Source organism: Mytilus californianus, unplaced genomic scaffold, assembly GCF_021869535.1.
Source record: "Mytilus californianus isolate M0D057914Y unplaced genomic scaffold, xbMytCali1.0.p SCAF_2, whole genome shotgun sequence".
NCBI classification, from domain to species: Eukaryota; Metazoa; Mollusca; class Bivalvia; order Mytilida; family Mytilidae; genus Mytilus; species Mytilus californianus.
The window spans coordinates 15,844,413-15,946,744 of NW_026262668.1; the positions used below are offsets into that span (position 1 = coordinate 15,844,413).

A 102,332-nucleotide genomic window follows, 5' to 3' on the forward strand; every position below is an offset into this window, starting at 1 on the left:
AAGTAGAAAAAAGTGCCAAATATGAAAAAATATGACTGGGTATGACCAAACTTTGCATTTGGAAGATTAAAGTAACAATTTAGAATATTTAAAAGCAATTATTTAACATAGTAATCCAATTACAAACATTTCAACACTAGTTTCATAGATGAAGGGCATGTAATCATAAAAAGTTATCTACAATTTTGTTTAAATAAAGAAACGCAATGCGTTATGTAAAAATAAATGAATATCTTCATGCGGTCAGATTATTCAAGTGTTAAAATATTTGAAAAGTGCTTATTTACAACTTGTTCTACAACTTAACATGGTGAAACACAGCTAAAAAAAATACACTGTCAAAGGGAGGTAATTCTGATTTTCCATATGATTTTACACATTATGAGGAGAAATATGTGCAAAATGTGTTGTAAAATGGGGGGAATATTTATGCCTTTCATTGATATCATAACTCTCAAGTGTAATTTCTATTGTTTCGTTCAATCTGGACACAAAAACTGATGTTTACCATATACCCCATGCTTCCTCTCACAGTACACTCAGTGCATCTTGGATAGCCGAGTTAAACATAGAAATTTGTGTAAAAAACAACTTCAAATGGTTCCAAAATGCTTCCATTGCATTAATATACACAGGAAACAAGTTTTGTGATTATTGTGTGGCCTTGGACAAGTACAGTGACAGAATGCATATTTTCCTATAGGGGTAAATTCAGTAAAAAATCTCCCATTGACTGTAATGCTAATCTATGTCTTGAATTAAATTTATACCTGATTTACCTTTAGAAATTAGAAAATTTCATATATCATTCATGAAAGTACAAATGTAGCCCTATCATTTGCAACAATAAAAACATAGGGTCATGCGGCATTTTTGGGCCTTCACATGGCCTTGTTTACAAACACTGTAGATTCGCACTTAATTCCTTCACTGACCCCCATTACTTTTCAACCCTGTAGTAAAAATATTTAGTACATTCAGCATTTATTTATTTTTTTTTTTCAACTCTAGTTTTTATCCATCTATCAAAAAATATTTATTACAAACATTATCTACCAATCAGAAGAGCACATGACTTCAGTTTTATACAGAAAGCTCTCCCCCAAATGGGCGGTCCCTGATGACGTATATTTATTTACTGAATTTACCCCTATAAGGGACTTTTTAGTAGCTTTTCCCTCTTTTTTTGTAATAATCATGTAATGTATCCAATTTTCAAGTTCCAGTTTCAATACAACATTCATAAATGCAGAACTTGTAAAGATAGAGGAAAATTTATACTACAGCCCATACTGCGGCCAATGTATATTTGGTATATAAAGTTGCATATTGACTGTTTGTAAAAGAATGGTGTAAAATACTATGCTTAATAAATATGAATTGTTTTCTGTGTTTGCTTTGACTAGTATTGCAAGTACATCTAGAAACTAAAGTCTTGATGTACTCTTAGTTAAATTTTGCCTTATATGGAAGTGTTTGATTAAATACCCTGAAAAGACCACAAAAACACTTTTCAAAGGCTTTTTTAAGCAGTTTCATACAAAAAAAACCAACAATTATGTTTCATTTTACTAAATTTGTGTTTTAATTACTTGTAAAGTTCACAAAATGTCATTGACAATCACTCTGCAGAAATTCCTGTTACCCCAACATCAGGATGGTTTCTTCGCCAAAACTAGACAGACAAAACTGAAGTAGAAAAAAGTGCCAAATATGAAAAAATATGACTGGGTATGACCAAACTTTGCATTTGGAAGATTAAAGTAACAATTTAGAATATTTAAAAGCAATTATTTAACATAGTAATCCAATTACAAACATTTCAACACTAGTTTCATAGATGAAGGGCATGTAATCATAAAAAGTTATCTACAATTTTGTTTAAATAAAGAAACGCAATGCGTTATGTAAAAATAAATGAATATCTTCATGCGGTCAGATTATTCAAGTGTTAAAATATTTGAAAAGTGCTTATTTACAACTTGTTCTACAACTTAACATGGTGAAACACAGCTAAAAAAAATACACTGTCAAAGGGAGGTAATTCTGATTTTCCATATGATTTTACACATTATGAGGAGAAATATGTGCAAAATGTGTTGTAAAATGGGGGGAATATTTATGCCTTTCATTGATATCATAACTCTCAAGTGTAATTTCTATTGTTTCGTTCAATCTGGACACAAAAACTGATGTTTACCATATACCCCATGCTTCCTCTCACAGTACACTCAGTGCATCTTGGATAGCCGAGTTAAACATAGAAATTTGTGTAAAAAACAACTTCAAATGGTTCCAAAATGCTTCCATTGCATTAATATACACAGGAAACAAGTTTTGTGATTATTGTGTGGCCTTGGACAAGTACAGTGACAGAATGCATATTTTCCTATAGGGGTAAATTCAGTAAAAAATCTCCCATTGACTGTAATGCTAATCTATGTCTTGAATTAAATTTATACCTGATTTACCTTTAGAAATTAGAAAATTTCATATATCATTCATGAAAGTACAAATGTAGCCCTATCATTTGCAACAATAAAAACATAGGGTCATGCGGCATTTTTGGGCCTTCACATGGCCTTGTTTACAAACACTGTAGATTCGCACTTAATTCCTTCACTGACCCCCATTACTTTTCAACCCTGTAGTAAAAATATTTAGTACATTCAGCATTTATTTATTTTTTTTTTTCAACTCTAGTTTTTATCCATCTATCAAAAAATATTTATTACAAACATTATCTACCAATCAGAAGAGCACATGACTTCAGTTTTATACAGAAAGCTCTCCCCCAAATGGGCGGTCCCTGATGACGTATATTTATTTACTGAATTTACCCCTATAAGGGACTTTTTAGTAGCTTTTCCCTCTTTTTTTGTAATAATCATGTAATGTATCCAATTTTCAAGTTCCAGTTTCAATACAACATTCATAAATGCAGAACTTGTAAAGATAGAGGAAAATTTATACTACAGCCCATACTGCGGCCAATGTATATTTGGTATATAAAGTTGCATATTGACTGTTTGTAAAAGAATGGTGTAAAATACTATGCTTAATAAATATGAATTGTTTTCTGTGTTTGCTTTGACTAGTATTGCAAGTACATCTAGAAACTAAAGTCTTGATGTACTCTTAGTTAAATTTTGCCTTATATGGAAGTGTTTGATTAAATACCCTGAAAAGACCACAAAAACACTTTTCAAAGGCTTTTTTAAGCAGTTTCATACAAAAAAAACCAACAATTATGTTTCATTTTACTAAATTTGTGTTTTAATTACTTGTAAAGTTCACAAAATGTCATTGACAATCACTCTGCAGAAATTCCTGTTACCCCAACATCAGGATGGTTTCTTCGCCAAAACTAGACAGACAAAACTGAAGTAGAAAAAAGTGCCAAATATGAAAAAATATGACTGGGTATGACCAAACTTTGCATTTGGAAGATTAAAGTAACAATTTAGAATATTTAAAAGCAATTATTTAACATAGTAATCCAATTACAAACATTTCAACACTAGTTTCATAGATGAAGGGCATGTAATCATAAAAAGTTATCTACAATTTTGTTTAAATAAAGAAACGCAATGCGTTATGTAAAAATAAATGAATATCTTCATGCGGTCAGATTATTCAAGTGTTAAAATATTTGAAAAGTGCTTATTTACAACTTGTTCTACAACTTAACATGGTGAAACACAGCTAAAAAAAATACACTGTCAAAGGGAGGTAATTCTGATTTTCCATATGATTTTACACATTATGAGGAGAAATATGTGCAAAATGTGTTGTAAAATGGGGGGAATATTTATGCCTTTCATTGATATCATAACTCTCAAGTGTAATTTCTATTGTTTCGTTCAATCTGGACACAAAAACTGATGTTTACCATATACCCCATGCTTCCTCTCACAGTACACTCAGTGCATCTTGGATAGCCGAGTTAAACATAGAAATTTGTGTAAAAAACAACTTCAAATGGTTCCAAAATGCTTCCATTGCATTAATATACACAGGAAACAAGTTTTGTGATTATTGTGTGGCCTTGGACAAGTACAGTGACAGAATGCATATTTTCCTATAGGGGTAAATTCAGTAAAAAATCTCCCATTGACTGTAATGCTAATCTATGTCTTGAATTAAATTTATACCTGATTTACCTTTAGAAATTAGAAAATTTCATATATCATTCATGAAAGTACAAATGTAGCCCTATCATTTGCAACAATAAAAACATAGGGTCATGCGGCATTTTTGGGCCTTCACATGGCCTTGTTTACAAACACTGTAGATTCGCACTTAATTCCTTCACTGACCCCCATTACTTTTCAACCCTGTAGTAAAAATATTTAGTACATTCAGCATTTATTTATTTTTTTTTTTCAACTCTAGTTTTTATCCATCTATCAAAAAATATTTATTACAAACATTATCTACCAATCAGAAGAGCACATGACTTCAGTTTTATACAGAAAGCTCTCCCCCAAATGGGCGGTCCCTGATGACGTATATTTATTTACTGAATTTACCCCTATAAGGGACTTTTTAGTAGCTTTTCCCTCTTTTTTTGTAATAATCATGTAATGTATCCAATTTTCAAGTTCCAGTTTCAATACAACATTCATAAATGCAGAACTTGTAAAGATAGAGGAAAATTTATACTACAGCCCATACTGCGGCCAATGTATATTTGGTATATAAAGTTGCATATTGACTGTTTGTAAAAGAATGGTGTAAAATACTATGCTTAATAAATATGAATTGTTTTCTGTGTTTGCTTTGACTAGTATTGCAAGTACATCTAGAAACTAAAGTCTTGATGTACTCTTAGTTAAATTTTGCCTTATATGGAAGTGTTTGATTAAATACCCTGAAAAGACCACAAAAACACTTTTCAAAGGCTTTTTTAAGCAGTTTCATACAAAAAAAACCAACAATTATGTTTCATTTTACTAAATTTGTGTTTTAATTACTTGTAAAGTTCACAAAATGTCATTGACAATCACTCTGCAGAAATTCCTGTTACCCCAACATCAGGATGGTTTCTTCGCCAAAACTAGACAGACAAAACTGAAGTAGAAAAAAGTGCCAAATATGAAAAAATATGACTGGGTATGACCAAACTTTGCATTTGGAAGATTAAAGTAACAATTTAGAATATTTAAAAGCAATTATTTAACATAGTAATCCAATTACAAACATTTCAACACTAGTTTCATAGATGAAGGGCATGTAATCATAAAAAGTTATCTACAATTTTGTTTAAATAAAGAAACGCAATGCGTTATGTAAAAATAAATGAATATCTTCATGCGGTCAGATTATTCAAGTGTTAAAATATTTGAAAAGTGCTTATTTACAACTTGTTCTACAACTTAACATGGTGAAACACAGCTAAAAAAAATACACTGTCAAAGGGAGGTAATTCTGATTTTCCATATGATTTTACACATTATGAGGAGAAATATGTGCAAAATGTGTTGTAAAATGGGGGGAATATTTATGCCTTTCATTGATATCATAACTCTCAAGTGTAATTTCTATTGTTTCGTTCAATCTGGACACAAAAACTGATGTTTACCATATACCCCATGCTTCCTCTCACAGTACACTCAGTGCATCTTGGATAGCCGAGTTAAACATAGAAATTTGTGTAAAAAACAACTTCAAATGGTTCCAAAATGCTTCCATTGCATTAATATACACAGGAAACAAGTTTTGTGATTATTGTGTGGCCTTGGACAAGTACAGTGACAGAATGCATATTTTCCTATAGGGGTAAATTCAGTAAAAAATCTCCCATTGACTGTAATGCTAATCTATGTCTTGAATTAAATTTATACCTGATTTACCTTTAGAAATTAGAAAATTTCATATATCATTCATGAAAGTACAAATGTAGCCCTATCATTTGCAACAATAAAAACATAGGGTCATGCGGCATTTTTGGGCCTTCACATGGCCTTGTTTACAAACACTGTAGATTCGCACTTAATTCCTTCACTGACCCCCATTACTTTTCAACCCTGTAGTAAAAATATTTAGTACATTCAGCATTTATTTATTTTTTTTTTTCAACTCTAGTTTTTATCCATCTATCAAAAAATATTTATTACAAACATTATCTACCAATCAGAAGAGCACATGACTTCAGTTTTATACAGAAAGCTCTCCCCCAAATGGGCGGTCCCTGATGACGTATATTTATTTACTGAATTTACCCCTATAAGGGACTTTTTAGTAGCTTTTCCCTCTTTTTTTGTAATAATCATGTAATGTATCCAATTTTCAAGTTCCAGTTTCAATACAACATTCATAAATGCAGAACTTGTAAAGATAGAGGAAAATTTATACTACAGCCCATACTGCGGCCAATGTATATTTGGTATATAAAGTTGCATATTGACTGTTTGTAAAAGAATGGTGTAAAATACTATGCTTAATAAATATGAATTGTTTTCTGTGTTTGCTTTGACTAGTATTGCAAGTACATCTAGAAACTAAAGTCTTGATGTACTCTTAGTTAAATTTTGCCTTATATGGAAGTGTTTGATTAAATACCCTGAAAAGACCACAAAAACACTTTTCAAAGGCTTTTTTAAGCAGTTTCATACAAAAAAAACCAACAATTATGTTTCATTTTACTAAATTTGTGTTTTAATTACTTGTAAAGTTCACAAAATGTCATTGACAATCACTCTGCAGAAATTCCTGTTACCCCAACATCAGGATGGTTTCTTCGCCAAAACTAGACAGACAAAACTGAAGTAGAAAAAAGTGCCAAATATGAAAAAATATGACTGGGTATGACCAAACTTTGCATTTGGAAGATTAAAGTAACAATTTAGAATATTTAAAAGCAATTATTTAACATAGTAATCCAATTACAAACATTTCAACACTAGTTTCATAGATGAAGGGCATGTAATCATAAAAAGTTATCTACAATTTTGTTTAAATAAAGAAACGCAATGCGTTATGTAAAAATAAATGAATATCTTCATGCGGTCAGATTATTCAAGTGTTAAAATATTTGAAAAGTGCTTATTTACAACTTGTTCTACAACTTAACATGGTGAAACACAGCTAAAAAAAATACACTGTCAAAGGGAGGTAATTCTGATTTTCCATATGATTTTACACATTATGAGGAGAAATATGTGCAAAATGTGTTGTAAAATGGGGGGAATATTTATGCCTTTCATTGATATCATAACTCTCAAGTGTAATTTCTATTGTTTCGTTCAATCTGGACACAAAAACTGATGTTTACCATATACCCCATGCTTCCTCTCACAGTACACTCAGTGCATCTTGGATAGCCGAGTTAAACATAGAAATTTGTGTAAAAAACAACTTCAAATGGTTCCAAAATGCTTCCATTGCATTAATATACACAGGAAACAAGTTTTGTGATTATTGTGTGGCCTTGGACAAGTACAGTGACAGAATGCATATTTTCCTATAGGGGTAAATTCAGTAAAAAATCTCCCATTGACTGTAATGCTAATCTATGTCTTGAATTAAATTTATACCTGATTTACCTTTAGAAATTAGAAAATTTCATATATCATTCATGAAAGTACAAATGTAGCCCTATCATTTGCAACAATAAAAACATAGGGTCATGCGGCATTTTTGGGCCTTCACATGGCCTTGTTTACAAACACTGTAGATTCGCACTTAATTCCTTCACTGACCCCCATTACTTTTCAACCCTGTAGTAAAAATATTTAGTACATTCAGCATTTATTTATTTTTTTTTTTCAACTCTAGTTTTTATCCATCTATCAAAAAATATTTATTACAAACATTATCTACCAATCAGAAGAGCACATGACTTCAGTTTTATACAGAAAGCTCTCCCCCAAATGGGCGGTCCCTGATGACGTATATTTATTTACTGAATTTACCCCTATAAGGGACTTTTTAGTAGCTTTTCCCTCTTTTTTTGTAATAATCATGTAATGTATCCAATTTTCAAGTTCCAGTTTCAATACAACATTCATAAATGCAGAACTTGTAAAGATAGAGGAAAATTTATACTACAGCCCATACTGCGGCCAATGTATATTTGGTATATAAAGTTGCATATTGACTGTTTGTAAAAGAATGGTGTAAAATACTATGCTTAATAAATATGAATTGTTTTCTGTGTTTGCTTTGACTAGTATTGCAAGTACATCTAGAAACTAAAGTCTTGATGTACTCTTAGTTAAATTTTGCCTTATATGGAAGTGTTTGATTAAATACCCTGAAAAGACCACAAAAACACTTTTCAAAGGCTTTTTTAAGCAGTTTCATACAAAAAAAACCAACAATTATGTTTCATTTTACTAAATTTGTGTTTTAATTACTTGTAAAGTTCACAAAATGTCATTGACAATCACTCTGCAGAAATTCCTGTTACCCCAACATCAGGATGGTTTCTTCGCCAAAACTAGACAGACAAAACTGAAGTAGAAAAAAGTGCCAAATATGAAAAAATATGACTGGGTATGACCAAACTTTGCATTTGGAAGATTAAAGTAACAATTTAGAATATTTAAAAGCAATTATTTAACATAGTAATCCAATTACAAACATTTCAACACTAGTTTCATAGATGAAGGGCATGTAATCATAAAAAGTTATCTACAATTTTGTTTAAATAAAGAAACGCAATGCGTTATGTAAAAATAAATGAATATCTTCATGCGGTCAGATTATTCAAGTGTTAAAATATTTGAAAAGTGCTTATTTACAACTTGTTCTACAACTTAACATGGTGAAACACAGCTAAAAAAAATACACTGTCAAAGGGAGGTAATTCTGATTTTCCATATGATTTTACACATTATGAGGAGAAATATGTGCAAAATGTGTTGTAAAATGGGGGGAATATTTATGCCTTTCATTGATATCATAACTCTCAAGTGTAATTTCTATTGTTTCGTTCAATCTGGACACAAAAACTGATGTTTACCATATACCCCATGCTTCCTCTCACAGTACACTCAGTGCATCTTGGATAGCCGAGTTAAACATAGAAATTTGTGTAAAAAACAACTTCAAATGGTTCCAAAATGCTTCCATTGCATTAATATACACAGGAAACAAGTTTTGTGATTATTGTGTGGCCTTGGACAAGTACAGTGACAGAATGCATATTTTCCTATAGGGGTAAATTCAGTAAAAAATCTCCCATTGACTGTAATGCTAATCTATGTCTTGAATTAAATTTATACCTGATTTACCTTTAGAAATTAGAAAATTTCATATATCATTCATGAAAGTACAAATGTAGCCCTATCATTTGCAACAATAAAAACATAGGGTCATGCGGCATTTTTGGGCCTTCACATGGCCTTGTTTACAAACACTGTAGATTCGCACTTAATTCCTTCACTGACCCCCATTACTTTTCAACCCTGTAGTAAAAATATTTAGTACATTCAGCATTTATTTATTTTTTTTTTTCAACTCTAGTTTTTATCCATCTATCAAAAAATATTTATTACAAACATTATCTACCAATCAGAAGAGCACATGACTTCAGTTTTATACAGAAAGCTCTCCCCCAAATGGGCGGTCCCTGATGACGTATATTTATTTACTGAATTTACCCCTATAAGGGACTTTTTAGTAGCTTTTCCCTCTTTTTTTGTAATAATCATGTAATGTATCCAATTTTCAAGTTCCAGTTTCAATACAACATTCATAAATGCAGAACTTGTAAAGATAGAGGAAAATTTATACTACAGCCCATACTGCGGCCAATGTATATTTGGTATATAAAGTTGCATATTGACTGTTTGTAAAAGAATGGTGTAAAATACTATGCTTAATAAATATGAATTGTTTTCTGTGTTTGCTTTGACTAGTATTGCAAGTACATCTAGAAACTAAAGTCTTGATGTACTCTTAGTTAAATTTTGCCTTATATGGAAGTGTTTGATTAAATACCCTGAAAAGACCACAAAAACACTTTTCAAAGGCTTTTTTAAGCAGTTTCATACAAAAAAAACCAACAATTATGTTTCATTTTACTAAATTTGTGTTTTAATTACTTGTAAAGTTCACAAAATGTCATTGACAATCACTCTGCAGAAATTCCTGTTACCCCAACATCAGGATGGTTTCTTCGCCAAAACTAGACAGACAAAACTGAAGTAGAAAAAAGTGCCAAATATGAAAAAATATGACTGGGTATGACCAAACTTTGCATTTGGAAGATTAAAGTAACAATTTAGAATATTTAAAAGCAATTATTTAACATAGTAATCCAATTACAAACATTTCAACACTAGTTTCATAGATGAAGGGCATGTAATCATAAAAAGTTATCTACAATTTTGTTTAAATAAAGAAACGCAATGCGTTATGTAAAAATAAATGAATATCTTCATGCGGTCAGATTATTCAAGTGTTAAAATATTTGAAAAGTGCTTATTTACAACTTGTTCTACAACTTAACATGGTGAAACACAGCTAAAAAAAATACACTGTCAAAGGGAGGTAATTCTGATTTTCCATATGATTTTACACATTATGAGGAGAAATATGTGCAAAATGTGTTGTAAAATGGGGGGAATATTTATGCCTTTCATTGATATCATAACTCTCAAGTGTAATTTCTATTGTTTCGTTCAATCTGGACACAAAAACTGATGTTTACCATATACCCCATGCTTCCTCTCACAGTACACTCAGTGCATCTTGGATAGCCGAGTTAAACATAGAAATTTGTGTAAAAAACAACTTCAAATGGTTCCAAAATGCTTCCATTGCATTAATATACACAGGAAACAAGTTTTGTGATTATTGTGTGGCCTTGGACAAGTACAGTGACAGAATGCATATTTTCCTATAGGGGTAAATTCAGTAAAAAATCTCCCATTGACTGTAATGCTAATCTATGTCTTGAATTAAATTTATACCTGATTTACCTTTAGAAATTAGAAAATTTCATATATCATTCATGAAAGTACAAATGTAGCCCTATCATTTGCAACAATAAAAACATAGGGTCATGCGGCATTTTTGGGCCTTCACATGGCCTTGTTTACAAACACTGTAGATTCGCACTTAATTCCTTCACTGACCCCCATTACTTTTCAACCCTGTAGTAAAAATATTTAGTACATTCAGCATTTATTTATTTTTTTTTTTCAACTCTAGTTTTTATCCATCTATCAAAAAATATTTATTACAAACATTATCTACCAATCAGAAGAGCACATGACTTCAGTTTTATACAGAAAGCTCTCCCCCAAATGGGCGGTCCCTGATGACGTATATTTATTTACTGAATTTACCCCTATAAGGGACTTTTTAGTAGCTTTTCCCTCTTTTTTTGTAATAATCATGTAATGTATCCAATTTTCAAGTTCCAGTTTCAATACAACATTCATAAATGCAGAACTTGTAAAGATAGAGGAAAATTTATACTACAGCCCATACTGCGGCCAATGTATATTTGGTATATAAAGTTGCATATTGACTGTTTGTAAAAGAATGGTGTAAAATACTATGCTTAATAAATATGAATTGTTTTCTGTGTTTGCTTTGACTAGTATTGCAAGTACATCTAGAAACTAAAGTCTTGATGTACTCTTAGTTAAATTTTGCCTTATATGGAAGTGTTTGATTAAATACCCTGAAAAGACCACAAAAACACTTTTCAAAGGCTTTTTTAAGCAGTTTCATACAAAAAAAACCAACAATTATGTTTCATTTTACTAAATTTGTGTTTTAATTACTTGTAAAGTTCACAAAATGTCATTGACAATCACTCTGCAGAAATTCCTGTTACCCCAACATCAGGATGGTTTCTTCGCCAAAACTAGACAGACAAAACTGAAGTAGAAAAAAGTGCCAAATATGAAAAAATATGACTGGGTATGACCAAACTTTGCATTTGGAAGATTAAAGTAACAATTTAGAATATTTAAAAGCAATTATTTAACATAGTAATCCAATTACAAACATTTCAACACTAGTTTCATAGATGAAGGGCATGTAATCATAAAAAGTTATCTACAATTTTGTTTAAATAAAGAAACGCAATGCGTTATGTAAAAATAAATGAATATCTTCATGCGGTCAGATTATTCAAGTGTTAAAATATTTGAAAAGTGCTTATTTACAACTTGTTCTACAACTTAACATGGTGAAACACAGCTAAAAAAAATACACTGTCAAAGGGAGGTAATTCTGATTTTCCATATGATTTTACACATTATGAGGAGAAATATGTGCAAAATGTGTTGTAAAATGGGGGGAATATTTATGCCTTTCATTGATATCATAACTCTCAAGTGTAATTTCTATTGTTTCGTTCAATCTGGACACAAAAACTGATGTTTACCATATACCCCATGCTTCCTCTCACAGTACACTCAGTGCATCTTGGATAGCCGAGTTAAACATAGAAATTTGTGTAAAAAACAACTTCAAATGGTTCCAAAATGCTTCCATTGCATTAATATACACAGGAAACAAGTTTTGTGATTATTGTGTGGCCTTGGACAAGTACAGTGACAGAATGCATATTTTCCTATAGGGGTAAATTCAGTAAAAAATCTCCCATTGACTGTAATGCTAATCTATGTCTTGAATTAAATTTATACCTGATTTACCTTTAGAAATTAGAAAATTTCATATATCATTCATGAAAGTACAAATGTAGCCCTATCATTTGCAACAATAAAAACATAGGGTCATGCGGCATTTTTGGGCCTTCACATGGCCTTGTTTACAAACACTGTAGATTCGCACTTAATTCCTTCACTGACCCCCATTACTTTTCAACCCTGTAGTAAAAATATTTAGTACATTCAGCATTTATTTATTTTTTTTTTTCAACTCTAGTTTTTATCCATCTATCAAAAAATATTTATTACAAACATTATCTACCAATCAGAAGAGCACATGACTTCAGTTTTATACAGAAAGCTCTCCCCCAAATGGGCGGTCCCTGATGACGTATATTTATTTACTGAATTTACCCCTATAAGGGACTTTTTAGTAGCTTTTCCCTCTTTTTTTGTAATAATCATGTAATGTATCCAATTTTCAAGTTCCAGTTTCAATACAACATTCATAAATGCAGAACTTGTAAAGATAGAGGAAAATTTATACTACAGCCCATACTGCGGCCAATGTATATTTGGTATATAAAGTTGCATATTGACTGTTTGTAAAAGAATGGTGTAAAATACTATGCTTAATAAATATGAATTGTTTTCTGTGTTTGCTTTGACTAGTATTGCAAGTACATCTAGAAACTAAAGTCTTGATGTACTCTTAGTTAAATTTTGCCTTATATGGAAGTGTTTGATTAAATACCCTGAAAAGACCACAAAAACACTTTTCAAAGGCTTTTTTAAGCAGTTTCATACAAAAAAAACCAACAATTATGTTTCATTTTACTAAATTTGTGTTTTAATTACTTGTAAAGTTCACAAAATGTCATTGACAATCACTCTGCAGAAATTCCTGTTACCCCAACATCAGGATGGTTTCTTCGCCAAAACTAGACAGACAAAACTGAAGTAGAAAAAAGTGCCAAATATGAAAAAATATGACTGGGTATGACCAAACTTTGCATTTGGAAGATTAAAGTAACAATTTAGAATATTTAAAAGCAATTATTTAACATAGTAATCCAATTACAAACATTTCAACACTAGTTTCATAGATGAAGGGCATGTAATCATAAAAAGTTATCTACAATTTTGTTTAAATAAAGAAACGCAATGCGTTATGTAAAAATAAATGAATATCTTCATGCGGTCAGATTATTCAAGTGTTAAAATATTTGAAAAGTGCTTATTTACAACTTGTTCTACAACTTAACATGGTGAAACACAGCTAAAAAAAATACACTGTCAAAGGGAGGTAATTCTGATTTTCCATATGATTTTACACATTATGAGGAGAAATATGTGCAAAATGTGTTGTAAAATGGGGGGAATATTTATGCCTTTCATTGATATCATAACTCTCAAGTGTAATTTCTATTGTTTCGTTCAATCTGGACACAAAAACTGATGTTTACCATATACCCCATGCTTCCTCTCACAGTACACTCAGTGCATCTTGGATAGCCGAGTTAAACATAGAAATTTGTGTAAAAAACAACTTCAAATGGTTCCAAAATGCTTCCATTGCATTAATATACACAGGAAACAAGTTTTGTGATTATTGTGTGGCCTTGGACAAGTACAGTGACAGAATGCATATTTTCCTATAGGGGTAAATTCAGTAAAAAATCTCCCATTGACTGTAATGCTAATCTATGTCTTGAATTAAATTTATACCTGATTTACCTTTAGAAATTAGAAAATTTCATATATCATTCATGAAAGTACAAATGTAGCCCTATCATTTGCAACAATAAAAACATAGGGTCATGCGGCATTTTTGGGCCTTCACATGGCCTTGTTTACAAACACTGTAGATTCGCACTTAATTCCTTCACTGACCCCCATTACTTTTCAACCCTGTAGTAAAAATATTTAGTACATTCAGCATTTATTTATTTTTTTTTTTCAACTCTAGTTTTTATCCATCTATCAAAAAATATTTATTACAAACATTATCTACCAATCAGAAGAGCACATGACTTCAGTTTTATACAGAAAGCTCTCCCCCAAATGGGCGGTCCCTGATGACGTATATTTATTTACTGAATTTACCCCTATAAGGGACTTTTTAGTAGCTTTTCCCTCTTTTTTTGTAATAATCATGTAATGTATCCAATTTTCAAGTTCCAGTTTCAATACAACATTCATAAATGCAGAACTTGTAAAGATAGAGGAAAATTTATACTACAGCCCATACTGCGGCCAATGTATATTTGGTATATAAAGTTGCATATTGACTGTTTGTAAAAGAATGGTGTAAAATACTATGCTTAATAAATATGAATTGTTTTCTGTGTTTGCTTTGACTAGTATTGCAAGTACATCTAGAAACTAAAGTCTTGATGTACTCTTAGTTAAATTTTGCCTTATATGGAAGTGTTTGATTAAATACCCTGAAAAGACCACAAAAACACTTTTCAAAGGCTTTTTTAAGCAGTTTCATACAAAAAAAACCAACAATTATGTTTCATTTTACTAAATTTGTGTTTTAATTACTTGTAAAGTTCACAAAATGTCATTGACAATCACTCTGCAGAAATTCCTGTTACCCCAACATCAGGATGGTTTCTTCGCCAAAACTAGACAGACAAAACTGAAGTAGAAAAAAGTGCCAAATATGAAAAAATATGACTGGGTATGACCAAACTTTGCATTTGGAAGATTAAAGTAACAATTTAGAATATTTAAAAGCAATTATTTAACATAGTAATCCAATTACAAACATTTCAACACTAGTTTCATAGATGAAGGGCATGTAATCATAAAAAGTTATCTACAATTTTGTTTAAATAAAGAAACGCAATGCGTTATGTAAAAATAAATGAATATCTTCATGCGGTCAGATTATTCAAGTGTTAAAATATTTGAAAAGTGCTTATTTACAACTTGTTCTACAACTTAACATGGTGAAACACAGCTAAAAAAAATACACTGTCAAAGGGAGGTAATTCTGATTTTCCATATGATTTTACACATTATGAGGAGAAATATGTGCAAAATGTGTTGTAAAATGGGGGGAATATTTATGCCTTTCATTGATATCATAACTCTCAAGTGTAATTTCTATTGTTTCGTTCAATCTGGACACAAAAACTGATGTTTACCATATACCCCATGCTTCCTCTCACAGTACACTCAGTGCATCTTGGATAGCCGAGTTAAACATAGAAATTTGTGTAAAAAACAACTTCAAATGGTTCCAAAATGCTTCCATTGCATTAATATACACAGGAAACAAGTTTTGTGATTATTGTGTGGCCTTGGACAAGTACAGTGACAGAATGCATATTTTCCTATAGGGGTAAATTCAGTAAAAAATCTCCCATTGACTGTAATGCTAATCTATGTCTTGAATTAAATTTATACCTGATTTACCTTTAGAAATTAGAAAATTTCATATATCATTCATGAAAGTACAAATGTAGCCCTATCATTTGCAACAATAAAAACATAGGGTCATGCGGCATTTTTGGGCCTTCACATGGCCTTGTTTACAAACACTGTAGATTCGCACTTAATTCCTTCACTGACCCCCATTACTTTTCAACCCTGTAGTAAAAATATTTAGTACATTCAGCATTTATTTATTTTTTTTTTTCAACTCTAGTTTTTATCCATCTATCAAAAAATATTTATTACAAACATTATCTACCAATCAGAAGAGCACATGACTTCAGTTTTATACAGAAAGCTCTCCCCCAAATGGGCGGTCCCTGATGACGTATATTTATTTACTGAATTTACCCCTATAAGGGACTTTTTAGTAGCTTTTCCCTCTTTTTTTGTAATAATCATGTAATGTATCCAATTTTCAAGTTCCAGTTTCAATACAACATTCATAAATGCAGAACTTGTAAAGATAGAGGAAAATTTATACTACAGCCCATACTGCGGCCAATGTATATTTGGTATATAAAGTTGCATATTGACTGTTTGTAAAAGAATGGTGTAAAATACTATGCTTAATAAATATGAATTGTTTTCTGTGTTTGCTTTGACTAGTATTGCAAGTACATCTAGAAACTAAAGTCTTGATGTACTCTTAGTTAAATTTTGCCTTATATGGAAGTGTTTGATTAAATACCCTGAAAAGACCACAAAAACACTTTTCAAAGGCTTTTTTAAGCAGTTTCATACAAAAAAAACCAACAATTATGTTTCATTTTACTAAATTTGTGTTTTAATTACTTGTAAAGTTCACAAAATGTCATTGACAATCACTCTGCAGAAATTCCTGTTACCCCAACATCAGGATGGTTTCTTCGCCAAAACTAGACAGACAAAACTGAAGTAGAAAAAAGTGCCAAATATGAAAAAATATGACTGGGTATGACCAAACTTTGCATTTGGAAGATTAAAGTAACAATTTAGAATATTTAAAAGCAATTATTTAACATAGTAATCCAATTACAAACATTTCAACACTAGTTTCATAGATGAAGGGCATGTAATCATAAAAAGTTATCTACAATTTTGTTTAAATAAAGAAACGCAATGCGTTATGTAAAAATAAATGAATATCTTCATGCGGTCAGATTATTCAAGTGTTAAAATATTTGAAAAGTGCTTATTTACAACTTGTTCTACAACTTAACATGGTGAAACACAGCTAAAAAAAATACACTGTCAAAGGGAGGTAATTCTGATTTTCCATATGATTTTACACATTATGAGGAGAAATATGTGCAAAATGTGTTGTAAAATGGGGGGAATATTTATGCCTTTCATTGATATCATAACTCTCAAGTGTAATTTCTATTGTTTCGTTCAATCTGGACACAAAAACTGATGTTTACCATATACCCCATGCTTCCTCTCACAGTACACTCAGTGCATCTTGGATAGCCGAGTTAAACATAGAAATTTGTGTAAAAAACAACTTCAAATGGTTCCAAAATGCTTCCATTGCATTAATATACACAGGAAACAAGTTTTGTGATTATTGTGTGGCCTTGGACAAGTACAGTGACAGAATGCATATTTTCCTATAGGGGTAAATTCAGTAAAAAATCTCCCATTGACTGTAATGCTAATCTATGTCTTGAATTAAATTTATACCTGATTTACCTTTAGAAATTAGAAAATTTCATATATCATTCATGAAAGTACAAATGTAGCCCTATCATTTGCAACAATAAAAACATAGGGTCATGCGGCATTTTTGGGCCTTCACATGGCCTTGTTTACAAACACTGTAGATTCGCACTTAATTCCTTCACTGACCCCCATTACTTTTCAACCCTGTAGTAAAAATATTTAGTACATTCAGCATTTATTTATTTTTTTTTTTCAACTCTAGTTTTTATCCATCTATCAAAAAATATTTATTACAAACATTATCTACCAATCAGAAGAGCACATGACTTCAGTTTTATACAGAAAGCTCTCCCCCAAATGGGCGGTCCCTGATGACGTATATTTATTTACTGAATTTACCCCTATAAGGGACTTTTTAGTAGCTTTTCCCTCTTTTTTTGTAATAATCATGTAATGTATCCAATTTTCAAGTTCCAGTTTCAATACAACATTCATAAATGCAGAACTTGTAAAGATAGAGGAAAATTTATACTACAGCCCATACTGCGGCCAATGTATATTTGGTATATAAAGTTGCATATTGACTGTTTGTAAAAGAATGGTGTAAAATACTATGCTTAATAAATATGAATTGTTTTCTGTGTTTGCTTTGACTAGTATTGCAAGTACATCTAGAAACTAAAGTCTTGATGTACTCTTAGTTAAATTTTGCCTTATATGGAAGTGTTTGATTAAATACCCTGAAAAGACCACAAAAACACTTTTCAAAGGCTTTTTTAAGCAGTTTCATACAAAAAAAACCAACAATTATGTTTCATTTTACTAAATTTGTGTTTTAATTACTTGTAAAGTTCACAAAATGTCATTGACAATCACTCTGCAGAAATTCCTGTTACCCCAACATCAGGATGGTTTCTTCGCCAAAACTAGACAGACAAAACTGAAGTAGAAAAAAGTGCCAAATATGAAAAAATATGACTGGGTATGACCAAACTTTGCATTTGGAAGATTAAAGTAACAATTTAGAATATTTAAAAGCAATTATTTAACATAGTAATCCAATTACAAACATTTCAACACTAGTTTCATAGATGAAGGGCATGTAATCATAAAAAGTTATCTACAATTTTGTTTAAATAAAGAAACGCAATGCGTTATGTAAAAATAAATGAATATCTTCATGCGGTCAGATTATTCAAGTGTTAAAATATTTGAAAAGTGCTTATTTACAACTTGTTCTACAACTTAACATGGTGAAACACAGCTAAAAAAAATACACTGTCAAAGGGAGGTAATTCTGATTTTCCATATGATTTTACACATTATGAGGAGAAATATGTGCAAAATGTGTTGTAAAATGGGGGGAATATTTATGCCTTTCATTGATATCATAACTCTCAAGTGTAATTTCTATTGTTTCGTTCAATCTGGACACAAAAACTGATGTTTACCATATACCCCATGCTTCCTCTCACAGTACACTCAGTGCATCTTGGATAGCCGAGTTAAACATAGAAATTTGTGTAAAAAACAACTTCAAATGGTTCCAAAATGCTTCCATTGCATTAATATACACAGGAAACAAGTTTTGTGATTATTGTGTGGCCTTGGACAAGTACAGTGACAGAATGCATATTTTCCTATAGGGGTAAATTCAGTAAAAAATCTCCCATTGACTGTAATGCTAATCTATGTCTTGAATTAAATTTATACCTGATTTACCTTTAGAAATTAGAAAATTTCATATATCATTCATGAAAGTACAAATGTAGCCCTATCATTTGCAACAATAAAAACATAGGGTCATGCGGCATTTTTGGGCCTTCACATGGCCTTGTTTACAAACACTGTAGATTCGCACTTAATTCCTTCACTGACCCCCATTACTTTTCAACCCTGTAGTAAAAATATTTAGTACATTCAGCATTTATTTATTTTTTTTTTTCAACTCTAGTTTTTATCCATCTATCAAAAAATATTTATTACAAACATTATCTACCAATCAGAAGAGCACATGACTTCAGTTTTATACAGAAAGCTCTCCCCCAAATGGGCGGTCCCTGATGACGTATATTTATTTACTGAATTTACCCCTATAAGGGACTTTTTAGTAGCTTTTCCCTCTTTTTTTGTAATAATCATGTAATGTATCCAATTTTCAAGTTCCAGTTTCAATACAACATTCATAAATGCAGAACTTGTAAAGATAGAGGAAAATTTATACTACAGCCCATACTGCGGCCAATGTATATTTGGTATATAAAGTTGCATATTGACTGTTTGTAAAAGAATGGTGTAAAATACTATGCTTAATAAATATGAATTGTTTTCTGTGTTTGCTTTGACTAGTATTGCAAGTACATCTAGAAACTAAAGTCTTGATGTACTCTTAGTTAAATTTTGCCTTATATGGAAGTGTTTGATTAAATACCCTGAAAAGACCACAAAAACACTTTTCAAAGGCTTTTTTAAGCAGTTTCATACAAAAAAAACCAACAATTATGTTTCATTTTACTAAATTTGTGTTTTAATTACTTGTAAAGTTCACAAAATGTCATTGACAATCACTCTGCAGAAATTCCTGTTACCCCAACATCAGGATGGTTTCTTCGCCAAAACTAGACAGACAAAACTGAAGTAGAAAAAAGTGCCAAATATGAAAAAATATGACTGGGTATGACCAAACTTTGCATTTGGAAGATTAAAGTAACAATTTAGAATATTTAAAAGCAATTATTTAACATAGTAATCCAATTACAAACATTTCAACACTAGTTTCATAGATGAAGGGCATGTAATCATAAAAAGTTATCTACAATTTTGTTTAAATAAAGAAACGCAATGCGTTATGTAAAAATAAATGAATATCTTCATGCGGTCAGATTATTCAAGTGTTAAAATATTTGAAAAGTGCTTATTTACAACTTGTTCTACAACTTAACATGGTGAAACACAGCTAAAAAAAATACACTGTCAAAGGGAGGTAATTCTGATTTTCCATATGATTTTACACATTATGAGGAGAAATATGTGCAAAATGTGTTGTAAAATGGGGGGAATATTTATGCCTTTCATTGATATCATAACTCTCAAGTGTAATTTCTATTGTTTCGTTCAATCTGGACACAAAAACTGATGTTTACCATATACCCCATGCTTCCTCTCACAGTACACTCAGTGCATCTTGGATAGCCGAGTTAAACATAGAAATTTGTGTAAAAAACAACTTCAAATGGTTCCAAAATGCTTCCATTGCATTAATATACACAGGAAACAAGTTTTGTGATTATTGTGTGGCCTTGGACAAGTACAGTGACAGAATGCATATTTTCCTATAGGGGTAAATTCAGTAAAAAATCTCCCATTGACTGTAATGCTAATCTATGTCTTGAATTAAATTTATACCTGATTTACCTTTAGAAATTAGAAAATTTCATATATCATTCATGAAAGTACAAATGTAGCCCTATCATTTGCAACAATAAAAACATAGGGTCATGCGGCATTTTTGGGCCTTCACATGGCCTTGTTTACAAACACTGTAGATTCGCACTTAATTCCTTCACTGACCCCCATTACTTTTCAACCCTGTAGTAAAAATATTTAGTACATTCAGCATTTATTTATTTTTTTTTTTCAACTCTAGTTTTTATCCATCTATCAAAAAATATTTATTACAAACATTATCTACCAATCAGAAGAGCACATGACTTCAGTTTTATACAGAAAGCTCTCCCCCAAATGGGCGGTCCCTGATGACGTATATTTATTTACTGAATTTACCCCTATAAGGGACTTTTTAGTAGCTTTTCCCTCTTTTTTTGTAATAATCATGTAATGTATCCAATTTTCAAGTTCCAGTTTCAATACAACATTCATAAATGCAGAACTTGTAAAGATAGAGGAAAATTTATACTACAGCCCATACTGCGGCCAATGTATATTTGGTATATAAAGTTGCATATTGACTGTTTGTAAAAGAATGGTGTAAAATACTATGCTTAATAAATATGAATTGTTTTCTGTGTTTGCTTTGACTAGTATTGCAAGTACATCTAGAAACTAAAGTCTTGATGTACTCTTAGTTAAATTTTGCCTTATATGGAAGTGTTTGATTAAATACCCTGAAAAGACCACAAAAACACTTTTCAAAGGCTTTTTTAAGCAGTTTCATACAAAAAAAACCAACAATTATGTTTCATTTTACTAAATTTGTGTTTTAATTACTTGTAAAGTTCACAAAATGTCATTGACAATCACTCTGCAGAAATTCCTGTTACCCCAACATCAGGATGGTTTCTTCGCCAAAACTAGACAGACAAAACTGAAGTAGAAAAAAGTGCCAAATATGAAAAAATATGACTGGGTATGACCAAACTTTGCATTTGGAAGATTAAAGTAACAATTTAGAATATTTAAAAGCAATTATTTAACATAGTAATCCAATTACAAACATTTCAACACTAGTTTCATAGATGAAGGGCATGTAATCATAAAAAGTTATCTACAATTTTGTTTAAATAAAGAAACGCAATGCGTTATGTAAAAATAAATGAATATCTTCATGCGGTCAGATTATTCAAGTGTTAAAATATTTGAAAAGTGCTTATTTACAACTTGTTCTACAACTTAACATGGTGAAACACAGCTAAAAAAAATACACTGTCAAAGGGAGGTAATTCTGATTTTCCATATGATTTTACACATTATGAGGAGAAATATGTGCAAAATGTGTTGTAAAATGGGGGGAATATTTATGCCTTTCATTGATATCATAACTCTCAAGTGTAATTTCTATTGTTTCGTTCAATCTGGACACAAAAACTGATGTTTACCATATACCCCATGCTTCCTCTCACAGTACACTCAGTGCATCTTGGATAGCCGAGTTAAACATAGAAATTTGTGTAAAAAACAACTTCAAATGGTTCCAAAATGCTTCCATTGCATTAATATACACAGGAAACAAGTTTTGTGATTATTGTGTGGCCTTGGACAAGTACAGTGACAGAATGCATATTTTCCTATAGGGGTAAATTCAGTAAAAAATCTCCCATTGACTGTAATGCTAATCTATGTCTTGAATTAAATTTATACCTGATTTACCTTTAGAAATTAGAAAATTTCATATATCATTCATGAAAGTACAAATGTAGCCCTATCATTTGCAACAATAAAAACATAGGGTCATGCGGCATTTTTGGGCCTTCACATGGCCTTGTTTACAAACACTGTAGATTCGCACTTAATTCCTTCACTGACCCCCATTACTTTTCAACCCTGTAGTAAAAATATTTAGTACATTCAGCATTTATTTATTTTTTTTTTTCAACTCTAGTTTTTATCCATCTATCAAAAAATATTTATTACAAACATTATCTACCAATCAGAAGAGCACATGACTTCAGTTTTATACAGAAAGCTCTCCCCCAAATGGGCGGTCCCTGATGACGTATATTTATTTACTGAATTTACCCCTATAAGGGACTTTTTAGTAGCTTTTCCCTCTTTTTTTGTAATAATCATGTAATGTATCCAATTTTCAAGTTCCAGTTTCAATACAACATTCATAAATGCAGAACTTGTAAAGATAGAGGAAAATTTATACTACAGCCCATACTGCGGCCAATGTATATTTGGTATATAAAGTTGCATATTGACTGTTTGTAAAAGAATGGTGTAAAATACTATGCTTAATAAATATGAATTGTTTTCTGTGTTTGCTTTGACTAGTATTGCAAGTACATCTAGAAACTAAAGTCTTGATGTACTCTTAGTTAAATTTTGCCTTATATGGAAGTGTTTGATTAAATACCCTGAAAAGACCACAAAAACACTTTTCAAAGGCTTTTTTAAGCAGTTTCATACAAAAAAAACCAACAATTATGTTTCATTTTACTAAATTTGTGTTTTAATTACTTGTAAAGTTCACAAAATGTCATTGACAATCACTCTGCAGAAATTCCTGTTACCCCAACATCAGGATGGTTTCTTCGCCAAAACTAGACAGACAAAACTGAAGTAGAAAAAAGTGCCAAATATGAAAAAATATGACTGGGTATGACCAAACTTTGCATTTGGAAGATTAAAGTAACAATTTAGAATATTTAAAAGCAATTATTTAACATAGTAATCCAATTACAAACATTTCAACACTAGTTTCATAGATGAAGGGCATGTAATCATAAAAAGTTATCTACAATTTTGTTTAAATAAAGAAACGCAATGCGTTATGTAAAAATAAATGAATATCTTCATGCGGTCAGATTATTCAAGTGTTAAAATATTTGAAAAGTGCTTATTTACAACTTGTTCTACAACTTAACATGGTGAAACACAGCTAAAAAAAATACACTGTCAAAGGGAGGTAATTCTGATTTTCCATATGATTTTACACATTATGAGGAGAAATATGTGCAAAATGTGTTGTAAAATGGGGGGAATATTTATGCCTTTCATTGATATCATAACTCTCAAGTGTAATTTCTATTGTTTCGTTCAATCTGGACACAAAAACTGATGTTTACCATATACCCCATGCTTCCTCTCACAGTACACTCAGTGCATCTTGGATAGCCGAGTTAAACATAGAAATTTGTGTAAAAAACAACTTCAAATGGTTCCAAAATGCTTCCATTGCATTAATATACACAGGAAACAAGTTTTGTGATTATTGTGTGGCCTTGGACAAGTACAGTGACAGAATGCATATTTTCCTATAGGGGTAAATTCAGTAAAAAATCTCCCATTGACTGTAATGCTAATCTATGTCTTGAATTAAATTTATACCTGATTTACCTTTAGAAATTAGAAAATTTCATATATCATTCATGAAAGTACAAATGTAGCCCTATCATTTGCAACAATAAAAACATAGGGTCATGCGGCATTTTTGGGCCTTCACATGGCCTTGTTTACAAACACTGTAGATTCGCACTTAATTCCTTCACTGACCCCCATTACTTTTCAACCCTGTAGTAAAAATATTTAGTACATTCAGCATTTATTTATTTTTTTTTTTCAACTCTAGTTTTTATCCATCTATCAAAAAATATTTATTACAAACATTATCTACCAATCAGAAGAGCACATGACTTCAGTTTTATACAGAAAGCTCTCCCCCAAATGGGCGGTCCCTGATGACGTATATTTATTTACTGAATTTACCCCTATAAGGGACTTTTTAGTAGCTTTTCCCTCTTTTTTTGTAATAATCATGTAATGTATCCAATTTTCAAGTTCCAGTTTCAATACAACATTCATAAATGCAGAACTTGTAAAGATAGAGGAAAATTTATACTACAGCCCATACTGCGGCCAATGTATATTTGGTATATAAAGTTGCATATTGACTGTTTGTAAAAGAATGGTGTAAAATACTATGCTTAATAAATATGAATTGTTTTCTGTGTTTGCTTTGACTAGTATTGCAAGTACATCTAGAAACTAAAGTCTTGATGTACTCTTAGTTAAATTTTGCCTTATATGGAAGTGTTTGATTAAATACCCTGAAAAGACCACAAAAACACTTTTCAAAGGCTTTTTTAAGCAGTTTCATACAAAAAAAACCAACAATTATGTTTCATTTTACTAAATTTGTGTTTTAATTACTTGTAAAGTTCACAAAATGTCATTGACAATCACTCTGCAGAAATTCCTGTTACCCCAACATCAGGATGGTTTCTTCGCCAAAACTAGACAGACAAAACTGAAGTAGAAAAAAGTGCCAAATATGAAAAAATATGACTGGGTATGACCAAACTTTGCATTTGGAAGATTAAAGTAACAATTTAGAATATTTAAAAGCAATTATTTAACATAGTAATCCAATTACAAACATTTCAACACTAGTTTCATAGATGAAGGGCATGTAATCATAAAAAGTTATCTACAATTTTGTTTAAATAAAGAAACGCAATGCGTTATGTAAAAATAAATGAATATCTTCATGCGGTCAGATTATTCAAGTGTTAAAATATTTGAAAAGTGCTTATTTACAACTTGTTCTACAACTTAACATGGTGAAACACAGCTAAAAAAAATACACTGTCAAAGGGAGGTAATTCTGATTTTCCATATGATTTTACACATTATGAGGAGAAATATGTGCAAAATGTGTTGTAAAATGGGGGGAATATTTATGCCTTTCATTGATATCATAACTCTCAAGTGTAATTTCTATTGTTTCGTTCAATCTGGACACAAAAACTGATGTTTACCATATACCCCATGCTTCCTCTCACAGTACACTCAGTGCATCTTGGATAGCCGAGTTAAACATAGAAATTTGTGTAAAAAACAACTTCAAATGGTTCCAAAATGCTTCCATTGCATTAATATACACAGGAAACAAGTTTTGTGATTATTGTGTGGCCTTGGACAAGTACAGTGACAGAATGCATATTTTCCTATAGGGGTAAATTCAGTAAAAAATCTCCCATTGACTGTAATGCTAATCTATGTCTTGAATTAAATTTATACCTGATTTACCTTTAGAAATTAGAAAATTTCATATATCATTCATGAAAGTACAAATGTAGCCCTATCATTTGCAACAATAAAAACATAGGGTCATGCGGCATTTTTGGGCCTTCACATGGCCTTGTTTACAAACACTGTAGATTCGCACTTAATTCCTTCACTGACCCCCATTACTTTTCAACCCTGTAGTAAAAATATTTAGTACATTCAGCATTTATTTATTTTTTTTTTTCAACTCTAGTTTTTATCCATCTATCAAAAAATATTTATTACAAACATTATCTACCAATCAGAAGAGCACATGACTTCAGTTTTATACAGAAAGCTCTCCCCCAAATGGGCGGTCCCTGATGACGTATATTTATTTACTGAATTTACCCCTATAAGGGACTTTTTAGTAGCTTTTCCCTCTTTTTTTGTAATAATCATGTAATGTATCCAATTTTCAAGTTCCAGTTTCAATACAACATTCATAAATGCAGAACTTGTAAAGATAGAGGAAAATTTATACTACAGCCCATACTGCGGCCAATGTATATTTGGTATATAAAGTTGCATATTGACTGTTTGTAAAAGAATGGTGTAAAATACTATGCTTAATAAATATGAATTGTTTTCTGTGTTTGCTTTGACTAGTATTGCAAGTACATCTAGAAACTAAAGTCTTGATGTACTCTTAGTTAAATTTTGCCTTATATGGAAGTGTTTGATTAAATACCCTGAAAAGACCACAAAAACACTTTTCAAAGGCTTTTTTAAGCAGTTTCATACAAAAAAAACCAACAATTATGTTTCATTTTACTAAATTTGTGTTTTAATTACTTGTAAAGTTCACAAAATGTCATTGACAATCACTCTGCAGAAATTCCTGTTACCCCAACATCAGGATGGTTTCTTCGCCAAAACTAGACAGACAAAACTGAAGTAGAAAAAAGTGCCAAATATGAAAAAATATGACTGGGTATGACCAAACTTTGCATTTGGAAGATTAAAGTAACAATTTAGAATATTTAAAAGCAATTATTTAACATAGTAATCCAATTACAAACATTTCAACACTAGTTTCATAGATGAAGGGCATGTAATCATAAAAAGTTATCTACAATTTTGTTTAAATAAAGAAACGCAATGCGTTATGTAAAAATAAATGAATATCTTCATGCGGTCAGATTATTCAAGTGTTAAAATATTTGAAAAGTGCTTATTTACAACTTGTTCTACAACTTAACATGGTGAAACACAGCTAAAAAAAATACACTGTCAAAGGGAGGTAATTCTGATTTTCCATATGATTTTACACATTATGAGGAGAAATATGTGCAAAATGTGTTGTAAAATGGGGGGAATATTTATGCCTTTCATTGATATCATAACTCTCAAGTGTAATTTCTATTGTTTCGTTCAATCTGGACACAAAAACTGATGTTTACCATATACCCCATGCTTCCTCTCACAGTACACTCAGTGCATCTTGGATAGCCGAGTTAAACATAGAAATTTGTGTAAAAAACAACTTCAAATGGTTCCAAAATGCTTCCATTGCATTAATATACACAGGAAACAAGTTTTGTGATTATTGTGTGGCCTTGGACAAGTACAGTGACAGAATGCATATTTTCCTATAGGGGTAAATTCAGTAAAAAATCTCCCATTGACTGTAATGCTAATCTATGTCTTGAATTAAATTTATACCTGATTTACCTTTAGAAATTAGAAAATTTCATATATCATTCATGAAAGTACAAATGTAGCCCTATCATTTGCAACAATAAAAACATAGGGTCATGCGGCATTTTTGGGCCTTCACATGGCCTTGTTTACAAACACTGTAGATTCGCACTTAATTCCTTCACTGACCCCCATTACTTTTCAACCCTGTAGTAAAAATATTTAGTACATTCAGCATTTATTTATTTTTTTTTTTCAACTCTAGTTTTTATCCATCTATCAAAAAATATTTATTACAAACATTATCTACCAATCAGAAGAGCACATGACTTCAGTTTTATACAGAAAGCTCTCCCCCAAATGGGCGGTCCCTGATGACGTATATTTATTTACTGAATTTACCCCTATAAGGGACTTTTTAGTAGCTTTTCCCTCTTTTTTTGTAATAATCATGTAATGTATCCAATTTTCAAGTTCCAGTTTCAATACAACATTCATAAATGCAGAACTTGTAAAGATAGAGGAAAATTTATACTACAGCCCATACTGCGGCCAATGTATATTTGGTATATAAAGTTGCATATTGACTGTTTGTAAAAGAATGGTGTAAAATACTATGCTTAATAAATATGAATTGTTTTCTGTGTTTGCTTTGACTAGTATTGCAAGTACATCTAGAAACTAAAGTCTTGATGTACTCTTAGTTAAATTTTGCCTTATATGGAAGTGTTTGATTAAATACCCTGAAAAGACCACAAAAACACTTTTCAAAGGCTTTTTTAAGCAGTTTCATACAAAAAAAACCAACAATTATGTTTCATTTTACTAAATTTGTGTTTTAATTACTTGTAAAGTTCACAAAATGTCATTGACAATCACTCTGCAGAAATTCCTGTTACCCCAACATCAGGATGGTTTCTTCGCCAAAACTAGACAGACAAAACTGAAGTAGAAAAAAGTGCCAAATATGAAAAAATATGACTGGGTATGACCAAACTTTGCATTTGGAAGATTAAAGTAACAATTTAGAATATTTAAAAGCAATTATTTAACATAGTAATCCAATTACAAACATTTCAACACTAGTTTCATAGATGAAGGGCATGTAATCATAAAAAGTTATCTACAATTTTGTTTAAATAAAGAAACGCAATGCGTTATGTAAAAATAAATGAATATCTTCATGCGGTCAGATTATTCAAGTGTTAAAATATTTGAAAAGTGCTTATTTACAACTTGTTCTACAACTTAACATGGTGAAACACAGCTAAAAAAAATACACTGTCAAAGGGAGGTAATTCTGATTTTCCATATGATTTTACACATTATGAGGAGAAATATGTGCAAAATGTGTTGTAAAATGGGGGGAATATTTATGCCTTTCATTGATATCATAACTCTCAAGTGTAATTTCTATTGTTTCGTTCAATCTGGACACAAAAACTGATGTTTACCATATACCCCATGCTTCCTCTCACAGTACACTCAGTGCATCTTGGATAGCCGAGTTAAACATAGAAATTTGTGTAAAAAACAACTTCAAATGGTTCCAAAATGCTTCCATTGCATTAATATACACAGGAAACAAGTTTTGTGATTATTGTGTGGCCTTGGACAAGTACAGTGACAGAATGCATATTTTCCTATAGGGGTAAATTCAGTAAAAAATCTCCCATTGACTGTAATGCTAATCTATGTCTTGAATTAAATTTATACCTGATTTACCTTTAGAAATTAGAAAATTTCATATATCATTCATGAAAGTACAAATGTAGCCCTATCATTTGCAACAATAAAAACATAGGGTCATGCGGCATTTTTGGGCCTTCACATGGCCTTGTTTACAAACACTGTAGATTCGCACTTAATTCCTTCACTGACCCCCATTACTTTTCAACCCTGTAGTAAAAATATTTAGTACATTCAGCATTTATTTATTTTTTTTTTTCAACTCTAGTTTTTATCCATCTATCAAAAAATATTTATTACAAACATTATCTACCAATCAGAAGAGCACATGACTTCAGTTTTATACAGAAAGCTCTCCCCCAAATGGGCGGTCCCTGATGACGTATATTTATTTACTGAATTTACCCCTATAAGGGACTTTTTAGTAGCTTTTCCCTCTTTTTTTGTAATAATCATGTAATGTATCCAATTTTCAAGTTCCAGTTTCAATACAACATTCATAAATGCAGAACTTGTAAAGATAGAGGAAAATTTATACTACAGCCCATACTGCGGCCAATGTATATTTGGTATATAAAGTTGCATATTGACTGTTTGTAAAAGAATGGTGTAAAATACTATGCTTAATAAATATGAATTGTTTTCTGTGTTTGCTTTGACTAGTATTGCAAGTACATCTAGAAACTAAAGTCTTGATGTACTCTTAGTTAAATTTTGCCTTATATGGAAGTGTTTGATTAAATACCCTGAAAAGACCACAAAAACACTTTTCAAAGGCTTTTTTAAGCAGTTTCATACAAAAAAAACCAACAATTATGTTTCATTTTACTAAATTTGTGTTTTAATTACTTGTAAAGTTCACAAAATGTCATTGACAATCACTCTGCAGAAATTCCTGTTACCCCAACATCAGGATGGTTTCTTCGCCAAAACTAGACAGACAAAACTGAAGTAGAAAAAAGTGCCAAATATGAAAAAATATGACTGGGTATGACCAAACTTTGCATTTGGAAGATTAAAGTAACAATTTAGAATATTTAAAAGCAATTATTTAACATAGTAATCCAATTACAAACATTTCAACACTAGTTTCATAGATGAAGGGCATGTAATCATAAAAAGTTATCTACAATTTTGTTTAAATAAAGAAACGCAATGCGTTATGTAAAAATAAATGAATATCTTCATGCGGTCAGATTATTCAAGTGTTAAAATATTTGAAAAGTGCTTATTTACAACTTGTTCTACAACTTAACATGGTGAAACACAGCTAAAAAAAATACACTGTCAAAGGGAGGTAATTCTGATTTTCCATATGATTTTACACATTATGAGGAGAAATATGTGCAAAATGTGTTGTAAAATGGGGGGAATATTTATGCCTTTCATTGATATCATAACTCTCAAGTGTAATTTCTATTGTTTCGTTCAATCTGGACACAAAAACTGATGTTTACCATATACCCCATGCTTCCTCTCACAGTACACTCAGTGCATCTTGGATAGCCGAGTTAAACATAGAAATTTGTGTAAAAAACAACTTCAAATGGTTCCAAAATGCTTCCATTGCATTAATATACACAGGAAACAAGTTTTGTGATTATTGTGTGGCCTTGGACAAGTACAGTGACAGAATGCATATTTTCCTATAGGGGTAAATTCAGTAAAAAATCTCCCATTGACTGTAATGCTAATCTATGTCTTGAATTAAATTTATACCTGATTTACCTTTAGAAATTAGAAAATTTCATATATCATTCATGAAAGTACAAATGTAGCCCTATCATTTGCAACAATAAAAACATAGGGTCATGCGGCATTTTTGGGCCTTCACATGGCCTTGTTTACAAACACTGTAGATTCGCACTTAATTCCTTCACTGACCCCCATTACTTTTCAACCCTGTAGTAAAAATATTTAGTACATTCAGCATTTATTTATTTTTTTTTTTCAACTCTAGTTTTTATCCATCTATCAAAAAATATTTATTACAAACATTATCTACCAATCAGAAGAGCACATGACTTCAGTTTTATACAGAAAGCTCTCCCCCAAATGGGCGGTCCCTGATGACGTATATTTATTTACTGAATTTACCCCTTCAGTGGTTGTCGGAACTTGCCATTATCAGAGATCAGAGGTCAATATTCAGGACATTTACGTAAAAACAATTGAAAGTCTACTTAGCTGATGTGCTATAAAAAGTAGAAGACACAGAAAAGAAGGAGACGACGAAAATACGGTGAACATGGGAAAACATTCTCTTGTCTTCTTCATAAATGGAAGAAAGGTAGTACTGTATGTAAAACTTACTCATTTACTGTGTAACAGGAGGGTCGGCTATACACCTTATCGCTATTTGTCCGCCATTACTGGACATCACACTGGTTCCCGTAAAATTTTGACGTCATAATACAAAATATCTGACACCACAATGGAAAAGTGTAATTTGTTGTATGACGTCAGAGACATATGTATTATATGTCTCTGATGACGTCAATAGTTCAAGCGGGACAGATTAGTAATTAATAATTATATTAAGTGCGGAGTTATTTCAGCTCCTCTATTTCTAAGTAAATTCACAGTCAGAGAGTGTGGAGCAAATACAGCTCCAGTGGTCTAATACACCTAATCGCTATTTATTCCATTCCGGATAAGTTCTAAAATTACACAACTTTTTCATCCAGTTGAAGCTATCTGGGACCCTGTTTAAACAATGCAACATGCATGATACTTTTTAATGAGACCTGTTTAAAACATCGTAAATACTTCAAACACAATATTTTTTTGACTATAATTTGAGTTTGGAAAAAGTGGATCATAATCTATCAAAGTTTCCTATTGATCGCTTTCTATAAATTTTTCCCTCCCTCAGCTCGTTACTGATGACCTTTGTTTGCGGCCTGTTGACCCAAACAGGAAGTTGTCTAAATGACTGTTTTTTTCCGGATTGGACTAAATAGCGATAAGGTGTATTGAGACCCAGTACAAAATATTTCTATAATAAGTCTATCCAGTTATAAGGTATAATTCCTCCATAAGAATGGCAAAGTTTTCTATAAAATATATAGTAAGTTGGAAAAAACGTCCATAAATCATCATAATATAATTTCATTTATATTTACACTTTAGTATTCCGTTCTTGCACAGTGATATATATAGTTCATGTTTTGAGAATGTAAGCGTATTCCTGTGATTGCTAAACCAAGTGTCTATAAAATGTAATGTATGTAATCATTGAACTCTCAAATATAATTCTCCTCTGTCTCTTAACAGTTGTATACTGTATATTACTTCTATATATTTATCATATATTCTATAACATTTCCTACAAATTTTTCTATTCATTTCCTTTTTTTTTTCTATTTAAATATTAAAACCATAAGTTTATTCCATTTAACAATACTGAAATATGTGAACATCAAGTTTCATACATAAAATCAACAACAACATATACATAAAATTCATATACTGAGTTAAGTAAAAATCAAAGTATCATTATCTGGATCTCACTACCAAGTTTCAAGTCAGATAACACATTGGTCACCATAAAATGTAACAGGAGGGTCGGGTGGCTATACATCACCGTTCCCTGGTGTCGATTAAACGTCGGACATAGGTTCGTTCCTCTGGGACTGAGCTCTGGCAAATGAGACTAAATACTGATGTTCAGTCTGGCAAATGAAACTAAATACTGATGTTCAGTCTGGCAAATGAGACTAAATACTGATGTTCAGATACTTTATTAAATATTCCACATAAATTTACATGTGAACAATGAAACCAAAACATAAATTTAGTTAATTTAAGTAATTAGTAAATAAGTGCAGAGCTATTTCAGCTCCTCTAAGTAAATTCACAGTCAAAGAGTGTGGAGCAAATACAGCTCCACTGGTCTAATTGAGACCCAGTACAAAATATTTCTATGATAAGTGTATCCTTTTTACAAGTTCAGTTATCATGGTTATAAGGTATAATTCCTCCATAAGAATGGAAAAGTTTTCTATAAAATATATAGTAAGTTGGAAAAAACGTCTTTTAATCATCATAATATAATTTCATTTATATTTTCACTTTGGTATTCCGTTCTTGCACAGTGATATAGTTCATTTTGAGTCATCCCAATTTCTAGCAATGGGAGATTATTTCACAGCATCTCCGTTACAACTGCAATTCTTTGACAATCACACAGGCACTTGTTTCTATCCATGGGAAGGTAGACTATCCATATGTAAGCACAGGCACTTGTTTCTATCCATGGGACGGTAGACTATCCATATGTTATAGAAGTGCATATGGATAGTTGACCTTCCCATGGATAGAAACAAGTGCCTGTGGACAATCATATTTAAGGTTCATCATAACCGTCTGGCTAATATGGCCATCCTCAATCCTCAATCCTCAATCTTAAGGCCTGTTGGCACTAATTGTCTCAATGTGCAGATTTTCTCCTTTGTGCGTTTTGCTCAAGGTATTTTCCCCTCTGTACTTTAAATGGATATGTGCTGGTTAAGATTGGGATTGAGGAACAGCAGTATCAAATCTGCTAGTTCTGTCAATGTAATGTGCCACTGTTCGTAGTTTTGCTTTCGTCTCTTCGATGTTCTCGCCTTCTAGTCTGGTTAACATAGTAGTTAAGTTCAGGTTTCTGATCCCGACCTAAAAAATGTTGTGCACACTTATATATAACCTGATACTCAGGTTATTCAGTATGTACCACATTTTTTATGTTATTTCTTCATAGACAGAAAAAATATTACAGTCATTCCTGAAATATAAAAAATAGAAAATATTTTAGCAACATACACTGAAGAAGTTAGAGTTTCATTGATAAGTAATTTGAAGCAATCATAATGGTGTTCAATTCAAAACTAATTAAAGGAGTACATGGAGTATTACCATGATTATTAATCACGAGTCTTCAGAATTAAATCATTATATGATATTGTGTGAACAGCAAATTATTTGACAATCAGACACGTTGAACATGTTTTATAATTAAATACATCAAACATTTGTAAAATATTCTAATAAGTGATCATTAGCATGATTACTGGATAATAGACCTACACAATTAGATTGGGATTGATTTAAAAAAAAACCAAAAAAAACATACATTGTAGAAGGGGCGGTAAAAGGGTTAAATCTCGGAATAAATGTGTCACATTGACATGGAATTCCCTTGAGTCATACTTATGCTTGTACAGTAACCATCGCCATCATCATCACTGCATATGACCTCATTTACCAAACAAGGGAAATAACTGATACATTTTTTACTTCAAAATCGAAGAGTTTTATGTTGCATTCCAAACAAAGCATGTTTGTGAAAAAACATAACAATTAAAAAAAAAAATGTGAAACTATTCAAATGAGAAAACTATAACAAAACAATTTATGAAAAACAAATATGACAGATATAAACCTTGTTGAGGACAACCACTGAATAAGAGGCTCCTGGATTTTGAAGGAACAGTGGCGGATCCAGAAATTTTCATAAGTGGGGCCCACTGACTGCCTAAGAGGGGGCCGGGTGCTCCAGTCATGCTTCAGTGATTCCCTATATAATCAACCCAATTTTTCCGACAAAAGGGGGGCCCAGGCCCCCTGGCCCCCCCTAAATATGCCTCTGAGGCACAAAAAGAAAGTGGCAGGGTTAAACATGTTTGCGAGCACTAAACCCTCCTTTAACCATGTTAACCTGGGACAGGGTGATAAATACTAAACGGCTTGCATGAATTATTTCTTAGATATGTAGATAAATACTTGCACAATGTTGAGATAATAAAGTTCTTGTACCTGTATTTTTGTCGAGCCTTCAACTTTAGTCGAAAAAGCGAGACATAGCGATCCTACATTCCGTCGGCTTTGTCGTCGTCGGGTTCGTCGTCGGCGGCGGTGACATCCACAAATATTCACTCTGTGGTTAAAGTTTTTGAAATTTTAATAACTTTCTTATACTATCCTGGATTTCTACCAAACTTGGACAGAAGCTTGTTTATGATCATAAGATAGTATCCAGAAGTAAATTTTGTAAAAAAAAAAATCCATTTTTTCCTTATTTTACTTTTAAATGGACTTAGATTTTCTGCCAGGAAACAACACATTCACTCTGTGATTAAAGTTTTTAAAATTTTAATAACTTTCTTATACTATTTTGGATTTGTACCAAACTTGGACAGAAGCTTGTTTATGATCAAAAGCTAGTATCTAGAAGGAAATTTTGTAAAAAAATAAATCCATTTTTTTCAGTATTTTACTTTTAAATGGACTTAGATTTTCTGCCAGGAAACAACACATTCACTCTGTGGTTAAAGTTTTTAAAATTTTAAGAACTTTCTTATACTATTTTGGATTTGTACCAAACTTGGACAGAAGCTTGTTTATGGTCAAATGCTAGTATCTAGAAGGAAATTTTTTTTTTCTTCCAGTTAACATTACATTCAGTCTGCAGTTAAAGTTTTTAAACATTTATTAGATTCATAAACTATCCTGGATTTTTACCAAACTTGGACAGAAGCTTCTTACAATCAAAAGATAGTATCAAGAGGAATATTTTTATTGATTTACTTCCTCATTTTTGTTGAGCCTGCGATTAACAGAAAAAGTAGGCGAGACACTGGGTTCTGCGGAACCCTTACGAATTTTTAATAAAAAAAAGTTTGTATTTGTGAATTGATTAAAGACGATAACAATTTTAGTCCCAAGAAAAAAATTTATAACACAGGTTAGCAGTTAGCTACGAATTCGACAAAAAATAAAATATGATTTTTTTTTGTTTAAAACATTTATAAAAGCAGAATAAAGAAATAATATTTCGCTATTAACAGTCAGCTTGGTTCAATTTCGTCAAAATAAGCTAAAAAAATATCACTTGCTAGTAAAAAATCAACTCATTTGAATCCGTAGTCAAACAACCTTTTAATCTGACCTTTAGAGGAGATGGGTGCCCATGTGTTCATCATGTGATTCATTCGTTAAAAAGAAAAGAATGTCAACATTGAAAAATGAAACAAGGGAGCCACCAAGAATAACCATTTCAGTCAAAAAGCATTCTTATACAGGTTAAACAATGATTTACATTTATTTTAACCTGTAACATGAACTTGATGAAATCAAACAGACCTAGACAAATCTGATTGCACATGCTTGCTATCTATTTGTATTTAAATTTATGTTTATATCGGGTTATATGACCGTAGGCAGTCTTGGGAGGTCATCTCGATGGATATTTAGATGGGGACTAGTCTAAAATACGTACGAAATGCTGAAACATTAAAGCAAGCCCATGCATTGTTAATTGTTTCTTTTGGACTTTTTGTAATTTGGGTATTTATTTTAGTATGTTATAAATGTATGAGAATTTGGGTCAAATTGGTGGACATGAATTTGACAGCTAATGCCCCTTTAAGATGTATCAGACAAATTCAGAAGGTTAAGAATTTGTTGAGACAAAGTCTGTCATTATTTCTACTTTTCAGAATGTCATTTGAACCTAATGATTATTTCACAGTAATGTATGTATGGTAAAATCTATTTTTACAGGTGGAAGAGGAGTCTCCTAGTCCAGAAACAACATTACTACAGTATCTCAGAAGAGTTTGTATCCTTTCTTTACTTGATGCTGTTACCTATTTAAAAGAAGCTGTATTTCTGTACCAGTGCTATCTACTGGGTGTTCATATAGAGTATTTCTGTACCAGTGCTATCCAATGAGTGTTTATATAGAGTATTTCTGTACCAGTCCTATCCACTGGGTGTTTATATAGAGTATTTATATATCAGTGCTATCCACTTAGTGTTTATATAGAGTATTTATGTACCAGTGCTATCCACTTGATGTTTATACAGAGTATGTCTGTATCAGTGTTATCCACTGAGTGTTTATATAGAGTATTTCTGTACCAGTGCTATCCACTGGTTGTTTATATAGAGTATTTCTGTACCAGTGCTATCCACTGAGTGTTTATATAGAGTATTTCTGTACCAGTGCTATCCACTGAGTGTTTATATAGAGTATTTCTGTACCAGTGCTATCCACTGGATGTTTATACAGAGTATGTCTGTACCAGTGCTATCCACTGAGTGTTTATATAGAGTATGTCTGTACCAGTGCTATCCACTGAATGTTTATACAATGTATGTCTGTACCAGTGCTTTCCAATTGATGTTTATATAGAGTATTTCTGTACCAGTGCTATCCACTTAGTGTTTATATAGAGTATTTCTGTACCAGTGCTATCCACTGAGTGTTTATATAGAGTATTTCTGTACCAGTCCTATCCACTGGGTGTTTATACAGAGTATGTCTGTACCAGTGCTAACCACTGAGTGTTTATATAGAGTATTTCTGTACCAGTGCTATCCATTGGATGTTTATACAGAGTATGTCTGTACCAGTGCTATCCACTGAGTGTTTATATAGAGTATGTCGGTACCAGTTCTATCCACTGGGTGTTTTTATAGAGTATGTCTGTACCAGTCCTTTCCACTGGGTGTTTATATAGAGTATGTCTGTACCAGTGCTATCCACTGGGTGTTTATACAGAGTATGTCTGTACCAGTGCTATCCACTGGGTGTTTATATAGAGTATTTCTGTATCAGTGCTATCCACTGGGTGTTTATACAGAGTATGTCTGTACCGGTGCTATTTACTGGGTGTTTATACAGAGTATTTCTGTACCGGTGCTATTCACTGGGTGTTTATATAGAATATGTCTGTACCAGTGCTATTCACTGGGTGTTTATACAAAGTATTTCTGTACCAGTGCTATCCACTGGGTGTTTATAAAGAGTATTTCTGTACCAGTGATATCCACTGGGTGTTTATACAGAGTATGTCTGTACCAGTGCTATTTACTGGGTGTTTATACAGAGTATGTCTGTACCAGAGCTATCCACTGAGTGTTTATATAGAGTATGTCGGTACCAGTTCTATCCACTGGGTGTTTTTATAGAGTATGTCTGTACCAGTCCTATCCACTGGGTGTTTATATAGAGTATGTCTGTACCAGTGCTATCCACTGGGTGTTTATACAGAGTATGTCTGTACCAGTGCTATCCACTGGGTGTTTATATAGAGTACTTCTGTACCAGTGATATCCACTGGGTGTTTATACAGAGTATGTCTGTACCAGTGCTATTCACTGGGTGTTTATACAGAGTATGTCTGTACCAGTGCTATCCACTGAGTGTTTATATAGAGTATGTCTGTACCAGTGCTATCCACTGAGTGTTTATATAGAGTATGTCTGTACCAGTCCTATCCACTGAGTGTTTATACAGAGTATGTCTGTACCAGTGCTATCCACTTAGTGTTTATATAGAGTATTTCTGTACCAGTGCTATCCACTGAGTGTTTATATAGAGTATATCTGTACCAGTCCTATCCACTGGGTGTTTATACAGAGTATGTCTGTACCAGTGCTATCCACTGGGTGTTTATATAGAGTATGTCTGTACCAGTGCTATCCACTGGGTGTTCATATAGAGTATGTCTGTACCAGTCCTATCCACTGGGTGTTTTTATAGAGTATGTCTGTACCAGTGCTATCCACTGGGTGTTTATAAAGAGTATGTCTGTACCAGTCCTATCCACTGGATTTTTTTATAAAGTATGTCTGTACCAGTCCTAACCACTGGGTGTTTTTATAGAATATGTCTGTACCAGTCCTATCCACTGGGTGTTTATATAGAGTATGTCTGTACCAGTCCTCTCTACTGGGTGTTTATATAGAGTATGTCTGTACCAGTGCTATCCACTGGTTGTTTATATAGAGTATTTCTGTACCAGTGCTATCCACTGGGTGTTTATATAGAGTATTTCTGTACCAGTGCTATCCACTGGGTGTTTATACAGAGTATGTCTGTACCAGTGCTATCCACTGGGTGTTTATATAGAGTATATCTGTACCAGTCCTATCCACTTGGTGTTTATATAGAGTATTTCTGTACCAGTGCTATCCACTGGGTGTTTATATAGAGTATGTCTGTACCAGTCCTATCCACTGGGTGTTTATATAGAGTATGTCTGTACCAGTCCTCTCCACTGGGTGTTTATATAGAGTATGTCTGTACCAGTCCTATCCACTGGGTGTTTTTATAGAGTATATCTGTACCAGTCCTATCCACTGGGTGTTTAAATAGAGTATGTCTGTTAAATTTTTCAGTGCACATAACACAAATCAATGAATTTAATACATTTCTTTATGGCTTTTACAGAATTAATAGAATGTAAGTGGGGTGGGGTTGGGTGGGCGAGGGGGAGGGGGGTTCGGAAGGATTTTTTATTAAAATTTGATGGGTGGTGGTTATTCTAGACATATAGCCTTAACAATTACATGAAATAATCAATCAAAATTTCTTGCATGGTGGGTTGAATAAAAAGTGTCTTCCAACCCCCCATACATAATTATTTCTGGAATAGCACTTAGTCATTTTTGTTGTTCAGTATAGCTCGAACAAATTGTTTGGATAACTAAACATATACTGTTAAAGAGCTTTAAGTCTAAATTTCTGTGTTGTTCAACAGATAAGATCTTTGAAGAAGATAAATAAGTATTTCAACGGTGAAAACAATTACATTATGGATTTTTATAACTTACATTTCTGTATCTTACATGTAAATACATGGATCGAAATCATATTGAGAACGTTTCAATTGATCAGAATGAATGTGAAGACTGGTACACTTTAAGCAGAAAGCAATTGTGTCCTTAGTACACACTGTGTGCAACTCTGTGCTTAATACACACTATGTGCAACTCTGTCCTTAATAGACACTGTGTGCAACTCTGTGCTTAATATGAAAGGTGCTACATGCTTTAAAACTTATAAAAAATCTACATTCTTTTCATAAGTATTACTGGGCAAGCAATCAACGCATAAAATAATTGATAATTTCAACAGTTAAGATTAAAATATAATAAAGATTTAAAGTAAGAATATGCGTCCCTTGCTCTCTCCAAATAAGATTAACAAAAATGACATAACTTCATGTCCTGTAAAAGTATCGGTACAATGTATTGTTGAGGCCTGTCATGCTGTTTTAAAGGAGTACTGCATTATTAAACAGCTGGGACAACAAAATAAGATGACAACAGTTTCCATGACAGATGACATAATTTCACCCACTTAAATTACAGTTTATTTTATTGTAAGTCATTACTTGGTACATGTCTTCAATTTTCTTTGGCAGTAAACAATAATTCATGGCTGCCACATATAAAAGTTTTATTTTCAATAAAATATTAAAGAAAATTTATGACAATTATTGTTTCGTTTGTGATTACATGTGGCCTGTTATTTCTTACATGACTTTTTTGTATAGATATTTCTTGATATTGAAAAATGCTTTAATATTTATTTGCTAAACCAGCTTCATGAAGCTATTTTCAGACATTTCCATTGGCTATTCGTGATTTATGACTATCAAAGGTCAAAACGATGTACATTTCCTCCATGGCAAGGAAGATATGTGATTTTTTCAAAAATATACAAATCACTCACACTTTTCACATGAAAATAAATTTTTTGTCAAATTTTATTACACTTTGACGCTTACAGAAAGTTTTAAAATGTCTGATTTCAAAGTTTGATGCCAGATCAGGACATATGACGTCATACTATTATGTGCAAATGACTAGCTATAGATCAACCATTCACAAAATTTTCTATTTAACACAAAGACAATGATTACCGTAAGAGAAATAGATTTAACAAGTCGTAAGAATTGGATATCACTTGATATCATTTTTCGTTATTTAATTTAAATAGTAATAATAAACTCGACAAAGGCTAATTTATTATTATATTGAAATTATATAACTCAAGTTGATATCAAGCTATATTCAATTCCTACTCATAATAAAACCTATAAATATTTAAGTACACTTAAACTTACACATTATAGAAGTCCATTTCCCCTTATATAAGGTTGTGTACATATAGGTAGTTTCACATATATATCAGTAATTGTGATGTTATTAACTGGGTCACAATTCAAAGAATTCAATGGTATTGCTGAATAACATCAGCATTATGCAAACAATAGGTTTATTAAAGGGATTTTTATTGAGATTTTACGGTTCCATTAGCCTCAAGAATAATTAGAATGAACAGAATGCTTACGGTAAATTACTATCCATTTAGTTACAATTACAAAAATTGTATACCATATGTATACTGAAAATAAAGAAATGTGTCAAAATAAATATATTTCTAAATGACTTTCATTCTTATATACCAATAGAGACAAAATGTCTAACCTTGAAATTTAAAATATTTAATGTGACTATATATAAGTGAATTATCATTCATTATTTTATCTTTACTTTCTGTTATAAATTGTAAACCTCAATATTTACACACACTTATTTAAGATCTGTTGACTGTCAAAGGTTATCAGGCAGTTTATTCATGTTCAGCTCCCATGCAAGTAAAACATTTTAAATCCTGAAGTGATACATGACTATACATTGTAGTAAATTTACAGAATTGAATACATTTTTAGTGTCAAGATTTATGTAGATAATTTATTTTCAATAATTTTGAAAAAATACATGTATTTTTCTATTTTTGCTGTAAGTACAATAAAATTTTTATGCTTTGGATTATATAAAGTGGTATTGATTTTTATCGGCAGCGGTGGCGGCGTTAACTATCTACTTAAAAGGTTTATATATTAGAAGGTGGAAGACTTAGATTTCTGAGTTTTACGATGCATATTGCTGTGTGTTTGTTTATTCTACATTGGCTAGAGGTATAGGGGGAGGTTTGAGATCTCACAAAACATGATTAACCCTGCCACATTTTTGCGCCTGTCCAAAGTCAGGTGCCTCTGGCCTTTGTTAGTCTTTTATGTTTTTTAATTTTAGTTCATATATATGTTTTGGAGTTAGTGTGACATCCATTTTCACTGAACTAGCTAGTACATATTTTTGTTTCGGGGCCAGCTGAAGACCGCTTCCGGGTGTGGGATTTTCTCACTGTGTTGAAGACCCTTGGTGGCCTTCGGCTGTTTTCTGCTCTTTGGTCGGGTTGTCTCTTCGACGCATTCCCCATTTCCATTCTCAATTTTATATTTGGTGCATGGAAATATTTTACGATGTACATGTCAGTCTGGCAGTTTTATTTGACCTCGACCTCAATTTCGCGGTTCATTGCTCAGTGTTAAGTTTTTGTGTTATGGTCTGTTTTTCTTAAACTATCAGCAATAGGTCTACTATATTTGGTGTATGGAATGATTGTAAGGTGTACATGTCTGTCTGGCAGGTGTCATCTGACCTTGACCTCATTTTCATGGTTCAGTGGTTAATGTTAAGTTTTTGTGTTTTGGTCTTTTTTTTCTAAAACTGTATGCAATAGGTCAACTATATTTGGTGTATGGAAATATTTTACGATGTACATGTCAGTCTGGCAGGTTTTATTTGACATTGGTCAATATTAAGTTTTCATGGTTTAGTTTGTTTCTTAGATACTATAAGCAATAGGTTAACTATATTTAATGCATAGATTGGTTGTAAAGTGTACATGTCTGTCTGTCATGATTCATCTGACCATGACCTCATTTTAATGGTTCATTGGTCAATGTTAAGTTTTCCTGGTCAAGTTTGTATCTTAAAAACTATAAGCAATAGGTCAACTATTTGGGTGTATGGAATGATTGTAAGGTGTATATGTATTTCCTGTTTGGTTTATCTGACCTTGACCTCATTTTCTTGGATCATATTAAGTTTATGTGATACTTGAACATGTTGAAGTTGTAGTAAAGCTTTATATTTAGGACTATCCACATAAAATCAATGATCAGTAAAGTAGGCGAGACATTTCAGCGTGTGCACTCTTGTTTTATAAATGCAATATATTTTGGTTTGTAAAGAAGTTTGAAATAAATATTAAAAATAAGGAGATGTGGAATGATTGCCAATGAGACATACAAGTTACTATCCACCAACGTTCAAATGAAGTGGATGTCAGCAATTATAGGTTACAGTTCGGCCTTCAACAATGAGAAAAACCCATACCGTATAGTCAGCTATAAAACGTCCTAACATGAAAAATATAAAACATTTCAATTGAGAAAACTAGCTGCCCAACGACAACCACTGAACTACAGTCTCCTGACTTGGGACATGCACATAAAGAATGTGGCAGGCCTAGGGTTAAACATGTTTGAAGGCGCCAACCCTCTCCTAACCTGGGATAGTGGTGTAACAATACAACTTAAGAACAAACTATAAAAAAATCAGTTGAAAAAGGCTTAACTCATCAGATCTATACAAAGCAGATAAACATCTAAAAAAACACAGGTCGACATGTTTAAGAATTTGAATCCTGTCCTTACAACAAAAGATTTGATGAATTAGAGTAGCTGCTGTTTTATTAGCTATGTATTGTTAGAAATTTTGATTTTATTAAGATGTTACACCTTAACAGTTAATTAGTATTTTTACCTGGAACAAAAGGAGCCTGTGAACAAGGAGGATGTGGAGCTTGTACAGTAATGATATCTCAGAAGATAGACAACAAATTAGTGTATCCTCTACAGATTATTGCAACTTCCTGAAAGGCAGTGTTTTTTGCCTTTTTTTGGAAGGGGGGGGGATGTATTGTTGAGGCCTTTCTTTAACTCAGATGACCCAAACATCCCATTGACCTGCAAGACAATCAACATAACTAGAAATGTAATAGCTATATACATAATATATATTATTATTTAAAACATGACTCAAACATGCCTTCAATATCATCTATATACACAAGATCTTATAAATGCAGCGTATTGAATAATGATAATAGTCTTTTACTCAAATGTACCACAGCTTATAGAATTTATGTTACAATAACATTAACAGGACCAATTTTACTTCATCAGATGGGCATTTTGTACAATTGATGTCTATTAAGTGATGCTCAAGACCAAATATATTTGAAACTCCAAAACTTTCTTAAAATATTGAAGAGCTGATAAAACCAAAAAAGGACATAAAGTACAACTGAAACCAGGTAAGGAATCTGTGGCTCTTTTCACGAAAAATCTTAAGAGTAAAAATACTCGTAAGTCATACACATTTCAGTATAACTTACGATCAATTTTAATCGTAAGATTTTTTGTGAAAAGAGTCGCAGAGATCTGCATGAGGGAGATATGTTCTTTAATTTAAAATAGTTTCCAAAATTTTGTAACAACAAATTTCAATAACACAATAAGTGTATCTTTATATGTCAGTACTGAAGTACTGAAGTACTGGCTACAGTATATATAAAATAGCATTTAGTAATTAGAGCAAGTAAGTCTTGTAGAGATGGCCAAAGTGGTGAGTTTTTCAATATTTTGCTGTTTGTAAGCATTTTAGTAATATGGGAGTTCCATTTTAGCAGTCTCACTTGATGACAGCTATTTTTAGGACCTGTTTGTTGAACTTATCAAATAATGGCATGCACAAAGTGAGTATTGGGTAAACATGAAGGCCCCAGAGAGAACATTTTACATGGGCTTGCCGCTTGCCCATGTAACTGTATTGATGATATTTGGTATATTTTGTACTAACATATAAGTTTTGCTGAGTATTTTTGATCCAGTTACAGCTACTGAACTACCTGAAACTTTAAAAATTTCACAACAATGACAGTTTTCAGCTCTGGTTTTACCTTCCTGTCAGATATAAAGCTATAATTTTGAAAATATGTGTCAAACCACTTTCTAACCTGCAAAACAGTAACCTGACCCTTATAACCCCTTCCCCCTAACAAATAATTGTGATTTAGAACTTGACATATTGTATAGACACCTTCCCCCTGTGAAGAAGATTTTTGTGTGTAATAGGGTTGAATATCATTGACATATACTGCACATCTTGATAATTTATTCTGCATTTATATATTACAAAGAATATCAGAATAAATTTTTGGAAAGTTGGACATGCCAATAAAATGTAACTCCAGATATCTGTCCCAACCACAAAATCCTCAGAAAATCAATGAGCTGATGAAAACTAAGTTCTATAAAGATTGATACCAATTACTAGTACTGTGGTTTCAATTATTTTCATGGGTACCAATTTTCATGGATTGAGAAAAAAAAACATTTCGTGGATATAAGATTTTGTGATTTTGCCAAACTTTGCCATCAATTCTTTAGCAAATTTGTGACCTCGTTGAATATTAAAATTTATGGTTCACGTTTACCCACGAAATCCACATAAATTGGTATCTCATGAATAAAAATTAAACCACGGAATGCATTTAAGAATTTTTCAGCTAGAAGAGAATATCTTATCATAATATATATTAGTGATTTCACACTTTATAATTTGTTCATGTCAGAATCCTTAACTTAGTTCTTACAGCCATTTCTGTGCCAATGCTTGCTTGATACCAATATGTTATTTACATGGTATGGCTGTGACAACAGTAGAAGGTGTGGGAGGTACAGAAAAGGGACTACATCCTGTTCAGGTATTCATCATAAAGCATGTGTCGTTACTATATGAAAATAAGAAGATACGGTATGATTGCCAATGAGACAACTATCAATCAAAGACCAAAGGAAGAGGGTGCCAACAACAATTGTAGGGTACTCTACATCCTTCAACAATGAGCTAAACCCATAAAATATTGTTTGCTATACCAGCCCAAGGCATAACAAAATGTGAAACAGTTCAAAATTGTTTTGCATTGATTTATGCTAAAAACAACAAACTAAAAACAAATAAGGCAGACAGCAACCAATCTAAGAGTACTAACAATTACTGAAAGCTAGTTCAAAACAATCTTACTAATGAAGAAACTGATTTCCCCATACTAAAATATCAGTCATAACGTATCCAATGGATTTAGTGTAAAAATGTAATAAATAGTCAAAGAAAAGCATGATCATTATGTGGCCTTGTGAAATGCCAAATTAAATTAAAAACTAATTTGATGCTAAACATGGTAATGATAAACAAAATCCAATGTTCAGTTAGCATGGTTAGATATGCATAGTGAATTAGATACAGTAATCTTTTATTAAATAAGATAATCGTATTTTGTATTTAGCTGTATAGCTTTGGCATATCTCATTTCCATGAGAATTATTAGGCGTGTATAACTATTATAAATTTGACTGACTGTAAAAATCTGTCGAACTTTAAAAATCTGTATGTATTCATTAACTATATGCCTGTTAGGCAACATACTTGGATTTAAAATTTTAAGGAATGTATCAAAATGTATTAAAATCTAAACAAGATCTTAGGATTAAAAATTGAACCATAATTGAGGGGTATGGATAGTGTTTTCATGTGACAAAGGAAATACTAGTCATCATAATTATGATTTTACAGAATCTTGCATTGTTCAGTATACTGGGCTTAGATGCAACAGTATATGTCAAACATTAGTTATTCGCAACACACAGATATTTTTTTTACAGAGAAGTTTGGTGGATTCACATGGACTACAGTGTGGATTCTGTACACCAGGGATGGTGATGACAATGTACACATTATTCCACAATGTACCACAGCCTACAGCTGACCAGATGGAGAGAGCTCTTGAAGGTATGCGTTACTATAACTCCCTGTTTCTAGCAGAGCTATTTTATAACATTTTTGCTACTGATGTGCAATGGAATTTTCAAACTGAGTTACTGCATATTGCTTAACTTTAGTTTTTATACCCCACGCAACGAGTTGCGGAGGGTATAATGTTTTTGACCCGTCCGCCTGTCCGTCTGTCCGTCTGTCCGTCTGTCCGTCCGTCTGTCTGTCCGTCCGTCAGTCCTGTTTCTTGTCATCGCAACTCCTCTCAAACCACACAACAGAATTTCACGAAACCTTTTTAGATAATAAGGACATACTATGTAGTTGTGCATATCGACAGGAAATTACGATTCAATTTTTTTTCCAGGAGTTACACCCCTTTGAACTTATTTGCCCAATATACTACTGCAACCTTTTGTCATCGCAACTCCTCTCAAACCACACAATAGAATTTCATGAAACCTTTTCAGATAATAAGGACATACTACGGAGATGTGCATATCGACAGGAAATTACGATTCAATTTTTTTTCCAGGAGTTATGCCCCTTTGAACTTATTTGCCCAATACACTACTGCAACCTTTTGTCATCGCAACTCCTCTCAAACCACACAACAGAATTTCATGAAACCTTTTCAGATAATAAGGACATACTACGTAGATGTGCATATCGACAGGAAATTACGATTCAATTTTTTTTCCAGGAGTTACGCCCCTTTAAACTTATTTGCCCAATATACTACTGCAACCTTTTGTCATCGCAACTCCTCTCAAACCACACAACAGAATTTCATGAAACTTTGTAGATAATAAGGACATACTATGTAGATGTGCATATTGACTGGAAATTATGATTCAGTTTTTTTTTCTGATACAATTTTTTTTTCTTATACTTATTTTATTTCTCCAATGACAATGTGGGGATGTGGGGTATGTGAGCGCGCTCACTAAGGTTCTTTAATTAGGTAAAAAATTTACAAAGATGATTCAGAAGGATTCCATTAATATGATTGGCAGACAGCAACAAGGATGTGTTTCAGGGTTAAGTTTCATGTAACAACAAGGATGTGTTTCAGGGTTAAGTTTCATGTATCAACAAGGATGCGTTTCAGGGTTAAGTTTCATGTAACAACAAGGATGTGTTTCAGGGTTAAGTTTCATGTAACAACAAGGATGTGTTTCAGGGTTAAGTTTCATGTAACAATAAAAAAAAAACATCTCTTACTGCACATACTTTCCATGATAATGTAACAACAATGTGTAAAAAAAAACAACCCCAAAAAACAAATTTGATAATGTAGTTATGATAATTCAATGTTCTTTTTTGTGTGTAATTTTATCGTTGCTTACATTTTTAAATTAAAATGCTTTCGAGCTAAAACAAAAGTCCATTTGTAGCTACTGGTATAACAATAGATTGATGATAACTGATCGCCACTTTCAGCACAATTGGTTATATCATGGCGATCAATGTTAATTGGTGGAGGTAGCTGAAGTGCCTGGAGGGAAGAATCACTTTCTTTCAGCAGGAAAACTGGCAATCCTAGTCAATTAAGATCACAGTTGAACACATCTACCATGTGCGGGTTTGAACTCACAACATTACAGTTGACATGCTAGTACAATGTAGTAATGTGCTGTAGATGAACTACTTAGACCACTTGGGCACTGAGGCCCCTGATTACCTGAATATAACAATAGACCATTGTCCATATAATTTGGTAATATCTTAATCATCCCAAGTCTTAAGAAAGATTGTAAGAACTACTGTAAAATTCAGAAATTATTGCGAGGTTTTTATTAATGCAAATAATGTGACTGGGTGATCGCAATATAAGAACTTGCATTCTGTTATCTGACACATATATACGTGCATAAAACTTTACCTGAAATGCAATAATTAATCTCACATATTTGTTCAGTCTTCAAAAATTGCAATAAAAAATCCACGCAATAATTTCTGAATTTACAGTACTCAATAGAATGACTTCATACTTGGTCAGCAGCTTGAAAGTGATGAGCTCTTTTCGGTTCTTTCAGACACATTCTTCTTGTTTGGTGATACTTTTCCAAATGTTGAATGAAAACGAATGTTTTTGGCAAACTTTTATCAGAAACTATTGATAATAATGACTTCATATTTGGTAAATAGCATTGGCAGTGATTATTTGTAATGATTTTAGATCTATCAGACACCTTTTTCCTGTTTTACCATACTTTGACTAGTGAGTGGGGGTATATATGCTTAGCAGGACAATGTTGATGCATCATTGAATTAGTTGACCTTTTATTGATTTACCTTTACAGGTAATCTATGTAGATGTACAGGATACAGACCAATTGTTGATGCTTTTAAGCAGGCCTCAAAGGTAATTCAAGTTCGTTTTAATGTACTCTATATTTTTGAGAAAAAAATGTGTAAATTACCAGTATTTCAGCTCAAATTGTCATAAGAAGACAATGAAGGAGAGGTTTGGCAGGGTTCCCATCAAGGATTTTTAAAGGGGAGTCCAAGGACTTGTCACTTTTAGCCATGGCGAGTCCAACTGTGAGAAGATAATTTTTTTTTATGCCCTCGCCGTAGCGGAGGGGGCATTAAGTTTTACCGTTGTCTGTCCGTCCGTACGTACGTATGTCCCAAAATTGGTTTCCGTTCTCTAACTTTAGTTTGCCTAAACCAAATGTTATGAAACTAAAATTCATTGCTTATTACCACAAAACACAGATCAAGTTTGAATTTTGGTGGCGTCACTCTTATCGTTCAAGAGTTATGTCCCTTTACAAATGGAAAAATTACTGAATTTTTCGTTTACGTTCTCTTATTTTTGTTTGCCTCAACCAAATGTTATGAAACTTATACACAATGGTTATTACCACAAAACACAGATCAGGTTTTAATTTTGGTGGCGTCACATTTACCGTTCTAGAGTTATGCCCCTTTACAAATGGAAAAATTGCTGAATTTTTCATTTCTGTTACTTTGCCTCAACCAAATGTTATGAAAATTATACACAATGCTTATTACCACAAAACACAGATCAATTTGGATTTGGGTATCATGGTATCATCACTTTTACCCTTCTTGAGTTATGTCCCTTTATAATGTTATATGCAAGCTGGGGCATCGTCTGTGTCCCATGGACACATTCCCCATTTATTGCTATATAATTTATTATATTAGTCCCCATGACAAAATAGAACAAGGAAATTACATCAGATTTAGATTTTTAAACTTTCTGTTATTAAATGATGATTATATGTGCTGAGTTGATACAACATTTTACACTCTTGATGCATCTTTGGACTCACCAGTTTTGAGTCCTGACAGATTTTTATGAGGCAAGGGCTCATGGACATGCCTTTGTGAGAACCCTGTATCAGGTAAGGTAAGATATGTGATCTTGACTTTATTTTAAATCTATAATGTTTTCTTAAAAAGTACATAGATTTAATTAGGTTAAGTTTCATAGTTTTTGGACCTGCAAATATAGAAAACATGCAAGAACAAACTAAATAACTTACAACACTGTTTGTCTGTATGAATAACACATTTCATGTAAATAGTTTTTGTGGTTCTTGCAAATCAAAGTTTTGTTTTCTTCTAGGCATGTCCATGTGGCTTAGGACTATGTCAGCAGTCAGATTCAACAGATTCAAGCATTGATGCACCTACAATTACAGAACAAAAGGGAGATCCATCACAGAGTTTTATATTCCCTCCAGAACTACAGGTACTAGGAATTATTTACATAAAAGCTGAAGAGTTAGACGGTTATTTCAATAAGTTAAAGTCCCATTTATTTAATGTATTGTTTTGTACATTGTTGCAACAGTTCAGTTTAGGCAGTCATACAGTTTGAAAATTATTGCAGTATTAGAAATTATTGTTATTTTGTGTATTTTTCCTTTGATCTTTTTTGTGATAATTTTTCATATCATGCTACTCACTTGAGATAGAAAATTATCGCTAGTATCTAAGGCCCATTAGCAACAGCGTATTTTTTTCTCGGTTAAGAGAAAGAGACTGTATGATGTAATGAACCTACACGTCATTGACGTTGCCTAGGAAAACAGTCGAGGATGTTTCTCTGCTACATCTTATCTCAGGGCTCTCGCCCTTAGATGATATTGTGGCTGAGAAACACCCTCTTGTTTGAAAAACCATTGATAATCTATAAATATCTGTAATGTAGGGTCAATACACCAATACTTTGTCATAAATCATAATGACATCATAAGTGTAAAACTATTCTGAATTCATATATTTTTATTTTAATTAGAAAATGTTTAATTATTTTCTAACAAAGCAATGCTGTAATTTTAAGATTGCATTTTATCAATTTTCAGGGCTGTTATAAACCATTTTTTGTTGTTTTGTACAATTTGTAAATTTCATTTTATGAACACTTCTCAGGTAAAAGAAGAATACAGAAAATCTTCAGTTCTGTTCACCAAGGGGGACTACTCATGGTACAGACCTGCTTCCCTGTCTGACTTGTTACAGATCAAGCAGCAAAATCCTGATGCTTGTCTTCTGATGGGATGCACTTCAGTTGGTAATAAGCTAGATAATTTTTCTGTAAATTAATGTTATCTTATCCACTGAAATATAACAATATCACTACAGGTTCATAATTAATCTTTGGTTTATCTGATGAGATAATTTTCCATTGCCTTAACATGTGAAACTCAGTTTTATTTTTAGCTTTTTGAAAATCAGCACTTGTTGTTTAAAATAAACAGAGAAAAAATGCTTTTATTATTTGCCAGAATATTCATCATGTTGAATGTGGGCAGTATTTGGAAGAAGATTATTGATTATTCCATTAGTAATCTACTAATCATCATTTTTATGGCTGTCAATTTAAGTGTTACTAAATGCTGTCATCAACATGGTTACCTATTGCCAAGTTTCCTAATAGAGTTGATTAGAACATAGATACTTATGACAGAAAATTGATCTTTGAAACTATTCTATGGGTATTAATGCATTGAAATTGTATGGAGTTTTTAGTTTAAACAATGTTTATTCAAACAAATTTTCACATTACAATATACAAATGTAATTCACTTGAAATAAATATCTAGAATTCAGAAACAAGAAAGGTTGCTTTAATTTACAAATATGTCTCCTAACTATAAAGGGGAAAAAATCACAGTAAATCTTGTTACAGTAATCTTATAAAAATGTTTTTATCTGTGTGCAGGGTTTTTGCTGAGAACAGGACAGATGAAATCAAAAACCATCATTTGTGGATCAAATGTTCCTGAACTTTCTACAGTAGAGGTGACAGATACAGACTTTGTCATAGGATCTGCTGTTACCATGAGAAGTCTAGAGCAAGCTCTTAATGATAAGGCCAAGGGTGTCAATGGTAAAAAGTTGACTTTATTCATTATGGGCTTTCATACCAATTTGAAATGTCAAGTTCAAAATGAAATACAATATTTTACAGTCCTTGATGATTAACAAATGGCATGTCTTAATTATCTATGGTACTGTTTCACTATAGATTGTATAAATAAACTCAGAAACTTATATCTAGAACCCCTCTCAATCACTTTCTTCATCTGTCCCTACTTTTATCCTTTCGTCTTTGCTTTATTGACATTATTCTACAATTTCAGAGAACCAGTTAAGAACTTTTGATGCTTTACAAGATGGTTTAAGATGGATTGGTGCTGATCAGATCAGAAATATGGCTGTAAGTTTTATTTCAAATACATTACAAGAGTTATCTCCCATTATGGAATTATATTTACGGTATTTTGGTATAGGCAATTTTCATTTTTCATTTTGATTAAAATCATTCATATCATAAGTAGACTCCTCCCTGAGTTGTAGTGTATATGCTACCATGAAAGACAACTCTTGCTAAAACAAAGCAAAGTCAATGCAACTTTTGAAAAGATAAAGAAAGTAGAATATGGGTTAATGTTATATTCTCTATTCTATCTGTTACAGAAGACAGATGTCATTTTATGTGTTTTTGTCCTTATTATTACTTGAATTCTTACAAATACTAATAATTCATTAGTTTATTGCCCATGTTTACTATTATTAGTTGTGTAAAAGAATTTGCATAATAACCATTGAAGAGGGTGGGTAGGAGGGGTCCTGATCCCGAAATCCCGGGCTTAAAAACATGGAATCCCGAGGTTCTGAACTTAAAAAAATTAAAATCCCGACATCCCGAAATTCGAAAAAAGAATTCCCGGATCCCGAAAGGATCAATCCCGAAATCCCGAGCTTAAAAACACCCAATACCCGGAGTCCCGATAAAGGTCCTACCCCCCCTCATTGAATAAGAATTCATCTCTTTCAGACAATTGGAGGACATATCATGAGCCAGGCTCCTAACCATGATTTACAGACACTACTTATGGCCATGGGCGCACAACTTAACTTTTTGTATCTTGGTGAGTTGTATTCTCTTTATCATATATTGTGGTATTTTAAATACTTAACAAATGCTGCTCCAAGATAAGTTCAACCTTTGTATTGTGTACTCTACTCCAAAATGTATTATTGTACAATTATTATATAAATTAAGGCCGAAAGAGAAAATACTTCTGTTTCTGCTAACCCTACCATGCCTAATTTTTAGTCCCTATCCTAAAGATTATTTCATTTTTGAACAAGAGGAATTAAAATCAGACTTTGCCCTGTTAAAACCAGTCAAAAACTTTATGAAAAATAGAATTATTTGCTTACCTACCAACTTTATTTTTGTTTTCAGCTTGTTTTCAGAAACAAACTTTATCTCTGTCCTTTGGATCATCATGATTCAGTAAAAAGTCATTAGATAAACACTCAAAATTAGTCATATGTGGTGTAAATAAATGAATATTCAGCTAAAATCAAGCAGAGATTTTTAAAAAAGATCGATATCCTTGATTAAACTATTTGATAAAACAGCATAATTGTAATTGTTTTAAATAGATAAAAATAAGACACAGAAAAGTCTAAGCTGTAAATTTGATGATACTTTCCTAAAGAATGGACCTGGAAGATTTGGAACAGCAGAAATAATGACATCCATCAGTATTCCTTTGACATCTAAGGTAAATTATTCCTTCTTTTGATATGATTAAATGAAATGTCAATGACAATAACCAAATGATATAAATGTACAAAATGGCATTCCTAAAAAAATGAAACAAATGTTTGCTGTTTTTACTGCTTTAAAAGATTCTGTTTTTGAAATAGTATATTTTTTTTAAACAGAATAGTTATTATTGTTCTTGTTGCCATGTTGGTTGGTACAATAGCCTTTGAAAATGCTATTTAGTTTTGAAAATTGAAAAATCAGTTTATCACATTCAAATGTAGTCCATCCTTACCATAAATATTTTTAAAGATCTTCTTCTCTGAAACGACTGAGCTAATTCAAACTCTGAATATTTGATCATTAGGATACTCAATATTGATCATCATATGTTTAGATTAAAGTTTGAGAGTTATATTTCACTAGTCATTTTGGGGCCCTTTATAGCTTGCTATTTGGTGTGAGCCAAGGCTCTGTGTTGAAGGCCGTACTTTGACCTATAATTGTTTACTTTTTACACATTATGACTTGGATGGAGAGTTGTCTCATTGGCACTCATAACACATCTTCTTATTTCTCTTTATTCATTAATGAACCAACATTGCCATCACTAAAAATAGAACATAAGTTAAAATGCAAGTAAATTCTTACATTTTCTGTATTTGCCCTGTGTTTGTTATATGTTTGTTTTGTTTTACTGATGTCTTAATGTTGTGCAGTTAACTACAGTTTTTGTTAGACTGCACTACCTATGGTCTGCTCATTCCGTTATTGTGATCCAAGTTGGTTTTCTGGTTTGAATTGTTTCACATTTTTCTTGTCGAGGCCTGGTATAGCCTACTATATGGTATGGATTTTTCTCATTGTTGTACGGTTGCTCACATCCACTTCATTTGAACTCTGGTGGAAAGTTGTCTTATTGGCAATCATACCACATCTCCTTATTTTATTTTGAATTTCTTTAAAACCACAATAGACAGAGAGAATCTGACATTTTATGAAAATGTTCTGATAGTAAAGATCTACCTACAGTGTAATTCTATATAAATTGTCAAGATGCATCATCGAGAGATAGGACATGTGCTTAAAGGAAGACTCTTGCCCCTAGTGAATTTCGTTAGGTCACACTAAAGAAATTCCTAGATTTTCATCCACTCTTTTTTCATGTTTTTTCAGAGCAAAAAAAAATATTTTGATTTCTTTCTGTTTCAATCATTTTGCTACAGGTTTTCACATAAAATTGCAAACAAAAAATGTGCTCTAAATAAAAGTGTGGTTAAATAAATTTGCACAGCATAATGTAAATTTTCTTGTTACGTTTTATGTTTTAGTTCAGATCTCAGATATTAAGGGATGGACAAACAAATAATTTTGTGTAAAGATGCATCTATAGTAGTATGGAACTTTAATCTTGTTTACTTAAGGAAGACTATGTGAGTTTTTTTAAACAACCAGGAAGGAGAGGATTTGACTATGCAGTGTTGAATGCTGGGATGTTTATACAGTTTAAACCGGACAGTCATATGGTTAAGCAGGCCAGAATATGTTTTGGAAATATTGATAAAAAGCCTGTTTTTGTCAAGTCAGCTGAATCAGAATTACAAGGAAAGTATGTAAAGCATTTATTGTTTTGTTTATATTTTATGTTTTAGTTCTGAAACTTTAGCAAGTAAATTTAACAAGTGGCCTGATTTGCTGAACCCTGTCAGTTTTGGGGAATAGGAGCATCTTTTTTTTAAATCCTAAAAGCATCTTTATATTTTTCTTTTTACTTTGCCTGTGTAATGTTCATTAAGTAAAAAGAAAAACATTGTAAATTCTGTTCTACATGCATTTATATATAGACTGGGATGTATTTGCTGTAAATGAATCTAAGTAGCGATTTCATGTTAGTATATCCTCATTTGAAATTGAACTTCTGTAAAATAATCTGACTTGATACCTTATACATGCAAAAATGTCAAAACTCAAAATATAGCTGCCCAAGACTTATTGCTAATCTTATAAAGACAAAGAAAATGCAAAATAAAATTTATAACAAACAATAGATGAAGAATTGCACCAACACAAATATAACACTTAAAAGCAAATAGTAAAAAAAGTTAAATCACTGTTTTGGTCATAAAGACCTTATCACTATTTGTCCGCCATTACTGGACATTGCAGCTGTTCCCTAAACATTTTCAGAAAAAAAAGTGTCTTAGGCCACAAAAGAAACGTAATTGCTATATGATGTCACTACTTCAAGTGTCGCTAATTCTAGGGTCAAATGTTGCAGATTCCCGTCTATTACTAAGCAGTATTCTTATTAAGTTTCTCACAATTTGGAAGAATTTAGGGGATAACTTTTTCAAGGTTCCTCTATACATAATGATCTGCAATCTAAACCAAATTCCATAAAATAACAAGAAATAAGAGAAAACTAAAAAATTTTTTTCTTTCAGTTTATTTCCCTTTTATTTCATTTTACAGAAAATGGGAAGATATAGACTTCAGTTCTGTGACTGACAAGTTAATCACAGAGTTATCCAACATAGAGAAAGGGGAAGATTTAAAGTTCAAAACAACATTAGCTGCTAGTTTTCTGTATAAATTTTATCTACAGATGAACAAAAGTTTGAAGGTAAAAATAGTGTCCTTTAGATTTATAGATCGTTTTGGAGTCAATTAAAGGGGATAAAGGGTGTATGTATAGGATACAGCAATCCAACAAAACAAAAGTTCACATAAGCCATTTAGTAGTAACATAAAGTGTTCTACATTTTTTTTATAAATGTAAAAGTGTTTTGTTTACATTTTGTTTTAAAATTGAGGTATATATATATTCATATTATATTTCATTCCAAGAGATTTTTTACAAGAGTTCAATCAAATCTAAACCAAGAGCATAAGAATTTCAAATTAGGATCCTGATAACTTATATGATACTTCGAAGATCATATATTATAAAGTGCATTCATAACCTTTTGATTGATTTATTGATTGGTTGTTGTTTGATGTTAAAGAACATTTATTTATCAATATCCATGGATTTTATGGTTTTTTATATACATGTATATCAGACTCACTATTTTTACTACCTGAAACAATGCATGTTTTGCATAGTATTGTTGTGTTGAAAATCTGAAACTATTAATTCAAAAATCCATGAACAAGTTTAAAACCAGGAGTTCAAAAGTTCCTAAGTTCATGAACTGTCTGAAAATAGGAATTAAAAAATCCATTAATCTGATTTTTTAGCCAAAAATTGTATTCTGAAATGAAAGTTCTTATCCAGCAATGAACATACAATCTCCTTCTTACATATATTGCAATTTTCATGTATGGTATGTATATTAACATTTAATAGATACAAGACAAAGATTTAAGGGAAAGTAGTGCTGCAGACAAGCTTGAGATAAACCCATCTACTGGCATCCAAATCTATGACGTTCCTGATGATGATGGTAAACATGTTGTTTGGAAACCAGTGCCTAATGTTGGATCAGAATGCATTGTTACAGGAGAAGCTGTATTTATTGATGATATGCCTAAGTTCAGTAGTAAGTATATTATGATGGTAAACATGTTGTTTGAAAACCAGTGCCTAATGTTGGATCAGAATACATTGTTACAGGAGAAGCTGTATTTATTGTTGATATGCCAAAGTTCAGTAGTAATTCAATTATTAAGTAGATTTATTGAACACCCAAAGGGATCATCAAATTTGATTATTTTTTATCATGTTTATAGGTGTAATGTATTTGTTAATGTGTTGCTGTTTATATTTGACATAGAGAATTGTTCAACAAGTCTGTCTGATATCAGGTTAAACATTTGGTTTAAGGTAGTTTACAATGAAATTGTGGTCATAGCAATTTGAAACTTAGTACACATGTTCAATATATGCCAATGTAGGGTTTGACCTAGATTTATAGATTCATTGAACATGTAAGTGATAGTGTGAGCTGAGCATGGAGTCTAATGTTTTTATCAGCAGTGTTGGCATTGTTTGAGAATCAGAAATGATTTTTTTGTTTGACTTTGATTGTAGATGAACTATATGCTGCAGTTGTTACCAGTACAAGAGCACATGCTAAAATATTGAAAGTTGATACATCAGAAGCCTTAGCTGTGCCAGGAGTAGTAGACTATATTTGTCAAAAAGATATTCCAGGGACTAATAAATTTGGGCTAATGGTACATGATATGACACTCTTTGCTGAAGAGGAAGTAAGTAGTTGATTATAAAGTTCTCTCATCCTCATTTTAGTTATTGTTTGTATATTTGTTGAAGAAAACTTCAAGCTTTAACCATCATTTCTGCTGTATCATTGCAATTGCCTTTTAGAACCTACTCAATACATCAATTCATACTCATATATATATATATATATACCATAACCTTTCTTCAGTTTTTTTTTTAAATAATAGGGAAAACAAGCTGGGGCTACGTGGCAACGACTGTGTAAACTATTTGTTTATATTTCAGTGGGTAAAACTGGAGGTTTCATACCTTGTATACAGATACCTTATGTTACAAAGTTTCCGTCTGTCATATGTCCATTGTTGTTGACCTCATTTTCATGGTTCAGTGACTGCTTGAAAAAATTAGCAGCTTTTTTATCAAGTGAATTACTCACTTATTATGAATAATGGGATAACTATATTTGGTATATGGGTTCCTTCCAATGTCTACATGTCCATCAGATAGGGTTCACCTGACCTCTAACCTTATTTCATGGATCAGTGATCAAGGTTAAAGTTGCGTGGTCAAATCCGTATCTCAGAAACTATAAGCATTAGGTCAACTATATTTGGTATATGGAATGATTTTGAGGTGTAAATGTCTGACTGGTAGGTTTCATCTGACCTTGACCTCTATTTCATGGTTCATTGTACAATGTTATTTTTTGTGTTTTGGTCCATTTCTCAGATACTATAAGCAAAATTGATGTTTGGAATGATTGTAAGGTGTATATGTCCGACTGGCAGGTTTCATCTGACCATGACCTCAATTTCATGGTTCATTGGGCAATGTTTTGTTTTTGTGGATTGGTCTATTTCTCAGATATTATAAGCAATAGTTCAATTATATTTGTTGTATGGACAGATTGTAAGGTGTACATGTCTGTCTGGCAGGGTTCATGTGACCTTGACTTTATTTTCATGGGCATTATTTAATGGTTAGTTTTTCGTGATTTTGTTAGTTTATCATATATCATAAGCAATAGGTCAACTATTTTTGGTGTATGGAATGATTGTAAGATGTACATGTCTGTCTGGCAAGGTTCAAATAACCTTTACCTCATTTTCATGGTTCATTGGTCAATATTTTGATTTTGTGGTTTGATCTGTTTCTCAGGTACTATTTGTGATAGGACCTCTATATTTGGTGTAAGGAATGGTTGAAAGGTGTGCATGTCTGTCTGGCATGGTTCACCTGACCATGACTTTTTTTCGTAGAACATTGATAATGTTAAGTTTATGTTATACTTGTAGTAAAACCTTCATATTACAGACTTTCATCATAAATTCAATGATAAGTTAAACAGGCGAGACAGTTCAGCGTGTGCACTCTTGTTAAGAAATTTGAATGTGGATAAAAATTTTACGATTTGATGAATTTCATAGGACAAAACAGGTATTTTGTTTCGGAGGAAATTATTTAGATCAACAGGTTCCTGGAGGGGAAACATGTAAAATTAAGAATGGAAATGGGGAATGTGTCAAAGAGACAACAACCTGACCAAAGAGCATGAAACAGCCCAAGGTGTATCCTTTATTTTTGCACTATAAAATAGAAATATATATATACATAAGACATTGTGATAAATCATATTTGTAATTTAAGCATAAGATAAGTTTATAGTTTCTTAATCTGTTCAAATGGTTGTTATAATTTTGTTAATTATTTATTTTGGTTGATGATGAACTTTTCACATTTTGTCATGTGTATGGACCTTTTATAGGGCAGTATGGGTTCTCTTGGCTTCTATAACAGGGAAAGATTTTATATTTGGTCTGAAGCTTGATAATGTTGAGCTGTAGCTCAATGTAAGCAATGTTAAGATCTGATGTTCAGCTTCTTCCTGTTTTGACAATAGTTTGAAATTTCAATCAATTATGCACATCGAAGTAGGTTTAGATATTGGTTTTATTATATTTGTAATGTCTTATCTAAATTGACTAAAAGTGTATTTATATCAGTGTAACATTCTAGTCTGATTATTAACCTTGTAGCATTATTCTTTAAATTTGTTACAAATGTATGAGCTTTCCTTTATACATGATGTATATACCTTCTAATATTTTTAGCTCACCTGGTCCAAAGGCCAGTGTGAGCTTTTGCCATGACTTCACCATTGTCTTTGGCAGTCTTTTGTTTTCAGTAGTCCTTTGACTTTACAAAAATCCCCACCTGAAACTACTTCAATCAGGACACAACTAAGCCTTTATTATCAATAACATATTTAGTGTGATTCTTTATTATCCGTAGCAGTGTAAGAACATAATACACAGTTTAAACTGTACAATTAAAAAACTTTAACCAGAAAATTTACTTATGCACAAAAACAAGTGTTTTGTCAGTAACACACTAAAACAAGTGTTTTGTCAGTAACACACTGAAACAAGTGTTTTGTCAGTAATAGTGTTTTGGTGGGATTATTTTGCTCAATCTTTATTTGTCTGTGTAGGTTTTTGTGGTCATTTGTTTCATCTTTTTTCTTTGCCTCTTGATATCTTCTCTCAATTCTTATATTTATCTGTTATATGATTTTAGGTGTTGCATTATGGTCAGATAATTGGAGCAGTATTGGCCAACACCCGAGAGATAGCTAGCAAGGCAGCCAAACTTGTCAAGATTGATTATGAGGATTTAGAGGCTATTTATACAATTGATGTAAGTATATGATTAAGAAATAGTTCATGAAAGCTTAAATTTATATTGATTTGACCACAGTTGGCCCTTTATGCTAGATATTTTACAATAAATTTATTTTAGAATATCGGCATAAAGGGCCAACCTGTGGTTAAACCAAAATAAATCGACTCTCAATGAATTCTTTCTATTCTAATAGAACAATGACAGCAACTCTTTTTTGATGGAAGTGCTCTAGGTTGAGGCAAATATCTGCTGTTCCCGCAATTGAACACACTATTGAAATTGACGTAAAAGAGGAAGAAAACTGAATCAGTGACATGCTATTGAGATTTACAATACTTAAAGTGTTTGACAAATGTCATATTAAAATTTGTAATGGATAACATCTCTTTTAACCTACAAAAACTGATATCATTGATAAATTACATTATCTTTATTATAGAGGATTTGATTTGAATTAATGCATGTATCTTTGAATTTATTTTCTTCTATTAACATTGTCTGTCTCTCTGAATTATTTGATAGGACACATAGATAGAAACATTCTTATTTTAGCAAACAAACAAAACTGGTGAATAAAATTCATCATCTAATACTTAAATAATAAATTAATTTTAATCCTGGCTTACTTACTAAACTGACCAAATTAATAGGTTTTACTGTATGTGTATAAAAGAAATGTGAATTTCAGAATTTGTCATGCTAGAAACTATAAAAAAAAAAGTTGTTTCCAGTCATATTTCAATCCAATTGCTACTTATAATCCCTGTCAGCATTAGGTTTGACATAGTTTACATATTTAGTCTATATACACAAGGGAAACAAAAAACACTTTTTTATGACATGTATATTTTTACATCAAAATGGGATGGAACAACTTTATTCCCTCATTTAAAGAGATATTCAAAGTAGTTTTTGTTAAAGCCTTCTGTGATTAGCATTGCCCATTACTTTATATGCAATCTGATTAAAATACATGTACAGATCCTGTATCCATGCTTGGCTTAAAGGGATCTAACATGCTTCGCTCTTTTTTTATGATCTGATATTTATCAAGTCAACCAATGAAATGTCTGCCTTCTATTATATCAACCCCCAAGGATGACTGGGGAATAGAAGTATGGTCACCATTGGTCTTCCTCCGACCGGCGGTAAAACCCTCGCCAAAGTGGGGCGTCCGTTTGGCTGTGCGGGATGTACAAATTTGCAGCCACGTCCGGTCAGAATGGGGACGTTAAATCCGATGCCTCGTGTAAAGAGAGTGCCACGCTCTTTGTACGTTAAGAACCCTTGCAACAACTCTTTGAGGGGTCCGTAGGTGACCTGTTGCAAGGCTAAATTTCTGTCCCTATCCAATATACCCTCATTTCCAGTGGCAGTCTAAATTTCTCCGACCTTAATCCCGGAAGCCCCTATTACAGAACCTACCTATTGTATTTATTGTTAATTTGTTCTCGTCCTGAATATGCATGAAATATTTGCCATTGGACGTTAAGCAACCAACAATCAATCAATCAATCTATTATATCAAGGTGTGTATCATTACGACAAAAACAGCTGATCCCAAAAGTGGTCTTCCAAATAGAAATTAAAACCATGCACTGTCAAATCCTTAAAACCAAAGCATGGACATGAATCTGTATTTGAATCCTATTACCAAAATATGTAGCTGTATTAAAACATTATAAAGATTTCAAAAGGGAGTCTTCAAATCTATATGTATAGTTCATATCAAATGTATTATAATAAATATTTATTTATTTATTTCAGGAAGCCATTGAAAAGAAATCTTTTTATGAGCTTGGTTTAACTCTTGATGAAGGTGACATGGACAAGGCCATCAATGAAGCAGCAGAAATAGTGTGTGGAGAAGTAGAAAGCCATGCTCAGGAACATCTCTACCTGGAACCACAGACAGCTCTAGTCGTACCTAAAATTGAACAGAGAGAGCTGGATATATACTCTTCTACACAAGCTATAAATGAAATACAGGTTAATATATTATCTAGTATAACGTAGATAAAAAAAAAAAAAATTCTGCATGCTTCATACAAATTTTATTTCAATCGTTTTAAATTTTAATCATCAATAGTATTTTTTTCTATCACAAAATGATTATTATTAAATTCAAAATGTTTAGAAAAGGTTGGATTTGAGGCTCAAGATAAGAAATTTTTACAGATTTTCCCATCTGATTATGAGTAAATGAACTCCCTACTGTTAGCAATACAGTTTATAAACACTCTTTACTGATGAGCTCCCCTCTGGTTGTAATATGGTTTATAAATGCCTCCTTACTTTTCTGCAGACTGATGTATCAAGTATGCTGTCCATTCCTAGAAACAGAATAAATGTCAGAGTCAGGAGAGTTGGTAAGTTTCAATTAATCCTCCAATAAATAGGGGACTATGAAGCTCATGGTCTGGGTAGCTGTAAGGTTTTATTTACTGTATGGACAAGGTGGCTGTATGGTATAAGTGTTCTAGATGGATGAAAGGTCAAGGTGGATTTATTTTCTAGGTGGCTGTATGGTCTAGGTGATTGTTTGGTCTAGGTGATTGTACCCTCATGGAAAATTGGTGGCTGAATACTGTCTTAATTATTTCTGAATTATATCTGAATAATCGTCTGAATATGTCTGAATGTTGTATTTGTGTCTATTTCTGAATATTTACTGAATTTCGGACTATTCAGCCAGTATTCAGAAACAGAAATATTCAGAAAATTTATGGTTTAAATGATGCTGTATTTAAGAAATATTCAGCCATTTTTTAAGACATATTCAGCAATATTCAGAAATCTTCAGCCAATATTCTTCCAATCTTCAGCCATACTAAGAAATATTCAGACATATTAAGAAATATTCAGACATATATAGAAATATTCAGACATATTCAGAAATATTCAGATATATTCAGAAATATTCAACCATATTAAGAACTATTCAGACAAATTAATCCAATCTTCAGCCTTATTAAGACATATTCAGCCATAATAAGAACTATTAATTCAGCCATATTAAAAACCATTCAGCAAAAGTGCATCCTTGTTCAGTCAGTGTTTTGTACTACAACTTCCAACAATAGCATTGCTGTGCAACTATTTTTTACTTAATTACCTTATACTATCCAACCTTCTCCACTTATAGGTCCCTTCTCTCATGAAAATATTTTTCTGAATTTTTTCTGAACATGATGTTGGAATTTTGCTGACGCATTACATATATTTAAGTAAACCCTTTTCTTAAAAATGCCGGAATTTGGCACGGTCCAGCAAGTTTTCAGCAAATTTTCAGTAAAAATTCAGCAGTACCTTTTCAGTAAAAATTCAGCAGTACCTTTTCAGTAAGTATTCAGCATTAATGCTGAATTGCTCTGAACACCTTGCTGAAATTTTCAGAACCTATTATAAAACCTTTTGCTTAAAAATGGCTGAATTTGGCACATTCCAGCAAGTTTTCAGCAAATTTTCAGCAACAATTCAGCAAGACATTTTCATATTCAGCAATAATTCAGCATTACTTCTGAATTTTTCTGAACATCTTGCTGAAATATTCAGAACCAATTATAACACCTTTTGCTTAAAATGGCTGAATTTGGCACATTCCAGCAAGTTTTCAGCAAAATTTCAGTAACATTTCAGCAAGATGTTTTCAGTAAATATTCAGCATTGATTTTGATTTTTTCTGAACACCTTGCTGAAATATTCAGAACCCTTTAAAACAACATTTTCTCAAAAATGGCTGAATTTAACATGCTGCAGTAGGTTTTCCACAAATTTTCAGTAAAAATTAAACTAAGACACTTCAGGTAATTATTCAAAAAAATTTCAGCATTTCTTTCTGCAATGTTCAACAAACAGAAGAATATTTAAGCGAATGTTCAGTAAAAATTTTAAAGAATCTATACTCAGTCATTATTCAGTCTCCAGCTATTGTTCAGGATGGGTTCAGACCATTTTCAGCTTTAGCTTACATTTTTCAGGAAAGGTTCAGATGATTGTCAGTTTATAATTCTGGAAAGTTTCCATAGGTTTTTAGATAATATGAGCTTTTCAAAATTCTGTCTGAAAGACACTATTTTATCAAAAATCAATAAACATTATTTAAGAAATACAATAATTGAAATTCCATGGTGCCATATGTGAAATAGAATAAATAGATTGGTCTTTGTCTTTTTATTATTGCTATTTATTTTGTGTCTTATAATTGCAATCCTTTAAAAACTGATGATTAGTTTGTGTTATGTTGTGACATCATTGACCCAGCATTGTGACATAAGAAATTTATGAGAAAGTGCAAAAATTTTAAAGTCGGATTTACATAAAACAGTATAGATTTTGCTCATTTAAGCTTAATCTTCAACTGACCAGTAATGGTTTGTATCTTTGAATTGTTTGCTCAGCATCAATCATGCCAGATCTAATTTTTTTTTCATTTGTATTATAAACTTATAACTGTCCCAAGTGAAAGCTTCCGTGCTGCTGTTGATACTTGGGCTAAGTATTGTACACCGTTAGGTTACCACACGAAAGGAGCACTACAGTAAATCTACATGTAATCTCAAGTCTTTCACTTGTAACATTAACAATATTGCTAGGAAAAATTCATCAACCTATAGTACTTTTAAAAACTAAATTTAGTGTGTGTGTGTCCCTGAATCAACAATCAAACTCTGCATTGAACAGTGAAAATGAGGTGAAAGTCAAATCACACCTTCCAGTTGGACATATACACCTTACAAACATTCCATACACCAAATATAGTTGACAAATTATTGCTCACAGTATCAAATACTGATTTAATCTCAAAAAATGAGCTTAACATCATCCATGAATCAAGGTCAATTGAGTCTTGTATTTTTTCATGAATTTCAAGTTCATGGGGTTTAAAACAATGTGTCTTGTTCAATTTTTCAAACTAAAAAATAATGAAGTCTAAACTGTCTTTCAGGCTCTTTCCTGTCCTTCAACCGTTTGAAATTTTCTTTAGTAATAGGGAAAATCAGCATTATATTTTCAATGGTCTGATCATATATTGTGAATCATGAATTATTCATGAACTTTTATCTCTATTAATTCAGAAATTGAGAATCATTTGTAAATAGTTATCAAAGGTACCAGGATTATAATTTAATACGCCAGACGCGTGTTTCGTCTACATATAATAAGACTCATCAGTGACGCTCAGATCAAAATATTTTTAAAGCCAAACAAGTACCAGTTGAAGAGCATTGAGGACCCAAAATTCCAAAAAGTTTTGCCAAATACGGCTCAGATCATAATCTATTCCTGGGATAAGAAAATCCTTAGTTTGTAATATATCAAATAAAAATCAGATAATAATATGTAAACTTCTCTTTGTTTCTGTAATCAAAATTGATGTTTCAGAGCTTCAAACTAGATCAGTTCAATTTCTGCTTGAATTTCAAAAAGTTTTCATGGAAGATGCAGGACTTTCACCTGCAAGAAAATACAATTCACAAAGAATCCAATGTCTTACTTATTTTCTAATTAAATATAAATTATCCTAACACCATTTTTTTTTAATTGATTGATTTAATTTCATGAAAAAATTTAATTTAAGAAGGGAATTGAAAAAAGTAATAACATTTAACACATTATTTTTAAGAGAGTTTTATGTATTGAAAGGTGCAGATCCATGATTTTGTTCAAGGAAAGGGACCCTGACAAGCCAATGGCAATGTTTGGTGTTAATACTTGTAAAAAGTATATGCTTTTATCATATATGAAGCACCTGGCATATGTGGGACCCTGAAACAGTATCTGCCACTGACTGATACTTTCATAAAGAAAAGCATTGTGGCTTGTCACAATCATGGCACATTGTGCCATGATTAAGAGTCTACATTTGTAAGTTCAGGTTGGGGGCATAATATGGGTCATTTCCTAAATCTTGCTTCTTTGTATTTTTTCCCATTATTTCTCTCACATTCTCCCCTACATTCAACCCCTATAACTCACATCCCAAAACTTGCAAAAGCATGCCCCCCCCCTTTTTTTCCCCTCAAACTCAAAGTAAAAACTGCTGGTTCCTAAAATACGGTTCATTTTACATTTACCAAATCCTGCTTCTTTGGAATTTGTTTCCACTTCCTTTTTTTTTATTAATTCTCTCACTTAATTTTCATCCCCTCTTTTAGTCCCATATTAACCCCTATGATGCCTATCTATATCTCACATTCCAAAACGCGAAAAAGCATGTCACCCCCTTTTTTCCCTTCAACTTCAAGTAAAAAACCAGTGGCTGATTCAAAACTTTTCATATGCTCCAGTCATGCCTCAGTGATTCCCTATTTCCCTATATAATCAACCAAATTTTTCCCATGAAAGGGGGGACCGGGCCCCCCAGACCCCCCCCCCCCCCCCCCCCCTTTTGGATCCACCAATGAAAACAGCTGGTTCCTAAACAAACAAGGACCCCCTTCCTCCTCTGATTTTCTATGAGTTAGTTGAATGGTCAATGCTTAATGATATGCACAAGTTCAATACACAATTTCAAGGATTTTCTTTATTTTCATTTTTTTTTGGGCTTGACTTGCTCAAAAATAGTATTTTTAGTTTGTCTCAATAAACTTATATCTTCAAATTTGATTAAAAAAATAGCAATAAACATTTCAGTTCAAACTGTAATATACTTATCTGATAAAAAAAAGCCTTCATTTCACAAATCGTATTTCGGGCGCCTATATAGTGTTTTGCTGACGTAATTTGTTAAGCGTTTCCGGTTCAGAAAGGTTTCACATTATTAAACTGGTACCCACTTGTAATAGCCTACTTTCAAGGAACATATAGTGTAGTAGCCAGCAGGGGACCAGCTTATCAGATCATGTCGACGTTTTAACTCCCAACATAACTGACTGTATTGTCAATGCTTGTAAATAACACTGCATTGTTTAGTTTACAACAACGATTGACTAATCTGATATTTTTCTTAGTTCTTTTTTATGCCGAAATGCAATAAAGTAAGGCATATTTGAGAACTTGGAGAGAGATTCAGAAAACTTTTTCTACTGATAAAACTAACACTGGCAGTGCACCAGCAAAAACAGATAGGATATCGAACATGTCGCAAATAATGTCAACGTAAGTATCCTTACCCTTTTCAAATTTTGAAATTCTATAAATACTTCAACACCAAGACACATTGATGCCTGGCAAGATCTCCAGGGTCAATATCTTTTAATATAACATAGGTCTTCAGATCTCAGGTTTTAATGTGATTATCAATCAAAACATTATTAATAGAGTAGTGAGAAAACTTCAAACAGAAAGCCAGCTGATTATTGTTTATTGTAGATTTCACAGGTACCTGTGGACATGATTACATTTGGGGACCCCTGAGTGGGAGTCGATTGTCTGACACAACTTCTGAATGATTTAGAAAAATTCAGACAATATTCAGATCTATAAGATTATAATTTTCTTATTCGCAGTTTTCTGAATTTTGTCTGACATAACTTCTGAATGATTAAGAATAATTCAGACAATATTCAGATATTTAGGGGTGTATTTAATTTAATGGTTGGTTTCTGAATTGATCTTACCTTTTTTCTTAATAATTCAGACAAATAAGACAGTATTCAGAAGTTCTGAATATGTCTGAAACTTTTTCTGACTAAATAAGAAGTATTAAGACAAAATTCAGAGCTATAAGACAATATTCAGTCACCATCAATAAACAGGTCAGACAGGATTCAGACACCTGATTTGTTCTAAGACACATTTCAGCCAAAATTCAGAAAATTTCAGCCTCATTCAGCTAATATTCAGAAATTATGGTTCATGAGGGTATGGTCTAGGTTGCAGTATGATCTAGGTGATTGTATGGTCTAGATGATTGTATGGACTAGGTCATTGTATGGTCTAGGTGATTGTATAGACTAGATGACTGTATGGACTAGGTGGCTGTATGGTCTAGGTGATTGTATGGTCTAGATGATTGTATGGTCTAGGTGATTGTATGGACTAGGCCTAGGTGATTGTGTGGTCTAGATGATTGTATGGACTAGGTGATTGTATGGTCTAGGTTGCTGTATGATCTAGATGGCTGTATAGACTAGGTGATTGTATTGTCTAGGTAGATGTATTGTCTAGGTAGATGTATTGTCCAGATGATTGTATGGTCTAGATGATTGTATGGACTATGTGATTGTATGTTCTAGGTGATTGTATGGTCTAGATGATTGTATGGTCTAGATGGCTGTATAGAATAGGTTATGGTATGGTCTAGGTGATTGTATGGTCTAGATGGCTTAAAGACTATGTGATTGTATGGTCTAGGTTATTGTATGGACTGGGTGATTGTGTGGTTTAGATGATTGTATGGACTAGGTGATTGTATGGTCTTGGTGATTGTATGGACTAGATAAATGTATGGTCTAGATGATTGTATGTACTAGGTGATTGTTAGATTTAGGTGCATATAAATGTATGATACGGTTTTCATAACACATGCATGACATGTGAAATATCTGTGGTCATGAATATTCCCTGCTAGGTATGCTGGATACCAAAATTTGTGAAGTCAATAACATAAACACTTCTGAGCAAACAAAAACCAAAAGGGCTTAGACATAACAGCCAAATTTATACTTAAGCTTGTTGGAGTTCTAGCTCTAGTTTAAGTGCAAGACTTAAGCTTTAGTACATCATTTATAAACAAAACAAAAATACTATCAGAAAGGATCAATTAAATATTGTTACAACTTCATTTGTACTTATTTAAATAATGTGAGTTTATGTTTGAAGGAGGAGCTTTTGGAGGGAAAAGTAGTGATGCCTTGATGCCATCAGGTGTAGCAGCTGTTGCCGCATGGAAGTAAGTTTCCTTTAGAAATTGTTTGATGAAATAGATTACTGTGGATTCATTATTATTTGTGGGATACCTATTTTCGTAGAATTCCTGGGTAGAGGCAAAATACAAATTTTCCATAGGCTAGTATGCCTACGTTGGCAAAACCATAAAATCGAATATCCACGAAAATAAAAGTTTTCCTCATTCCACATAAATTGGTATCCACGAAAGTAAATGAATCCACAGTAAATCTCTTCAGCAATGTTTCTAACAGCAGTCCTTAGTTAAACAGTTTGTAAATCTGTTATGTTTATGTTAAATGCATTTTGTTTTAGGCAGTGAAATATTTTCCACTCATTTTCATTTTATCAAGTTAGCCATCTTTCCTCTTGTTTCGGTAACATTTTTAAATTCATCAAAACTATTGATAATGATAGAATGCAAACTATATTATTGATAAATCTCAAGAATTAAAATCCTCTCTGAATTTGCAGAACTTTTAGGGTCAAAGTTTGAAGTAATGTTCTTTTATGCTTCATATATGCTACAATAACAAAAATGGCTGCTAGTGGATCTTCTAATAATTTATTAGAAAATGGTAGAATAACCTTTTAAACTTTAGCTGGAATCATCTCATCATATTCCCATTTAAGATATATATCCACTAACATTACCTTCATTCATACTTTTTTTCAATTTTGAGTTACCGGGTAATTTGTTCAAAGACAATATAGGAAAAAGGTTTGAAAAGTGGTTACAATATTAAGGATTCTGTTTTGATAAAGTTCACTATGGTATTGCTGTAGATGAAGTCATTCTGTCTTTAGATGATTTAAGTTAGTTCTTTTTTACAGGTGTTTTCATATAACTCCAATCCTCTGATAATTGTGCATAAAAATATTGTTGCACTGTAGTGCACCACTTTTTAAAGCAATTGCTCTCATGCTATGGCATATAGCCATCTTTGTGACCCAGATCAAGCCTAAGATTTTTGAGCAGATTCCTCGTCTGTCATTCTAAAAATCCTGTGTGTTTTCTAATGAAATACATTAATCGAAACAGTTGAAAAACATTAGTTGGTTTGTGAAGTTTCAACATATGTTCTTGTAGATGTATTTTTGTATTTAACCGTTTGACTATCAAATAACATAGAAGTCAGAGTGAAAAAGTACATTTTTATACCTGTGATTTCGTTCTTCAGATGTTTCAACAAAATATTGAATCATGTCAGTTGTTGATTTGATATTGAAAATTTGACTGAATTATCTCATATACGGTTTTATGTTGTTTCATTCATGTTTCTTTTTGAAAGAGGTCAAGTTGCTCTTGTTCCTTCATAAAATTATAGTTCATTCATAAAATTATCGTAAAATCACAACGCACGTTATATCTCACATTATTTGTTTGAAATTAAAAGTAGCACAGTTTACGCGTTCTGATTACACTTACCATGTTTTTAATATTTCCTTGAAATTACGGGCCCTGTTATTTTTTAAGGGTTTCCTTAATTGCTGTTGAAACTGACTGATAGACTCCACTCTGTAAACAATTGATATAATGACAGTGTCCAATGTCATAATGACCCTCTAGGAAATTCTTTAGGTTTACGTATCTAAAAAAAGACAATCATAACTGACCTTGAAATGTTGTTTGCGCACTAAAACTTAGAAACACATTACAATAAGTTTGTTTTCCTTTTTTGTCATAATTCGGTAAGATTTATCATCTTATAGATGAAATGGACCCGTCCAAACGTGAAAGACACCAACAATTTGGAATTTTCTTGTTTTATAGATTGAAAAAAAAAAGTTCGTCCATTTGGATATCAAAAACAGGAATGCATGACAAATGATGAAACCGATATCCTCGTCTTTCTAGCGGACAAGTCTACTTCTTTTTGGCATGGCTGATAGAGGCTGTTTTTTCGTACGATTTGTTTGCAATTTTATTTCACATGTTTTCGTGCTTGAAGATCATTATTCACCATGTTTCCTGAAAGTTGATGAAAAGCAACGTGGAGCTGTTTTTTCTTGTTAGTGAAATGATGATTAATTTCATGTTTGTCCGTGATACCCCCCTTTTTTCGAAATTATATGACGATAGCACATATTTTATGATTAAAACGGCTGAGCAATAATGATTGGGACTAAGATTTTAGAAATGATGACAAAGTAGCATATCAAAAATATTGTTAGTAAGCTGAAATATATATTTATTTTTTACACATTTATGTCTTGTAAGATATTTTTTATCTTTTTTTTCCCCCACTGAAAAATCTGTAAACCAACAAATTAAAAAACCCTGTCCTTAGTGATGAAAGGGGTAAAGTGAAAGCCAGTTCCCAGGTTAATCGACAGTTAACGTGCATTTCATGAAAATTTCCATCTTCAAAATCTTTAATCGGTATGTATGAATGAATGATTCTTATTTTTAAAAACTATACTTCAGTAGAACACTCGCGTCACGAAAGTTGAAATCATCAACTGCATGGTTAAACCAATTATGATATAATTAAAATTAAAATTAAAGCAATAAAGATAATGAAGCCAGGTGCATGGATTGTCATGTAAATTATTGCCCAGTAATAAACACTCTACAAGGGGATTATCTATTATGATTTCTTCGGGGTTATACGTTTCCGCACATATATTTGCCTTCACCATAAGCCGGGTAAACGTGTCGTCCCCCTGAGAAATCCCCCTGAGAAATGTAAAACATTGTAAAAATGACTTTCTGCTGGATAAGTCTTTTATTGATATAAAAGTTAAAACATCCTTACTTCTCACTAGAGAAGACTCCTGTCAGGTTTAATTCTTTTACATGTGGATGAAAAATAAAAGTGACAAAAACATTAACTAGGCAGCAATTGCTTTAACAGCCTTTAAGGCTTTGATTTATTTAGTGTTCATTGAACATTTGCTGATGCTTGACAAAGAAAAGACCTTATTTAATTTCATATGGTCAAATGTCATGATCACACCATGACCTTAGAAAAAAAATTTTGAAGGCACCATAGAATTCAAGGGCAAAATCTAATCTTCATAAAACATTGTATAATGCTCATGCATCGTTTGAGAGATTTTGACTTTTACTAAAATGTAATAAGTCAGAGTTCAAGGTATTCAAAGGAGGTATGAGAATAACATTTCTATGCACCATTCATCCAGTTTTCAGTTGTTTTCATAAAAATTACATATTGGTTCCTACATACATACATTTTATAGCATTAAATCTTTTTTTCATTGTTTACTCCATATCTGAGGGTGTGGGTGGGTTTACAGAATAGAGAATAATGGGCAAAAAATATAAAGAATAGAGAAAAATGGACCAAAAAAATAAAAAATAGAGAATAATCATGATAATGGTAAAAAAATAAAAAAAAAATAAAGAAAATTGGCTTAAAATATTAAAGAATACAGAAATGAAGGACCCCTCCTTCCAGACCCTCATATCTCCTTTTATTTATATTTAATTATGTGGGATTTTAAGGGATGCTCAATCCTTTTTGATGCCCTTGATTTTAATTAAACCTCAATAAAGTTGATACTTGAACTGTTAAAAGTAATCATCAAATTAAGGTGTTTTCATCTTTGTATCAAATTATAAAAAATATGTGACTTTCATTTAAAAAATTTAGATATGATACTTTCCAGAAAGAGAACTATAAAATTTAAAGTCATGAAGGTAGGAACTATATCCTCATGATTCTATTTTTAAAATAATTGGTATAAATATCAGTTCAATTCTTTCAAATATTATTATTCTTATCATAAATATTTTAGAACAAAGCGACCGGTTAGAATTGTGTTTGACAGAGCTGTTGATATGAGAACAACAGGAAAAAGACACCCAGTAAAGACAAGTTTTAAGGTAGGAATTTGTACAAGATGAAGGGAGACCTACACTTTAAAACTCTATAGAACACTGGTCTAGCAGTCATGTGATTATTTGACATCAATGCAGATCCATTGTGTACATTTTTAACATTTTCTCATGAACTGCTGAAGTGCTGAAGTAAAAATGGATAATTGAGATAGGTTGATATGTTCCTCAAAACAGTTGTATAAGGATGAGTTGTTTCTATGATTTTCTATGATTTTGGAAGTTTTACTCTATGATTTCGTTTGGATCAAGAACATTTACGTGTTCAAGTTGAAGTGTTCCCTTTGGAAGTTTTACAGGTGCCATCATGAGTTGGTTGACCATTATAGAATTCCTTTATTGCAGTTGAACATGGATATGTTCCAGTTGTTGTAGCCATTCTCCTCTTCTTTTTATCACGATTATGACATCACCTAATGGGACTGAACTAATGGGACTGAACACTGAATTTGTACTTACCATGAGCAACACGATGGGTGCCACAAGTCTTACCCTTCCTAGGCACCTGATATTACCTTGGTTTTTAGTGGAGTTCATGTTGCTCAGTTTTTAATTTTTATGTCCCCGCCGTAGCGGTGGGGGTATTAAGTTTTACCCTTGTCCGTCTGTACGTACGTCCCAAAATTGGTTTCCTTTCTCTAACTTGAGTTTGCCTCAACCAAATGTAATGAAACTTATACACAATGCTTATTACCACAAAACACAGATCAAGTTTGAATTTTGGTGGCGTCACTTTTACCGTTCTAGAGTTATGCCCCTTTATAAATGGAAAAATTACAAAATTTTTAGTTTCCGTTCTCTAACTTAAGTTTGCCGCAACCAAATGATATGAAACTTATACACAATGCTTATTACCACAAAACACAGATCAAGTTTGAATTTTGGTGACGTCACTTTAACCATTCTAGAGTTATGCATCTTTATAAATGGAAAAATTGCAAAATGTTTAGTTTCCGTTCTCTAACTTAAGTTTGCCTCAACCAAGTGTTATGAAACTTCTACACAATGCTTATTACCACAAAACACAGCTCAAGTTTGAATTTTGGTGGCGTCACTTTAACCATTCTAGAGTTATGCCCTTTTATAAATGGAAAAATTGCCAAATTTTTATTTTATTCTAAATATCAAGTAATTTTTAATATTAGAGTTATCTTCCTTTGTCCATGATAATAGTTGAATCAACTACAATCAATGCTTTATACAATGCAATGTTTAATTTTGACTTCCACTGATAAAATACAGATCAAGTTGAATTTGGGTAGTGTCACTTCAACCATTATTGAGTTATGCCCCTTTATATATCGGAAGATTGCAAAATTTTTAGTTTACATTCTGTAACTTAAGTTTGCCCCAACCAAACATTATGAAACCTATACACAATATTCATTACCACAACACTAAGATCAAGTACAAATTGTTTGTTTCTGTTTTCTAACTTTAGTTTGCCTCAACCAAATGTTATAAAACTTATACACAATGCTTATTACTACATAATACAGATTAAGTACGAAATTTGGTGGCGACACTTTTACCATTCTTGAGTTATGTCCCTTTATAAACATAAAAATTGCTGAATTTTTCGTTTCCGTTCTCTAACTTTAGTTTGTCTCAACCAAATGTTATAAAACTTATACACAACTGTTCTAGAGTTGTGCGTGTTTACAAATAGAAAAATTGCTGAATTTTTAGTTTCTGTTCTATACTTAAGTTAGCCTCAACCAAATGTTATGAGACTTACACACAATGCTTATTACCACAAAACTCCGATCAAGTTCAAATTTGGGTAGCATCACTTTTACCGTTCTTCAGTTATGTCCCTTTATAACTATATGATATGCAAGCGGGGGCATCATCTGTGTCCACATGTGGACGCTATCCACATTTATTTATATAGTGTTTTGTAGACGGTTGTTTGTCTTTCATTGTTTTTCATTACATGTGACAACAAGATATTTCTATAGGAATATAAAGGGTCAGTGAAGATTGTTTGTCTATTAATGACATTGTCTTATTCAACGATAAAATTAACATTATGCAAACTATGCATGAAAAATAAATCAGTGGAAGAAAGTCCATATGGAAAAATTTGAGGTACTTTGCTAATTTGCCTAGCGGCCATTATATAATTGCCTTATCATGACTACAGCCATTACAATGGGATTATACATGTCCCTAAAATAAACATGCAATTATGCCAATTCCTAAGTGGAATCAACAATTTGTCCGCATATAGGTGAATTGTACATGTTTTTTGCCTTCTTTTTGCGTTCAAATAAAAATTGTCTACTTTGAAAACTTTCTGCCTTTTTAGTTTGAAAATCAGACGGGTAACCATAGTATAATTACTATATAAAATAAAGAAAAATCGTAATATAGCAAGATTCAAAATAAAAAAATAAAGATACAAGAAGAAATTAGTCATGATTTGTCCGCATATAGGGAAATACCTTGCAGGTTGAATGTTCAGGTTAAATAACTTTTATCTTGTCTGCTTTCTTAAGTTTTGTCAAATTCTTTTAAAATTGTGATAATTTCATCCTTTCCAATTTAAGAATTGTCAAATTTTAAGCATTTTTCTTTAGAATTACACAGCGTATTTGTAAATATCTGCCAAAGGAAGTTATCAAAGACACGTTAGTTTTAGATCCAAGACGAAGGAAGACGGGATTATTCTCAAATTTGATATAATTTATATTTTCAATTTACAACTAAGGGAAGTAATTTAATCAAAAGGGCCAAAGTCATGTGGTGCAAATCATATGAATAAAGTACCTAGGATATCCCATCTGTATGTTACACAGTATTAATTTCATACTATACTTTTACTTTTCAGGCTGCAGTTACAAAAGAAGGAAAGTTACTTGGATTAGAGCTGACAGTTTATTTAAATGCTGGTTGGAATCTTGGCCTGAGTTATTTTGTAAGAAGTAAAATTATATAATTATAAACATAATGAAAATGGATTGATACACCATATCCTTTCTTTTCTATTCAATGATAAACATCCTTCCAAAATATTTTGTAATAGGGAGATCTCCTGTTTTATGTGGAGTGTAATAAAGGAGGATGACAGTTCGACTGTCTGACTAAGCTTTCTTTAAAAGAGGACATTTGTATGTAAATGGTTGTTTTTGAAAAGAGTAGGCCCGGTAAGACCCCTTTTTGGCCCCAAAACTGCGTTTTAAAAATTTGATAAAAATTTAAGCTTTAGCTATTTATTGGAAAGTAGAATAATCAGATGAACTTCAAATTTTAGGCCAAAATTAGCCCTTACCGGACCATCTCCTTTGTTACATATTTGTTTTCTTATATTAAATAGATATTTGTCTAAGTCTCCTCTGTAAATTGTTTTCTCCCATTGGTGGTGGCTTAATGATAAAAAAAAGCTTTAATCAAGCAGTTGAACTGTCTGGTGTAATAAAATGAATTAATTATATAGGAAGTGACATTAGTGGTAGGTTTATTGGAAGCAACCTCACCATTGTCCTATCTGATTATCAGGTTACACATAAGTAAGACTGAATGATATTTGGGAGAAGCAAACTCTTCCATTGTTTGCTCAAAGGTAAAAATATTTTACTTCTCCAATTTCTATGGTTAATTTTTTTAGTTCAAATGAAGAAGTAGTATGCGAATTTAGGCCAACTGACATCCCTCAACAATGATAAAACCCCATACAGTATAGTTCCGAAGGCTTTCATGTTTAGAATTCAAAATTAAATCTCTTTAGCATCTTAGTAGACACATAATTGTTAATGTTATTATTGTATTATTGAAGGTGTTGAGTTGTGCCTTACCATACAATTCTCCCTACAAAATACCTACGGCCAAGATAAAAGGTATTTTGTGTCGGACAAACACCCCATCAGGTACTGCTTTTAGAGGTTTTGGACACCCACAGAAGTTATTTTACATGGAGAATATAATGAGAGCCATCAGTTTCAAGCTTGGACTTTCAGTAGATAAGGTAAATTATATAAACATGGAAAAAAGACTAAAGCTTGATATCAGATATGTTTAGATTGAAAATGTCAATGATAACCAAAAAAAAGAGTTTGTAAGGATAATAGTCAACAATTGTGATTATCTCCAATTGAGATCAAGCTAAAGTAAAAAATAAACAGTTTTATGCAAAATTTCTAAAAATTGTGATTTAGGAGTCGGGACTATTTTTACCAACATTATTTTGAAGGTTGTACAAGTGGTGAAAGTTGGATATCACACATAAATCTTGTAAGTTGTCAGGTATAAAATCCTTCAAATGGACTTAATTGAAGTATTCTTTTGGATGTGTCTATTATCAGATACCATTGAAGAGTCAGAATTTCTCTGTTTGATGATTTGTGGGTTTGTAGACAGATTATAAAGCATATCCTCAATTTCAGTCTCCATGCAAATCAAGGCTTAGTCAAAAATGTTATGATAGGAGATTAGACCATGTCTAAATCTTCAGATCAGACAACTATTCTGTTGCCTTAAGATCTAGAATCATGGAAAAATTATCATAAGATGGATTTGGTCCTATCAGTATGATCAGCAAAAGAAGGTAGAAATCTTGCGTTGTTGACTCCTAAACCAATGTTTGGTTTCAGTGAACCTGTCACAAACTTTCCTCTCATTGTTCCATTGTTGACTCCTAAACCAATGTTTGGTTTTAGTAAACCTGTCACAAACTTTCCTATCATTGTTCTTACTACTTTCTTACTATTTTTTTAAAGGTGAAGGAGTTAAATTTTGTAAATGAAGGTGATACTATTTTAGCCAATATGAAGTTAGAAGGGATATTTTTACATCAATGCTGGAATCGGTGCAAACAACAAGCAGACTATGACACCAGAGTGAAAGAAATAGAAAAATTCAACAGGTTGGTAAAGACATCATCATAAGGATTTTAGAAAAGTTAGAAAAACACCAAAGGGGATATAAAAAATATAAAATGAAGAAGCATAGACATTGTTACAATAAAAAGCAATCAATGATGCTCAACTCTGAGTCAACATTTATATAAGGAGAAGACGAATTCAGTTATTACTATAAATATTATATTTCATATAAACTTTTCTTTCTTTATTTTAATTGCACTAATCTAGTATTTTTTTTATTATGTGAAAAATAATTAGAAGACAAGCAACTATAGGAAAAACCTTGCTTGTCTTCTAATAATTTTTCTCATAATAAAAAAAGTACAAGATTAGTGCAATTAAAAAAAGAAAGAAAAGCTTGTATGCTCCCACCAATTTTTACTTTTTATGGCCTCATGCACAAAACCCCCAATGAAGATTTTCACAAGTTGCCAGGTATGATAATTCAAATAATATTTACTGAATAATAAAGACTGTGTAACACAAATTGGTTCAGATGTCATTTGCAAGAACATGGAGACAGCACACATGATGTACAAGGATGGACGATTAATTTCTGAACAGATCCATTCTTTTAATTGTGACTCCACCTACAAATACTCCTGATGCAGTCGTTAGTAATATTTTCTGATAAATTGCTGTGTCTACATTATTTGGTCTCTGGTGCAGAGTTGTATCATTTACAATCATACCATATCTTCTTACTTTTGTATTACACTAGAACACACCCGAAACATGTTGCGGGTCTGTGATTGAATTAAAGGACCTACGCCTTATTTTTAGTATTCGTATTGTCATTTGATAAAGTCATGCTGATTATAAGGTGTACATTTTTCTCTGCTTTCAAAATCTTTCTGTTTGAACCTGTCATGGTTTTCTCACTACAATATAGTAGTGGTACTCCAAATAGTCACAGGAGGGAAGAATAAAGAACTACAATCGGAAACTACATGTGACATATACTATTGATATCGGTATCGGTTTCAACCCGTAACTTGTTAATTATTGGTTATATTAATTATGTGGAAAACAAAAGGGCCTGGAATGGTGTAATTTTTAATCAACACCATTGTCCTTTATTAGTTATATATAACGTTGAATTCTTTGATTCGTCTTTTTTACGTCATGCCAGCTAACAAATTGGACCTCATTATTTTAGTAGTATAGATAATACACGGTAAATATAAGGTTTATCCTAGATAACCTTATCAATGACAACATCGTAATGAAAGCTTGTTTAGTTAAATAAGCAAAACAGTAAAATGTGTCTTAAAAATAAATTAGTGAATGTATTTAGATCTTTTGGATACAAGTTACTGACCCACACACACACACACACACTATGCAGACAATATATAATGCATTGTATTAACATTGACTTTGTAAATAGAATTAATCATTCTATCCACTAATCTAGATAATTATGACGTCTTGAAAGGCTTATTTTAATATTTTTCTGTGACACCTTCCTTTGGTGGAATTTTGAGACCCAATTTTGCCATGAAAACTTTATTGAAGGTTAGAAATAGATAACAAACCCCGGATTTCCGGATGATATAAATTGAACGTTCCAGAAATTTTAGTCTGCCAAATTTTACCATGTTTGTTATTTTATACTCTCCGGAAGTGAAGAATCCTTGGTAATCAGGGAAACCATTTTGATATCAAAGTAGATGATTGCACACCTCAAGTGGAATCATAACTTATTTTATCATTACTTTTAGATATCTCTGGAAATATTTTGCACCAACAAGCACATAAAAGGTAAGACTTCTATGCAAAAATTTCTAGCCGTCAATAAAGATTTCATGGCAAAATTGGGTCTCAAAGTTCCGCCCAAAAATTCCCTCTCAAAGTCCAGACGAAAAAAATGGCCTCAGCATTATGACGTCGTAGGAAGCCGTCAAAGAAAAAAATTAGAGTAGCCTTTCAAGACGTCATTATTATGTGGACTATCTATCCAGCTCTATAAAAGTAATCAATTCAGTTGTTTATTACTAACAAAGTGTTTGTGTTATTCATTCTTTATAGGGAGAACAGATGGAAAAAGCGTGGTATTGCTATGACACCCAATGTTTTCAATTTAGGTTATCCTGCTCATCTAATGTTACAGGTAATGTATTTCATTATTAACCTAAAGGTTGCCAACATTTTAAAACTTTATTACAAAGTAGAAAAGAAGACACCCTAAGATGTTTTGCTTTATCATAATAATACACCTCACACAATAAATTATCATATATAGTCTAAAGGTGTCATACCACTTATTCATTACCCCTATATAATGAACAAAAAATTTAAGTTTCAAAGGTCTCTAAATATTAAACATATATATGTATAACTAACTATAACTAATCATTAGAACCATCTATATCCTGAATTGTACATGTATAACCTATCTTTATGATAAATTTTAACCCATATTTAAAGTCTTGAAGTGAAACATGACATTACTGAAGTTCAACCTACTACTAAAATTAGCAATCTAGTTTTCTGAAAACCTTCATTAGGTATACTTTTTAATAAATATGCTCTCAGATTATAGATATGCATGGACAAGTAAATTTGGGCTCAAAATTTTCTGAACATATTTCTGCACAATGTTGAAGTGAGCAAGTATTAAATCCACCTTTATTTTCATGATTTGTCAAATTGTCCTAGAGTTATGGCACATTTTCACTAAATATATTACAGCAGCCTTTCTTTTGTGTCATGCACAATGTCATGAAACTTATAACAATGTCATGAACAACAGTATGTGACTATCCTTCAGAGTTGTTGTTTTTCAGTTGGGATACTTATGGACAAAAATATAGAAAGACAAGCATGTCTGGCTCTCATAGCTGTTTAAGCATGGTCCTGCTGTTTATAAAATAAAAAGTATGAAATGGAATAAGAATTGAATTTGCGTGATGAATTAATCAAGTTGCTGAAAACTGCCCATTGCTTTATAATTTATACATAACTACAAAATTATATTAGTATAGTTCCAGAACACAGAAAAGATATGCTTCAAAAATGAAGAATTGGAACGTTTTAAAATATTTGTCTACTATATATAGGGATATGCTTTGTTGCATGCCTATCTTGATGGAACAGTTTTACTTACCCACGGAGGAATAGAAATGGGACAAGGTGTCAATACCAAAGTCCAACAGATTGCTGCTACAGTCCTGGAGATACCTATCACAGATATACTGATTGGGGAAACATCCTCCTCAACCGTGCCAAATACTTCAGATTCTGGTGGCAGTTTTGTGGCAGATATAAATGGTGGGGCTACAAAGGTAGGAGATTTATCCTTTGTCTGTTAGACATGATGTAATTTTCTAATTTGTTATTATTAAAATCATCAATAGCATAATTTTCACTGTTAAAACTAAAGTAGAAAGAAAACACTTTAAATTGCAAAAATGACCAACAAGTAGAGATATACAAATTAGTCAACATGGTTCAAATGGTGGTAAGTTGAACTGTTATAGGAGTTATTGCCCTTTAATGAAGATTTTTTTACCCATATTTGTCATTTTGGTGCAAACTCCAGAAGATAAAAAGAAACTGTAAGCAGTTTAAACAGTAAAAATGATGAGAAAATTACGTTCTACTAATAGCCTAAATAATTATCAGATGACGCCTGGTAGGAGTTGTCCTTAAAAAAATGAATTTTAACTAATTTCAGTGTTTTTACCTAATATCTTGAAAACTATAAAATTTTAACAGCAATAATGATCAACAACACAAGATCTACAGATAAGTCAAATGATTGAAGTGGTACAATATTAACCTTTTTACATTTTTGCCCATTATCCTTGAAAACTGAAATGGACAAAAAATCTGTCTGGCATAAATGGCTAGACAAGATTTTGATCTACACAGTTTCCAAATATGCATTCCACCTAGATATTCTTTTTGCATTGTATCAATTTTATGCAAAAATATGAGGTGAATCATACAGGCTCCTTTAGAGCCTCTAATTGAAATACATTATATTGATTGATTGATTGATTGATTCTCCTTAACACCACTGTCAACACTATGGCTATATCATTGGGATTAGTGGTGGAAGAAGGAGGAAAACTAACAATCTTAGTCAGTTATGATCTTAGTCCAAACCACCTGCCACGAACAGGGTTTCCAATATTATTATATACAACTAAAAGCATTTTGTCATGTTATAGGTAGCATGTGAAACACTGATGGAAAGACTGAAACCATTTAGAGAAGCCATTCCTGATGGTACTTTTAAAGACTGGGTGGGTAGATAATTAGTTCCAATTTGTCTATTTATATTTATAAACTTCCAATATTTAATTTTTGAAATGTTTAATGAATAAGAAGTTATTGATTGTTTGCTGCCAGAAATATAAAAAAGATGTGTTAGGGTTTAAATAAATCATTCTTAATAATGACAAAAATTTTCTCTATGAATTTCCAGTGGTAAGTTTTAATTGTTTTGTGTAATGAAGGGCTTTGTTTTTTTGTTTCTTTTTTTTCTTCAAAAGTTAGTTCACTATTTTATTATTTTTTATTTGCCTGCAACAAAAATTGGTGAATGTGAGATATAGGGATGCTAAGTATCTGGAGATGGCATAAACTATTTGTATGAAGCTTTATCTTGTAGAAAGTAGAAGACCTAGATATTTCTTACCTTGATAATTTACAGATACCTTGAGTAGAGAAGTTTTCATCTTCTCATATCCTTTGTTCTTGACAAAATTTTCATGGTTTAATGACTGCTTAAAAAACTGTGTAGTTTTTTTATTGCATGAATTGCTCACTTATTATAAGTAATATGATAAGTACATCTGGTATATTGGATCCTTGCAAGGTTAAATGACCCTGACCTTGTTTTATTGATTGCGATGAAGGTTAAGGTTTAGTGATCAGGTCCATATCTTTGAAACTTTAAGCAATAGGTCAAATATTTTTGGTGCTTGTAATGATTTTAAGGTGTACTTGTCCACCCTGGCTTGTCCATGTGAACTTGACCTTATTTCTATATTTCAATGATAAGGCTAAGTTTTCATGGTTGGAACCTTTTTGTCAGATACTATAAGCTACATGAAAACTATATTTATTTTGTTGATTGATTGTAAGGTTAACAGTCTGTCTGGCAGGATGCATTGGACCTTGACCTCATTTTCATGGTTCATTGGTCAATGTTTAGTTTTTGTCGAGCCTGCGACTTTTGTCGCAGAAAGCTCGACATAGGGATAGTGATCCAGCGGCGGCGGCGTTAGCTAACTTCTTAAAAGCTTTGTATTTTAGAAGGTAGAAGACCTGGATGCTTCATACTCTGTATATAGATGCCTCGTGTTACGAAGTTTCCGTCAGTCACATGTCCAATGTCCTTGACCTCATTTTCATGGTTCAGTGACTACTTGAAAAAAAAGTTCAGATTTTTTGGAATGTTAAATTCTCTCTTATTATAAGTAATAGGATAACTATATTTGGTATGTGCGTACCTTGCAAGGTGCTCATGCCCGTCAGACAGTTTTCGCTAGACCTCGACTACATTTCATGGATCAGTGAACAAGGTTAAGTTTACGTGGTCAAGTCCATATCTGAGATACTATAAGCAATAGGTCTACTATATTTGGTGTATGTAATGATAGTAAGGTGTACATGTCCAACTGGCAGGTGTCATCTGACCTTGACCTCATTTTCATGGTTCAATGGTCATAGTTTAGGTTTTGTGTTTTGGTCTGTTTTTCTAATACTGTATGCAATAGGTCAACTGTATTTGGTGTATGGAAATATTTTACAATGTTCATGTCAGTCTGGCAAGTTTTATTTGAACTTGACCTCATTTTCACGGTTCATTGATCAATGCTAAGTTTTTGTGTTTTGGTCTGTTTTTCTAATACTGTATGCAGAAGGTCAACTATATTTGGTGTATGGAAATATTTTACAATGTACCTCATTTTCATGGTTCATTGCTTATGTTAAGTTTTTGTGTTTTGGTCTGTTTTTCTTACACTTTAAGCAATAGGTCAACTATATTTGGTGTATGGAATGATTGTAAGGTGTATATGTCTGTCTGGTAGGTATCATCTGACCTTTACCTCATTTTCATGGTTGATTGGTCAATGTTCAGTTTTCCTGGTTAACTTTTTATCTTAGATACCTTAAGCAATAGGTCAACTATATTTGGAATGATTTTAATGTGTACATGTCTGTCTGGCAGGTTCAAATGACCTTGACTTCATTTTCATGGTTTGGTCTGTTTCTTTTATACTATAAGCAATAGGTCATCTATATTCTGTGTATGGAGGGATTGTATTAAAGTCGTACATGTATTTCTGGCTTGGTTTATCTGTCCTTGACCTCATTTTCTTGGATCATAAATGTTAATGTGATACTTGTAGTAAAACTTTATATGTAGGACTATCAACATAAAATCAATGATCAGTATAGTAGGCGAGACATTTCAGCGTGTGCACTCTTGTCGTATTTTGGTCTGTTTCTTAGGTAGTTATTATAATAGTTTAACTCTATTTGGTTTACGGAATTATTCTAAGGTGTAGAAGTATGTCTTGCAGGTTTTTTTCTGACCTTGACCTCATTTTTATGATTCATTGGTCAACATTAAGTTTTCCTGGAACAGTTGTTTTCTCAGATACTATAAGCATTATTTATTTAATGTGAGGAATGATTATGAGGTGTACATGTCAGTCTGGCAGTGTTCATTTGACCTTGACCCTATTGAATTATGGCCAGTAAAGCAAATGAGACATTTCATCATGTGCATACTTGTTAACAAATTCCTAGCATAAACATGCTGGTTAATCATAATTTTTAAAACAGACATATTTTGAGAGGTTCATTTGACTTCATTATTCTAAGTATATATTTTGAAATAATATTTTCTGAAAACAAAGTACATGTTAATGTGATTTGAGGATTATTGTCTGTCTTTTTAATGGATAGATTTCAGATTTTTGATGGCATCATCACTTGCTACTCATAATTAATTTTCCTAATTTGTAAATTATAAATTCCAGTAATAACAATCATTCTTACTTGAAAGTATGAAAATATTATCATAATGATATATTATTACTCTAGGTTGGAGCAGCATTTGCAAGTCGAGTCAGTTTATCAGTTATGGGCCATTACAAGTAAGTTTAATAACCCACACCTGAAGCCAATAAGGGGGCTGGGGAGGGTGGTTCAGATGACCCCATATCCCTAAAAAACAAAAAACAAAAACAAAAACATACTAATAAGGACTAGTAATGTAAAAATTAAAAATAAAATCATGATTATCAGTGAATAACCAGACAAATTAAAATAAAAAGACAAATGTATGGACAAACATGAAATAAGCTTAAAACGTAAGCAGTGACTAAAATATATAGGTAAACAGTTTGTAAAAGTAAGACATATTTGTGAAACTGTTCCAGCTTATATACTTTTTGTCAGGTCTTTTGATTTTTAAATTTGTGCTTGCAAGTGGTTTAGTATTCTGCACCATCAATATTACAGGCATGTATATAGTCTATCTATTGATAATGCTATGGAGAACAAATAAATTGCTTTTGGGCTATTTGCCCTAAAATCAAGATGAATTTGCAATTTATTATTATAGTGCTATCTTAATCTCAAATGAGAAAAAAAAAATCCAAATATTTTTGTTTCCATGGGGGAGGAGGAGGGGGTCTCAACATACAAATTTGGGTACAGACTTCTGGCTTGTGGTTTCAAAAACACCCTCATTCATGTATTGATTTACCCGAAAAATTCATTGCCCAATCATATATTTCATAGGCAAATCACATCCCACTTGTATATATTTCCCAGCTATCATGACATCTTAGTAAGACGTGATCATTCATATTATTAGATATAAAGGTTGGAACATAGGTTTTACATACATCTTTATAGAAGATGAACATTTATGACCTATTGACATATAAATTCCAACCCATTGATATATTACCTCCATGAAATTACACCTCATTGATATATATGACATTCCTAAAAAGTGACCCATAACAGTGGCCATCTGTGTATACCTTTATATAGGAAGTGACCCCCCCCCCCCCCCCCGTGTTTGGATCAAACATTAGATAATTTAAATACACCCAATTTTGCACATTTCTGATGCAGGAAGAAGGATATTGTCAGTATATAATAAGATGCAATTTTTATGTCATTTTTATCTTTTTTTAAGCAGCTGGTAGTATAATATTTTGTACAATATTAAATTTACACAATATCTTACATCCACCTCTGTTGCCACCTCGGGACAATAAAAGAGTAAAATAAGAATGAATTATCATTAATATTGTCCTATGCTTGATGAAAGTAAGTTGACTGAAATTTGTTCCTTTCATTATATGTGCTGTGATCAAATCAATAAAAGGTAAACTTTGAATTCTATTGCAATTTTATTTTTCCATTGGCCTTTATTAAATAGTTATACATGCACTTCACTTGAACTTTGGTGGATAGTTGTCTCATTGGCAAACATACCACATCTCCTTATTTTTATATTCATGTTGTTTTTGTTGTTTATTTTATCTTGCCTTTAATGCAGCATTATGATCTTTGTTTTCGGAATAAACATTTCTCAAGTTCTTCACTCACTGTCAGAGAAAAAGTTATAAGTTGAGTATATAGTTTGTTAGTATCTGCTGTTTGCTGTCTTTATAAGGGTACCAGGAATGAAGACAAGCTTTGACGCTAGAAAAAGAACCGGGGACTACACATGGTACTTTACACATAATGCTGCTTGTTCTGAAGTGGAGATAGATTGTCTAACAGGAGAACATCAGGTATGTTGTAATGAAATAATTATAATTACTATGGGTTCATTTATTTTCGTGGGTACCAGTTTTGCAATTTGTGGTTTTGCCAAAGTCTGTTTACAGGCCTTTAGAAAATTTGTACTTTGGTGATCATTTAAGTCTACAGTATGGACATTTATTGTGATTGGGAGGAGGATAATGCTGCATGCTCTGAAGTCTAGATGGAGATTTTGAAAAGATTTTGACATATGAATTGTAAATCTCCCATTTTCAAAATAATAATACTCATGTTTATATTTCAGCTAATTAAGACAGACATTGTTATGGATCTTGGTAAAAGTTTGAACCCAGCTGTAGATATTGGACAGATAGAGGGTGGATTTATTCAGGTAAAAGTTTGAACCCAGCTGTAGATATTGGACAGATAGAGGGTTGATTTATTCAGGTAAAAGTTTGAACCCAGCTGTAGATATTGGACAGATAGAGGGTGGATTTATTCAGGTAAAAGTTTGAACCCAGCTGTAGATATTGGACAGATAGAGGGCTGGATTTATTCAGGTAAAAGTTTGAACCCAGCTGTAAATATTGGACAGATAGAGGGTGGATTTATTCAGGTAAAAATTTGAACCCAGCTGTAAATATTGGATAGATAGAGGGTGGATTTATTCAGGTAAAAATTTGAACCCAGCTGTAGATATTGGACAGATAGAGGGTGGATTTATTCAGGAAAACCTTATTATTGGTCCAAATAGATGGTAAAAATTGTAAAAGTGTTGAACACATGCAGATGTAAGGTATTTTTGGTAAAAGTTTGAACTCTTATTTCTATCAAATTCACCGTAAAGTTATCCATCAAGTGATTGTTTTAATATCATAGAGGTCAAAATCAATCAGTACAAGTTGGTTTGATTCATTGTAGACTATTTCCGGTCTAAATTTGTCAAGAAATTTTAGGAGTCATCCACCAATATGTATTTCACTGACAACTGTCAAAAGAAGGATAAATGCACCTACAACACAGTCAGTGGTAATATACATTGGAAAGTAGGCAAGAAAAATCACTTTTATTGTTGCTTTTCATCTTGAAAATTTTCTTAAAGTTACCAACAATGAGAAATTTACTGTTTTAAGTCAGTAAAGTCATTTCAGTTTTTAACTGTTGCATTCTATAAATCAAACCTTTTTAGAAAAATGGTAAGAAACTTCATGAAGTTGTTGCCTTGAATCTACGATTGATTTGGACAGTTTGAAAAGGACCTAAACTTTCAAGTCATCTCAAAATTACCGAAATTGTATGCAAAAATTTACGGATCCTTGATGAGAACTGAAATATGGCATGAGTTGTGTGAACTTTTATTGTGGAATGGTAAAAAAGAACTGTTGTAGTCTCGTGATAGGAATTTCCTCAGGGATAGTCTTATTTGTAATTACATACTTTATAATATTCATATTGAAAACTGACATAGTCAAAAATAAATTGCTAAAAAAAACCAAAAATCTATATACACACCCAGATAATATAAAGCAAACAGTTGCTAATGTACCTTTACAGAAAGTTATAGTTTTAGTTTTACCCTTATCATGTCATCGTCGTCGTCGTCTGCGTCGTCGTCCGAAGACACATTGGTTTCCGGACAATTACTTTAGTTTAAGTGAATGGATCTCTATGAAATTTTTTAAGAAGGTTCAATACCACAAAAGGAAGGTTGGGATGATTTTGGGGATGATGGTCCCAACCGTTTAGGAATTAGGGGCCCAAAACAAGCATTTTTCTAGTTTCAGGATAATTACTTGTGTATAAGTATTTCGATTGCTCTGAAATTGTACCACAATGTTTAATACCACAAGTAGTAGGTTGGGATTCATTTAAGGGGTTATGGGGCCAACAGTTTAGGAATTAAGGGCCAAAAAGGGGCCAAAAACAAGCATTTTTCTAGTTACCAGACAATAACTTGTGTCTAAGTGTATGGATCTCTCTGACATTGTACCACAAGGTTCCTTATAACAAAGGGAAGGCTGTGATTGAGTATGGGGTTAATTGCCCCAAACATGTAGGAATTAGGGGCCTAAAAAGGGCCAAAAACAAGCATTTTTCTAGTTTCACGACAATAACTTGTGTTTAAGTGTATGGATCTCTCTGAAATTGTACTACATTGTTCCATACTACAAAGGAAAGGCTGGGATTGAGGTTTGGGGTTATTGCTCCAAGGGGGGTTTCAAAAATTTGGGGGGGGGGGGGATTTTTTTTCCAATTTTTTTAAGGGATTCATATTTTTTTTTCCAATTTTTTTAAGGGATTCATATTTTTTTTTCAAAATTTTTCAAATTTCGAATTTTTGAAAAGTTTCAAGAAGAAATCTTCAATTGCACAGTATTGCGCAATAGATTTGTAAGATCTTTGACCACATTTATTTTGTGTCAGAAACCTATATTATGTCAAAAATTTGATCACAATCCAAATTCAGACAGTATCAAGCTTGAATATTGTGTCCAAATTTGCCAAAACTGTTCAGGGTTCGAACCTCTGCGGTCGTATCAGGCTGCGCTCAGCGAAGCATTTTATTTTGTATGTGAGTCTACTATGATGAGTTACAGATTCAGTTCACGTCTGTTTTCACTCTGCTGATTTTTGCCGAAACTACAGGCTTTGGACTTTGAAAATTTCATGAAAATAGCAGTTATACAGACTTTTTTTCCAAACACCTTCACATATTGAGCTGATTTTTAGTATGTGAGTTAACTATGATGAGTTACAGATTGAGTTTATTTTTGGTTCCGCTCTGCTGATTTTTGCAGAAACAACGATATCTGGTTCTGCACCACTGATTTGTGCCGAAATTACGGGCTTTGAACTTTGGGAAAATATCAATTATACAGACTTTCATTCTCAAATTTCCACTCCAAAAATGGCTTCAAGCTTTTGATGCGAGTGGGGCCATTTGCGTTGTTCCGACACATCTAGTTTCAATTTATTATACTGATTCTACAATATTATTCTTAGATGAAATTGGATGTAATTTATTTGAATACTAATGGTAATGATTGCAATTTTGATTGATTAAAATCTTAACACAGTGGATACCAACTTATATTTAACTGTAGTAAGTAAAATTTGGGCAGTTCAGTAACTATAAAAAAATAATAAACTTGCTCCATAAAATGCATCTAATTTTAAAAGAGCAGAGATCACCAAAGAAGATATTTCAAGGGTGGAGCTTATAAAATAATTACAGTATTTCACCCTTTATAAAAATATTTTAAATTTTATACCTTTTGCAATACACTTTAATATATACCTGTATGCATTTTGATGTGTGTACAAAAGGCATGTATCTTAATTTTATAACAAAAAAGTTAAAATTTAATTATGATCTATCAAGGGTATACTGATTCTATCAAGTTTATACAGATTTTTTAGTTATTTCCCCAAAAAATTTCATATAATCTCTAAATTCATTTTGTTTTTCTTTGTTGACATATTTGTTTGTTATTATAGTGATTGAGATTATAACACAATGTTGACTGCTGTACTTCAATTTTTGACCTGATGATTTTCTATAAATTGTTTGAAATTTCACAGTGATAACATAATCTAACTTTGTTTAAACCTGTTTATTTACTTTTGACTTTAATTATTTATCCCTTGTAATTTTTTATTAACTGTGTATTTGCATTCAGGTGTCACAGGTCAAATTTATTCGTTCATTGTGAGTTAATTTACGTTTTTTTAATGGGTTAAGCCTTCCAATTGATATTTTATAGTGTGTTTTTCTATGTTGTGATGTTATACTATTGTTTCAGAAAAGGGAGAAGGTTTGGTACCATTAAAACGTTTAATCCCACTGCAAATGTTTGCACCTGTCCTAAGTCAGGAATCTGATTACAGTAGTTGTCGTCTGTTTATGTAGTTCATACGTGTTTCTCGTTTCTCGTTTTTATATAGATTAGACCGTTGGTTTTTCCGTTTGAATGGTTTTACACTAGTAATTTTTTGGGGCCCTTTATAGCTTGCTGTTCGGTGTGAGCCAATGCTCCGTGTTGAAGGCCGTACCTTGACCTATAATGGTTTACTTTTATAAATTGTAACTTGGATGGAGAGTTGTCTCATTGGCACTGATACCACATCTTCCTATATCTATTGTTCACACATTGTTGTCAATATAATGGAATTTTATGCGACTGTCATACAAGTGAGAGGTTTAGCTAGCTTTAAAACTAGGTTTAATCCATCATTTTCTACATAAGAAAATGCCTGTACCAAGTCAGGAATATGACAGTTGTTTTCCATTCGTTTGATGTGTTTGAGCTTTTGATTTTGCCGATTGTTAAGGGACTTTCCGTTTTGAATTTTCCTTGGAGTTCGGTATTTTTGTTGTTTTACTTTTTTCAAGGTTAATGCTGAGATAATCAAGAGGGGTGCTGAAAATTTAAGGGATGGTGCTAAACATTAAAGGGTGGAGGAGTACCATCTTAAATGGCATGTGGTGATCCCTGAAGAGTTTCAAACATCAAAGTATTTTGTATATTTGTCTATAATATATAAATATATAAATAGTTTATGCATACATATTATAGTTATAACTATTTATATTAAAGGGATATGGATTGATGACAAGTGAAGCTATTTACCTGAAGCCAAATGGTCAGGTCAAGAATTCAGGACCTCTGGACTACAAAATCCCAGGAGTGAGGAACATACCCAGAAAACTTAATGTTACATTGTTGAAAGACAATAGATTTAAAAAGTCACTTTATTCTGCAAAGGTATGCTGAAGTTGAATTATTGTGAAGGATGCAAAAAACATTTTTCAAAAGGCAAAAAGATGTTTAGATATGAAAAATACTCATTTATCTCAGTCTAATTGATATATCAATGAGAAGAAGGACAACAGCTTTTTATTTGTTTCATCTACAAATGCTGTAATTTAGATAAAAAGGCTTGAAACTCATCACCAGTTACCATGGTTAATTGTTATCACTTTTTGACTCAGATAACTTCAAAAAAAATCATTTTTCTGCTATGTCATCAGCTATTGTATTGAGATATGGAGCTGATTCTTTGTACTTTATTTGTAATCAGAAGTTACAGATTATTTATAACGAAAAGTATGATTTACCTGCTATTCAATTTATTTCAGGTTAGGCTTGATAAGAGGAGCTCTTGTCTAGATCTGTATTTATTGATTAAATAAAAAAAGCGTTTCTGCATGTAAATAGTGTCAATATGTAAATGTAGGGAATGATTTTAGATGTATCTACTATATCCTGCTTTGAAGATGGGGGTATAAAGTTCTGCACATGTCAGTCCTTTCATTTGTTCATGACATTTTTGTTTAAACATGAGCTGCATCAGATAGAAATGGACCAGCTCACATGATGATTAAAGATAACCACTAGACCAAATATTTAGAAATGAACACAATGTCATGGCTTATTAAATAAGTTAATGTTTGATTTGATAATTTTGTCATTTAATGATAAAGAGTTATGTCCCATATTTACCTTAAAATTAGATTTCTTTAGTTGCAGGGTTATAATTAAAGACAATGACATGGACCATATTGTTCAATGTTTATTTCAGAATTTTTAAAAGTAAGAAATAGTTTATTTTTGCATATAAAGCACTGAAAAGAGACTTTATAAATTGATGATGAAAAAGATAGTTGTGATGATCCAAAATTGTTGAGTAGTGAACCAAAAAAGTACATTTCACAAATACAAACATTAAACCACAGACAGTTTTTTCATTTGCATAATTTTCCTAATTTATGATTTTGTTTGATTTTAGGGATGTGGTGAACCGCCATTACTGTTAGGTGTGTCTGTTCATGAAGCATTACAGGAAGCAGTAATGGCTGCCAGAAAGGATTCTGGGAAAGATGGATACTACCAACTACCATGCCCAGCTACTGTTGATAAGATAAGGATGGCATGTGGTGATGCAATAAGTCAACAGGTAATAATAACCTCAGTTTTATGTACCCTACAAATCGACAAATATTTCAAAAAACAAATAATGAAAAGTCTTTTAAGGGCCTATTTTTAATCCATCAGAATAATTATGTTTGATCATCTTGACCTGACCATCAAGCATGGAAGTCATCATTACTTAATAAAGGCAACAGTAGTATACTGCTGTTCAATAGTCATAAATCGATTAAGCGAAAACACCCTGTTTACAAACTAAAATGTAAATATATTTCTCAAAAACTGCAAAAATGTAATTTTAATGGTTATACCTCTAGATATATACCTGAGTACTTGTGTTCATCTCAAATATTTTGCTTGAAGAAATAACATGAAAATAAGTCCTTTAATTAATGATTCATGATAATAAGTTCACGGATTTCACGTACTCCATCTGTGTTTAAAGTTTTATCACTGACAAGTCAACATCTGGTTTTGGAAAATGTTTGCTTTAAAACAAAAGTAAATTTTCTTTGAGAGTTAGTGCATTAATAAAGAGGATAGCCATGATAGTCCAATGATGTTCCACACTCCATACTATACATTGTCAGTTAAATGAATTCCTTTAAATATATAAGTAACTTTCAGTTCATTTTAAAGTCATTGCCCTTGATTCCCCCATAATTACCTTAATTCCCTCTAAGTACATTGTCCAAAAGAGGTTGAAAACAGGATTGATAGAAATGTCTGGCTTACTGAAACTTTTGTGTTGAAGCCCTACTATCTGATGGATAAAATTTCCTGTAAATGAAAATACTATGTTTTGGTACAAAAATAATATTAAGGTATCTTGATTCCTAGGGCTGGGCTTATTATTAAACATGTTAAAAAGGTAATTAGTTTTGGAGACTTTTTAATCTAGTTTTATCATTCTCAATGTTGACCAAATGTTTTCTATTGCAGTGTGACAAGCAGTTGAAACCTTCTGAGGAGTTTATCCTGTATTAATTTTGGAGGACTTATTAAAAAGCTGCAACAGTATTTTTTTGTGTATTTCTATAGTTCTATAATTCATTTCAGGTAATTAGACTTGATAGACTGATAAGTATGGCAATTTTATTTGATAGAATATATAATTGAGTTTAAAGATAGATGCTACACAGTTTAATTGATATATTGAAGCCTTGGCTAATGTATATTTTGTTTGTTTTGTTATTCCTGTCAACATGGTCATTGCTTACAATATAAAACTGTGCTGTTTCTTTAGTGATATAGTATTGTTTGTTTTTTGTAAATGCACCCTGTTTCTTTGTGTTTTATGAAACAAAGAGGGGGAATCTATTTTCCTTTTTGATTTATATTTTCTTGTGTGATATAAAGTAACTTGTGAATGTATACTTACCAAAATGGTTGTGATACATACAATTATTATTAGCCTTATCACCTATTTTTAAATCTTTTTTATTTGAGTCAATATATTGACATAAACAGTTTTGTAATTTAATAATACGGTCAGAATTTCTTCGATTTTCCTTTTTTTTACTGTTATCCCATGAAAAAAAGCTTACAAAAAATTTGGATTGCAACATAAACTGGTCTTTAAGGAAGACAATCAGATTTATTTTCTTTTAAAAATTTATTCCCGTAATAGTAAAATATATGGTGTTCAGGAGGTAATTCTTGATATTCATCTCATAGAAAAAACATTGATTTCAAAGAACAATACTGTCTCATGGGAACACACACTAGGAAACGTTAAAGAAAATTCCCCATGTTTTCACTACAAATTTATATATTTAAGCTATATTTTAGCTAGTAACCTTGTGTGTCAAAAATTTTAGAATTTTTTTTACTAATGACTAGTAAATGCATGCCAACTTGAAAGATGAATATTAACAATAAAGCTTCACTTAGGGACATTTATTAATACATTATCATTGACTTTAAACATTATTCTTTCCATTTTATAATTAATCCCTGTTGCAATAGTATATCCGTACTCAAAGACATTGAAGATAAACCAATTACTGGTAAGAAAGCATGACAAACTAGAATTTGCCCTCACTGGTAACAAAAAATTCTAAAATATCTTTATTCCCCTTTTGGTGCAAAAACAATAACTTCAAATGGTAGTTTAGTTTACCAGTTTTTTTTTCAAAGTAATTATATTTTTGTTAGTGATTGTTTCAATGTCATTTAATCTGGATGCTTTAACTGTATTCTCTGTACTATATCTTTTTGTCTAAGATCTTTTAAATGAAAGCGTTTAGTGGGCATTTTCTGTTGTATTTTGTTTATTGTTATTTTAAATGTTGTTTTTGTGATACTATTATATTTAGTCAATAATATTATATTAGGTCAATTTTGAATGATTACTTTAAAATGTTCTTGAACAAATCTTAACTAAAGTGATAACAGTTTAACACTAGGTTATAATGGGTGTAAAATTGGAATTTATGATTTGAAAATTTAGTGACAGGCATGAAACAAATATTTATTCATTAATATTCATTAACTTTTGAATAAGTAGCATTTAGGCCATTTAGGTAGACAGGAGATAGGGATCTTGACCCCTGACTAGCCAATGAAACTTTTACAAAATATTTTTCAGAAAATGCTTTGTGCATCATTTCATCTGTTTTATTTTGGATTCAAATTCATTTTTAAGAATCACATAAAAAAAGACTAAATTGTGCCATATTTACACTTTTTTTGCCCTCATTTTCTCATCATTTCCAGCTTAATAATTAGTCACCCCCAGCCAGACCAACTTGGTTAAGGGAAACCTATTTTGTTATGAAGGGTACTCCTTGCATAGCTTGTTTATACTGCAAATAGCATTGTAAGGCAAAAACTGCCATCTCCTGAGACATACTGGGCTAAGTTTATTTGGGGAATCATTTTCCGATATGAATCGATCATAATGGTTAGTTGTATTTGTTTGAGAGACTAAAGATTTATTCATATCTGTTTACATACATTTTATTGTAGTTATTGCTTGTACTTATTTTGATTGTTACAGTTTTTTGCTGATGATTATTGTAATTGTTATAATTTTTAATTTGTTTTTCATTACTATTACCCAAATTATTTGTTTTGTCAAAACAATTATATAGACTAGTCAATTTTATTACAAATTTTACACAATTATATATTTATTAACTCAATTGCATTATTTTGATAATAACCAATTGAAGGAAATTATTACTTTCGGCCTTATTTATATTCAAGAAGGAGGAGAACTATATTAATACTGTAAATTCAGAAATTATTGACTGTATTCTTTTTTTTTGCAATGTTATGAGTTTACTAAAGATATCTTTAAGGAAATGTCTTATAAGATTTATTTTCAAGATAACAATTACACAAGCTGTACATATTTTTCCAGCAATGGGAATTAAATGGAGTCAGCTCTGTGCTAGTATTCTATTAGCTTTAGGTTATGTATATCATATCAGAGATCTTCCTCAAAAGCTTGATATTGGGTCAGGCAGACTGAGTAGGAGGACTAAATGTCAAAAGTCTCATCTTCTTTCTGTCTTCAAAATTTATTTAAGAAAATGTCCTCTTTTCTAATTTTTTGAGATTGAACAATATATATTGAGATATGAAACAGCACAATTTTCCATTTTTCACAAAAGAAATCAGACAAGAACTAGAAAGCTTTTGATATTTCCAGGTATTTTGCAACTTTTTTGAATTATTCAAATAGTTTTTTTGTTCATGAAATTTAGCACCATCCTTATGAAAATATTAAACTTGCTGGACAGTTATCAGTAATTGGTAATGTAAACAAATCTGATATTGTTAGGATAAGTCTTATATTATCGATATTTTACTTTGGACAGCCTTATATGCAAGGTGTGATTATAAAATTTTTGTATATGAAATTTCATTCTAAAAGAATCACAATAATAAATGCAAGGCTCAATTTCTGAATTTACAGTTAATATCTATAAAACTACCTCTTTCACAAATATTCCCATTTTCTATATGTAAGCAGATGTTATTATGAGTAAAATAAAATTTGGTACCATATTTTTCAGATGTTATATCTTTGTATTGGATGTTATTTGTCAAAACATGAATTTTACGCTCATGACCAAAAGTGAGGAAAGTTATAATAAAAAATGCCTAATAAAAAAGCCAAAACCATCTTCGGTAAGCATTGCCCAAAATAGTTGCAAGTTGCAACCTAGGTTTTAGTATGATACACTTTGTTTATAAATTTCCAACAAAATGTATCAATTAAATCATGTCCATAAAAACATTTGTTGCTGGTCAGATGGTACATTCTGGGATTAATATTCCATCAGCGAAGGTAAACACACCCAGTGGTACTAAGAATGACAAATGATAAAGATTTTTCCGGACACAACACATTTTCTTAAGTCCCCATCATCAGTAATGCTCATTACCTAAACTTAGGAAAGTCAAGAAATACTAAAATGTTTCAGACCATTGATCCAAAAAGAGCCTAAATACAGCATCTAAAAGATCAGCTTTGCTTGAGGAAGTTGCATCCTTAGTTTTAACATAATTACATTATTTAAAAAAATATACATGTGTAGCTTTTTCTTCATCCTTCTTTTTTCTCAGAAGTAAATTTTTTTTTACTGGGAAAGCTAAAGGGTCATTCCTGCAAATACAACATGGATGTAGTCGGAGAACAATAGACTTTTTGTCCTAATACTAACTAGTAAGGTGTAAATCCATTACATGAAAATATCAACTGTTAGTTGTTAATTCATTTCATCCAAGTGTCAACTGTCGGGTGAAATATTTCTACACCCCATTACTATAATTACATTAACGGTACCAATTTTGCTCCGCCTTATGCGCATTTTGACAATACATGTCTCTTCAGTGATGCTGGAGGCCAAAATATTTGAAAATCAAAAGCTTATTGGAACAATGAAGAGCTTTTTATAAACCAAAAAGGACATATAAAAATTTCAAAATGTTCACTTTCTAAACGTTTGCCTTCCTCAGCTCATTACTGATGACTTTTTTTGCGACTTTTGACCCAAACAGGAAGTTGTCTAAGTGACTGTTTTTTCGGAAATTGGCTGAATAGCGATAAGGTGTATAGTCAGTACTTGTCGGCAATAACAAAAGCATTACGACAAAGGAGATGCATATCTTAAATAATTTCCTATTTCAAACCCCTCTGTATTTTGTAGTTATTTGTATTCAATTGGACAGGCACTGTTAAAAAAAAACAGCCAAAAAAAATACCAAAGGACCTATAAAATCCGAAGTCGAAGATTCATACGTCACTGATGAGTCTTTTGTAGACGAAACGAGCGTCTGGCTTACAAAATTTTAATCCTGGTATCTATGATGAGTTTATTATGGACAAACAATACTGTTGCCAAACTAATACAAAATAATACAAATCAACAGTCTACAACACACGACACTGAAAACCAAAGTTTGTACAACAGGAACCCCATCATTTTGATGTGGGACCCGGTATTCGGCAGACAGTTCCTGGTAGACTCGACTAGTGACATCTGTCGTGTTGCTCATTACAAAGAATTACCCTTTGGTAAGTCCCAGTCGGGGATAGTCATAAATTCGGAACAAGAACTAGTATACATATCCTTGGACGAAATGAGAACTTGATTGTGGTTGCTACCAATCGGACATATATGTGGTTATGTGTTACGCCGATACTGAACAAGTCAAGACAAAAAAAGACAATTATATATATTATCGTTTCGGAAAACACCGATAAATCAACCTACCCGTCAGTATGTCCGTAATTCCGTTTATTGCTAATAAACGGTTAACCCGAATAATTCAGTCGTTATATTCCGCTGATCTACGATTACTCCTCGCAAGTAGGAGAGATCGATTACGGGGAGGGACTGAATTATTCGGGTTAATAAACGGTCTAAATGTGAAAACCGTTTTTTATTACATGCATATTCATAAGTTGTCTGTATCCTTGTAATTTGGTCTTTAGATTGGAATTTTGTATCAATGACAATTATTATCTGTGTGTGTTACATTTTAATGTTGTGTTTTTGTTGTGTCGTTGTTCTTCTCTTATATTTGATGCGTTTCCCTCAGTTTTAGTTTGTAACCCGGATTTGTTTTTATCTCTATCGATTTATGAGTTTTCGAACAGCGGTATACTACTGTTGCCTTTATATATCACATTTTGTTATTTATTTATTGGAGCATTTCCATTAGAAATTATACTTCAATAATACATTTTGCCTGGATATAATTTTAATTAAAGATTTTAACTTTGTTTTCATGTGAAAAAAAACCGTCAAACAAATAACAATACATGTAAAAAAATATGTTAAAAAATGTATGTTATGGCAAATAAAGGCAACAGTAGTATACCGCTGGTCGAAACTCATAAATCGATAGAGATCAAACATAAGAGGAGAACAACATTAAAATGTAACACACACAGAAACGAACTATAATATAACAATGGCCATTTTCCTGACTTGGTACAGGACATTTTAAGAAAAAATTGGTGGGTTGAACCTGGTTTTGTGGCATGCAAAACCTCCCGCTTTAATGGCAACGTCAAACACAACACCAAAACGACGGGAGAACATATCGGACAAAGAAACACACGAATAATAGCTAACAAAAGGTACTAGGCTTAAAATTCAATACGCCAGACGTGCGTCTCGTCCACACAAGACCATCCAGTGACGCTCAGATGAAAAAAGCTTGAAAGCCAAAACAAGTACAAAGCCGAAGAGCACCGAGGACCAAAATTTCCAAAAAGGTGCGCCTAACACGGCCAGGGTTTTCTGCCTGGGACAAGAACATCCTTATTATTAAGAATAATTTATAATTTTGCAAACAGTAAATCTCATAAAATGACTATATAATAGATAAACATGATAAAACCAAAGTGGGGACTATCTACAGAATAAAAACGGATACATAACATAAAACAACTTAATCCAACATATAAAAATACACAGCCGAGTTAGCCAAAGCATCAACGCACAAAGTGACGTCACATTTGAAATTCTAAAAAAAAACACACAAAGTGACGTCACATTTGAATTTGTAAAAATATTTCCCAAAAAATAAGATAGGATTAGGATTGATTCAAGATTAGATTTGTAATACTGACATTACATTTATTAATAACAATGAAAATTACAATACTTATAATATCAAATTGTGGTAGTAATTAGATAATTAATTTTATTATCTAGCTATGTCGGTGTTTCTTCTGAATCAAACTGTAAACCGAAACTGTGAAGTCGTCCATCTGTGTCAATATTGTGGAAAAGATCAAGGTATGAAGCAGTCCTTCTAGTATCAGTAGTATCCTTAATTTCAAGTTCACTGGGATATATGAGATGTAAGTATTGGCTGAAATATGGGTTATTCAATGATAGAACATCATCAATATATCGGAAAGTAAAATTAAAGAATTTCGAAAGGTGCTTTTTCTTTTTGTCTTTTAGAAGGTTCTGAATGAATTCTGCTTCATACGAGTACAAAAACAAATCGGCCAGTAGGGGTGCACAATTAGTTTCCATTGGAATACCGACTGTCTGTTGAAATATAAATCCTCCAAACTCAACAAATATATTGTCGATCAAAAAGTCCAGCATTTTGATATTATCATCTTCAGTATATTTTCTGGTAGATTCAGTGTGGTTTTTCACAAAATATGAATTATTGTAACCCAAAACAAAAAAATTGTATCTACGATTCCCATTTTTATAGAAAAAGCTCTGTTTAATGAGATGGTGAAGTCGATCTTTCAACTGAGCATGGGGAATAGTAGTGTAATGCGTAGAAAAATCAAAAGTCTTTATGTTGCTGCAAAATTGCAAAGATTGTGATCGAAGATTAAGCAGTAGATCTTTCGAATTTTTGAGAATCCACATCTGGTTAACACCACTGGTAAAATATATCTCATCACAATATTTTTGAAGCCCATCTTTAACTGTAGAAAGAATAGTAGTCAGTACTTTAGAAAGATGTTTAGTCGAACATTTTGATGACCCAGCTATGTATCGTTCTTTATATGGAGTTTTGTGTAGTTTTGGTATCCAGTATAATGATGGTAAATTTCCTTCGTTTTCTTTGATGTTGATACCAAAAGAAAGAAGGACAGATTTGTGACTTTGTAAAATTTCGTCCTTGGTGAATGATGTTAAAGAATATGTAGGGTTACCAGTAGTTCTATTTATTCCAAGCTCTGTTGTGAGACATTGCAAATAATGGTTTTTACATATGAAGACAATATTATTGGAGGCTTTATCTGCTGGAACAACGACATATTTGTCATGCAAAGAGGATAAAGCATCCACAACATCCTGATTTTTGAAAGGGTTAGTAACTCTTGTGCTCATATTGCATCGTAGTTTTTGAATGCGCTTCTGAATGCATGATCGAATAGCTTTGATCCATTCAAAAACTGAAAACAAAAATTAAATTTAGTCTTTCCGAATCATACATATTAGGACATATTTTTCAAACATACATGTATATCATTTAATAATTTAAGATTTAAGCTGAGAGTGCAGCTGGAATTCAAAGGGTAAGGATAAATATTCAAGGGTGGATGAGCTCTACACTTAAAAAGGCTATGGTGATCCCTGGAATATAGATATATAATATACTAGAAATACTTTTAGATAGTTATCCATAGGCCTATCATAAGATAAATAAAAGTGCAGATATCTTTTCATTCATACGTAAACATGCATCCCAATCTATAAAGTAATATTGACACAGTAAATCTGATTTACATTGTATGTATAGGTGATGTCACACAAAGGTAAGAATCTGTACGATTTGTTGTGTTAATTGTTGATATAAATGTACAAAGTATGATATTGGTCTTGGCGCATAACATGTGTTTCTTGATTAACTGCGGGGGCTTTAGGAACCACAGGTAACCAGTAGGAGTCCGATTGCTACAGAAACATATATATCATAATGGGATCATGATTTTTACTGGTCGAATGTCCTGCTAAAAACAGTCTTTCGAGGGAGTGTATGGAGAAAAATTAACTCCCATGGCTTAATGAGAATAATTTTATCAGTAACATCTGTATTCGTTATTATGAAATGATACAAGGGACATTCTGTACCTACTCCAATTGCCCATATTGTCACTAGCATTATTTGGCATTGAATTTGCAGAAAACAATAAAAGGATA

At 32.0% G+C, this 102,332-nt stretch overlaps 1 protein-coding gene across 1 annotated transcript; it reads left to right on the top strand.

The window, feature by feature from the left end:
* The first annotated feature begins 31,611 nt into the window (after positions 1 to 31,611).
* LOC127729338 (xanthine dehydrogenase/oxidase-like) lies at positions 31,612 to 97,203 on the top strand. Its single transcript, XM_052237095.1, has 33 exons — positions 31,612 to 31,797; positions 37,053 to 37,110; positions 43,953 to 44,043; positions 45,858 to 45,966; positions 46,925 to 47,051; positions 49,340 to 49,401; positions 50,638 to 50,763; positions 51,447 to 51,588; positions 52,240 to 52,407; positions 52,661 to 52,737; positions 53,359 to 53,452; positions 53,976 to 54,097; positions 55,506 to 55,690; positions 56,554 to 56,704; positions 57,431 to 57,623; positions 58,115 to 58,293; positions 60,845 to 60,964; positions 62,717 to 62,938; positions 63,255 to 63,318; positions 69,716 to 69,785; positions 73,544 to 73,631; positions 76,477 to 76,563; positions 77,422 to 77,610; positions 78,362 to 78,507; positions 80,537 to 80,618; positions 81,568 to 81,792; positions 82,684 to 82,758; positions 85,574 to 85,626; positions 87,165 to 87,285; positions 87,561 to 87,647; positions 91,855 to 92,022; positions 93,047 to 93,214; positions 94,129 to 97,203. The coding sequence occupies exons 1-33, from the start codon at positions 31,756 to 31,758 to the stop codon at positions 94,171 to 94,173; spliced, it is 3,936 nt and encodes a 1,311-aa protein (XP_052093055.1). The 5' UTR covers positions 31,612 to 31,755; the 3' UTR covers positions 94,174 to 97,203.
* Positions 97,204 to 102,332: the final 5,129 nt, after the last annotated feature.

What these genes read in the sequence shown, in the direction of transcription:
- LOC127729338 (XM_052237095.1), top strand. Translation starts at nt 31,756, where the DNA reads ATGGGAAAACATTCTCTTGTCTTCTTCATAAATGGAAGAAAG. An exon ending in CTTTTAAGCAGGCCTCAAAG is followed by an intron (nt 49,402 to 50,637) that starts GTAATTCAAGTT and finishes GTTTTCTTCTAG; the next exon opens with GCATGTCCATGTGGCTTAGG. An exon ending in TTGGACTTTCAGTAGATAAG is followed by an intron (nt 77,611 to 78,361) that starts GTAAATTATATA and finishes ATTTTTTTAAAG; the next exon opens with GTGAAGGAGTTAAATTTTGT.